Source organism: Coregonus clupeaformis, chromosome 20 (assembly GCF_020615455.1).
Source record: "Coregonus clupeaformis isolate EN_2021a chromosome 20, ASM2061545v1, whole genome shotgun sequence".
Taxonomy (NCBI): Eukaryota; Metazoa; Chordata; class Actinopteri; order Salmoniformes; family Salmonidae; genus Coregonus; species Coregonus clupeaformis.
This window is the reverse complement of record NC_059211.1, coordinates 59,147,135-59,272,050: the sequence shown is the minus strand read 5'-3', so window position 1 is coordinate 59,272,050 and position 124,916 is coordinate 59,147,135. Positions and strand designations below refer to the sequence as shown.

The 124,916-nt window shown below is 46.0% G+C and overlaps 3 protein-coding genes and 1 long non-coding RNA gene across 24 annotated transcripts in view; 2 read left to right on the top strand and 2 right to left on the bottom strand.

Annotated features, from left to right (window-relative positions):
* Nucleotides 1–4,840: 4,840 nt before the first annotated feature.
* On the bottom strand, nt 4,841–68,013 carry LOC123481508 (E3 ubiquitin-protein ligase HERC2-like). The gene is made up of 15 exons (XM_045205832.1): nt 67,921–68,013; nt 61,535–61,644; nt 59,146–59,239; nt 56,326–56,457; nt 40,684–40,906; nt 40,356–40,456; nt 33,028–33,169; nt 32,474–32,578; nt 31,669–31,840; nt 29,570–29,743; nt 22,314–22,502; nt 10,868–11,019; nt 10,427–10,584; nt 8,154–8,267; nt 4,841–4,992 (listed from the first exon to the last, which is right to left on the bottom strand). The coding sequence occupies exons 2-15, from the start codon at nt 61,604–61,606 to the stop codon at nt 4,841–4,843; spliced, it is 1,980 nt and encodes a 659-aa protein (XP_045061767.1). The 5' UTR covers nt 61,607–61,644; nt 67,921–68,013.
* A 26,914-nt stretch (nt 68,014–94,927) lies between these two features.
* On the top strand, nt 94,928–114,393 carry LOC121534190 (magnesium transporter NIPA2). 4 transcript variants are annotated; one of them, XM_041840741.2, is made up of 6 exons: nt 94,928–96,861; nt 101,930–101,986; nt 102,120–102,210; nt 112,293–112,453; nt 113,288–113,912; nt 114,000–114,393. In XM_041840741.2, exons 1-6 carry the CDS (start codon nt 96,723–96,725, stop codon nt 114,025–114,027), a joined length of 1,101 nt encoding a protein of 366 aa, XP_041696675.1. In that variant the 5' UTR covers nt 94,928–96,722; the 3' UTR covers nt 114,028–114,393. The 4 variants fall into 4 exon arrangements, with proteins under 4 accessions (XP_041696675.1, XP_041696673.1, XP_041696674.1 ...); XM_041840739.2 differs by having other exon boundaries at nt 95,237–95,646; nt 96,628–96,861; nt 113,288–114,393; XM_041840740.2 differs by having other exon boundaries at nt 95,237–95,903; nt 96,628–96,861; nt 113,288–114,393.
* A 94-nt stretch (nt 114,394–114,487) lies between these two features.
* Nucleotides 114,488–124,916, bottom strand: part of LOC121534189 (cytoplasmic FMR1-interacting protein 1 homolog) — a 159,016-nt gene continuing 148,587 nt past the window's right edge. For 6 of the 7 annotated variants that reach the window (XM_041840729.2, XM_041840730.2, XM_041840732.2 and 3 more), the window contains 3 exons: nt 123,352–123,590; nt 118,889–119,036; nt 114,488–115,879 (listed from right to left, as the gene is read on the bottom strand). In XM_041840729.2, coding sequence (XP_041696663.1) covers nt 115,715–115,879; nt 118,889–119,036; nt 123,352–123,590 — 552 coding nt within the window. In that variant the 3' untranslated portion in view covers nt 114,488–115,714. Of the gene's footprint in view, nt 115,880–118,888; nt 119,037–122,825; nt 123,120–123,351; nt 123,591–124,916 lie in introns of those variants that run through there. The other variant, XM_041840733.1, reaches the window with a different exon arrangement.
* LOC121534191 lies at nt 119,043–122,942 on the top strand. 12 transcript variants are annotated; one of them, XR_006657120.1, is made up of 4 exons: nt 119,043–121,362; nt 121,475–121,758; nt 121,872–122,854; nt 122,914–122,942. It is a non-coding gene; the product is annotated as an uncharacterized LOC121534191 (long non-coding RNA). The 12 variants fall into 12 exon arrangements; XR_006657127.1 differs by lacking the exon at nt 122,914–122,942 and having other exon boundaries at nt 121,872–122,303; nt 122,563–122,630; XR_006657122.1 differs by lacking the exon at nt 122,914–122,942 and having other exon boundaries at nt 121,872–122,303; nt 122,408–122,491.

The window sequence follows — 124,916 nt, the reverse complement described above, 5'->3', positions numbered from 1 at the left end:
TACTAACCCTGTGGATTACTGAGCTACTAACCCTGTGGATTACTGAGCTACTAACCCTGTGGATTACTGAGCTACAACCCTCATGGTTACTGAGCTACTAACCCTGTGGATTACTGAGCTACTAACCCTGTGGATTCTGAGCTACTAACCCTGTGGATTACTGAGCTACTAACCCTATGGATTGGGAGCTACTAACCCTATGGATTACTGAGCTACCTAACCCTATGGATTACTGAGCTACTAACCTTATGGATTACTGAGCTACTAACCCTATGGATTACTGAGCTACTAACCCTGTGGATTACTGAGCTACTAACCCTGTGGATTACTGAGCTTACTAACCCTGTGGATTACTGAGCTACTAACCCTGTGGATTACTGAGCTACTAACCCTATGGATTACTGGAGCTACTAACCTATGGATTACTGAGCTACCAACCTATGGATTACTGAGCTACTAACCCTGTGTGGATTACTGGAGCTACTAACCCTGTGGATTACTGAGCTACTAACCCTGTGGATTACTGAGCTACTAACCCTGTGGATTACTGAGCTACTAACCCTGTGGGATTACTGAGCTACTAACCCTGTGGATTACTGAGCTACTAACCCTGTGGAAGTTACTGAGCTACTAACCTATGGATTACGCTGAGCTACTAACCCTGTGGATTACTGAGCTACTAACCCCTGTGGATTACTGACGCTACTAACCCTATGGTTACTGAGCTACTAACCCTGTGGATTACTGAGCTACTAACCCTGTGGATTACTGAGCTACTAACCCTGTGGATTACTGAGCTACTAACCCTATGGATTACTGAGCTACTAACCCTATGGATTACTGAGCTACTAACCCTATGGATTACTGAGCTACTAACCCTATGGATTACTGGAGCTACTAACCTATGGATTACTGAGCTACTACACCCTATGGATTACTGAGCTACTAACCCTGTGGATTACTGAGCTACTAACCTGTGGATTACTGAGCTACTTCAACCCTGTGGATTACTGAGCTACTAACCCTATGGATTACTGAGCTACTAACCCTATGGATTACTGAGCTACTAACCCTATGGATTACTGAGCTACTAACCCTGTGGGATTACTGAGCTACTAACCCTGTGGATTACTGAGCTACTAACCCTGTGGATTACTGAGCTACTAACCCTGTGGATTACTGAGCTCACTATCCTGTGGATTACTGAGCTACTAACCCTATGGATTACTGAGCTACTAACCCTGTGGATTACTGAGCTACTAACCCTATGGATTACTGAGCTACTAACCCTGTGGATTACTGAGCTACTAACCCTATGGATTACTGAGCTACTAACCCTATGGATTACTGAGCTACTAACCCTGTGGATTACTGAGCTACTAACCCTGTGGATTACTGAGCTACTAACCCTGTGGATTACTGAGCTACTAACCCTATGGATTACTGGAGCTACTAACCCTGTGGATTACTGAGCTACTAACCCTATGGATTACTGAGCTACTAACCCTATGGATTACTGAGCTACTAACCCTATGGATTACTGAGCTACTAACCTTTTGGATTACTGAGCTACTAACCCTGTGGATTACTGAGCTACTAACCCTGTGGATTACTGAGCTACTAACCCTTGGATTACTGAGCTACTAACCCTGTGGATTACTGAGCTACTAACCCTACGGATTACTGAGCTACTAACCCTGTGGATTACTGAGCTACTAACCCTGTGGATTACTGAGCTACTAACCCTATGGATTACTGAGCTACTAACCTGTGGATTACTGAGCTACTAACCCTTGGATTACTGAGCTACTAACCCCTTATGGATTACTGAGCTACTAACCCTGTGGATTACTGAGCTACTAACCCTATGGATTACTGAGCTACTAACCCTGGATTACTGAGCTACTAACCCTATGGATTACTGAGCTACAACCTATGGATTACTGAGCTACTAACCCTGTGGATTACTGAGCTACTAACCCTGTGGATTACTGAGCTACTAACCCTGTGGATTACTGAGCTACTAACCCTGTGGATTACTGAGCTACTAACCCTATGGATTACTGAGCTACTAACCCTGTGGATTACTGAGCTACTAACCCTATGGATTACTGAGCTACTAACCCTATGGATTACTGAGCTAGCTAACCCTATGGATTACTGAGCTACTAACCCTGGATTACTGAGCTACTAACCCTGTGGATTACTGAGCTACTAACCCCTGTGGATTACTGAGCTACTAACCCTATGGATTACTGAGCTACTAACCCTATGGATTACTGAGCTACTAACCCTGTGGATTACTGAGCTACTAACCTGTGGATTACTGAGCTACTAACCCTGTGGATTACTGAGCTACTAACCCTGTGGATTACTGAGCTACTAACCCTGTGGATTACTGAGCTACTAACCTCTGTGGATTACTGAGCTACTAACCCTATGGATTACTGAGCTACTAACCCTATGGATTACTGAGCTACTAACCCTGTGGATTACTGAGCTACTAACCCTTGGATTACTGAGCTACTAACCCTATGGATTACTGAGCTACTAACCCTATGGATTACTGAGCTACTAACCCTGTGGATTACTGAGCTACTAACCCTGTGGATTACTGAGCTACTAACCCTGTGGATTACTGAGCTACTAACCCTGTGGATTACCGAGCTACTAACCCTGTGGATTACTGAGCTACTAACCTGTGGATTACTGAGCTACTAACCCTGTGGATTACTGAGCTACTAACCCTATGGATTACTGAGCTACTAACCCTGTGGATTACTGAGCTACTAACCCTGTGATTACCGAAGCTACTAACCCTGTGGATTACTGAGCTACTAACCCTATGGATTACTGAGCTACTAACCCTGTGGATTACTGAGCTACTAACCCTGTGGATTACTGAGCTACTAACCCTGTGGATTACTGAGCTACTAACCCTGTGGATTACTGAACTACTAACCCTGTGGATTTACTGAGCTACTAACCCTGTGGATTACTGAGCTACTAACCCCTGTGGATTACTGAGCTACTAACCCTGTGGATTACTGAGCTACTAACCCTGTGGATTACTGAGCTACTAACCCCTATGGATTACTGAGCTACTAACCCTGTGGATTACTGAGCTACTAACCCTGTGGATTACTGAGCTACTAACCTATGGATTACTGAGCTACTAACCCTATGGATTACTGAGCTACTAACCCTGCGGATTACTGAGCTACTAACCCTCTATGGATTACTGAGCTACTAACCCTATGGATTACTGAGCTACTAACCCTGTGGATTACTGAGCTACTAACCCTATGGATTACTGAGCTACTAACCCTATGGATTACTGAGCTACTAACCTATGGATTACTGAGCTACTAACCCTATGGATTACTGAGCTACTAACCCGTGGATTACTGAGCTACTAACCCTGTGGATTACTGAGCTACTAACCCTGTGGATTACTGAGCTACTAACCCTGTGGATTACTGAGCTACTAACCCTGTGGATTACTGAGCTACTAACCCTATGGATTACTGAGCTACTAACCCTATGGATTACTGAGCTACTAACCCTGTGGATTACTGAGCTACTAACCTGTGGATTACTGAGCTACTAACCCTGTGGATTACTGAGCTACTAACCCTGTGGATTACTGAGCTACTAACCCTGTGGATTACTGAGCTACTAACCCTGTGGATTACTGAGCTACTAACCCCTGCTGGATTACTGAGCTACTAACCCTATGGATTACTGAGCTACTAACCCTGTGGATTACTGAGCTACTAACCCTGTGGATTACTGAGCTACTAACCCTATGGATTACTGAGCTACTAACCCTGTGGATTACTGGAGCTACTAACCCTATGGATTCACTGAGCTACTAACCCTGTGGATTACTGAGCTACTAACCTGTGGATTACTGAGCTACTAACCTATGGATTACTGAGCTACTAACCCTGTGGATTACTGAGCTACTAACCCTATGGATTACTGAGCTACTAACCCTATGGATTACTGAGCTACTAACCCTATGGATTACTGAGCTACTAACCCTATGGATTACTGAGCTACTAACCCTGTGGATTACTGAGCTACTAACCCTGTGGATTACTGAGCTACTAACCCTGGATTATGAGCTACTAACCTATGGATTACTGAGCTACTAACCCTGTGGATTACTGAGCTACTAACCCTTGGATTACTGAGCTACTAACCCTATGGATTACTGAGCTACTAACCCTATGGATTACTGAGCTACTAACCCTATGGATTACTGAGCTACTAACCCTATGGATTACTGAGCTACTAACCCTATGGATTACTGAGCTACTAACCCTATGGATTACTGAGCTACTAACCCTATGGATTACTGAGCTACTAACCCTATGGATTACTGAGCTACTAACCTATGGATTACTGAGCTACTAACCCTGTGGATTACTGAGCTACTAACCCTATGGATTACTGAGCTACTAACCCTGTGGATTACTGAGCTACTAACCCTGTGGATTACTGAGCTACTAACCCTATGGATTACTGAGCTACTAACCCTGTGGATTACTGAGCTACTAACCCTGTGGATTACTGAGCTACTAACCCTGTGGATTACTGAGCTACTAACCCTATGGATTACTGAGCTACTAACCCTATGGATTACTGAGCTACCTAACCCTATGGATTACTGAGCTACTAACCTATGGATTACTGAGCTACTAACCCTGTGGATTACTGAGCTACTAACCTTGTAGACTGTCCAGCAGTTTTGGGTATCCGGACATGTTCGAAGTCGGTGCCGTGGCCGAGGCGCTGGTTGTCTCCCTTCCCCCAGGTGTACACCTGTCCATCCTTAGTCTGTGCTACAGAGAACTGACTCCCACAGCACACCTTCACTATGTCCAGGTCCTGGAAGCTTCTCCACCAGTTTAGGGGGTCTTACAGCCGTCGCTGCCTCCACGACCCAGCTTCCCATAGTCCCCATCCCCCACGACCACACCTGGCCTAAACGGAGAGACAAGAGATGGAGGGTGTTAAGGAGCTAACATTACAATGGGGTCAAATATGGAAAAAGTGTGACAGCTTCAGAATGTCAGGAAATACTCTGTCTGCTACACGCAAATACTCTGTCCACTACACGCAAATACTCTGTCTAACAACTTTCAATCAAAAGGTCTGTGTCACATGAATTAACATATATGACAGTGAAGGATAAGGCCCAGTAAAGAGTCTATAGTAAAGAGTCTATAGTTAATGATCCTAGTGTCTCAGTCCCCTGTAGTCCATAGTTAATGATCCTAGTGTCTCAGTCCCCTGTAGTCTATAGTTAATGATCCTAGTGTCTCAGTCCCCTGTAGTCTATAGTTAATGATCCTAGTGTCTCAGTCCCCCTGTAGTCTATAGTTAATGATCCTAGTGTCTCAGTCCCCAGTAGTATATAGTTAATGATCCTAGTGTCTCAGTCCCCTGTAGTCTATAGTTAATGATCCTAGTGTCTCAGTCCCCTGTAGTATATAGTTAATGATCCTAGTGTCTCAGTCCCCAGTAGTATATAGTTAATGATCCTAGTGTCTCAGTCCCCTGTAGTCCATAGTAAATGATCCTAGTGTCTCAGTCCCCAGTAGTCTATAGTTAATGATCCTAGTGTCTCAGTCCCCAGTAGTATATAGTTAATGATCCTAGTGTCTCAGTCCCCTGTAGTCCATAGTTAATGATCCTAGTGTCTCAGTCCCCCTGTAGTCCATAGTTAATGATCCTAGTGTCTCAGTCCCCCAGTAGTATATAGTTAATGATCCTAGTGTCTCAGTCCCCTGTAGTCCATAGTAAATGATCCTAGTGTCTCAGTCCCCAGTAGTATATAGTAAATGATCCTAGTGTCTCAGTCCCCTGTAGTCCATAGTTAATGATCCTAGTGTCTCAGTCCCCTGTAGTCTATAGTTAATGATCCTAGTGTCTCAGTCCCCTGTAGTCTATAGTTAATGATCCTAGTGTCTCAGTCCCCTGTAGTCCATAGTTAATGATCCTAGTGTCTCAGTCCCCTGTAGTCCATAGTTAATGATCCTAGTGTCTCAGTCCCCTGTAGTCCATAGTTAATGATCCTAGTGTCTCAGTCCCCTGTAGTCTATAGTTAATGATCCTAGTGTCTCAGTCCCCTGTAGTCCATAGTTAATGATCCTAGTGTCTCAGTCCCCTGTAGTATATAGTTAATGATCCTAGTGTCTCAGTCCCCTGTAGTCTATAGTAAATGATCCTAGTGTCTCAGTCCCCTGTAGTCTATAGTTAATGATCCTAGTGTCTCAGTCCCCCTGTAGTCTATAGTTAATGATCCTAGTGTCTCAGTCCCCTGTAGTCTATAGTTAATGATCCTAGTGTCTCAGTCCCCTGTGTAGTCTATAGTTAATGATCCTAGTGTCTCAGTCCCCAGTAGTCCATAGTTAATGATCCTAGTGTCTCAGTCCCCCAGTAGTCCATAGTTAATGATCCTAGTGTCTCAGTCCCCAGTAGTCCATAGTTAATGATCCTAGTGTCTCAGTCCCCAGTAGTCCATAGTTAATGATCCTAGTGTCTCAGTCCCCAGTAGTCCATAGTTAATGATCCTAGTGTCTCAGTCCCCAGTAGTCCATAGTTAATGATCCTAGTGTCTCAGTCCCCTGTAGTCCATAGTTAATGATCCTAGTGTCTCAGTCCCCTGTAGTCCATAGTTAATGATCCTAGTGTCTCAGTCCCCAGTAGTCCATAGTTAATGATCCTAGTGTCTCAGTCCCCTGTAGTCTATAGTTAATGATCCTAGTGTCTCAGTCCCCTGTAGTCCATAGTTAATGATCCTAGTGTCTCAGTCCCCAGTAGTCCATAGTTAATGATCCTAGTGTCTCAGTCCCCTGTAGTCCATAGTTAATGATCCTAGTGTCTCAGTCCCCTGTAGTCTATAGTTAATGATCCTAGTGTCTCAGTCCCCTGTAGTCTATAGTTAATGATCCTAGTGTCTCAGTCCCCAGTAGTATATAGTTAATGATCCTAGTGTCTCAGTCCCCTGTAGTCTATAGTTAATGATCCTAGTGTCTCAGTCCCCAGTAGTATATAGTTAATGATCCTAGTGTCTCAGTCCCCTGTAGTCCATAGTTAATGATCCTAGTGTCTCAGTCCCCTGTAGTATATAGTAAATGATCCTAGTGTCTCAGTCCCCTGTAGTCCATAGTAAATGATCCTAGTGTCTCAGTCCCCTGTAGTCCATAGTTAATGATCCTAGTGTCTCAGTCCCCTGTAGTATATAGTTAATGATCCTAGTGTCTCAGTCCCCTGTAGTATATAGTTAATGATCCTAGTGTCTCAGTCCCCTGTAGTATATAGTTAATGATCCTAGTGTCTCAGTCCCCTGTAGTCCATAGTTAATGATCCTAGTGTCTCAGTCCCCTGTAGTCTATAGTTAATGATCCTAGTGTCTCAGTCCCCTGTAGTCCATAGTTAATGATCCTAGTGTCTCAGTCCCCTGTAGTCTATAGTTAATGATCCTAGTGTCTCAGTCCCCTGTAGTATATAGTTAATGATCCTAGTGTCTCAGTCCCCTGTAGTCCATAGTTAATGATCCTAGTGTCTCAGTCCCCTGTAGTATATAGTAAATGATCCTAGTGTCTCAGTCCCCTGTAGTCCATAGTTAATGATCCTAGTGTCTCAGTCCCCTGTAGTATATAGTTAATGATCCTAGTGTCTCAGTCCCCTGTAGTCCATAGTTAATGATCCTAGTGTCTCAGTCCCCTGTAGTCCATAGTTAATGATCCTAGTGTCTCAGTCCCCTGTAGTCTATAGTTAATGATCCTAGTGTCTCAGTCCCCTGTAGTCCATAGTTAATGATCCTAGTGTCTCAGTCCCTGTAGTCTATAGTTAATGATCCTAGTGTCTCAGTCCCCTGTAGTCCATAGTTAATGATCCTAGTGTCTCAGTCCCCTGTAGTCCATAGTTAATGATCCTAGTGTCTCAGTCCCCTGTAGTATATAGTTAATGATCCTAGTGTCTCAGTCCCCTGTAGTCTATAGTTAATGATCCTAGTGTCTCAGTCCCCTGTAGTCCATAGTTAATGATCCTAGTGTCTCAGTCCCCTGTAGTCCATAGTTAATGATCCTAGTGTCTCAGTCCCCTGTAGTCCATAGTTAATGATCCTAGTGTCTCACCGTTCTCTGTGACAGCCAGGGTCTGGGCGTCTCCACTGCCACACGCCACATCCAGCACCTTCATTCCTTTTAGAGCCGTCACCAGCATGGGAATAGTTTGGTCCTCGCTGGAACCTACAGAGACACGGAGGAGAGCGAGAACATGGTCAGTCACAGGCCCAGACAGAGACACGGGGGAGAGCGAGAACATGGTCAGTCACAGGCCCAGACAGAGACACGGGGGAGAGCGAGAACATGGTCAGTCACAGGCCCAGACAGAGACACGGAGGAGAGCGAGAACATGGTCAGTCACAGGCCCAGACAGAGACACGGGGGAGAGCGAGAACATGGTCAGTCACAGGCCCAGACAGAGACACGGGGGAGAGCGAGAACATGGTCAGTCACAGGCCCAGACAGAGACACGGAGGAGAGCGAGAACATGGTCAGTCACAGGCCCAGACAGAGACACGGGGGAGAGCAAGAACATGGTCAGTCACAGGCCCAGACAGAGACACGGAGGAGAGCGAGAACATGGTCAGTCACAGGCCCAGACAGAGACACGGGGAGAGCTAAGAACATGGTCAGTCACAGGCCCAGACAGAGACACGGGGAGGCTAAGAACATGGTCAGTCACAGGCCCAGACAGAGACACGGAGGAGAGCGAGAACATGGTCAGTCACAGGCCCAGACAGAGACACGGAGGAGAGCGAGAACATGGTCAGTCACAGGCCCAGACAGAGACACGGGGGAGAGCGAGAACATGGTCAGTCACAGGCCCAGACAGAGACACGGGGGAGAGCGAGAACATGGTCAGTCACAGGCCCAGACTCAAGGCCATCATTCTAATACATTAGCTGATGTTTAATATCATGATAGTGAATTGAAAGCTATGCTTGTCCTTATAATAAAGTCACAGAGTTTAAAGTGCAGCTCTGAATGGTTAGGTTTAGTCCAGCAGTGGTTAGGGTTAGGTTTAGTCCAGCAGTGGTTAGGGTTAGTCCAGCAGTGGTTAGGGTTAGGTTTAGTCCAGCAGTGGTTAGGGTTAGGTTTAGTCCAGCAGTGGTTAGGGTTAGTCCAGCAGTGGTTAGGGTTAGGTTTAGTCCAGCAGTGGTTAGGGTTAGGTTTAGTCCAGCAGTGGTTAGGGTTAGGTTTAGTCCAGCAGTGGTTAGGGGTTAGGTTTAGTCCAGCAGTGGTTAGGGTTAGGTTTAGTCCAGCAGTGGTTAGGGTTTAGGTTTAGTCCAGCAGTGGTTAGGGTTAGGTTTAGTCCAGCAGTGGTTAGGGTTTAGGTTTAGTCCAGCAGTGGTTAGGGTTAGGTTTAGTCCAGCAGTGGTTAGGGTTAGGTTTAGTCCAGCAGTGGTTAGGGTTAGGTTTAGTCCAGCAGTGGTTAGGGTTAGGTTTAGTCCAGCAGTGGTTAGGGTTAGGTTTAGTCCAGCAGTGGTTAGGGTTAGGTTTAGTCCAGCAGTGGTTAGGGTTTAGGTTTAGTCCAGCAGTGGTTAGGGTTAGGTTTAGTCCAGCAGTGGTTAGGGTTAGGTTTAGTCCAGCAGTGGTTAGGGTTAGGTTTAGTCCAGCAGTGGTTAGGGTTTAGGTTTAGTCCAGCAGTGGTTAGGGTTTAGGTTTAGTCCAGCAGTGGTTAGGGTTAGGTTTAGTCCAGCAGTGGTTAGGGTTAGGTTTAGTCCACAGTGGTTAGGTTTAGGTTTAGTCCAGCAGTGGTTAGGGTTTAGGTTTAGTCCAGCAGTGGTTAGGGTTAGGTTTAGTCCAGCAGTGGTTAGGGTTAGGTTTAGTCCAGCAGTGGTTAGGGTTAGGTTTAGTCCAGCAGTGGTTAGGGTTAGGTTTAGTCCAGCAGTGGTTAGGGTTAGGTTTAGTCCAGCAGTGGTTAGGGTTTGGGTTTAGTCCAGCAGTGGTTAGGGTTAGGTTTAGTCCAGCAGTGGTTAGGGGTTAGGTTTAGTCCAGCAGTGGTTAGGGTTAGGTTTAGTCCAGCAGTGGTTAGGGTTTAGGTTTAGTCCAGCAGTGGTTAGGGTTAGGTTTAGTCCAGCAGTGGTTAGGGTTAGGTTTAGTCCAGCAGTGGTTAGGGTTAGGTTTAGTCCAGCAGTGGTTAGGGTTAGGTTTAGTCCAGCAGTGGTTAGGAGTAGGTTTAGTCCAGCAGTGGTTAGGGTTAGGTTTAGTCCAGCAGTGGTTAGGGTTAGGTTTAGTCCAGCAGTGGTTAGGAGTAGGTTTAGTCCAGCAGTGGTTAGGGTTAGCCCAGTATTGTGTAGACCAGGAGAAACGGGTTAAGGAGAGGAGAACAGGATGCTCACCGTGTCCCAGACGTCCGTAGTTGCCCCTGCCCCAGGTGTACAGCTCTCCGTCAGCTGTGATAGCCGCGCTGTAGGTGCTCCCGCAGGCTACATGCACCACATGCTTCCCGGTCTGCTTCCCTGTGAACGCTGTGATCACCGCTGGCTCCTCCAGATACCTGGTGGGGGAGAGGAGAGGAACAGGTTATGATACCTAGGACAGGTAGGAGCAGAGGTATAGGCTGAGAACAGGCTGTCTCTGGCAGGATATGCTGCTGGTGAGCTGGTGTGGCTCACTGGTGACCTAAATGTAACTTATGTGGTCTCAGACAGTAACTGGACTATAATATATGAGGTGCAGACTCACTGAACTTAGTAGACATACAGAAGAAATCCGGTCACACATTTCTACTCTGGTTCATAAATCATTTCCATGTTTTTGAGTGTAGTGTAGTAAATTACGTGGTGTCTCCATGCCCCAGGCGGCCCCCGTCTCCACAGCCCCAGGAGAAGACCTCTCCATTGGCCGACAGGGCCAGATAGTGCTGCCCGTCTGGATGAGCTGCCAGCTTCACTATCTTCCTGGAGGTCAGGGCATGGACCAGCATGGGAGCCTAGTAGGACAACAATCATATCCTCATCAGCTTCTACCGTTTTGATTACAGCTGCTATATGAAAAACTGATTTCCCTCTGGAGATAAACATACACTGCTCTTGCTAGTATCACTGCTCTTGATAGTGTCACTGCTCTTAAGCGTTACGTAAATAAAGAGCAGTGATACTAGCAAGAGCAGTGATACTATCAAGAGCAGTGACACTATCAAGAGCAGTGACACTATCTAGAGCAGTGATACTATCAAGAGCAGTGATACTATCAAGAGCAGTGTGTGGGTTTCTTATTTTTTCTCATCTTATTCAACTGTTACCATGGCACCTGCAACAAAGATAGCTCAGATGTGCGAGTGCCTTTAGAATTTTGAGATTAACATACACTACACGACCAAAAGTTGTCCTATATGCCGGTATTGATGCACAGACCGGTTTGGAACTTTACTTGAACTTCTATAACGGTATTTCAATGTTTGGTTTGTTAAATGGGATCTGCATCTCCAGCGCGTGTAATGTCTGTTTTTATACTTTACTCTGTTTGCTACTGGAGTCGTCTTTCCCCCTGTCACACCAAGCCCCGCCCCTGTCACACCAAGCCCTGCCCCCTGCCCCACCAAGCCCCGCCCCCGTCACACCATAGAGTAAACGAGTCACAAAAGCACTTTCTTGCCATTCACTCTGCAGTCTGCAGTCTGATAGATGCAACAAGATGTTGGTGAAAACAATGCTGCTTTCCACAAGCCTTCTATAATTCCACTATTAGCTTGTATCTGTCTGCTAGTTTGTCTTTTTTGTCAGCCTCTAATGCTAATCGCTAGTTAGCTGGCTTGCTAGCTAGCTAAATGTACAGAGTCAGAGCAAACGTAGCTCGCTAATACAGCCTGGTACCAGTGCTAGTGCAGGCCTGGATCAGCATGTTGATTGTGAAACGGTATCTTCTAAATCGGAGAGGAATAGGCGAAGCATGAATATGTTAACTATAGGGCTGACCCCATTTAGTCGACTGGCTGATGGTTTGGTCGATAGGTCGTTGGTTGACAGAGATTTCTTTAGTCGATAAAAAATATAATGGTGTACAAGACAACTGTCTGAGTGGACTGATCCATTGTGGAGGCCTGTCTGAGCGGACTGATCCATTGTGGAGGCCTGTCTGAGCGGACTGATCCATTGTGGAGGCCTGTCTGAGTGGACTGATCCATTGTGGAGGCCTGTCTGAGTGGACTGATCCATTGTGGAGGCCTGTCTGAGTGGACTGATCCATTGTGGAGGCCTGTCTGAGTGGACTGATCCATTGTGGAGGCCTGTCTGAGCGGACTGATCCATTGTGGAGGCCTGTCTGAGTGGACTGATCCATTGTGGTTATATTACGTAGGAACAATGGTGCAACACTAATCATTTTATTTTATACCAGATCCGCTTTCTCCCGGGTTGGATAGTGGTCGCTGCGCTTTCTCCCGGGTTGGATAGTGGTCGCTGCGCTTTCTCCCGGGTTGGATAGTGGTCGCTGCGCTTTCTCCCGGGTTGGATAGTGGTCGCTGCGCTTTCTCCCGGGTTGGATAGTGGTCGCTGCGCTTTCTCCCGGGTTGGATAGTGGTCGCTGCGCTTTCTCCCGGGTTGGATAGTGGTCGCTGCGCTTTCTCCCGGGTTGGATAGTGGTCGCTGCGCTTTCTCCCGGGTTGGATAGCGGTCGCTGCGCTTTCTCCCGGGTTGGATAGTGGTCGCTGTCTGCTCTTCTGAAACACATCGGTGTGCTGTTGAATTGGCGCCTTTTCCTTGACCATGTTGCTATGTGCATAATAGCAAAGTTAACCAGCATATTGGTGTTGAGAACAATGTGGCGGAGGCAGCAGCAGAGTTAGGAGACGAAAAGAACAAAGTGAGGAGAGGAAACCTAATTAGGTCTATAATCAATATCCTAACTTAAATGCGCCTGGCTTTAGAAATCATCCATATACAGTACCAGTTCAAAGTTTGGACACACCTAATCATTCCAGGGTTTTTCTTTATTTTTACTATTTTCTACATTGTAGAATAATTTTATATTTGAGATTCTTCAAAGTAGCCACCCTTTGCCTTGATGGCAGCTTTGCACACTCTTGGCATTCTCTCAACCAACTTCATGAGGTAGTCAACTGGAATGCATTTCAATTAACAGGTGTACCTTGTTAAAAGTTAATTTGTGGAATTTATTTCCTTCTTAATGCGTTTGAGCATAAACAGAAGATAGCCCTATTTGGTAAAAGACCAAGTCCATATTCAAATCAAATCAAATCAAATGTTATTGGTCACATGCGCCGAATACAACAGGTGCAGACATTACAGTGAAATGCTTACTTACAGCCCTTAACCAACAGTGCATTTATTTTAAACAAAAAAGTAAGAATAAAACAACAACAAAAAAGTGTTGAGAAAAAAAGAGCAGAAGTAAAATAAAGTGACAGTAGGGAGGCTATATATACAGTAAAATAAAGTGACAGTAGGGAGGCTATATATACAGGGGGTACCGTTGCATAGTCAATGTGCGGGGGCACCGGCTAGTTGAGGTAGTTGAGGTAATATGTACATGTGGGTAGAGTTAAAGTGACTATGCATAGATACTTAACAGAGTAGCAGCAGCGTAAAAAGGATGGGGTGGGGGGGCAGTGCAAATAGTCCGGGTAGCCATGATTAGCTGTTCAGGAGTCTTATGGCTTGGGGGTAGAAGCTGTTGAGAAGTCTTTTGGACCTAGACTTGGCACTCCGGTACCGCTTGCCGTGGAGTCTTTGACAATTTTGAGGGCCTTCCTCTGACACCGCCTGGTATAGAGGTCCTGGATGGCAGGGAGCTTTGCCCCAGTGATGTACTGGGCCGTACGCACTACCCTCTGTAGTGCCTTGCGGTCAGAGGCCAAGCAGTTGCCATACCAGGCGGTGATGCAACCAGTCAGGATGCTCCGATGGTGCAGCTGTAGAATTTTTTTGAGGATCTGAGGACCCATGCCAAATCTTTTTAGTCTCCCTGAGGGGGAATAGGCTTTGTCGTGCCCTCTTCACGACTGTCTTGGTGTGTTTGGACCATGATAGTTCGTTGGTGATGTGGACACCAAGGAACTTGAAGCTCTCAACCTGTTCCACTACAGCCCCGTCGATGAGAATGGGGCGTGCTCAGTCCTCTTTTTTTTCCTGTAGTCCACAATCATCTCCTTTGTCTTGGTCACGTTGAGGGAGAGGTTGTTGTCCTGGCACCACACGGCCAGATCTCTGACCTCCTCCCTATAGGCTATCTCATCGTTGTCAGTGATCAGGCCTACCACTGTTGTGTCGTCGGCAAACTTAATGATGGTGTTGGAGTCGTGCCTGGCCATGCAGTCATGGGTGAACAGAGAGTACAGGAGGGGACTGAGCACGCACCCTGAGGCCCCCGTGTTGAGGATCAGTGTGGCAGATGTGTTGTTACCTACCCTTACCACCTGGGGGCGGCCCGTCAGGAAGTCCAGGATCCAGTTGCAGAGGGAGGTGTTTAGTCCCAGGATCCTTAGCTTAGTGATGAGCTTAGAGGGCACTATGGTGTTGAATGCTGAGCTGTAGTCAATGAATAGCATTCTCACGTAGGTGTTCCTCTTGTCCAGGTGGGAAAGGGCAGTGTGGAGTGCGATAGAGATTGCATCATCTGTGGATCTGTTGGGGCGGTATGCAAATTGGAGTGGGTCTAGGGTTTCTGGGATTATGCTGTTGATGTGAGCCATGACCAGTCTTTCAAAGCACTTCATGGCTACAGACGTCAGTGCTACGGGTCGGTAGTCATTTAGGCAGGTTATCTTAGAGTTCTTGGGCACGGGGACTATGGTGGTCTGCTTGAAACATGTTGGTATTACAGACTCAGTCAGGGACATGTTGAAAATGTCAGTGAAGACACTTGCCAGTTGGTCAGCACATGCTCGGAGTACACGTCCTGGTAATCCGTCTGGCCCTGCGGCCTTGTGAATGTTGACCTGCTTAAAAGTCTTACTCACACCGGCTACGGAGAGCGTGATCACATAGTCGTCCGGAACAGCTGGTGCTCTCATGCATGCTTCAGTGTTGCTTGCCTCGAAGCGAGCATAGAAGTGGTTTAGCTCGTCTGGTAGGCTTGTGTCACTGGGCAGCTCGCGGCTGTGCTTCCCTTTGTAGTCTGTAATAGTTTTCCAAGCCCTGCCACATCCGACTTGAGCGTCAGAGCCAGTGTAGTATGATTCAATCTTAGACCTGTATTGACTCTTTGCCTGTTTGATGGTTCGTCGGAGGTCATAGCGGGATTTCTTATAAGCGTCGGGTTAGAGTCCCATTCCTTGAAAGCGGCAGCTCTACCCTTTAGCTCAGTGCGGATGTTTCCTGTAATCCATGGCTTCTGGTTGGGGTATGTACGTACGGTCACTGTGGGGACGACATCATCGATGCACTTATTGATGAAGCCAGTGACTGATGTGGTGTACTCCTCAATGCTGTCTGAAGAATCCCGGAACATGTTCCAGTCTGTGCTAGCAAAACAGTCCTGTAGCTTAGCATCTGCGTCATCTGACCACTTTTTTATTAACCGAATCACTGGTGCTTCCTGCTTCAGTTTTTGCTTATAAGCAGGAATCAGGAGGATAGAGTTATGGTCAGATTTGCCAAATGGAGGGCGAGAGAGCTTTGTATGCGTCTCTGTGTGTGGAGTAAAGGTGGTCTAGAGTTTTTTTCCCCTCTGGTTGCACATTTAACATGCTGGTAGAAATTAGGTAGAACGGATTTAAGTTTCCCTGCATTAAAGTCCCCGGCTACTAGGAGCGCTGCATCTGGATGAGCGTTTTCCTGTTGATTAATGGCCTTGTACAACTCATTCAGTGCAATCTTAATGCCAGCATTGGTTTGTGGTGGTAAATAGACAACTATGAAAAATATAGATGAAAAACTCTCTTGGTAAATAGTGTGGTCTACAGCTTATCATAAGATACTCTACCTCAGGCGAGCAAAACCTCGAGACTTCCTTAGTATTTGATTTTGTGCACCAGCTGTTGTTTACAAATATACACAGACCGCCGCCCCTTGTCTTACCAGAGTCAGACGTTCTGTCCTGCCGATGTAGCGTATAGCCTGCTAGCTGAATGTTGTCATTGTTGTCGTTCAGCCACGACTCCGTGAAACATAAGATATTACAGTTTTTAATGTCCCACGTTGGTAGGATAACCGTAATCTTAAATCGTCAATTTTATTCTCAAAAGATTGAACGTTGGCTAATAGGATTGATGGGAGAGGCAGTTTACTCGTTCGCCGTCGGATCCTTACAAGGCACCCGGATCTGCGTCCACGATATCTCCGTCTCTTCCTCACGCGAATGACGGGGATCTGGGCCTTGTTGGGTGTCTGTAGAATATCCTTCGCGAACGCCTCGTTGAAGAAAAAGTCTTCGTCCAACGCGAGGTGAGTAATCGCTGTCCTGATATCCAGAAGCTCTCTTTGGTTATAAGAGACGATGGCAGAAACATTATGTACAAAATAAATTACAAATAACGCGGAAAAACACACATAATAGTACAATTGGTTAGAGGGCTGTAAAACGGCAGCCATCTTCTTCCGGCGCTGTTCTGATACGTATTCTGATACATATTATGGCAAGAACAGCTCAAATAAGCAAAGAGAAACAACAGTCCATCATTACTTTAAGACATGAAGGTCAGTCAATACGGAACATTTCAAGAACTTTGAAAGTTTATTCAAGTGCAGTCGCAAAAACCATCAAGCGCTATGATGAAACTGGCTCTCATGAGGACCGCCACAGGAAAGGAAGACCCAGAGTTACCTCTGCTGCAGAGGGTAAGTTCATTACAGTTACCAGCCTCAGAAATTGCAGCCCAAATAAATGCTTCACAGAGTTCAAGTAACAGACACATCTCAACATCAACTGTTCAGAGGAGACTGCGTGAATCAGGCCTTCATGATCAAATTGCTGCAAAGAAACCACTACTAAAGGACACCAATAAGAAGAAGAGACTTGCTTGGGCCAAGAAACACGAGCAATGGACATTAGACCGGTGGAAATCTGTCCTTTGGTCTGGATTCCAAATTTGAGATTTTTGGTTCCAACCGCCGTGTCTTTGTGAGATGCGGTGTGGGTGAACGGATGATCTCCATATGTGTAGTTCCCACCGTAAAGCATGGAGGAGGAGGTGTTATGGTGTGGGGGTGCTTTGCTGGCGACACAGTCTGTGATTTATTTAGAATTCAAGGCACACTTAACCAGCATGGCTACCACAGCATTCTGCAGCGATACACTATCCCATCAGGTTTGCACTTAGTGGGACTATCATTTGTTTTTCAACAGGACAATGACCCAACACACCTCCAGGCTGTGTAAGGGCTATTTGACCAAGAAGGAGAGTGATGGAGTGCTGCATCAGATGACCTGGCCTCCACAATCACCCGACCTCAACCCAATTGAGATGGTTTGGGATGAGTCGGACCTCAGAGTGAAGGAAAAGCAGCCAACAAGTGCTCAGCATATGTGGGAACTCCTTCAAGACTGTTGAAAAACCATTCCAGGTGAAGCTGGTTGAGAGAATGCCAAGAGTGTGCAAAGCTGTCATCAAGGCAAAGGGTGGCTACTTTGAAGAATATATTTGTATTTGTTTAACACTTTTTTGGTTAGTACGCGATTCCATATGTGTTATTTCATAGTTTTGATGTCTTCACTATTATTCTACAATGTAGAAAATAGTAAAAATAAAGAAAAACCCTTGAATGAGTAGGTGTGTCCAAACTATTGACTGGTACTGTATATCTACAGAAATAAGACAGACCCTGCTTCTGTTGCCTGTTTGAGTGTTTGTTTAATAGCCTACTGATTACGTGAGCACCAAGCATCACGCAACAATTTCCCCAAAAATTGCTATGCTGTAATAACAATTTATTTAGTTAGAACAGCCTCTCTGGTATTATTTATAATTTACTTAGTGTTTTTTACACAGTTCCAAATTATTATTATTATTATTATAATAACCCTCCTTTTTCTTGATCTCATTATTATTATTATGATAATCATTACAATAAGAAATGTCATTATCATTAGTAGTCTTAGTATAGCAGCCTTGTATAATCACCATGGAGCTGTAGGCCTAAGAGCGCTTCCTGTTTAGTCTTAATACCGTAACATACTTAGGCCTGTAGTTCAATACTTATATAGGCTTCTGTATCAATCAATCATTTATTCGTTCATGTCATCACACAGCACACGAGTCTTTCATGATGTGAAATGCAATCAAGCATTTTAGTTTGAAAAATAAAATAAAGCGACCATTGAATAATTAGCGTAAACAATAAATAGGCCTAAACCGTTCCATTTTCGGAAATTGTATTCATGAATGTGACTGTTTGTAGTCTTTGCTGTAACAAACGCTTTACAAAAAAACGTTACAACAGACTCCCTGGTACGCTTATAATTTATTTAGCGTTGTTTACAATGTTCCAAACGGTCAGAAAAATGATAATATAATCTAACAGCACCTGTTTGGCATCGCTCCTTACCTTCTTTAATGATAGCATGAGAGGGTTGCGGGAATAGGGAATGTTTTCCCTAAACAAATTAGGGATTTCATTAACAGAACTTTTCAGTCAGAAATGAATATAATTATGTTGCAGCTTCAGCAACATGGACAGCGCGACACTGTTGATGGTCTGTGGTGGAGGAGAGAGAGACAACACACTGTTGATGTGTGGTGGAGGAGAGAGAGACAACACACTGTTGATGTGTGGTGGAGGAGAGAGAGACAACACACTGATGATGGGTGGTGGAGGAGAGAGAGACAACACACTGTTGATGTGTGGTGGAGGAGAGAGAGACAACACACTGTTGATGTGTGGTGGAGGAGAGAGAGACAACACACTGTTGATGTGTGGTGGAGGAGAGAGAGACAACACACTGATGATGGGTGGTGGAGGAGAGAGAGACAACACACTGTTGATGTGTGGTGGAGGAGAGAGAGACAACACACTGTTGATGTGTGGTGGAGGAGAGAGAGACAACACACTGATGATGTGTGGTGGAGGAGAGAGAGACAACGGATGATAGTCACACAGTCACTGTCTTTCTTTTTAACACAGTCTGAGCTGTAAGGGTTGGTGTGAGGGTTGGTGTGAGGGTTGGTGTGAGGGTTGGTGTGAGGGTTGGTGTAAGGGTTGGTGTAAGGGTTGGTGTGAGGGTTGGTGTGAGGGTTGGTGTAAGGGTTGGTGTGAGGGTTGGTGTGAGGGTTGGTGTGAGGGTTGGTGTGAGGGTTGGTGTGAGGGTTGGTGTGAGGATTGGTGTGAGGGTTGGTGTGAGGGTTGGTGTAAGGGTTGGTGTAAGGGTTGGTGTGAGGGTTGGTGTGAGGGTTGGTGTGAGGGTTGGTGTGGGGTTGGTGTGGGTTGGTGTGAGGTTGGTGTGAGGGTTGGTGTGGGGGGTTGGTGTAAGGGTTGGTGTGAGGGTTGGTGTGAGGTTGGTGAGGGTTGGTGTGAGGGTTGGTGTAAGGGTTGGTGTGAGGGTTGGTGTAAGGGTTGGTGTGAGGGTTGGTGTGAGGGGTTGGTGTGAGGTTGGTGTGAGGTTGGTGTGAGGATGTGTGAGGGTTGGTGTGAGGGTTGGTGTGAGGGTTGGTGTGAGGGTTGGTGTGAGGGTTGGTGTAAGGGTTGGTGTAAGGGTTGGTGTAAGGGTTGGTGTAAGGGTTGGTGTGAGGTGTGACCCAGGTGCGGTGCAGGATATACAGTAGGCAGTAGGCAGAGATGGTGAAACAAGGATCGTTACTGGTGGACCCGAAGCCAGGATACAAAACAACGGACTAAACACGATAAAAGAAAGGCGGAGCAAATAAGTCTCCAAAAACAGGCTGACAGCCAAAATACGAAATAGTAACTACGACTGAAATAATAAAGAAACAGGGAGAACACTTCAAGTACATCCGATCAGACACTGATTAGTACTGCTGATTAGTAAAACTGAACAAGGGAACACAGGGAAATGAGGGTATACATACACAGGTCAACAGATACACAGGTGACACCAATAGGATAATGATAAGTCCAGACTGAGTGAGGAGGTGCCTAAGGTTGTCTGAGGATGACACCTAGTGGGTCGCTCCGGAACTGCGACCCCCCTCCTGTAACAGTGCCAAGCTGACGGAGGCGCCGAGGAAGATGGCGAACGCCTTCCAAAACCTGGAGGTGAACTGAGGGCCCCGATCCGACACCACATCTTGGGGAAGGCCATGGACCCGGAAAACTTGCTGCACCACCAACTTAGCCGTCTCCCAGGCCGACGGGAGTTTAGGAAGGGGAATGAAGTTGGCAGCCTTCCAGAACCGGTCCACAATGATTAGGATGACTGTGTATCCATCAGAGGGGGGTAGGGCGGAAATGAAATCCAGCGAGATGTGGGACCAGGGGCGCTTGGGGATAGGCAGGGGTCGGGACCAGGGGCGCTAGGGGACAGGCAGGGGTCGGGACCAGGGGCACTTGGGGATAGGCAGGGGGTCGGAGCAGCCCTGCCGCCGGCTGACGTGAGTTCTTCGTGTGTGCGTACACCGGGCAAGCAGTCACGAAGGCGCGCGTATCCCCCTCAGCAGATGGCCACCAGAACCTCCTACGCAGGAACTCCAACGTCCTGGCGCCCCACCGCAACGTCTGAAGCATCCACCTCCACAATGAACGGCAGGGACGGATCAGGATGCCCTAGGACCGGGGCCGATGTAATGCGCCGCTTCAGCGCATCAAATGCGTTCTCCACTTCCGTGGGTCCAGGCGAAGGAGCGTATGCTCGTCTGGGTGAGGGCTGTCAGGGGAGCGGCTAGGGAGCTGAAATTGCGAATAAATCGGCTATAAAAATTTGCGAACCCTAAAAACCGTTGTAGTTGCTTGAGGGATGAGGGCTGGGGCCAATCCAGTACCACGCTGACCTTGGCTGGGTCCATCCGTAGGTCCCCCTGGGTGGCGATGAACCCCAGGAAGGAGACTGTCTCCGTGTGGAACACTCACTTCTCCGCCTTGACGTAGAGCTGGTGACGGAGAAGGCGTTGGAGGACCTGCCGAACATGATGCTGGTGTTCACTCATGTCCTATCGAAAATATTAGGATGTCATCCAAATACACGAAGACGCTGTAGTCGAGGAGGTCCCGGAGCACGTCATTGACCAACGCCTGGAACACCGCAGGAGCAGTGGCTTGGTACTCATGCGTTTTTCTGGATTTTGTTGTTGTTATTCTGTCTCTCACTGTTCAAATAAACCTACCATTAACATTATAGACTGATCATTTCTTTGTCAGTGGGCAAACGTACAAAATCAGCAGGGGATCAAATACTTTTTTCCCTCACTGTACATACTTCTCCGATCAGACACTGATTAGTACTGCTGAACATAGAGAAACTAGCAGAGAAAACTGAACAAGGGAACACAGGGAAGTGAGGGCATAAATACACAGGTGAACAGGTAGACACAGGTGACACCAATAGGATACTGATTAGTCCAGTCTGGGAGTGAGGAGGTGCCTAAGGGTTGTCGGAGGATGACACCTAGTGGGTCGCTACGGAACTACGACCCCCTCCTGAAATACTGAGCCAGGCCCGGCACAATCAAATCAATTGCGGTCAGACTCCCTCTAGTTATTTGTGTGTCTTAATTATTTCATTAAACAGTTCGCTTAAAGCGTCAGACAAACTCAGTGCATATAGTTGATTTGATTAAAACACATAGGATGTGTCTATATATATGGAAAAATACAAGTTTTTCAAAAATTTAGACCAATCGACTGGTCGAAAGAACAGACGACTCTTGGTCAACCAATAATTTGTATATTCGGTGACAGCCCTCCTTAGCTAGCTACATGAGGTAAGAGAAAACATGTAATGTAACATCTAATTAGGGTCCCCTGATAAACACTGACCAATACTTTGGTTCCTACCGTGTGAATAATTCCTCCCTGGTTTATTCATTTAGAATAATGGTTCCAACTGTTCACTACTTAACTGGTCCTAGATTCAGCGCTGCATGACACAGTGTGGAAATGATAACAAAAGAGCAGGAACTGAAGAAATGATTTAGTTTGAAGTTGGATTGAACAGTATAAAACAAATCAAAATGGAGAAAGACCCATTGAAATCACTTGTAATTTATATGTTGCCACCCTAGGGTCATGAACTACTCATAAAACATACTTAGAACTTGTATTATTCAAAAACATAAAATACAGTCCAATACGTCATAAATATTGTGATGTTTTGGCCATATCACCCAGCCCTAAAAAGGAGTGAAGGACAGAGCTCCAGTGAGTGAAAGCTTCCTACCAGTGTGGTGCTCTTGTAGTTCTGTGTGTAGACGGCTCCACTGCTGGCCAGGATGAGGAAGCCCTTCTCAGAACACACTATCTGGGAGACCCCCAGGCCTGACAGGGCCTTGCACTGCACCGGCCCGTTCACGTTGGCATACAGCTTCCAGCCTAGCAGCCCCCAGCCAATCACCTCCTGCAGACTGCCCTGGGAGTGGGGAAGAAAGGGTTAATGCAGTGATGCCATTGGTGCTTCAGTGGGAAGACAGGGTTAATGCTGTGATGCCATTGGTGCTTCAGTGGGAAGACAGGGTTAATGCTGTGATGCCATTGGTGCTTCAGTGGTCTACATAGTATGAAGAGTTTAAGTAGCAGAAGCATTGAAGGGGTTAAAGGAAAAAGGGAAATCCTCTGATGGAGAATACAGTTATATATCAATTATATTCTAATGTAACAGTAACATTTGGTACTTCAGTTCTCTACAGAACACAAAGGGTTAATGTAATAGTACATTTACATTTTAGTCATTTAGCAGACGCTCTTATCAACTTACATGAGCAATTAGGGTTAAGTGCCTTGCTTAAGGGCACATCGACAGATTTTTCACCTAGTCGCCTCGGGGATTAGAAACAGCGACATTTCGGTTACTGGCACAACGCTCTTACCCACTAAGCCACCTGCAGCCCAGTACTACTGGTACTTCAGTTCTCTGCAGAACACTAACGGTTAATGTAACAGTAACATTTGGTACTTCACAGATGTGCAGCCTGTCTGTGCTGCCTAAATCTGTTGGGAGAAATCACCTGACCACGTATGAGATCGACACTGCAAAGAAAAAGCCAAGGCATCAACTACCAATAGGATCTATTTATATCTCTGTAAAGCATGCTCTCAAAGACTGGCTGGCTGCATGATGAACAACTAGGGCTTTTCAGGAATACATCCCCATGAAAGAGCCTTCCAGGGCAAACGTAATCAACACATTTTCTGGGTGATTTAAATATTGACTGGCTCTCATCAAGCTGCCCACTCAAGAAAAAACGTCAAACTGTAACTAGTGCCTGCAACCTGATTCAGGTTATCAGTCAACCTACCAGGGTAGTTACAAACAGCACAGGAATGAAATCAACAACATGTATTGATCACATCTTTACTAATGCTGCAGAAATGTGCTTGAAAGCAGTTTCCAGATCCATCGGCTGTAGTGATCACAATATAGTAGCCATATCTAGGAAAACCAAAGTTCCAAAGGCTGGGCCTAATATAGTGTATAAGAGGTCATACAATACGTTTTGTAGTGATTCCTATGTTGTTGATATAAAGAATATATGTTGGTCCGTGGTGTGTAATGAGGAGCAACCAGACGCTGCACTTGACACATTTATGAAATTGCTTATTCCAGTTACTAATAAGCATGCACCCATCAAGAAAATGACTGTAAAACTGTTGAATCCCCGTGGATTGATGAGGAATTGAAATATTATATAGTTGAGAGGGATGAGGCAAAAGGAATGGCAAATAAGTCTGGCTGCACAACCGATTGGCAAACGTACTGCAGATTGAGAAATCATGTGACTAAACTGAATAAAAAGAAGAAGAAACTATCCTATAGTAAAAAGCTTTGGAGCACCTTAAATGAAATGTTGGGCAAAAAGGCAAACTCAGCTCCATCATTCATTGAATCAGATGGCTCATTCATCACAAAACCGACTGATATTGCCAACTACTTTACTGATTTTTTCACTGGCAAGATTAGCAAACTTAGGTATGACATGCCAGCAACAAACGCTGACACTAGACATCCAAGTATAACTGGATCAAATTATGAAAGACAAGAATTGTACTTTTAAATTCCGTAAAGTCAGTTTGGAAGAGGTGAAAACATTATTGTTGTCTATCAACAATGACAAGCCACCGGGGTCTGACAACTTGGATGGAAAATTACTGAGGATAATAGCGGACGATATTGCCCCTCCTATTTGCCACATCTTCAATTTAAGCCTACTAGAAAGTGTGTGCCCTCCGGCCTGGAGGGAAGCTCGTCATTCCGCTACCCAATAATAGTAAAGCCACAAGTCATGCCACCAGAGGTCTCTTCACAGTCCCCAAGTCCAGAACAGACTATGGGAGGAGCACAGTACTACATAGAGCCATGACTACATGGAACTCTATTCCACATCAGGTAACTGATGCCAGCAGTAGAATCAGATTTAAAAAACAGATAAAAATACACCTTATGGAACAACGGGGACTGTGAAGAGACACACACAAGGGTATAGACACATGCATACGCACATATTATGATATTGTTGTATGGTGGTATTAAACATTTTGTATTGTAGATAGGTAGTGGTGTAATAATATCATATGATGTACTGTTTTATCTTTTGTTTTCTATGTAATGTAAGTGCTTTAATATGTTTGGACCCCAGGAAGAGTAATGGGGATCCCTAATGAATACAAATACATCCCCATGAAAGGGACTTCTAGGGCAAACGTAATCAACATATCCCCATGAAAGGAACTTCTAAGGCTAACGTTATCCTACTGTTGCAAGAATAAGCTATATAAAAACATCACATCAAGTCCTTCATGCACAACACATGGCTTCATCCTTTACCTGCATGTTGCCATGGTCCTCCAACAGAACGCACAGACAGAGAGAGAGACGTTAGTAACAGAGAAAAGGCCATAGTAGTATGATAGGTCCAGTGTAATGTGTTGTTTTACAGGGTCAGCCATAGTAGTATGATAGGTCCAGTGTAATGTGTTGTTTTACAGGGTCAGCCATAGTAGTATGATAGGTCCAGTGTAATGTGTTGTTTTACAGGGTCAGCCATAGTAGTATGATAGGTGCAGTGTAATGTGTTGTTTTACAGGGTCAGCCATAGTAGTATGATAGGTCCAGTGTAATGTGGTGTTTTAGAGGGTCAGCCATAGTAGTATGATAGGTCCAGTGTAATGTGGTGTTTTAGAGGGTCAGCCATAGTAGTATGATAGGTGTTGTTTTACAGGGTCAGCCATAGTAGTATGATAGGTCCAGTGTAATGTGTTGTTTTACAGGGTCAGCCATAGTAGTATGATAGGTCCAGTGTAATGTGTTGTTTTACAGGGTCAGCCATAGTAGTATGATAGGTCCAGTGTAATGTGTTGTTTTACAGGGTCAGCCATAGTAGTATGATAGGTGCAGTGTAATGTGTTGTTTTACAGGGTCAGCCATAGTAGTATGATAGGTCCAGTGTAATGTGGTGTTTTACAGGGTCAGCCATAGTAGTATGATAGGTCCAGTGTAATGTGGTGTTTTACATGGTCAGCCATAGTAGTATGATAGGTGCAGTGTAATGTGTTGTTTTACAGGGTCAGCCATAGTAGTATGATAGGTCCAGTGTAATGTGTTGTTTTACAGGGTCAGCCATAGTAGTATGATAGGTCCAGTGTAATGTGTTGTTTTACAGGGTCAGCCATAGTAGTATGATAGGTCCAGTGTAATGTGTTGTTTTACAGGGTCAGCCATAGTAGTATGATAGGTGCAGTGTAATGTGTTGTTTTACAGGGTCAGCCATAGTAGTATAATAGGTCCAGTGTAATGTGTTGTTTTACAGGGTCAGCCATAGTAGTATGATAGGTGCAGTGTAATGTGTTGTTTTACAGGGTCAGCCATAGTAGTATGATAGGTCCAGTGTAATGTGTTGTTTTACAGGGTCAGCCATAGTAGTATGATAGGTCCAGTGTAATGTGTTGTTTTACAGGGTCAGCCATAGTAGTATGATAGGTCCAGTGTAATGTGTTGTTTTACAGGGTCAGCCATAGTAGTATGATAGGTGCAGTGTAATGTGTTGTTTTACAGGGTCAGCCATAGTAGTATGAATAGGTCCAGTGTAATGTGTTGTTTTACAGGGTCAGCCATAGTAGTATGATAGGTCCAGTGTAATGTGGTGTTTTACAGGGTCAGCCATAGTAGTATGATAGGTGCAGTGTAATGTGTTGTTTTACAGGGTCAGCCATAGTAGTATGATAGGTCCAGTGTAATGTGTTGTTTTACAGGGTCAGCCATAGTAGTATGATAGGTGCAGTGTAATGTGGTGTTTTACAGGGTCAGCCATAGTAGTATGATAGGTGCAGTGTAATGTGGTGTTTTACAGGGTCAGCCATAGTAGTATGATAGGTGCAGTGTAATGTGGTGTTTTAAAGGGTCAGCCATAGTAGTATGATAGGTCCAGTGTAATGTGTTGTTTTACAGGGTCAGCCATAGTAGTATGATCGGTCCAGTGTAATGTGTTGTTTTACAGGGTCAGCCATAGTAGTATGATAGGTCCAGTGTAATGTGCTGTTTTACAGGGTCAGCCATAGTAGTATGATAGGTCCAGTGTAATGTGTTGTTTTACAGGGTCAGCCATAGTAGTATGATAGGTCCAGTGTAATGTGGTGTTTTATAGGGTCAGCCATAGTAGTATGATAGGTCCAGTGTAATGTGTTGTTTTACAGGGTCAGCCATAGTAGTATGATAGGTGCAGTGTAATGTGTTGTTTTACAGGGTCAGCCATAGTAGTATGATAGGTCCAGTGTAATGTGTTGTTTTACAGGGTCAGCCATAGTAGTATGATAGGTCCAGTGTAATGTGGTGTTTTACAGGGTCAGCCATAGTAGTATGATAGGTCCAGTGTAATGTGTTGTTCTACAGGGTCAGCCATAGTAGTATGATAGGTCCAGTGTAATGTGTTGTTTTATAGGGTCAGCCATAGTAGTATGATAGGTCCAGTGTAATGTGTTGTTTTAGAGGGTCAGCCATAGTAGTATGATAGGTCCAGTGTAATGTGTTGTTTTACAGGGTCAGCCATAGTAGTATGATAGGTGCAGTGTAATGTGTTGTTTTACAGGGTCAGCCATAGTAGTATGATAGGTCCAGTGTAATGTGTTGTTTTACAGGGTCAGCCATAGTAGTATGATAGGTCCAGTGTAATGTGGTGTTTTACAGGGTCAGCCATAGTAGTATGATAGGTCCAGTGTAATGTGGTGTTTTACAGGGTCAGCCATAGTAGTATGATAGGTCCAGTGTAATGTGTTGTTCTACAGGGTCAGCCATAGTAGTATGATAGGTCCAGTGTAATGTGTTGTTTTATAGGGTCAGCCATAGTAGTATGATAGGTCCAGTGTAATGTGTTGTTTTAGAGGGTCAGCCATAGTAGTATGATAGGTCCAGTGTAATGTGTTGTTTTAGAGGGTCAGCCATAGTAGTATGATAGGTGCAGTGTAATGTGTTGTTTTAGAGGGTCAGCCATAATAGTATGATAGGTCCAGTGTAATGTGTTCTTTTACAGGGTCAGCCATAGTAGTATGATAGGTCCAGTGTAATGTGTTGTTCTACAGGGTCAGCCATAGTAGTATGATAGGTGCAGTGTAATGTGTTGTTTTACAGGGTCAGCCATAGTAGTATGATAGGTGCAGTGTAATGTGTTGTTTTAGAGGGTCAGCCATAGTAGTATGATAGGTCCAGTGTAATGTGTTGTTTTACAGGGTCAGCCATAGTAGTATGATAGGTCCAGTGTAATGTGTTGTTCTACAGGGTCAGCCATAGTAGTATGATAGGTGCAGTGTAATGTGTTGTTTTAGAGGGTCAGCCATAGTAGTACAGTGCCTCTGGAGCAAATTAGGGTTAAGTGCCTTGCTCAAGGGCACCGATACAATTTTCACCTTGTCGGCTCGGGTATTCGAACAAGCGACCTTTCGGTTACTGGCCCAACGCTACGCTAGGCTAACTGCCGCCCATTTCTTTGAATATGCTTCACCGATTCCTCTCTAATTCAGAGCATGACGCTGCACAACCAACATGCTGGCAACACCACCGGCAGCAGCCTGTATTAGAGCTAACGTTTGCTAGTCAGATTTGCCCTAGCGCCATATTCTTTGCTAGCTCAATGTATTTAGCTAGCCAGTTAGCGATTAGACACCTGGAGCTTGCTAAAGACTAACTAACTAGCAGTTTGCAGAGATAAAGACACAAGCTAATAGTAGAAGACATAAAACGTGGTTGATATGAAGAAGCAAAGCTGAAAGCAGCATCGTTCTTGTTTCTTGACTGCATGGGCTAACAGCTAACAGCTAACAGCTAGCAGCTAGCAGAAGCATGCAGACTGAAGCAGCTATTTGTTCCTGCTTGTGTGATAGGGGGTGGGGCTTGGTGTGTCACATGTGTCAGAAGCAAGCAGCTGCATGAGAGAGAGAGAGAGAGAGAGGGAGAGAGGGAGAGGGAGATAGAGAGACAGAGAGAGAGAGAGAGACAGAGGGAGAGAGAGAGACAGAGGGGGGAGAGAGAGACAGAGGGGGAGAGAGAGAGAGACAGAGAGAGAGAGAGAGAGAGAGAGAGAGAGAGAGAGAGAGAGAGACAGAGAGACAGCGAGAGAGAGAGAGAGAGAGAGGGAGACTGGAGAGAGAGAGTAAACTATAAAAACGTGTAACACGTAGCATTTCAAAAAAAATCGCAGCCTCTTGCAATATGGATATCGCACATGTCGATATCGCAATTTTGATTACAATTTGATTAATTGTGCAGCCCTAATCCTGACCCCCATATTTTCAAGAAAACGCTCCAAGCCATTAGACAGGGAGGCTGAGTAGAGCTTAAGACAGGGAGGCTGAGTAGAGCTTAAGACAGGGAGGCTGAGTAGAGCTTAAGACAGGGAGGCTGAGTAGAGCTTAAGACAGGGAGGCTGAGTAGAGCTTAAGACAGGGAGGCTGAGTAGGAGCTTAAGACAGGGAGGCTGAGTAGAGCTTAAGACAGGGAGGCTGAGTAGAGCTTAAGACAGGGAGGCTGAGTAGAGCTTAAGACAGGGAGGCTGAGTAGAGCTTAAGACAGGGAGGCTGAGTAGAGCTTAAGACAGGGAGGCTGAGTAGAGCTTAAGACAGGGAGGCTGAGTAGAGCTTAAGACAGGGAGGCTGAGTAGAGCTTAAGACAGGGAGGCTGAGTAGAGCTTAAGACAGGGAGGCTGAGTAGAGCTTAAGACAGGGAGGCTGAGTAGAGCTTAAGACAGGGAGGCTGAGTAGAGCTTAAGACAGGGAGGCTGAGTAGAGCTTAAGACAGGGAGGCTGAGTAGAGCTTAAGACAGGGAGGCTGAGTAGAGCTTAAGACAGGGAGGCTGAGTAGAGCTTAAGACAGGGAGGCTGAGTAGAGCTTAAGACAGGGAGGCTGAGTAGAGCTTAAGACAGGGAGGCTGAGTAGAGCTGTCTTAACAGTGTACAGCACTCAAGAGCAGGGCCAAGTCCAGACTGTAGTGGTACCTTGTGAGAGGTGGGGGAGCTGCACTGCGGGGGGGAGCAGGGGGCGGCCAGACGGTCCAGGTGAGCCATGATGACCACAGCCGTCTGTCTCAGGTCGATAGCCAAGTCATTGTCCTGGGGCAGCGTCAGGTAGCGCAAGAAACTCTCATTGGGACTCAGAGGGGACCCCAGGATCTGGAGTGGAAGAACACAGATAGATATGTGAACTAGAGAGGTACAGTGCCTTTAGAAAGTACAGTGAGGGAAAAAAGCATTTAAATCCTGGCTCCCAGGTGTCTTTTATACAGGTAACGAGCTGAACTAGAGAGGTACAGTGCCTTCAGAAAGTATTCATATCCCTTGACTTATTCCACATTTTACTGTGCCACAGCTTGAATTCACAATGGATTCAATTTATGTTTCTTTCTCAGAAAAGCAGCCAGCAAGTGCTCAGCATATGTGGGAACTCCTTCAAGACTGTTGGAAAAGCATTCCAGGTGAAGCTGGTTGAGAGAATGCCAAGTGTGTGCAAAGCTGTCATCAAGGCAAAGGGTGGCTCTCACAAACACGTACGTTGGTTGTTTTGCTCTAGGACGCCCACATGCCTCACAAGACTCGTCTGAAGGTTCCTCGGTACCAGTTGAAAACATTTATGGAAGTATATATGGAGACTGTTTAGTGCCAAGAATAAGGGGTAAAATAAATTACATGTCAAAAAAATATAACAAATGTGTCCTGATCTTTCTTATCTCTCTCAGATATACAGTGGGGAATAACTTTAACTTAATAAATTTAATTTAATAAAATAACTTTTTTTCCCCACTGTAGGCCAGACACTTCAGAACAAACTTCCTTTAGATTATTTTGTTGGGACTATCTGTTGTTCCATGGATTCCAGTGAATCTGTTATTCAATGTGTTTGTATGGGCTAATAGCAGTAAGGACTATCTGTTGTTCCATGTAGTGAATCTGTTATTCAATGTGTTTGTATGGGCTAATAGCAGTAAGGACTATCTGTTGTTCCATGTAGTGAATCTGTTATTCAATGTGTTTGTATGGGCTAATAGCAGTAAGGACTATCTGTTGTTCCATGTAGTGAATCTGTTATTCAATGCGTTTGTTTGGGCTAATAGTAGTAAGGTCAAATACAAGATTTCATCAAATATATATTTTTTAAATATATATATTTTATACTTCAAGGGGTCTTAAAATTCAAAATCAAATAGTTAAATGATTTACATTTACATTTTAGTCATTTAGCAGACGCTCTTATCCAGAGCGACTTACAAATTGGTTCATTCAATTTATGATAGCCAGTGGGTAGAAGGATTACTTTATCCTATCCCAGGTATTCCTTAAAGAGGTGGGGTTTCAAATGTCTCCGGAAGGTGGTGAGTGACTCCGCTGTCCTGGCATCGTGGGGGAGCTTGTTCCACCATTGGGGTGCCAGAGCAGCGAACAGTTTTGACTGGGCTGAGCGGGAACTATGCTTCCGCAGAGGTAGGGGAGCCAGCAGGCCAGAGGTGGATGAACGCAATGCCCTCGTTTGGGTGTAGGGTCTGATCAGAGCCTGAAGGTAAGGAGGTGCCGTTCCCCTCACGATCCTTGGTATTACCTTCTTTAAACAATTATATAAAGAACTCCTTAAGTTATTTAGGCTTGCCATAACAAAGGGGGTGAATACTTGACTCAAGACATTTGAGCTTTCCGAAAAACATACTTCCACTTTGAAATTATGGGGTATTTTGTTTAGGCCAGTGACAAATTTTTTTTATCTAAATTTCATCCATTTTAAAATTCAGGCTGTAACACAACAAAATGTGGATAAAGTCATTGGGGTGTGAATACTTTCTGAAGGCACTGTATCTGTTTAGCTTAGTACTTACATTTAGTTTAGTTTAGAAGATGGACAAACAAATGTATTTTGAGGCAATGGACCAGGAAGAGGAGAGTAAGGATCCTCTATAATGAGACCAGGGACTGTATGTATCAGGTGTCTCAGAGTACGAGTCCTGCTCTAGGATCATGTCATCTTATTGATTCTGATCTAAAGAGGCAAACCTAACCTAAAAAAATCAGCTTTTACAGAGAAGCTTTATGAAAACAGGCCCTGAGCTCACCTCCATCTCCTCCTCAGGGCCGGGCTCCTCCTTGCTGCTGTGGATGTTGTGAAAGCGCTGCAGGAGAGGGAGGAGGGGTGCGCTGGTCCCCTGGGTGGAGCGCTCATTGTCCATCTCCCTGGTCCCGCTGTCCCACAGCCGCAGGAGGAGGAGGACGGCAGACAGCAGCTGGCTGGAGAAGAGAGTAGTTTGGGTATGATACTATGGACATGGTAAGTGCTGTCCCACAGATAACAATAATAATAATAATAATAATAATAATATGCCATTTAGCAGACGCTTTTATCCAAAGCGACTTAGTCATGCATGCATAAATTTTTTTGTGTATGGGGGTGGTCCCGGGGATCGAACCCACTACCCTGGCGTTCCAAGCGCCGTGCTCTACCAGCTGAGCTACAGACGCAGACAGTAGCTGGCTGGAGACAGGACAGGTTGGAGAGGTCTGGTACTGTATGATATGAGGAGTGTGGTAGGTGCAGTCATAGAGAGTGCATCCCAAAAAGTATTGGATTTTTTCCTCGCCTCTATCTCAAAAGGCATTGGAGTATCTAGACACTTAGCTAGCAAGTTAGCAAACCAAACACATAGCTGGAGCCCTGAGCTGGATATCATTTATTAGACACATCTTAATATTTCTTACAGTTATACTTAACATAGATATAAGCAGTGGCGTAGCACGCACCCCCGCTGCCCCCCGTTGAAAATCATACCGTCTGTATTTCGTAAAATCCCAGTATATATGGTATATCACCCCAATCCTAGAGTTGAGTATCAGTGTCCTGTCAGTGTCCTGTAGGAGTCTTACCTCAGAGTGCCTCTCTGCACTGCCAGCTCTAGCAGGATGGCCAGGGCCAGGTGTTGGTCCTGTAGTGGGATGCTGCCTTTGGTGCTTCCACTTCCATGGACATCACTGAAAACCAACCGCACAGTTTAAATAACACCATCACTGGCAGAACCATGGACATCACTGAAAACCAACCGCACAGTTTAAATAACACATCACTGGCAGAACCATGGACATCACTGAAAACCAACCGCACAGTTTATATAACACATCACTGGCAGAACCATGGACATCACTGAAAACCCAGGCAGCAGGAAGGCCTGAGGAACTGGCAGGAAGTCAGTGCTGGGAGCTAGGCCGGGACAACATAATAATAATAATAATAATAATAATAATATGCCATTTAGCAGACGCTTTTATCCAAAGCGACTTACAGTCATGCGTGCATACATTTTTTTTTTTTTTTTGTGTATGGGGGGTCCCGGGGATCGAACCCACTACCTTGGCGTTACAAGCGCCGTGCTCTACCAGCTGAGCTACAGAGGACCACAACCCAGGCAGCATGTTCTACTGACCTGAGGAACTTGGTGGCTCTCTCCACGACCTCCAGCCAGACAGACGACACGGTGCCCTCGTCAAACAGAGTGGCTTCTGGGAGGGCTCGCAGAGCATCCAGGGACTCCTGGAGCAGCTCACTGCACAGGTCCGCATCGTCACCTGATCAAAGCACCAATATGTTAGACACACTGGACACTAGGGCTGGGAACTGCCAGGGACCTCACGATACGATATTATCACCATACTTAGGTGCCGATATGATATGTATTGTGATTCTCACGATTCTATACGTATTGCGATGCGATACTGCGACTTGATGTTCAGAACATATTGCTCTGTTGCGGAGAGACAAGAGAGAACATGAGAAAAATTAGTTTTAAAATCAGTCATGGAAATAAAAGTGCTGAAAACATGATGGCTCACTATTTAAAAAGAAGATGGAGACAAAACTATAGGATGACATTTACTTTTGGCCCAGATCAAATATTTGTAATGAATAAATTAATTATAAACACTACACAACCAACAGTATGTGGACACCTGCATGTCGAACATCTCATTCCAACATCATGGGCATTAATATGGAGTTGGTCCCCCCTTTGCTGCTATAACAGCCTCCACTCTTCTGGGAAGACTTTCCACATTGCGGCTGAGTTGTTGTTGCTCCTAGACGTTTCCACTTCACAATAACAGCACTTACAGTTGACCGGGGCAACTCTAGCAGGGCAGAAATGTGACGAACTGACTTGTTGGAAAGGTGGCATCCTATGACGGTGCAACATTCAACAATTTCAACGAGTTACAGTTCACATAACGAAATCAATCAATTGAAATAAATTCATTAGGCCCTAATCTAAATGTATTGGGTAAAGTGTTATGAAATATAATGTCATGTAATATTTTAAATTGTATATAACTGCCTTAATGTTGCAGGACCCCAGGAAGAGTAGCTGCTGCCTTGGCAGGAACTAATGGGGATCCATAATAAACCCCAGGGAGAGTAGCTGCGCCTTGATAACCCCAGGAAGAGTAGCTGCTGCCTTGGCAGGAACTAATGGGGAACCATAATAAACCCCAGGAAGAGTAGCTGCTGCCTTGGCAGGAACTAATGGGGATCCATAATAAACCCCAGGAAGAGTAGCTGCTGCCTTGGCAGGAACTAATGGGGAACCATAATAAACCCCAGGAAGAGTAGCTGCTGCCTTGGCAGGAACTAATGGGGATCCATAATAAACCCCAGGAAGAGTGGCTGCTGCCTTGGCAGGAACTAATGGGGAGCCATAATAAACCCCAGGAAGAGTAGCTGCTGCCTTGGCAGGAACTAATGGGGATCCATAATAAACCCCAGGAAGAGTAGCTGCTGCCTTGGCAGGAACTAATGGGGATCCATAATAAACCCCAGGAAGAGTAGCTGCTGCCTTGGCAGGAACTAATGGGGATCCATAATAAACCCCAGGAAGAGTAGCTGCTGCCTTGGCAGGAACTAATGGGGATCCATAATAAACCCCAGGAAGAGTAGCTGCGCCCTGGCAGGAACTAATGGGGATCCATAATAAACCCCAGGAAGAGTAGCTGCTGCCTTGGCAGGAACTAATGGGGATCCATAATAAACCCCAGGAAGAGTAGCTGCTGCCTTGGCAGGAACTAATGGGGATCCATAATAAACCCCAGGAAGAGTAGCTGCTGCCTTGGCAGGAACTAATGGGGATCCATAATAAACCCCAGGAAGAGTAGCTGCTGCCTTGGCAGGAACTAATGGGGATCCATAATAAAAACACAAAATACAAATCTATGGATTTCACATGACTGGGCAGGGGCGCAGCCATAGGCCAACCCACTGGGGAGCCAGGCCCAACCACTGAATGAGTTTTTCTCCACAAAAAGGGCTTTATTACAGACAGAAATACTCCTCAGTTTCATCAGCTGTCTGGGTGGCTGGTCTCAGACGAGTCCCCTGGGGAAGAAGCCGGATGTGGAGGTCCTGGGCTGGCGTGGTTACACGTGGTCTGGGGAGGTCCTGGGCTGGCGTGGTTACACGTGGTCTGGGGAGGTCCTGGGCTGGCGTGGTTACACGTGGTCTGGGGAGGTCCTGGGCTGGCGTGGTTACACGTGGTCTGCGGTTGTGAGGCTGGTTGGGCGTACTGGCAAATTCTCTAAAACGACTTTGGAGGCGGCTTATTGTAGAGAAATTAACATTAAATTCTCTGGCAACAGCTCTGGTGGACTTTCTTGCAGTCAGCATGCCAATTGCCCACTCCCTCAAAACTTGAGACATCAGTGTCATTGTGTTGTGTGACAAAACTGCACATTTTAGAGTGGCCTTTTATTGTCCCCAGCACAAGGTGCACCTGTGTAATAACCATGCTGTTTAATCAGCTTCTTGATATGCCACACCTGTCAAGTGGATGGATTATCTTGGCAAAGGAGAAATGCTCACTAACAGGGATGTAAACAAATTTGAGAGAAATACGTTTTTTGTGCGTATGTAAAGTTTCTGGGATCTTTTATTTCAGCTCATGAAACATGGGACCAACACTTTACATGTTGCGTTTATATTTTTGTTCAGGACAATATCGTTCAGAATAATAGCGCAATATGTAACTGTATATATATATATACTGGGGAGAGTAGAGGGGGACAGGGGAGGGTAGAGGGGACTGGGGAGGGTAGAAGGGGACTGGGGAAGGTAGAGGGGGACTGGGGAGGTAGAGGGGGACTGGGGAGGGTAGAGGGGGACAGGGAGGGTAGAGGGGGACTGGGGAGGGTAGAGGGGGACTGGGGGAGGGTAGAGGGGGACAGGGGAGAGTAGAGGGGGACAGGGGGAGGGTAGAGGGGGACAGGGGAGGGTAGAGGGGGACTGGGGAGGGTAGAGGGGGGACTGGGGAGGGTAGAAGGGACTGGGGAGGGTAGAGGGGACAGGGGAGGGTAGAGGGGGACAGGGGAGGGTAGAGGGGGACAGGGGAGGGTAGAGGGGGACAGGGGAGGGTAGAGGGGGACAGGGGAGGGTAGAGGGGGACAGGGGAGGGTAGAGGGGGACTGGGGAGGGTAGAGGGGACAGGGGAGGGTAGAGGGGGACTGGGGAGGGTAGAGGGGGACTGGGGAGGGTAGAGGGGGACTGGGGGAGGGTAGAGGGGGACTGGGGAGGGTAGAGGGGGACTGGGGAGGGTAGAGGGGACAGGGGGAGGGTAGAGGGGACTGGGGAGGGTAGAAGGGGACTGGGGAGGGTAGAGGGGGACAGGGGAGGGTAGAGGGGGACTGGGGAGGGTAGAGGGGGACTGGGGGAGGGTAGAGGGGACTGGGGAGGGTAGAAGGGGACTGGGGAGGGTAGAGGGGGACTGGGGAGGGTAGAAGGGGACTGGGGAGGGTAGAGGGGGACAGGGGAGGGTAGAGGGGACAGGGAGAGTAGAGGGGGACAGGGGAGGGTAGAGGGGGACAGGGGAGGGTAGAGGGGGACTGGGGAGGGTAGAGGGGGACTGGGGAGGGTAGAAGGGGACTGGGGAGGGTAGAGGGGGACAGGGGAGGGTAGAGGGGGACAGGGGAGGGTAGAGGGGGACAGGGGAGGGTGGAGGGGGACAGGGGAGGGTAGAGGGGGACAGGGAGGGTAGAGGGGGACAGGGAGGGTAGAGGGGGACTGGGGAGGGTAGAGGGGGACAGGGGGAGGGTAGAGGGGGACTGGGGAGGGTAGGGGGGACAGGGGAGGGTAGGGGGGACTGGGGAGGGTAGGGGGACTGGGGAGGGTAGGGGGGACTGGGGAGGGTAGAGGGGGACTGGGGAGGGTAGAGGGGGGACAGGGGAGGGTAGGGGGGACTGGGGAGGGTAGGGGGGACTGGGGGAGGGTAGAGGGGACTGGGGAGGGTAGAGGGGACAGGGGAGAGTAGAGGGGGACTGGGGAGGGTAGAGGGGGACTGGGGAGGGTAGAGGGGACAGGGGAGGGTAGAGGGGGGACTGGGGGAGGGTAGAGGGGGGACTGGGGAGGGTAGAGGGGGACTGGGGAGGGTAGAGGGGGACTGGGGAGGGTAGAGGGGGACTGGGGAGGGTAGAGGGGGACTGGGGAGGGTAGAGGGGGACAGCGGAGGGTAGGGGGACAGCGGAGGGTAGGGGGACAGGGGAGGGTAGAGGGGGACTGGGGAGGGTAGAGGGGGACTGGGGAGGGTAGAGGGGGACTGGGGAGGGTAGGGGGACTGGGGAGGGTAGAGGGGGACTGGGGGAGGGTAGGGGGGACTGGGGGAGGTAGGGGGGGACTGGGGGAGGGGACAGGGGAGGATAGAGGGGGACTGGGGAGGGTAGGGGGGACTGGGGAGGGTAGAGGGGGACTGGGGAGGGTAGAGGGGGACTGGGGAGGGTAGGGGGGGACTGGGGGAGGGTAGAGGGGGACAGCGGAGGTAGAGGGGGACAGCGGAGGGTAGAGGGGGGACAGGGGAGGGTAGAGGGGACTGGGGAGGGTAGAGAGGGGACTGGGGAGGGTAGGGGGGACTGGGGAGGGTAGAGGGGACTGGGGAGGGTAGAGGGGGACTGGGGAGGTAGAGGGGGACTGGGGAGGTAGAGGGGGACTGGGGGAGGGTAGAGGGGACTGGGGAGGTAGAGGGGACTGGGGAGGGTAGAGGGGGACAGCGGAGGGTAGAGGGGACAGCCGGAGGGTAGAGGGGGACAGGGGAGGTAGAGGGGGACTGGGGAGGGTAGAGGGGACTGGGGAGGGTAGAGGGGGACTGGGGAGGGTAGAGGGGGACTGGGGAGGGTAGGGGGGACTGGGGAGGGTAGAGGGGGACTGGGGAGGGGGACAGGGGGAGGGTAGAGGGGGACTGGGGAGGGTAGGGGGACTGGGGGAGGGTAGAGGGGGACTGGGGAGGGTAGAGGGGACTGGGGAGGGGACAGGGGAGGGTAGAGGGGGACTGGGGAGAGTAGAGGGGGACTGGGGAGGGTAGAGGGGGACTGGGGAGGGTAGAGGGGGACTGGGGAGGGTAGAGGGGGACTGGGGAGGGTAGGGGGGACTGGGGAGGGACAGGGGGGGTAGAGGGGGACTGGGGGAGAGTAGAGGGGGACTGGGGGAGGGTAGAGGGGGACTGGGGAGGTAGAGGGGGACTGGGGAGGGTAGAGGGGGACTGGGGAGGGTAGAGGGGACTGGGGAGGGTAGAGGGGGACTGGGGAGGGTAGAGGGGGACTGGGGAGGGTAGAGGGGGGACAGCGGAGGGTAGAGGGGGACAGCGGAGGGTAGAGGGGGACAGGGAGGGTAGAGGGGGACAGGGGAGGGTAGAGGGGGACTGGGGAGGGTAGAGGGGACTGGGGAGGGTAGAGGGGACTGGGGAGGGTAGAGGGGACTGGGGAGGGGACAGGGGAGGGTAGAGGGGACTGGGGAGAGTAGAGGGGGACTGGGGAGGGTAGAGGGGGACTGGGGAGGGTAGAGGGGGACTGGGGAGGGTAGAGGGGGACTGGGGAGGGTAGGGGGACTGGGGAGGGGACAGGGGAGGGTAGAGGGGGACTGGGGAGGGTAGAGGGGGACTGGGGAGGGTAGAGGGGGACTGGGGAGGGTAGAGGGGGACTGGGGAGGGTAGAGGGGGACTGGGGAGGGTGGAGGGGGACTGGGGAGGGTAGAGGGGGACTGGGGGAGGGTAGAGGGGGACTGGGGAGGGTAGAGGGGGACTGGGGAGGGTAGAGGGGGACAGCGGAGGGTAGAGGGGGACAGCGGAGGGTAGAGGGGGACAGGGAGGGTAGAGGGGGACAGGGGAGGGTAGAGGGGACTGGGGAGGGTAGAGGGGGACTGGGGAGGGTAGAGGGGACTGGGGAGGGTAGAGGGGGACTGGGGAGGGTAGAGGGGACTGGGGAGGGTAGGGGGGACTGGGGAGGGGACAGGGGGACAGGGGAGGGTAGAGGGGGACTGGGGAGGGTAGAGGGGGACTGGGGAGGGTAGGGGGAACTGGGGAGGGGACAGGGGAGGGTAGAGGGGGACTGGGGAGAGTAGAGGGGGACTGGGGAGGGTAGGGGGACTGGGGAGGGTAGAGGGGGACTGGGGAGGGTAGAGGGGACTGGGGAGGGTAGAGGGGACTGGGGAGGGTAGAGGGGGGACTGGGGAGGGTAGAGGGGGACTGGGGAGGGTAGAGGGGGACTGGGGAGGGGACAGGGGAGGATAGAGGGGGACTGGGGAGGGTAGGGGGGACTGGGGGAGGGTAGAGGGGGACTGGGGAGGTAGAGGGGACTGGGGAGGGTAGAGGGGGACTGGGGAGGGTAGAGGGGGACTGGGGAGGGTAGAGGGGGACTGGGGAGGGTAGGGGGGACTGGGGAGGGTAGAGGGGGACTGGGGAGGGTAGGGGGACTGGGGAGGGACAGGGGAGGATAGAGGGGGACTGGGGAGGGTAGGGGGGACTGGGGGAGGGTAGAGGGGGGACTGGGGAGGGTAGAGGGGGACTGGGGAGGGTAGAGGGGGACTGGGGAGGGTAGAGGGGGACTGGGGAGGGGACAGGGGAGGGTAGAGGGGGACTGGGGAGAGTAGAGGGGGACTGGGGGAGGGTAGAGGGGGACTGGGGAGGGTAGGGGGGACTGGGGAGGTAGAGGGGACTGGGGAGGGTGAGAGGGGACAGCGGAGGGTAGAGGGGGGACAGCGGAGGGTAGAGGGGACAGGGGAGGGTAGAGGGGGACTGGGGAGGGTAGAGGGGACTGGGGAGGGTAGAGGGGGACTGGGGAGGGTAGAGGGGGACAGGGGAGGGTAGAGGGGGACTGGGGGAGGGTAGAGGGGACTGGGGAGGGTAGAGGGGACTGGGGAGGGTAGGGGGGACAGCGGAGGGTAGAGGGGACAGCGGAGGGTAGAGGGGGACTGGGGGAGGTAGAGGGGACTGGGGAGGGTAGAGGGGGGACAGCGGAGGGTAGAGGGGGACAGCGGAGGGTAGAGGGGGACTGGGGAGGGTAGAGGGGGACAGCGGAGGGTCTGATACTCTGGACCATGTTCATAAAGACTAAGTGAAGGGTTATGTCTAGACGATGGAACAGCGGGGACTGGGAAGCAACACAAACATAGACACATAACATACCCACTATACACACAAGTACACATGGATGTTGTGTTGTAGATATGTGTTAGGAGAGTAGAGAGGGAACAAACTTAATATGTTGTGAAATCTGTTATGCATCTGTTAGGCAGAGAAGCTGCTGCCTTGGGGGGATCCATAATAAATATACATACAAATGCTTCATAAAGACTAAGTGAAGGGTTATGTCTAGAGAGGATGCTTCATAAAGACTAAGTGAAGGGCTATGTCTAGAGAGGATGCTTCATAAAGACTAAGTGAAGGGTTATGTCTAGAGAGGATGCTTCATAAAGACTAAGTGAAGGGCTATGTCTAGAGAGGATGCTTACCAGACCTCCAGGCTCGTCGTAGAAAGGCAAAGGCAAAGGAGAGCGCTGCTCTGGAGCCGACTCTGGCCAGACCCTCCACACCCTTACTGGCTGGCCGGGCGCTAGAGAGAGAGACACACCTTTAACTCCACTCAATCAAGATGACACATGACTCAGATCCAGCTGATCGTCTAAGGGGGAATGTTTCAGATGAATCACTTGCACTAGTGTGTCCCAGTCAGTGTAGCTAACAGTGAGATGAGAGAACCTTGGCTGCCGCTTCCTGTACTATCACTTGCACTAGTGGATCAGCGTTTCAGTTTACAGTGAAATTAGATGCTTCCTGTACCTCTTGTTGTCTACGATGGGTAGAGGGGGGCTGGGGGGGATCTTCCAGCGGACCTTGTACTTCTCTTCCATCATGCTGTGGCTCAGCGATATAAGGTATCTCTCTAGGATGACCAGGCGCTGGCGCAGACGCATGGCAGACAGCGTGCTCTTAGCCATCTGGGCCGATAGCTTCTGTTGGTCCTCTATCAGCACCGTCAGACAGTCCTTCAGCTCTGTCTCATCTGAGAGAGAGTCAGAGACAGACAGAGACAGAGACACAGAGAGAGAGAGAGAGAGAGAGAGAGAGAGGAACTAAGCATCAGATGCTCCAGCATGTGTTTCTGTGGCAGCTCTACAGCCCTATGTGGGGGACCCGACAGGCCAAGATAGCAGATCTGAAATCCATTTAAAAGGGATTCTATCGTACTTTTGTATACTTTTTAGCCAGTAGTTCTGAAAGTAGCGCCAAAAATGTTTTCCCCCAAAAATTGCTTACTACGTCAAATACAGCGCCTTTAGAAAATATTCACACCCCAGGACTTATTCCACATTTTGTTGTGTTACAGCCAGAATTCAAAATGGACAACACCCCATAACGGCAAAGTGAAAACATGTTTTTCGAAATTTTCCAAAATTATTGACAATGAAATACAGAAATCTTAAAGCTACAGCATACAATGACATTCTAGACAATTCCATGTTTCCAACTTTGTGGCAACAGTTTGGGGAAGGCCCTTTCCTCTTTCAGCATGACAATGCCCCCCCGTGCACAAAGCCAGGTCCATACAGAAATGGTTTGTCGAGATCGGGGTGGAAGAACTTGACTGGCCTGCACAGAGCCCTGACCTCAACCCCATCGAACACCTTTGGGTTCAATTGGATGCCGACTGCGAGCCAGGCCTAATCGCCCAACATCAGTGCCCGACCTCACTAATGCTCTTGTGGCTGAATGGAAGCAAGTCCCCGCAGCAATGTTCCAACATCTAGTGGAAAGCCTTCCCAGAAGAGTGGAGGCTGTTATAGCAGCAAAGGGGGGACCAACTCCATATTAATGCCCATGATTTTGGAATGAGATGTTCGATGAGCAGGTGTCCACATACTTTTGGTCATGTAGTGAATATCAGCTAGCTGACATCAATCTATATACAACCCTGATATAACCCTGTATATATCAGCTAGCTGACATCTAGATCCAACCCTGTATATATCAGCTAGCTGACATCTAGATCCAACCCTGTATATATCAGCTAGCTGACATCTAGATCCAACCCTGTATATATCAGCTAGCTAACATCTAGATCCAACCCTGTATATATCAGCTAGCTAACATCTAGATCCAACCCTGTATATATCAGCTAGCTAACATCTAGATCCAACCCTGTATATATCAGCTAGCTGACATCTAGATCCAACCCTGTATATATCAGCTAGCTGACATCTAGATCCAACCCTGTATATATCAGCTAGCTGACATCTAGATCCAACCCTGTATATATCAGCTAGCTGACATCTAGATCTAACCCTGTATATATCAGCTAGCTGACATCTAGATCCAACCCTGTATATATCAGCTAGCTAACATCTAGATCCAACCCTGTATATATCAGCTAGCTGACATCTAGATCCAACCCTGTATATATCAGCTAGCTAACATCTAGATCCAACCCTGTATATATCAGCTAGCTGACATCTAGATCCAACCCTGTATATATCAGCTAGCTAACATCTAGATCCAACCCTGTATATATCAGCTAGCTGACATCTAGATCCAACCCTGTATATATCAGCTAGCTGACATCTAGATCCAACCCTGATCCAACCCTGTATATATCAGCTAGCTGACATCTAGATCCAACCCTGTATATATCAGCTAGCTAACATCTAGATCCAACCCTGTATATATCAGCTAGCTGACATCTAGATCCAACCCTGATCCAACCCTGTATATATCAGCTAGCTGACATCTAGATCCAACCCTGTATATATCAGCTAGCTGACATCTAGATCCAACCCTGTATATATCAGCTAGCTGACATCTAGATCCAACCCTGTATATATCAGCTAGCTGACATCTAGATCCAACCCTGTATATATCAGCCAGCTGACATCTAGATCCAACCCTGTATATATCAGCTAGCTGACATCTAGATCCAACCCTGTATATATCAGCTAGCTGACATCTAGATCCAACCCTGTATATATCAGCTAGCTGACATCTAGATCCAACCCTGTATATATCAGCTAGCTGACATCTAGATCCAACCCTGTATATATCAGCTAGCTAACATCTAGATCCAACCCTGTATATATCAGCTAGCTGACATCTAGATCCAACCCTGTATATATCAGCTAGCTGACATCTAGATCCAACCCTGTATATATCAGCTAGCTGACATCTAGATCCAACCCTGTATATATCAGCTAGCTGACATCTAGATCCAACCCTGTATATATCAGCTAGCTGACATCTAGATCCAACCCTGTATATATCAGCTAGCTGACATCTAGATCCAACCCTGTATATATCAGCTAGCTGACATCTAGATCCAACCCTGTATATATCAGCTAGCTAACATCTAGATCCAACCCTGTATATATCAGCTAGCTGACATCTAGATCCAACCCTGTATATATCAGCTAGCTGACATCTAGATCCAACCCTGTATATATCAGCTAGCTGACATCTAGATCCAACCCTGTATATATCAGCTAGCTGACATCTAGATCCAACCCTGTATATATCAGCTAGCTGACATCTAGATCCAACCCTGTATATATCAGCTAGCTGACATCTAGATCCAACCCTGTATATATCAGCTAGCTGACATCTAGATCCAACCCTGTATATATCAGCTAGCTGACATCTAGATCCAACCCTGATCCAACCCTGTATATATCAGCTAGCTAACATCTAGATCCAACCCTGTATATATCAGCCAGCTGACATCTAGATCCAACCCTGATCCAACCCTGTATATATCAGCTAGCTAACATCTAGATCCAACCCTGTATATATCAGCTAGCTGACATCTAGATCCAACCCTGTATATATCAGCTAGCTGACATCTAGATCCAACCCTGTATATATCAGCTAGCTGACATCTAGATCCAACCCTGTATATATCAGCTAGCTGACATCTAGATCCAACCCTGTATATATCAGCTAGCTAACATCTAGATCCAACCCTGTATATATCAGCTAGCTGACATCTAGATCCAACCCTGTATATATCAGCTAGCTGACATCTAGATCCAACCCTGTATATATCAGCTAGCTAACATCTAGATCCAACCCTGTATATATCAGCTAGCTAACATCTAGATCCAACCCTGTATATATCAGCTAGCTGACATCTAGATCCAACCCTGTATATATCAGCTAGCTAACATCTAGATCCAACCCTGTATATATCAGCTAGCTGACATCTAGATCCAACCCTGTATATATCAGCTAGCTGACATCTAGATCCAACCCTGATCCAACCCTGTATATATCAGCTAGCTGACATCTAGATCCAACCCTGTATATATCAGCTAGCTAACATCTAGATCCAACCCTGTATATATCAGCTAGCTGACATCTAGATCCAACCCTGATCCAACCCTGTATATATCAGCTAGCTGACATCTAGATCCAACCCTGTATATATCAGCTAGCTGACATCTAGATCCAACCCTGTATATATCAGCTAGCTGACATCTAGATCAAACCCTGTATATATCAGCTAGCTGACATCTAGATCCAACCCTGTATATATCAGCTAGCTGACATCTAGATCCAACCCTGTATATATCAGCTAGCTGACATCTAGATCCAACCCTGTATATATCAGCTAGCTGACATCTAGATCCAACCCTGTATATATCAGCTAGCTGACATCTAGATCCAACCCTGTATATATCAGCTAGCTGACATCTAGATCCAACCCTGTATATATCAGCTAGCTGACATCTAGATCCAACCCTGTATATATCAGCTAGCTGACATCTAGATCCAACCCCTGTATATATCAGCTAGCTGACATCTAGATCCAACCCTGTATATATCAGCTAGCTGACATCTAGATCCAACCCTGTATATATCAGCTAGCTGACATCTAGATCCAACCCTGTATATATCAGCTAGCTGACATCTAGATCCAACCCTGTATATATCAGCTAGCTGACATCTAGATCCAACCCTGTATATATCAGCTAGCTGACATCTAGATCCAACCCTGTATATATCAGCTAGCTGACATCTAGATCCAACCCTGTATATATCAGCTAGCTGACATCTAGATCCAACCCTGTATATATCAGCTAGCTGACATCTAGATCCAACCCTGTATATATCAGCTAGCTGACATCTAGATCCAACCCTGTATATATCAGCTAGCTGACATCTAGATCCAACCCTGTATATATCAGCTAGCTGACATCTAGATCCAACCCTGTATATATCAGCTAGCTGACATCTAGATCCAACCCTGATCCAACCCTGTATATATCAGCTAGCTAACATCTAGATCCAACCCTGTATATATCAGCTAGCTGACATCTAGATCCAACCCTGATCCAACCCTGTATATATCAGCTAGCTAACATCTAGATCCAACCCTGTATATATCAGCTAGCTGACATCTAGATCCAACCCTGTATATATCAGCTAGCTGACATCTAGATCCAACCCTGTATATATCAGCTAGCTGACATCTAGATCCAACCCTGTATATATCAGCTAGCTGACATCTAGATCCAACCCTGTATATATCAGCTAGCTGACATCTAGATCCAACCCTGTATATATCAGCTAGCTGACATCTAGATCCAACCCTGTATATATCAGCTAGCTGACATCTAGATCCAACCCTGTATATATCAGCTAGCTGACATCTAGATCCAACCCTGTATATATCAGCTAGCTGACATCTAGATCCAACCCTGTATATATCAGCTAGCTGACATCTAGATCCAACCCTGTATATATCAGCTAGCTGACATCTAGATCCAACCCTGTATATATCAGCTAGCTGACATCTAGATCCAACCCTGTATATATCAGCTAGCTGACATCTAGATCCAACCCTGTATATATCAGCTAGCTGACATCTAGATCCAACCCTGTATATATCAGCTAGCTGACATCTAGATCCAACCCTGTATATATCAGCTAGCTGACATCTAGATCCAACCCTGTATATATCAGCTAGCTAACATCTAGATCCAACCCTGTATATATCAGCTAGCTGACATCTAGATCCAACCCTGTATATATCAGCTAGCTAACATCTAGATCCAACCCTGTATATATCAGCTAGCTAACATCTAGATCCAACCCTGTATATATCAGCTAGCTAACATCTAGATCCAACCCTGTATATATCAGCTAGCTGACATCTAGATCCAACCCTGTATATATCAGCTAGCTGACATCTAGATCCAACCCTGTATATATCAGCTAGCTGACATCTAGATCCAACCCTGTATATATCAGCTAGCTGACATCTAGATCCAACCCTGTATATATCAGCTAGCTGACATCTAGATCCAACCCTGTATATATCAGCTAGCTGACATCTAGATCCAACCCTGTATATATCAGCTAGCTGACATCTAGATCCAACCCTGTATATATCAGCTAGCTGACATCTAGATCCAACCCTGTATATATCAGCTAGCTGACATCTAGATCCAACCCTGTATATATCAGCTAGCTGACATCTAGATCCAACCCTGTATATATCAGCTAGCTGACATCTAGATCCAACCCTGTATATATCAGCTAGCTGACATCTAGATCCAACCCTGTATATATCAGCTAGCTGACATCTAGATCCAACCCTGTATATACAGCTAGCTGACATCTAGATCCAACCCTGTATATATCAGCTAGCTAACATCTAGATCCAACCCTGTATATATCAGCTAGCTGACATCTAGATCCAACCTCCTGTATATATCAGCTAGCTGACATCTAGATCCAACCCTGTATATATCAGCTAGCTGACATCTAGATCCAACCCTGATCCAACCCTGTATATATCAGCTAGCTGACATCTAGATCCAACCCTGTATATATCAGCTAGCTGACATCTAGATCCAACCCTGTATATATCAGCTAGCTGACATCTAGATCCAACCCTGTATATATCAGCTAGCTGACATCTAGATCCAACCCTGTATATATCAGCTAGCTGACATCTAGATCCAACCCTGATCCACCCTGTATATATCAGCTAGCTGACATCTAGATCCAACCCTGTATATATCAGCTAGCTGACATCTAGATCCAACCCTGTATATATCAGCTAGCTGACATCTAGATCCAACCCTGTATATATCAGCTAGCTGACATCTAGATCCAACCCTGTATATATCAGCTAGCTGACATCTAGATCCAACCCTGTATATATCAGCTAGCTGACATCTAGATCCAACCCTGTATATATCAGCTAGCTGACATCTAGATCCAACCCTGTATATATCAGCTAGCTGACATCTAGATCCAACCCTGTATATATCAGCTAGCTGACATCTAGATCCAACCCTGTATATATCAGCTAGCTGACATCTAGATCCAACCCTGTATATATCAGCTAGCTGACATCTAGATCCAACCCTGTATATATCAGCTAGCTGACATCTAGATCCAACCCTTCCAACCTGTATATATCAGCTAGCTGACATCTAGATCCAACCCTGTATATATCAGCTAGCTGACATCTAGATCCAACCCTGTATATATCAGCTAGCTGACATCTAGATCCAACCCTGTATATCAGCTAGCTGACATCTAGATCCAACCCTGTATATATCAGCTAGCTGACATCTAGATCCAACCCCTGATCCAACCCTGTATATATCAGCTAGCTGACATCTAGATCCAACCCTGTATATATCAGCTAGCTGACATCTAGATCCAACCCTGTATATATCAGCTAGCTGACATCTAGATCCAACCCTGTATATATCAGCTAGCTGACATCTAGATCCAACCCTGTATATATCAGCTAGCTGACATCTAGATCCAACCCTGTATATATCAGCTAGCTGACATCTAGATCCAACCCTGTATATATCAGCTAGCTGACATCTAGATCCAACCCTGTATATATCAGCTAGCTGACATCTAGATCCAACCCTGTATATATCAGCTAGCTGACATCTAGATCCAACCCTGTATATATCAGCTAGCTGACATCTAGATCCAACCCTGTATATATCAGCTAGCTGACATCTAGATCCAACCCTGTATATATCAGCTAGCTGACATCTAGATCCAACCCTGTATATATCAGCTAGCTGACATCTAGATCCAACCCTGTATATATCAGCTAGCTGACATCTAGATCCAACCCTGTATATATCAGCTAGCTGACATCTAGATCCAACCCTGTATATATCAGCTAGCTGACATCTAGATCCAACCCTGTATATATCAGCTAGCTGACATCTAGATCCAACCCTGTATATATCAGCTAGCTAACATCTAGATCCAACCCTGTATATATCAGCTAGCTGACATCTAGATCCAACCCTGATCCAACCCTGTATATATCAGCTAGCTGACATCTAGATCCAACCCTGTATATATCAGCTAGCTGACATCTAGATCCAACCCTGTATATATCAGCTAGCTGACATCTAGATCCAACCCTGTATATATCAGCTAGCTAACATCTAGATCCAACCCTGTATATATCAGCTAGCTGACATCTAGATCCAACCCTGATCCAACCCTGTATATATCAGCTAGCTGACATCTAGATCCAACCCTGTATATATCAGCTAGCTGACATCTAGATCCAACCCCTGTATATATCAGCTAGCTGACATCTAGATCCAACCCTGTATATATCAGCTAGCTGACATCTAGATCCAACCCTGTATATATCAGCTAGCTGACATCTAGATCCAACCCTGTATATATCAGCTAGCTGACATCTAGATCCAACCCTGTATATATCAGCTAGCTGACATCTAGATCCAACCCTGTATATATCAGCTAGCTGACATCTAGATCCAACCCTGTATATATCAGCTAGCTGACATCTAGATCCAACCCTGTATATATCAGCTAGCTGACATCTAGATCCAACCCTGTATATATCAGCTAGCTGACATCTAGATCCAACCCTGTATATATCAGCTAGCTGACATCTAGATCCAACCCTGTATATATCAGCTAGCTGACATCTAGATCCAACCCTGTATATATCAGCTAGCTGACATCTAGATCCAACCCTGTATATATCAGCTAGCTAACATCTAGATCCAACCCTGTATATATCAGCTAGCTGACATCTAGATCCAACCTGATCCAACCCTGTATATATCAGCTAGCTGACATCTAGATCCAACCCTGTATATATCAGCTAGCTGACATCTAGATCCAACCCTGTATATATCAGCTAGCTGACATCTAGATCCAACCCTGTATATATCAGCTAGCTAACATCTAGATCCAACCCTGTATATATCAGCTAGCTGACATCTAGATCCAACCCTGATCCAACCCTGTATATATCAGCTAGCTGACATCTAGATCCAACCCTGTATATATCAGCTAGCTGACATCTAGATCCAACCCTGTATATATCAGCTAGCTGACATCTAGATCCAACCCTGTATATATCAGCTAGCTAACATCTAGATCCAACCCTGTATATATCAGCTAGCTGACATCTAGATCCAACCCTGTATATATCAGCTAGCTGACATCTAGATCCAACCCTGTATATATCAGCTAGCTGACATCTAGATCCAACCCTGTATATATCAGCTAGCTAACATCTAGATCCAACCCTGTATATATCAGCTAGCTGACATCTAGATCCAACCCTGATCCAACCCTGTATATATCAGCTAGCTGACATCTAGATCCAACCCTGTATATATCAGCTAGCTGACATCTAGATCCAACCCTGTATATATCAGCTAGCTGACATCTAGATCCAACCCTGTATATATCAGCTAGCTAACATCTAGATCCAACCCTGTATATATCAGCTAGCTGACATCTAGATCCAACCCTGTATATATCAGCTAGCTGACATCTAGATCCAACCCTGTATATATCAGCTAGCTGACATCTAGATCCAACCCTGTATATATCAGCTAGCTGACATCTAGATCCAACCCTGTATATATCAGCTAGCTGACATCTAGATCCAACCCTGTATATATCAGTGCTTTCAGAAAGTATTCATACTCCTTGACTTATTCCACATTTTGTTGTTTTGCCTGAATTTAAAATGGATGAAATGTAGATGTTTTGTGTCACTGGCCTACACACAATACCCCATAATGTCGAAGTGGAATTATGTTTTTAGCCTAAATAAGTTCAGGAGTAAAAATGTGCTTAACAAATCACATAATAAGTTGTATGGACTCAACACTGTGTACAATAGGGTAGCCTACACATACAATTATCTGTAAGGTCCCTCAGTGGAACAGTGAATTTCAAACACAGATTCAACCACAGAGACCAGGGAGGTTTTCCAATGCTTCGCAAAGAAGGGCACCTATTGATAGAAGGGTAAAAAAAACTGACATTGAATATCCCTTTGAGCATGGTGAAGTTACTAATTACACTTTGGATGGTGTCAGTCACTACAAAGATACAGGCATCTTTCCTAACTCAGCTGCAGGAGAGGAAGGAAACTGCTCAGGGATTTCTCCATGAGGCCAATGGTGACTTCAAAACAGTTAGAGTTTAATGGCTGTGATAGGAGAAAACTGAGGATGGATCAACAACATTGTAGTTACTCCACAATACTAACCTAAATGACAGAGTGAAAAGAAGGAAGCCTGTACAGAATACAAATATTCCAAAACATGCATCCTGTTTGCAATAAGGCAGTAAAGTAAAACAGCCAAAAATGTAGCTAAGAAATTCACTTTATGTCCTGAATACAAAGTGTTATGTTTGGGGCAAATCCAACATCACTGAGTACCACTCTTCATATTTCCAAGCATGGTGGTGGCTGCATCATGTTATGGTTCAGTCTGCTTTCCAACAGACACTGGGAGATGAATTCACCTTTCAGCAGGACAATAACCTAAAACACAAGGCCAAATATACACTGGAGTTGCTTACCAAGAAGACAGTGAATGTTCCTGAGTGGCCGAGTTAGTTTTGACTTAAATCTACTTGAAAATGTATGGCAAGACCTGAAAATGGTTGTCTAGCAACGATCAACAAACAATTTGACAGTGAAGAATTTTGAAAATACAAATGTGCAAATATTCAATCCAGAATATATTATTAAATATTATTAATATTATTTCACAATCCATGTGTGCAAAACTCTTAAAGAGACATACCCAGAAAGACTCACAGCTGTAATCGCTGCCAAAGGCGATTCTAACATGTATTGACTCAGGGGTGTGAATACTTATGTAAATGAGACATTTCTGTATTTCATTTTCAATAAATGTCTAAAAACATGTTTTTGCTTTGTCATTGATGTCATTTTGAATTCAGGCTGTAACACAACAACATGTGGAATACGTCCAGGGTGTGGATACTTTCAGAAGGCCCTGTAGCTCTACCTAATTGATAGTTTTAGTAGTCGGTAATAAGCGGTCCTGAAAGGATGCCTAATGTACTTGTAATAACTAGTCAAATGACTCTGCAGCATACTATCTCAAAGACAGGACAGTATGGGGAGCACAGAGATAACGTTAGAGGGTTGGCTGCCTGCTACTGCCTGAGCAGAGATTAGATGACGACTTCAAGGAATGGAAAACAAAGTCCTCCAAAAAAATAAATATATATATATACACACATATACATACACACACAACTGAAATATGGTATTATTTAATAGTAATTTCCTATTTTTCTACTGATGTCTACCAATGTGGACCTGGTAGAGACAATTGAATGTTCACTATTTTTGGCTTTGGAATTTCCATTAAAAAGCTCAGAAAATCCTTTTAATGTCATTATTTTGTAATAACCGAACCGACCTCAAAAAGCACTAATGGCAAGTCTACAGTACAGGACTATAATCAGGACAGGAGAGAACAGGAGCCACCCGGCTGGGCTGGTCCAGGCAAGGACTCCCACCTCCAAGTGCTTAATGCGTATCTCCTGCAGCCAGACATACACCACCATGCTGCCACACCCAGCCAGACATACACCACCATGCTGCCACACCCAGCCAGACATACACCACCATGCTGCCACACCCAGCCAGACATACACCACCATGCTGCCACACCCAGCCAGACATACACCACCATGCTGCCACACCCAGCCAGACATACACCACCATGCTGCCACACCCAGCCAGACATACACCACCATGCTGCCACACCCAGCCAGACATACACCACCATGCTGCCACACCCAGCCAGACATACACCACCATGCTGCCACACCCAGCCAGACATACACCACCATGCTGCCACACCCAGCCAGACATACACCACCATGCTGCCACACCCAGCCAGACATACACCACCATGCTGCCACACCCAGCCAGACATACACCACCATGCTGCCACACCCAGCCAGACATACACCACCATGCTGCCACACCCAGCCAGACATACACCACCATGCTGCCACACCCAGCCAGACATACACCACCATGCTGCCACACCCAGCCAGACATACACCACCATGCTGCCACACCCATGGAGGGTAAACAGAAACAGAAGCCGAAAGAGAGGCCGACATTTTGTATTTGTATTTATTATGGATCCCCATTAGTTCCTGCCAAGGCAGCAGCTACTCTTCCTGGGTTTATTATGGATCCCCATTAGTTCCTGCCAAGGCAGCAGCTACTCTTCCTGGGGTTTATTATGGATCCCCATTAGTTCCTGCCAAGGCAGCAGCTACTCTTCCTGGGGTTTATTATGGATCCCCATTAGTTCCTGCCAAGGCAGCAGCTACTCTTCCTGGGGTTTATTATGGATCCCCATTAGTTCCTGCCAAGGCAGCAGCTACTCTTCCTGGGGTTTATTATGGATCCCCATTAGTTCCTGCCAAGGCAGCAGCTACTCTTCCTGGGGTTTATTATGGATCAATAATGTCAAAAGCTGCACTGAAGTCTAACAAAACAGATTATGTTCGATAATGTCAAAAGCTGAAGTCTAACAAAACAGCTCCAACAATCTTATTATCATCAACTTCTTTCAGCCAATCATCAGTCATGTCATGTCAATTTCAGCCAATCATCAGTCATGTTGAGTGCCCTTCCCTATAAGCTTGCTGAAAGTCAGTTGATCATTTGTTTACCGTGAAATGGCATTGTATCTGGTCAAACACTAAGGGTTGGTAGCATGCTGATTGGTCGGCTGTTTGAGCCAGTAAAGGGTGCTTTGATATTCTTGGGTAGCAGAATGACTTTGGCGTCCCTCCAGGCTTGAGGGCACACACTTTCCTGGAGGCTTAGATTGAAGATATGGCAAATAGGAGTGGCAATATTGTCTGCTATTATCCTCAGTAATTGTCCATCCAAGTTGTCAGACCCAAGTGGCTTGTCATTGTTGATAGACAACCATTTTTTCACCTCTTCCACACTCACTTTACGGAATTCAAAATTACAATTCTTGTCTTTCATAATTTGGTCAGTTATGCATGGACGTGGAGGCTTAGAAGTTGTTGTTGGCATGTCATGCCTAAGTTTGATAATACTCCAATGAAAAAATAATTAAAGTAGTTGGCAATATCAGCGGGTTTTGTGATGAAAGAGCCATCTGATTCAATGAATGATGATGAGTTTGCCTTTTTGCCCAAAATGTTATTTAAGGTGCTCCAAAGCTTTTTACTATCATACTTTATATAATTTATGTTTGTTTCTTAGTACAGTTTTCTTCTTTTTGTTTAGTTTAGTTACATGGCAAACATTTACAGTATGTTTGCCGATCAGCTGTGCAGCCAGACTTGTTTGCCATTCCTTTTGCCTCGTCCCTTTCTGTTGATGTTATCTGTTACTAGCAAGTTATCAATTTCATGAACCTTGTTTCTTAGGCTGCATATTAGGCTGAAATTAGCCAACTACCTCACCCCCATATTGTTATTTATTTTGCTAATTTGCACCCCAGTATCTCTATTTGCACATCATCTTCTGCACATCTATCATTCCAGTGTTAATACTAAATTGTAACTATTTTGCACTATGGCCTATTTATTGCCTTACCTCCATAACTTACTACATTCGCACACACTGTATATAGATTTTCTATTGTGTTATTGACTGTACGTTTTGTTTATTCCATATGTAACTCTGTGTTGTTGTTTTTAATCGCACTGCTTTGCTTTATCGTGGCCAGGTCGCAGTTGTAAATGAGAACTTGTTCTCAACTGGCTTACCTGGTTAAATAAAGGTGAAATAAAAATAAATAAAATAATGTGGGGTTGGGGGATAGGACCACCCAGCATAGCAACGGGCTGGGGTTGGGGGGGTAGGACTACCCAGCATAGCAACGGGCTGGGGTTGGGGGATAGGACTACCCAGCATAGCAACGGGCTGGGGGGTAGGACTACCCAGCATAGCAACGGGCTGGGGTTGGAGGGGTACCTAGAGTAAACACTGCCCTATGGTCTGTCCAGTCATTTGATGGTCTGTCCAGTCATTTGATGGTCTGTCCGGTTATTTGATGGTCTGTCCAGTCATTTGATGGTCTGTCCAGTCATTTGATGGTCAGTCCAGTCATTTGATGGTCTGTCCAGTCATTTGATGGTCTGTCCAGTCATTTGATGGTCTGTCCAGTCATTTGATGGTCTGTCCGGTCATTTGATGGTCTGTCCAGTCATTTGATGGTCTGTCCAGTCATTTGATGGTCAGTCCAGTCATTTGATGGTCTGTCCGGTCATTTGATGGTCTGTCCAGTCATTTGATGGTCTGTCCAGTCATTTGATGGTCTGTCCGGTCATTTGATGGTCTGTCCAGTCATTTGATGGTCTGTCCAGTCATTTGATGGTCTGTCCAGTCATTTGATGGTCTGTCCGGTCATTTGATGGTCTGTCCAGTCATTTGATGGTCTGTCCAGTCATTTGATGGTCAGTCCAGTCATTTGATGGTCTGTCCGGTTATTTGATGGTCTGTCCGGTTATTTGATGGTCTGTCCAGTCATTTGATGGTCTGTCCGGTTATTTGATAGTTAGTCCAGTCACACCTCGCATGCCAGGAGAGGCACACTCAAACCACACCAGCAGAAGGCCAGTCTGACTTGATATATAGGGGACAGCCAGGTGGGGAAAGGGTCACTATTCCAATATCTCAGTCAATATCTTTGTGACCGACCGCCTTGATTCAGTCTTATGTAGCCACATTTGAAATGGTGTTGTTTTACATTGGATAAAAGCAGAGACACATAGCTATAAAATGGTATATCATACACTGCATTTAAGGGAACAATGGGAAAGTAATTCTGCTTTGAAAGTTGATAAACTTGTACTCTCACTTTTGAGAAAATGGCCTTTGAATGTTTTGGCACCCATTAAGCATTGTCCACACCCTCTTAAGCTTTAGCCCCACCCATCTCGTTTCGCTCTCGGAGCGTACACTTGACACTCTGGCTGATGAGTAGGGTTGAGCCGAGCGTTCTGACCTCACAACGGCAGTCAAGCACCCAAGCTAACTGGCTAACATTGGCTAGCTTGCTAGCTACTTCCAGACACAAAATTGGGATTATGGTTAATTGTTTGCCTCTGGAGAACATGGAAACAGCCTAACCAGCTCTGCTGGGAGGGTGTTCTCTCATTTAATAAGAGAACACCCCACTGACCATTGTACTCGCCCTAGCAGAGCATTTTAGGCTGTTTTTATGTTATCCAGAGCGTTGGTGACTGTAACTGTGCTGCTGGCAACAATTTAATTAAGTTTTTTTGCCGACGTTTACTGACACCGGCCATATTCAACGGGTGTTGTGCGTTCGTAAATTCACCAGTTATTCTGCGCTCTGGCATACTCAGACTGAATTTACGAATGCACCCGAAATGGTTACCTGCATAGTGGAGTATTTTGTTAAGACAAGTAGCTAGCTAGCTAGGTAAACAATGAACCATAATCTCAACTCATGACGTTACTACCCTGCATGAATCGTCAGGTAGCTAACATTAGGCTCTAACTAGCCAAGCAAATGGCTCTGAAATATGAATAATAAGATCATACAAGTAACGTTAGTTAGCGAGCCAGCCAGCTATCGTTAGCTAGCTAGCTAACAGTACACTTTAACTTGAAATGAAACCACTTAGTCAAAATTAGAAACTTGTAATATCTGAAAATGTAGCTAGCTAGACTATCTTACCCGTATACATCATGCATGATGGACACGTCTCCCTCTCTGTCACGGATGCCATGGTTGCCCTTAGTTTGAAGATGTAATCCGGAGACAGCTGTTTTCTCCATCTCTTTAGCTATCATACTCTAATTCCACTCATGTCAAAACTCGACATTTAGAAATGGAGAGTCCAACACAGCACTGCATTTTAACATTACACCTCTGGCCTTGTTTACAAAACTAAAAGCAGCTGCAATGTCTGACATCGGAACTGCTATTAGCAAGAGATCCATTATTTAAAACCATGAATCAGACACAAACAGCAGCCTACAAGCAGTAAGTAGGTTGTAGACTCAAGTGAAGTCAAGTCATAATTTACTTATTGTTGTTTACTCCTAATCAGCTCTGTCCAGGTGTTTACTAAACAGATCCCACCCACCTGGCTGCCGCCCCCAGTCCCACGTCTCGATGATGGAGTGATGGACAGACGTCGACACGTCTTCCTCTTCCTTCTTCTCTTTGTCGTTGGATTCATCCTTCTTCTGAGCACCGAAGCAATCAGTGCAGTCTTCTGAAGGGAGAGGACAGACATTCACAGCATTACAGAACCATCACCTTTATCTCCTCGCATCCTAGCATCCTAGCTCCTAGACAAACAGTACATCCAGGGTTCTCCCCTGGCTTCTTTAACAAGGTGGTGCTGATGAGTGATGTGATGGGGAGGCCCGGAGGGGGGGGCTTTGGAGTCAGAGATTTGTTGTTATTTTTTAAACATATGTAACTGCCATTTCCTGCAATCAAGAGCCTTAAATGATAACAAATAAAGCAGCAAACACAGTGATTTAGTGCAAATGAATTATTTAATTTCATTAATATTTTTCACAGTATTTTTCCTAGAATGATACTAGTAATTTCATTTTTCAACAGAACAGGGACCACAGGTATGACGGCAAGATCACAGTGTGTTCACATATTGTGCGCATGCGGGGGGGGGTCAGGTGTGAGCGTTTTGCCACAGTTTTTTCAGGTTTTCGCTGTCAGAATCTAACTTTTTTCCATTGAAAAACAACCAAATTGAATGTTTTAAAAGTACACAACAATGCTAAAACCACATCAGGAGACCACTTTTGAGGACTGGGAAACATCTAAAGACATGTTTATTTTTTAGTGTAGTTACCCTTTAATTCAAGTGCCCGTGCATCTAGGTAGCTGTGTTTCTGTAGCACACACGTGATGGAGTTTGCAAAACTAATGGCCACTGGATTGATCGAAATAATCATGATATCATTCTGCCAGGTAGGCATAGGCTACTTTGTCGCTAGTTAACATTTTATTGGGAAGGTTTCTGGGAAAGTTAGTCCGGTTATCATTACAGCGCTTTATTGATTCCTGTTCCATATTTTTGGTGTGCGCCGCTGCTAAATGAATGCAGGGGAAACACTGACGAAGCCCTTCTCATGGTTAGTTTAACTAAAGCCAGATACTCTATCAACTAGGAGTTGAGGAATAAATAATACTAGAATGGAAAGCTGGGATCAAATCCTCCCATCAAACCTGTGTTTTTCCTGCAGTTGCATTTAGAATTGTTGCTTAATGACTGGGCTTATCAGAACACGTTTCTCTTCACGCATCAACCAGCTGTTGGATGAGTTGCGCGCTCTCACTGCCGGACAGGTGATATTCTGGTAAACCTAGGCTATTTGTGCATGCGATAAATAAACGACATAGCGAAATACAGACTACATAATTACTGGAGCACATCGGCCACTATGGCAACTCAATAACCTGGACATCCCAGGCCTGGTTGGCGAATATCAGCTGATACCACGGCTCGCTGGGACAAAGATCCATATCCCCTTGTAGCATAAGTTTCTTTATTTTGATCATATGGAACGACATGAAACATTGCACAATTATAATATACAGTACCAGTCAAAAGTTTGGACACACCTATTCATTCCAGGGTTTTTCTTTAATTTTTGTATTTTCCACATTGTAGAATAATAATAAAGACATCAAAACTATGAAATAACACATATGGAATCATGTAGTAACCAAAAAAGTGTTAAACAAATCAAAATATTTTATATTTGAGATTCTTCAAATAGCCACCCTTTGCCTTGATGACAGCTTTGCAGAGTTCAAGTAACAGACACATCTCAACATCAACTGTTCAGAGGAGACTGCGTGAATCAGGCCTTCATGGTCGAATTGCTGCAAAGAAACCACTACTAAAGGACTCCAATAAGAAGAAGAGACCTGCTTGGGCCAAGAAACACGAGCAATGGACATTAGACCGGTGGAAATCTGTCCTTTGGTCTGGAGTCCAAATTTGAGATTTTTGGTTCCAACCGCCGTGTCTTTGTGAGACGCAGAGTAGATGAATGGATGATCTCCGCATGTGTGGTTCCCACCGTGAAGCATGGAGGAGGTGGTGTGATGGTTTGGGGGTGCTTTGCTGGTGACACTGTCTGTGATATATTTAGAATTCAAGGCACACTTAACCAGCATGGCTACCACAGCATTCTGCAGCGATACGCCATCCCATCTGGTTTGGGCTTAGTGGGACTATCATTTGTTTTTCAACAGGACATTGACCCAACACACCTCCAGGCTGTGTAAGGGCTATTTGACCAAGGAGAGTGATAGAATCCTGCATCAGATGACCTGGCCTCCACAATCACCCGACCTCAACCCAATTGAGATGGTTTGGGATGAGTTGGACCGCAGAGTGAAGGAAAAGCAGCCAACAAGTGCTCAGCATATGTGGGAACTCCTTCAAGACTGCTGGAAAAGCATTCCAGGTGAAGCTGGTTGAGAGAATGCCAAGAGTGTGCAAAGCTGTCATCAAGGCAAAGGGTGCCTACTTTGAAGAATCTCAAATATAAAATATATTTAGATTTGTTTAACACTTTTCTGGTTGTGTTATTTCATAGTTTTGATATCTTCACTATTATTCAACAATGTAGAAAATATTAAAAATAAAGAAAATCCTTGAATGAGTAGGTGTGTCCAAACCTTTGACTGGTACAGTATATTAGAAACGCATGGCATTTTCAGGCTTGTAGTTTTTCACAGTGGAAGGTGATTGCTCTGAAAGGTTTACATAGTCAAAAAGATGGTGCAGCCCCCCTCTTACATTCCTGGGGGAGAACCCTGAAAATCTTAACACTCAAAAAAAAAATACTAATATATTTAAAGGTTCAGGGGTATTGTAGTCATGAAAAGGTACAGGGTAGATGGGTATTGTAGTTTCTACCTGGGTGAGCCGATTCTTCTCCATTGAAGGTGATCTCTTCATCCTTCACCATCTCATTCCACATCTCACTCAGCCCCTCTGGAGAGAACACTCGCTGCCATAGGAAAAGACATCAATTTAGGGTTTATACCAAGCCTTACACAACATACACAGTCAGAACAACAACCAGGAAGGGCGTCCTGGTCTAGTCTAGTGCACTATATAGAGAATAAGGTGGCAGTAGTATTCTTGTATTTTACTGAAGCAAGAGGCCAACATGGAGCGGGTTTATTCTTGGACAGATCGATAAAGCCTCTTGTTCTTAAAGAACAAGATTTGGACCATGTCAATATCCCAAATATATTAAAGGCTACAGCAGGTTCACCAACAGTCTGTCAAACATCCGGTTTGAAAATACTAGAAGTTACTGAATTAACAGTGTGCCATAACAATTCTGGAATACTGCGCAATCAAATGATCCTCTGACAGACTTACAGCACAGTTTGATGTGCCTGCTTGAGAGTCTATTTGTCAATGAGTGTAGAAATCTAGGCTTCCCCTACTCACATTGCTTCATAAAAGTAATCCAATAACTATTGACTAAATGGACAAACAGCCAAAACAGGCTTTCAAAGAGTCAGGTTTCACTGTCAATAACATGGCATGCTAACATCCAAGCCATGTGTAGGACAGGGAGGAGCGTGCCAAATGGCACCCTATTCCCTATATAGTGCACTACTTCTGATCAGAGCCCTATAGGCCTACATACGAAGGGTAATATAAGGCTGCCATTTGGGAAGCAACCTCGGACATCATTGAGAGCTGCCTGTCTAATTATGGCAACAAGCATTTAGGAAAATACTTATGCAACACTAGCTCGAATGTCTTGAAGAAAAACAAACACATAAACACACACATCACATTGCATCACTTCACACCGTCAGCTTGAAAGTTTAAAGGGATACCTCTGGATTTTGTCAATGAGGCCATTTAGCCAACTCTGCTAGCAGATACCCATAGCCAACTCTGCTAGCAGATACCCATAGCCAACTCTGCTAGCAGATACCCATAGACTTCCAGTCATTGCTCTAACGTTCATCTGACTCTGGGTCAGTAGATAAAGGGCTCCATCTGACTCTGGGTCAGTAGATAAAGGGCTCCATCTGACTCTGGGTCAGTAGATAAAGGGCTCCATCTGACTCTGGGTCAGTAGATAAAGGGCTCCATCTGACTCTGGGTCAGTAGATAAAGGGCTCCATCTGACTCTGGGTCAGTAGATAAAGGGCTCCATCTGACTCTGGGTCAGTAGATAAAGGGCTCCATCTGACTCTGGGTCAGTAGATAAAGGGCTCCATCTGACTCTGGGTCAGTAGATAAAGGGCTCCATCTGACTCTGGGTCAGTAGATAAAGGGCTCCATCTGACTCTGGGTCAGTAGATAAAGGGCTCCATCTGACTCTGGGTCAGTAGATAAAGGGCTCCATCTGACTCTGGGTCAGTAGATAAAGGGCTCCATCTGACTCTGGGTCAGTAGATAAAGGGCTCCATCTGACTCTGGGTCAGTAGATAAAGGGCTTCATCTGACTCTGGGCCAGTAGATAAAGGGCATCATTGCCAAAACCCCAAAGTATCCATTTAAACTGCAGTGGACCCAATACTGGAGTATCCCTTTAAACTGCAGTGGACCCAATACTGGAGTTCTGCACCTTGCTTCGATCAAAACCAGCATGAACCTAGCTAACATGCTGGCAAACACGGTAAGACCACCACATTACTGATTTGATTTGAATCAATGTCATCATTTATCTTTAACATATTGGAAATAGAACAGAATGGTTGAGAAAGAGCAATTCATCATTACCACAACCGGGTTAACTGAAGCTAATCTTCCATCCGAGATCATAGGCCCAGTCAGTCTCAGTTGATTACTCCAAAATACAGAAGAGAACTGAAACTGTACATAATAAACCTCAGCAAGACTAATCAGCTGTTTGTGTGGGGGCCTACACACCCAGTAGCTTTATAGGAGGAGAGGGGTTGGCGACCCATGCAGGGTGTTCATCTCTAGGCAAGCACACCATTTACATTTACATTTAAGTCATTTAGCAGACGCTCTTATCCAGAGCCACTTACAGGAGCTCAATTAGGGTTAAGTGCCTTGCTCAAGGGCACATCGACGGATTTTTCACCTAGTCGGCTCGGGGATTAGAACCAGCGACCTTTCGGTTACTGGCACAACGCTCTTAACCACTAAGCTACCTGCACATCTACCTCCATGTTCAAGGCTTTAAAATAATGTTGTGTCAACATGGTGTTTGTAAGAACTAAAATTATCATCACTGTTTCATTGTACAATAGGCCTACTTTCCAGCCAAGAGTTTTCATGGCAGTGAAGTGGGCAGTGGTCTTACCTGCAGGTCGATCTTCAGCCATTTGTCATGGAACCTCAGTTGGGCATCTAGGGTAAAATACGGAGTAGGCATATTTCCGTTTTCTCTCCTGGCTGCAAACGCACCGAGCCCTATGAAGAGAACAAATAATTAAAACAAAAATCTGAATAGGGCCTCAGTACATCAGCAGCTAGCTATCTGTGACATTTAAAGCCTGTTTCCTAGGTGACGATGCTCAGCTAGCTAACATGTTAGCAAGCTAGCTATGTTTGTAACAAGGGCAGGACTATTTTTAACAATTAAAATCATTATTTTGTGGGGGCCAATGTTAGTAAACTGTTGCATAATGCCAGCAACATAGAGAAGCGATATCTGGGTTAACGAAATGGCGTAACTAGCTGGCGAGCTAGGTAGCTGATGAAGCTAGCACGCAATGTGGTTAGCCGTTTGTCTAGCCCAAAGGCCAACAGATGCCGATATTGAGTCGTTTCATCTTATTATCGTGGCTGTGTTCGTGTCCCTGAAGCGATTGTAACTTCTTTAGGGAAACAGCCCTAAAATGTTGTAAACAAAACATCATGTTGTCCTATTTTCCAAGCTAAAGCACACAATAGTTTACATACAGCAGGTATTTAAAGGACCAAAGAGTTTGGTCTGCTTCGTGTTAGAATTATTGCGATTCTGGTATCGTCCCGGCCCTAGGAAATAGGGGTACTTTATTTTTTTCTGGGTACTTTCTTTATTAAACACCATCTTCCACCACCACGCTGGCTAATGCCTAGGAATGGAAGTCCCTGATGTTGCGTATCGCGTTAAGTCAAGCAGGTTCCAGCAGTCTGTTGTTTACCCCCTGTCTGAATGCAGGGCGCAACATCAGGAATTAACATTAACCATATGAGTGTATTGCCGGCTGCATACAATGCGTTTGGACAGTAAGATGAAACAACTCAAAACCCGCTTGTTTACAGTCGGGTCGGACAGCATTCCTGTGTATATCCAGGGACGAGAACAAGATGGCGCCAACAGACGTGGTCGCCCTGTTTCTAGCTACTAGCCGACTCTGCAGTATTATTTTTTTTTTCTGTGTTATTTCTTACATTATTTACTCAGAACGTTTCTTGTATTATTACCTACAGCCGGAAATAACTTTTGGATATTAGATCGGTGGTCACTCACTAGAAATTCGACTTCCCTGACCGAGATCCTTTGTTTGAACATCCGGAGGCAGCTCTATTCATCCCAAAACGCTGGCGCTGGATAAGAGATAGGAGTGAGGCCCGAGTCAGACTCAGCAGCCGTCCACCACTTCAGAGTATACTACTCGCTAACGTTCAGTCCCTGGACAATAAAGTAGACGAGCTCAGGGCGAGGATCTCCTTCCAGAGAGACATCAGGGACAGTAACATACTCTGTAGAGATTACCCCATTTGGTTGATTGTTTGGTTGATAGGCTGTTGGTCGACCGATATTTCTTTAGTCGAGCAGTAGCCCCCCCAAAAAAAAAAAATCATGGTGTATAAGACATCTGTCTGATTCGTGCCTGTCTGAGTGGAGGCCATGGGGATGGCACAATCTATCACTAAGACATATTCTACTGAAATTGTATATGGTTATCCTACGTAGGAACAATGGTGCAACTAATAAAAATTATATTATTTTATAACAGATGCGCTTTCTCCCGCGTTTGATAGTGGTTGCTGTCCTTGGTCCTGAAACATCAGTGCGCTGTTGAATTGGCGCCTTTTCCTTGACCATGTTGCTATGTGCATAATAGCAAAGTTAACCAGCTTATTGGTGTTGAGAACAATGTGGTGGAGGTAGCAGCAGAATGAGGAGGTGAGAAAACAGCCATTGCCTTATTGTCTAAGAAAAGTGAGGAGAGAGGAAACCCCAACTTAATTAGGTCTATAATCAATATCCTGTTAGATGTGCCAGGCTTTATAAATCATTAAAAATAAAGAAATAAATCAAATCAATATTGTCATTTAGAGCATTTATTTGCAGAAAATGACAAAGGTCAAAATGACAAAAAATATTCAGTGTTGTCAGACCTCGAATAATGCAAAGAAAATAAGTTCATGTTCATTATTAAACAACACAATACTAATGTTAACTTAGGAAGAGTTCAGAAATCAATATTTGGTGGAATAACCCTGACTTTCAATCACAGCTTTCATGCGTCTTGGCATGCTCTCCACCAGTCTTTCACATTGATGTTGGGTGACTTTATGCCACTCCTGGCGCAAATATTCAAGCAGTTCGGCTTTGTTTGATGGCTTGTGACCATTCATCTTCCTCTTGATCACATTCCATACGTTTTCAATGGGGTTCAGGTCTGGAGATTGGGCTGGCCATGACAGGGTCTTGATCTGGTGGTCCCTCCATCCACACCTTGGTTGACCTGGCTGTGTGGCATGGCGCATTGTCCTGCTGGAAAAACCAATCCTCAGAGTTGGGGAACAATGTCAGAGCAAAAGGAAGCAAGTTTTCTTCCAGGACAACCTTGTACGTGGCTTGATTCATGCGTCCTTCACAAAGACAAATCTGCCCGATTCCAGCCTTGCTGAAGCACCCCCAGATCATCACCGATCCTCCACCAAATTTCACAGTGGGTGCGAGACACTGTGGCTTGTAGGCCTCTCCAGGTCTCCGTCTAACCATTAGACGACCAGGTGTTGGGCAAAGCTGAAAATTGGACTCATCAGAGAAGATTACCTTACTCCAGTCCTCTACGGTCCAATCCTTATGGTCTTTTGCAAACCTCAGCCTGGCTCTTCTTTGCTTCCCATTGATGAAGGGCTTTTTTCTAGCTTTGCACGACTTCAGCCCTGCCCCTTGGAGCCTGTTTCGAACCGTCCTCGCCGTGCACTTCACCCCAGCTGCCGTTTGCCATTCTTTTTGTAGGTCACTTGATGTCATCCTACGGTTGATGAGTGACATTCGAATGAGTCTGTGGTCATCCCGGTCAGTAGAGAGTCATTTACGCCCTCTGCCGGTCTGTAGCTTTGTTGTCCCCAATGTCTGCTGCTTGACCTTGTTCTTATGAACCGCCGTCTTTGAAATTTTAAGGATGGAAGCAACCTGATGCTCACTGTATCCCTCTGCCAGTAAAGCCAGAATTGAACCCTTCTTTTCCTCACTCAAAACTTTCCTTTTCAACTCTTTTGGCATGGTCAATAGTTATTTTTGTATTAATATTACTGTTGAGGTACTATTAGCACTGTTTTTGCCATCCAGCTGGTCCTATTGCAAGAGGATAGTGATGACCACAGCAGTGGTTTTTATACTTTTCCTCGTTAAATAATATTTGGTTCAGGTGATCACCTAATCAGTACCTAATTCAGTAGAATGAGGTGTGCCTGTGTTGGAATTCAACAGACACTGGAATGGAACGGCTGTCATACATGTAGAGATGCTGATTTAAGAAAAATGTGCAGTGGTCTCTTAATTTTTTTCCAGAGCTGTGTATATATATATATATATACAAAAATATAAATAAAACTTCCATGCGCACAAAATGCTTATTTCTCTCAAATGTTGTGCACAAATTTGTTTACTTCCCTGTTAGTGAGCATTTCTCCTTTGCCAAGATAATCCATCCACCTGACAGGTGTGGCATTTCAAAAAGCTGATTAAACAGCATGATCATTACACAGGTGCCGCTTGTGTTGGGGACAATAAAAGGCCACTCTAAAATGTGCAGTTTTGTCACACAACACAATGCCACAGATGTCTCAAGTTGAGGGAGTGTGCAATTGGCATGCTGACTGCAGGAATGTCCAACAGAGCTGTTGGCAGAGAATTGAATGTTAATTTCTCTACCAATGTCGTTTTAGAGAATTTGCCAGTACGTCCAACTGGCCTCACAACCGCAGACCACGTGTAACCACGCCAGCCCAGGACCTCCCCAGACCACGTGTAACCACGCCAGCCCAGGACCTCCCCAGACCACGTGTAACCACGCCAGCCCAGGACCTCCCCAGACCACGTGTAACCACGCCAGCCCAGGACCTCCCCAGACCACGTGTAACCACGCCCAGCCCAGGACCTCCCCAGACCACGTGTAACCACGCCAGCCCAGGACCTCCCCAGACCACGTGTAACCACGCCAGCCCAGGACCTCCCCAGACCACGTGTAACCACGCCAGCCCAGGACCTCCCCAGACCACGTGTAACCACGCCAGCCCAGGACCTCCCCAGACCACGTGTAACCACGCCAGCCCAGGACCTCCCCAGACCACGTGTAACCACGCCAGCCCAGGACCTCCCCAGACCACGTGTAACCACGCCAGCCCAGGACCTCCCCAGACCACGTGTAACCACGCCAGCCCAGGACCTCCCCAGACCACGTGTAACCACGCCAGCCCAGGACCTCCCCAGACCACGTGTAACCACGCCAGCCCAGGACCTCCCCAGACCACGTGTAACCACGCCAGCCCAGGACCTCCCCAGACCACGTGTAACCACACCAGCCCAGGACCTCCCCAGACCACGTGTAACCACGCCCAGCCCAGGACCTCCCCAGACCACGTGTAACCACGCCAGCCCAGGAGCTCCCCAGACCACGTGTAACCACGTCAGCCCAGGACCTCCCCAGACCACGTGTAACCACGCCAGCCCAGGACCTCCCCAGACCACGTGTAACCACGCCAGCCCAGGACCTCCCCAGACCACGTGTAACCACGCCAGCCCAGGACCTCCCCAGACCACGTGTAACCACGCCAGCCCAGGACCTCCCCAGACCACGTGTAACCACGCCAGCCCAGGAGCTCCCCAGACCACGTGTAACCACGCCAGCCCAGGACCTCCCCAGACCACGTGTAACCACGCCAGCCCAGGACCTCCCCAGACCACGTGTAACCACGCCAGCCCAGGACCTCCCCAGACCACGTGTAACCACGCCAGCCCAGGACCTCCCCAGACCACGTGTAACCACGCCAGCCCAGGACCTCCCCAGACCACGTGTAATCACACCAGCCCAGGACCTCCCCAGACCACGTGTAACCACGCCAGCCCAGGACCTCCCCAGACCACGTGTAACCACGCCAGCCCAGGACCTCCCCAGACCACGTGTAACCACGCCAGCCCAGGACCTCCACATCTGGCTTCTTCACCTGCGGGGTCGTCTGAGACCAGCCACCTGGACAGCTGATGAAACTGAGGAGTATTTCTGTCTGTAATAAAGCCCTTTTTGTGGGGAAAAACTCATTCTGATTGGCTGGGCCTGGCTCCCCAGTGGCTGGGCCTATGCCCTCCCAGGCCCACCCATGGCTGCACCCCTGCCCAGTAATGTGAAATCCATAGATTAGGGCCTAATGAATTTATTTCAATTGACTGATTTCTTTAAATGATCTGTAACTCACTAAAATCGTTGCAATTGTTGGGTTTACATTTTTGTTCATATTTATATTCCGGTCTCTGACAATGCTTTTTCCTGATATTTCTTAATTTTTCTGGATTATGTGTTTTTTTTTTTTATTGTATTATTGCTAGGTATTACTGCACTGTTGGACCTAGAAACACAAGCATTTCGCTGCACCTGCAAATCTGTGTATGTGACCAATAAACTATGATTTGAGAAATGCGTTGTACTCCGAATTGTCCCATTATCCCAACTGTTACACCGAAAGATTGAACGACTGCTAGTTTAAGTAAAGTGCAGATATCGTCCTCATGCTAGCTAGCAGTAGCAACAGCAGCCATTATGGGATGTGGGTCGCGTTGAACAACAAAGGAGCTGATTGGCTGACACTGCCATTCCAAAATGGCTGCATTAACTTCTAGCTATTTAGCATGAGGACAAAAAGGACCGTGTTCCGGGAAGAACTAGCTAGCCGTCGTTAAATCTTCTTCTGTAACAGTTGGGATAATTGGACAATTCGGAGAACAAGGCATTTCTCATCCCTGGATTGAGGTACATTTTCCGAGCCATATCTAGCGCCGGCTCCGTGGTGTCTTTATATAATATTCACAGGGATGTTGTCCGACCGTAGGGCAGCTATAAGCAAGCGGTTCGGATCTGCAGGCTAGTGTTTGGCTAGCTAGCTATATTTTATTGACAAATTAAGTCTTCGACAGTAAGACACAGCAATCAACATTGTTCTTAATACCGTTATCGCTACATTTGCAAAGCAAATCTACACTAGTTACCACACACTTGTTTTAGCTACATTTATCTAAACTGTTTGGATACTTGCTGTGTTATCATACTAGCGTTAGTGTTGCAGTTGACCAAATGAGTTTACTTTAGCGCTGCGCTAGGCTAGCTGCATCCAAGCAAGCTACCTAGCTAACGTTAGGTCATAACAAATACACGGACAGAAGCGTTTCACATCCTATACACTCGCCGATGTTGCTCACTTCATCTACATTTATATGACAAATGTATACAATTATGTTGTCCTTACCTGCAAGCTTTTCTTATTATATTCTGGTCCCTCCAGTCCTATCACGGGCTTTGCTGCATTACCAGGTCGTCCATGTTGGACCCATATGATTGACAGCTGAACCATCCAGGGCATCGAAACGGATGACGTAGCTAGACTTTAGCCAGTCACCGGGCCGTGTTCGAATATTTTGCATGCATCCTTCATTCCTCCCTTGCTTCCTTGAAGTAGCCTAATTATTGAACAAACGTTCCCACAACTTTAGAGAACGTTCCCTTAAGAGTCATTAGGTAATTAACTAACGTTTTCATAGTAAAGTTCCCGTGATGTGCAAGGAATGTTTCCAAGAGACAATGACTTATATAATTTTTGATATTCATTGAATGCCACTGACCTCTTATGAATTCCTTCTAACAGTGATTGTGGACCAGATTGGGAACTTCCTGACCTATAACGCAGCCCCTGCTGTAGGGGTCACACCTTTAGGAGCCCTGGGGTGCTGGTTAGGTGAGAGTTATTGTTTGGCATGTTATCATTGAGTGTGTAACTCAAATCACATTTATTTGTCACATGCGCCAAATTCACCTTACAGTGAAATGCTTACTGACAAGCCCTTAACCAACAATGCAGTTTTAAGAAAATAGAGTTAAAATATTTACTAAATAAACTAAAGTAAAAAGTGACACAATAAAATAACAACAATGAGGCTATATACAGGGGGTACCGGTACCGAGTCAATGTGCGGGGGTACAGGTTAGTCGAGGTAATTTGTGCATGTAGGTAGGGGTAAAGTGATTGCATAGATAATAAACTCCTGTTTTGTTTTCCACATGGCAGGAGAATGTAATGCTTTGTGATCCAGGGCTGTACTGGCCTTGATGTCCCGGGGAAGCTGGGCTGGGTGATGTGATGTCCTGGGGAAGCTGGGCTGGGTGATGTGATGTCCCGGGGATGCTGGGCTGGGTGATGTGATGTCCCGGGGAAGCTGGGCTGGGTGATGTGATGTCCCGGGGAAGCTGGGCTGGGTGATGTGATGCTCTGGTTCTGTAGTGCTCATCATTCAGTCCCCTAAATCAGAGGGCGTCACCTCTAGTCTGGATCTGGAGGAGAGGCTGGCTGGCTCAGGTGGGTGGGACCTGGACATGTTTATTAGGTCCCAAATGGTACCCTAGTCCCTATATAGAGCACTACTTTTGACCAGGGCTCTGGTGTAAAGTAGGGAATAAGATGCCATTTATGACGCATACAGTGACTGCTCCTGACTTATATGGTCAGATATGTACATTTCACAATAGTTTTCACATTTTGATTTGTGCAACAGTGTCAAATAGTTCATGTAATTGCCCTCCACAAGAATCCAAGATTGTTGTTGGTGGAGGATGCTGAGAATAATGCTGAGATGAGTCTGTGCTTTCTCTCCATGCAGTGTTTGTAACCTAATGTCTCACTGTGTCTCTCCATGCAGTGTTTGTAACCTAATGTCTCACTGTGTCTCTCCATGCAGTGTTTGTAACCTAATGTCTCACTGTGTCTCTCCATGCAGTGTTTGTAACCTAATGTCTCACTGTGTCTCTCCATGCAGTTTGTAACCTAATGTCTCACTGTGTCTCTCCATGCAGTGTTTGTAACCTATGCCTCGTTGGTGGCCCCAGTTCACGGCTGGTTGTGCTGATGGTGTCGGTGGACCCAGCTCACGGCTGATTGTGCTGACGGTGTCGGTGGCCCCAGTTCACGGCTGGTTGTGCTGACGGTGTCGGTGGACCCAGCTCACGGCTGGTTGTGCTGACGGTGTCGGTGGACCCAGCTCACGGCTGGTTGTGCTGACGGTGTCGGTGGACCCAGCTCACGGCTGATTGTGCTGACGGTGTCGGTGGACCCAGCTCACGGCTGGTTGTGCTGACGGTGTCGGTGGACCCAGCTCACGGCTGATTGTGCTGACGGTGTCGGTGGCCCCAGTTCACGGCACGTCCAACATCAAGGTGTAGAGTACGTATCCATCTGCTTCCTCCTGGGGAGTTTCACAGACCCCAGCAGCAAGGGTCTGGGCCTGGCCACCCAGGATGCCTACAGCGGGGGGCCTTCCAGCAGCCGAGCCCTGGGTCTCTTCCTGGGTCTACTGGGAACCCTGGCCGTCAGCATCCTCATCCAGTTCACCTTCATCAACAAGGCTCAGGAGCACTACAGCTCCAACAAGCCATTTCTTATTGTACTATTTCACTGTAGAGCCCCCAGCCCAGCTCAACCTGCCTTAGACAGCTCCTTTGTCCCACCCCCCATACACGCGGAGACCAACTAAATCGGTGCCTCCAGTGATGCTATCTCTTTCATCGTTACCCAACGCTTAGGTTTACCTCCACTGTACTCATATCCTTCCATATCCTTGTCTGTACATAATGCCCTGAATCTTTTCTACAACGCCCGGAAATCTGCCCCTTTTATTCTCTGTACCCAACGCACTAGAAGACCAGTTCTTAAAGCTTTTAGCCATATCCTTATTCTTGTCCTCCTCTGTTCCTCTGGTGATGTAGAGGCTAACCCAGGCCCTGTAGCCCCCAGTATCACTCCAACTCCCCAGGCGTTATCATTTGTTGACTTCTGTAACTGTAAAAGCCTTGGTTTCTTGCACGTTAAAACATCCGAAGCCTCCTCCCTAAGTTTGAGTTATTCACTGCGTTAGCACACTCCGCCAACCTTGATGTTCTAGCAGTGTCTGAATCCTGGCTTAGGAAGGCCACCAAAAATTCAGAAATGTCCATCCCCAACTACAACATTTTCCATCTAGATAGAACTGCCAAAGGGGGCGGGGTTGCAATCTACTGTAGAGAGAGCCTGCAGAGCGCTATCATACTATCCAGGTCTGTGCCCAAACAGTTTCAGCTTCTACTTCTAAAAATCCACCTTTCCAGAAATAAGTCTCTCACTGTTGCCGCTTGCTACAGACCCCCCTCAGCCCCGAGCTGTGCCCTGAACACCATATGTGAACTGATTGCCCCCCATCTATCCTCAGAGTTCGTACTGCTTGGTGACCTAAACTGGGATATGCTTAACACCCCGGCCAACCTACAATCTTAACTAGATGCCCTCAATCTCACAAAAATTATCAAGGAACCTACCAGGTACAACCCTAAATCTGTAAACCTGGCCCAGGTATCCTGGATGGATATTGACCTCATTCCGTCAGTAGAGGATGCCTGGTTGTTCTTTAAAAGTGCTTTCCTCTCAATCTTAAATAAGCATGCCCCATTCAAAAAATTCAGAACTAAGAACAGATATAGCCCCTGGTTCACCCCAGACTTGACTGCCCTTGACCAGCACAAAAACATCCTGTGGCGTACTGCATTAGCATTGAACAGCCCCCGCGATATGCAACTTTTCAGGGAAGTCAGGAACCAATATACACAATCAGTTAGGAAAGCAAAGGCTAGCTTTTTCAAACAGAAATTTGCATCCTGTAGCACTAACTCCAAAAAGTTTTGGACACTGTAAAGTCCATGGAGAATAAGAACACCTCCTCCCAGCTGCCCACTGCACTGAGGCTAGGAAACACTGACCACCGATAAATCTACAATAATCGAGAATTTCAACAAGCATTTTGCTACGGCTGGCCATGCTTTCCACCTGGCTACCACTACCCCGGCCACCAGCTCTGCACCCTCCGCTGCAACTTGCCCATGCCCCCCCGCTTTTCCTTTACACAAATTCAGACAGCTGATGTTCTGAAAGAGCTGAAAAATCTGGACCCCTACAAATCAGCTGGGCTAGACAATCTGGACCCTTTCTTTCTAAAAATTTGCCGCTGAAATTGTCGCAACCCCTATTACTAGCCTGTTCAACCTCTCTTTCGTAACGTCTGAGATCCCCAGAGATTGGAAAGCTGCCGTGGTCATCCCCCTCTTCAAAGGGGGTGACATTCTAGATCCAAACTGTTACAGACCTATATCCATCCTGCCCTGCCTTTTGGCTGGCCCTCACTACATATTCGTTGCCAAACCCACTGGCTCCAGGTCATCTATAAATCACTGCTAGGCAAATCCCTGTCTTATCTTAGCTCACTGGTCACCATAGCAACACCCACCCGTAGTCTGCGCTCCAGCAGGTATATCTCACTGGTCATCCCCAAAGCCAACACCTCCTTTGGCCGCCATTCCTTCCAGTTCTCTGCTGCCAATGACTGGAACGAACTGCAAAAATCTCTGAAGCTGGAGACTCTTATCTCCCTCATTAACTTTAAGCATCAGTTGTCAGAGCAGCTTACCGATCACTGCACATGTACACAGCCCATCTGAAATTAGCCCACCCAACTACCTCATCCCCATATTGTTATTTATTTTGCTCATTTACACCCCAGTATCTCTATTTGCACATCATCTTCTGCACATCTATCACTCCAGTGTTAATACTAAATTGTAATTATTTTGCACTATGGCCTATTTATTGCCTTACCTCCATAACTTACTACATTTGCACACACTGTATATAGATTTTCTATTGTGTTATTGACTGTACGTTTTGTTTATTCCATATGTAACTCTGTGTTGTTTCTTTTCGCACTGCTTTGCTTTATCTTGGCCAGGTCGCAGTTGTAAATGAGAACTTGTTCTCAACTGGCTTCTTACCTGGTTAAATAAAGATAAAATTAGCCTATCAGAAGCTTCTAAAGCCATAAGTGAAATAATCTGTCTGTAAACAATTGTTGGAAAAATGACTTGTGTCATGCACAAAGTAGATGTCCTAACCGACTTGCCAAAACTATAGTTTGTTAACAAGAAATGTGTGGAGTGGTTGAAAAACAAGTTTTAATGACTCCAACCAAAGTGTATGTAAACTTCCGACTTCAACTGTACTAATTGAGTTTATGTAAACGTCTGACCCACTGGGAATGTGATGAAAGAAATAAAAGCTGAAATAAATCATTCTCTCTACTATTATTCTGACATTTCACAATATCTATCTATCAGTATGTGTATATATATATATATATATATATATATATTATTATTTTTTTGAGCGGATGTCAGGGGGCCGGAACATAATGACAAAACATTTGTAGACTGTAAATTGACCGCAATGTAATATTTGACTAAAACGTAATAATTTCAAACATTGCTTACATTTTGTATATGATCACATAGTGTATATCTCTCTAATCAGTTATCTCTCTAATCAGTTGAGGAACCCTGTATGAAGATATGCAGAAACTGCTTCTCCAATCGAAATCTCTGAGCACACTTGTAGGCGATGCCGACATTAGCTAGCATAGGTCAACATGGTAAAGTTACTTTTTCAATCAAATTCACGCAAGCGGGGACTTTGTCTTCAACCTAGAGTGGGGCCTAGAGAGACGGAAGCAATCTTTATCCATTGAAAGGGTCATCACTAGCCACAAAGTCATAAACCACCTGCCCATTAATAAATTTCTACAGTTTTATTTTAAACCTAACCTTAACCCCACTGCTAACCTTATGCCTAACCCTAATCTTAAATTCAGCCCAAAAAGAAAATTGTTTTAGCCAATTTTGGCTGTGGAATCTAGCTTTGTGGCTAAAGCTAGTGGAAACCCATTGAAAGCAGTGCAGCCAAGCCTGATTTCAAGCAATAACGACACACAGTAAAAAATGTTGAAGTGTTATAGCTCCGGTCCAAATGTTGTGATATACAGTACCAGTAATGCCAAGCATGTGCAAAGCTGTCATCAAGGCAAAGGGTGGCTACTTTGAAGAATCACAAATTTAAAATATATTTTGATTTGTTTAACTATTTTTTTGGTTACTACATGATTCCATATGTGTTATTTCATAGTTTTGATGTCTTCACTATTATTCTACAATGTAGAAAATAGTAAAAAATAAAGAAAAACCCTGGAATGAGTAGGTGTGTCCAAACTTTTGACTGGTACTGTATATTCATGTCATACTCACCAGTCAAGTCCATTACACTCAAATGTTACTTCAACCAGTGAATGCTAGCGATGGCTAGCTATGCTACCGGTCTGTCTTAGTGTTAGCACGTTAATAGCAAACCCTACACACTCTTATTTATTTACATTTTTTAAAAGGGGTTTGCAGTAGGACAGTAGGTTGATAACGATATCACCAAAGTATGTTGAATCAGACATTTCAAACAACATTCATAGCTAATGAGAAAACAGTCATGGTATTTAATTTAAGAGAATGAACTAGATTTAATTTGGTGCGTCAGATTGAGAGATTTTACATCCGTACCCCGGTACGACCCATGTGACCGCAGTGAACTTAACTTGACTTGCCAAACCAAACCCCGCCTTACAACGGAAACTGTTTAAGAACGGAACGAAACGGGAAGGGACCTACCTGAATTTCTCCAATAGAAACTCTCGTTTTTGTTGCAAAACGTTTTCTGTTTGGAGTAAACGGCTTCCTTTGTAAAACATTTTGCAACAGATTAAACGTTTTGCAACAGAATCGGCGTAATGAATACAAGAGCATCAAAACCATCAAAACCGTGATGTACAGTTGAAGTCGGAAGTTTACGTACACCATAGCCAAATACATTTAAACTCAGTTTTTCACAATTTCTGACATTTAATCCTAGTAAAAATTCCCTGTCTTAGGTCAGTTAGGATCACCACTTAATTTTGAGAATGTGAAATGTCAGAATAATAGTAGAGAGAATGATTTATTTCAGCTTTTATTTCTTTCATCACATTCCCAGTGGGTCAGACGTTTACATACTCAATTAGTATTTGGTAGCATTGCATTTAAATTGTTTAACTTGGGTCAAACGTTTCTGGTAGCCTTCCACAAGCTTCCCACAATAAGTTGGGTGAATTTTGGCCCATTCCTCCTGACAGAGCTGGTGTAACTGAGTCAGGTTTGTAGGCCTCCTTGCTCGCACACGCTTTTTCAGTTCTGCCCACAAATGTTCTATAGGATTGAGGTCAGGGCTTTGTGATGGCCACTCCAATACCTTGACTTTGTTGTCCTTAAGCCATTTTGCCACAACTTTGGAAGTATGATTGGGGTCATTGTCCATTTGGAAGACCCATTTGCGACCAAGCTTTAACTTCCTGACTGATGTCTTGAGATAATAATAATAATAATAATAATAATAATAATAATATGCCATTTAGCAGACGCTTTTATCCAAAGCGACTTAGTCATGTGTGCATACATTTTTACGTATGTGTGGTCCCGGGGATTGAACCCACTACCCTGGCGTTACAAGCGCCATGCTCTACCAATTGAGCTACAGAGGACTATTTTGCCACAACTTTGGAAGTATGCTTGGGGTCATTGTCCATTTGGAAGACCCATTTGCGACCAAGCTTTAACTTCCTGACTGATGTCTTGAGATGTTGCTTCAATATATCCACATAATTTTCCTTCCTCATGATACCATCTATTTTGTGAAGTGCACCAGTCCCTCCTGCAGCAAAGCACCCCCACAGCATGATGCTGCCACCCCCGTGCTTCACGTTTGGGATGGTGTTCTTCGGCTTGCAAGCTACCCCCTTTTTCCTCCAAACATAATGATGGTCATTATGGGCAAACAGTTTTATTTTTGTTTCATCAGACCAGAGGACATTTCTCAAAAAAGTACGATCTTTGTCCCCATGTGCAGTTGCAAACCGTAGTCTGGCTTTTTTATGGCGGTTTTGGAGCAGTGGCTTCTTCCTTGCTGAGCGGCCTTTCAGGTTATGTCAATAACATTGTTAGAATGACGCCGGAGAAGATGGCTGCCGTTTTACAGCCCTCTAACCAATTGTACTATTATGTGTGTTTTTCCGCGTTATTTGTAATTTATTCTGTACATAATGTTTCTGCCATCGTCTCTTATAACCAAAAAGAGCTTCTGAATATCAGGACAGCGATTACTCACCTCGTATTGGACGAAGATTTTTTCTTCAAAAAGTCAGACGCGAAGGATATCCTACAGACACCCAACAAGGCCCAAATCCCCGTCATTCGCATGAGAAAGAGACAGAGATATCGTGGACGTAGGTCGGGGTGCCTTGTAAGGATGGTAAGGGTAGGTAACAACACATCTGCCACACTGATCCTCAACGCGGGGGCCCCTCAGGGGTGCGTGCTCAGTCCCCTCCTGTACTCCCTGTTCACCCATGACTGCATGGCCAGGCACGACTCCAACACCATCATTAAGTTTGCCGACGACACAACAGTGGTAGGCCTGATCACCGACAACGATGAGACAGCCTATAGGGAGGAGGTCAGAGTCCTGGCCGTGTAGTCCAGGATAACAACCTCTCCCTCAACATGACCAAGACAAAGGAGATGATTGTGGACTACAGGAAAAAAAAGAGGACTGAGCACGCCCCCATTCTCATCGACAGGGCTGTAGTGGAACAGGTTGAGAGCTTCAAGTTCCTTGGTGTCCACATCACCAACAAACTATCATGGTCCAAACACACCAAGACAGTCGTGAAGAGGGCACGACAACGCCTATTCCCCGTCAGGAGACTGAAAATATTTGGCATGGGTCCTCAGAACCCAAAAAAAATTATACAGCTGCACCATCGAGAGCATCCTGACTGGTTGCATCACCGCCTGGTATGGCAACTGCTCGGTCTCCGACCGCAAGGCACTACAGAGGGTAGTGCGTACGTCCCAGTACATCACTGGGGCCTAGCTTCCTGCCATCCAGGACCTCTATACCAGGCGGTGTCAGAGGAAGGCCCTCAAAATTGTCAAAGACTCCAGCCACCCTAGTCATAGACTGTTCTCTCTGCTACCGCACAGCAAGCGGTCCCGGAGTGCCAAGTCTAGGTCCAAAAGACTTCTCAACAGCTTCTACCCCCAAGCCATAAGACTCCTGAACAGCTAATCATGGCTACCCGGACTATTTGCACTGCCCCCCCCACCCAATCTTTTTACGCTGCTGCTACTCTGTTAATTATTTATGCATAGTCAATTTAACTCTACCCACATGTACATATTACTTCAACTACCTCAACTAGCCGGTGCCCCCGCACATTGACTCTGCACCGGTACCCCCCTGTATATATAGCCTCCCTACTGTTATTTTATTTTACTTCTGCTCTTTTTTTCTCAACACTTTTTTATTAAAAAATAAATGCACTGTTGGTTAAGGGCTGTAAGTAAGCATTTCACTGTCATGTCTGCACCTGTTGTATTCGGCGCATGTGGCCAATAAAATTTGATGTGATATAGGACTCGTTTTGCTGTGGATATAGATACTTTTGTGCCTGTTTCCTCCAGCATTTTCACAAGGTCCTTTGCTGTTGTTCTGGGAATGATTTGCACTTTTCGCACCAAAGTACGTTCATCTCTAGGTGACAGAACGCGTCTCCTTCCTGAGCGGTATGACGGCTGCGTGGTCCCATGGTGTTTATACTTGCGTACTATTGTTTGTATAGATGAACATGGTACCTTCAGGCGTTTGGAAATTGTGCCCAAGGATGAACCAGACTTGTGGAGGTCTACATTTTTTTTTCTGAGGTCTTGGCTGATTTCTTTTGATTTTCCCATGATGTCAAGCAAAGAGGTACTGAGTTTGAAGATAGGCCTTGAAATACATCCACAGGTACACCTCCAATTGACTCAAAAATGTCAATTAGCCTATCAGAAGCTTCTAAAGCCATGACATCATTTTCTGGAATTTGCCAAGTTGATTAAAGACACAGTCAACTTAGTGTATGTAAACTTCTGACACATTGGAATTGTGATACAGTGAATTATAAGTGAAATAATTCAAATTACTTGTGCCATGCACAAAGTAGATGTCCTAACCGACTTGCCAAAACTATAGTTTGTTAACAAGAAATGTGTGTAGTGGCTGAAAAACAGGTTTTAATGACTCCAACCTAAGTGTATGTAAACTTTCGACTTCAACTGTACAGTGGGGAAAAAAAGTATTTAGTCAGCCACCAATTGTGCATGTTCTCTCACTTAAAAAGATGAGAGAGGCCTGAAAAAAAATCCAGAAAATCACATTGTAGGATTTTTAATGAATTTATTTGCAAATTATGGTGGAAAATAAGTATTTGGTCAATAACAAAAGTTTCTCAATACTTTGTTATATACCCTTTGTTGGCAATGACACAGGTCAAACGTTTTCTGTAAGTCTTCACAAGGTTTTCACACACTGTTGCTGGTATTTTGGCCCATTCCTCCATGCAGATCTCCTCTAGAGCAGTGATGTTTTGGGGCTGTCGCTGGGCAACACGGACTTTCAACTCCCCTCCAAAGATTTTCTATGGGGTTGAGATCTGGAGACTGGCTAGGCCACTCCAGGACCTTGAAATGCTTCTTACGAAGCCACTCCTTCGTTGCCCGGGTGGTGTGTTTGGGATCATTGTCATGCTGAAAGACCCCAGCCACGTTTCATCTTCAATGCCCTTGCTGATGGAAGGAGGTTTTCACTCAAAATCTCACGATACATGGCCCCATTCATTCTTTCCTTTACACGGATCAGTCGTCCTGGTCCCTTTGCAGAAAAACAGCCCCAAAGCATGATGTTTCCACCCCCATGCTTCACAGTAGGTATGTTCTTTGGATGCAACTCAGCATTCTTTGTCCTCCAAACACGACGAGTTGAGTTTACCAAAAAGTTCTATTTTGGTTTCATCTGACATTCTCCCAATCCTCTTCTGGATCATCCAAATGCACTCTAGCAAACTTCAGACGGGCCTGGACATGTACTGGCTTAAGCAGGGGGACACGTCTGGCACTGCAGGATTTGAGTCCCTGGCAGCGTAGTGTGTTACTGATGGTAGGCTTTGTTACTTTGGTCCCAGCTCTCTGCAGGTCATTCACTAGGTCCCCCCGTGTGGTTCTGGGATTTTTGCTCACCGTTCTTGTGATCATTTTGACCCCACGGGGTGAGATCTTGCGTGGAGCCCCAGATCGAGGGAGATTATCAGTGGTCTTGTATGTCTTCCATTTCCTAATAATTGCTCCCACAGTTGATTTCTTCAAACCAAGCTGCTTACCTATTGCAGATTCAGTCTTCCCAGCCTGGTGCAGGTCTACAATTTTGTTTCTGGTGTCCTTTGACAGCTCTTTGGTCTTGGCCATAGTGGAGTTTGGAGTGTGACTGTTTGAGGTTGTGGACAGGTGTCTTTTATACTGATAACAAGTTCAAACAGGTGCCATTAATACAGGTAACGAGTGGAGGACAGAGGAGCCTCTTAAAGAAGAAGTTACAGGTCTGAGAGCCAGAAATCTTGCTTGTTTGTAGGTGATCAAATACTTATTTTCCATCATAATTTGCAAATAAATTCATTAAAAATCCTACAATTTTCTGGATTTTTTTTCTCTCAATTTGTCTGTCATAGTTGACGTGTACCTATGATGAAAATTACAGGCCTCTCATCTTTTTAAGTGGGAGAACTTGCACAATTGGTGGCTGACTAAATACTTTTTTTCCCCACTGTATGTCTTTTATTTACATTTTAGTCATTTAGCAGACGCTCTTATCCAGAGCGACTTACAGTTAGTGAGTGCATACATTTTCTTTTTCATACTTTACATAATTTGAGTCAATTGGAGGTGTACCTGTGGATGTATTTCAAGGCCTACATTCAAAGTCAGTGCCTCTTTGCTTGACATCATGGGAAAATCAAAAGAAATCAGCCAAGACCTCAGAAAAAGAATGGTAGACCTCCACAAGTCTGGTTCATCCTTGGGAGCAATTTCCAAACGCCTGAAGGTACCACGTTCATCTGTACAAACAATAGTACGCAAGTATAAACACCATGGGACCACGCAGACAAATGAAGCACAATCACCATTAATCAATTATTAAGCTATAAGAGTACAGCTGTGATAGTAAAACAAGAAATAGGTGTCATACCAATGTATAACTCTACCTATCAGATGGATGGTCAGTCCTTGTCATACCAATGTATAACTCTACCTATCAGATGGATGGTCAGTCCTTGCACACATCAGTCTATCAGTCTACATATTGAAAGAGGTTATATTACTCAAAACGCATCCCTCATCTTTTTACCGAAACAGGGGGCGAGGAGATCAGTTTCAACAGCTGATTGCCCCTTTAAGACACATTCCAGGACTATTAGTTTGCCAGAATTTTTTAATGAACCATGATGTTCTTGATTTTATCAAAGTTGAACTTGAAAATAGATTGTTGGGAATGTCTCTCAATGATCTCTCTCTATGAACACAAAAAACCAAGCTACACAGTCATGATGGTGGCAAGTAGAAGTGCTTGAGTTTGTCAACATTAGACTAGCACAAAGCCTGTGACACTAGTGGCTATGCACGCCTCAAATCCCTGGCAGACGGATTGACTGGAAACAAGTGGACGACATCAGGGAGCTCCACGCAGCCCTTCCACCTCCACATCTCCTGTGAGGATCTCCCATCCCGTCCAGAAGTGAAGGAGTTGCACAACTTTCTTTGAAGATGCTAAAAGAGAAGAGGATCCACTACTGAGGATATGAAACAAAAACATAGGTACAAGCTGAAAGCAGTCTTGTTTGACACTGGAAGTTGTATGGTGGTGATTGTTGTTTGTTGTGTAAACTAAATTGTTCATTGAAATGATGATAAGGTATCCTGTATTTGTTTTTCCTCTCCTTCTGCCCTAATCACAGGTGTCCCTTGTGTTCCTGATTGGTGGTCGTTGGTGTGTCTCACCTGTCCGTTCGTCTGCTGATTGCTGAGGTGGACCAATCAGTGGACATTCCTCCGTATTGCACCACCTGTTTCTGCTTTTTCATTACCATATCACATCACACATCCCCTGGTTTTAAAAAGCCAGTCGGTTGTGTTTTCTGACCAAGACTCTTTTTTTTTTCTTTCTGAGTATGTACACTGTGGTGTCTTGTTTTTGTGTACTCACTCGTTTGCTGTTTAGCCCATATTGGACCTATGTTGTTTGTTTGTGCCTGGGGAAAGGGGGGTTTAGCAGGTGGCCCTTGGGCATACACTACCCGTAGGACAACCTCGTCTAAACACACTAGTTAGACCTGAGCGGACCACCCACTGTATTTTTGTATGGTAGCAGTAAGCTTAGCGGTTCTTGAGGCAGGCAAGATCAGTTTAGGGGTTTTTGACTTTATTGTTTCACTCCTTGGGTCCAGCTCAGCCCCTTTTCCCTGAACTGTTTACCGTGTGTTTATAATAAACATTATGTTTGACGGTAGCATATGGTTGTCGGTGTATTTTGTTAATGGTATGTAGACATGGGATACGTTTGAATCGTCGAGGGGGTTGAGCCTTACATCGCTAATGTGAAACTTATATTTGATGGATGATTTTGAAAACCGAACGGTAGCTAGCTACCTCCCTATGCAGCTTAATTCACACATTACTGCACCCAATGAGTGGTGCAATGCAGGATCAGGAACTAGCTAACATTACCTAGCTATAGGGATGAACATTATATAGTAGCTATGGTTACACATGATTGTATAAGGTGGTGATAACATCACTTCATACCAACTGTGAAAGCACATTTTCTAGAACTCGCCTGCAATCTTCCTCCATCAGGTCGTCCTGGTCAGCTGTTGTTGCTTGCGATTTGGTTGATGGAACAATCCAGTCAATGATATTGGTTTTGGTGTGGGTTTGGCAGGGGGAACTGATTGGTCAGGGGTTAAAGGTCAGGGGTTAAAGGTCAGGGGTTAAAGGTCCTGCACCCAATTCTCAAAACACTTTTTTTCCTTGCCAAACGCTGTCTATAAATGTATGAATCTCTTGGTGCGTGACAACCGTGACACAACTCAAATCAAAATGTTTGATTCACAGCAGAATATTCATAGTCATAAATGGAATTGTAATAATTCTTAAAATAAATTATCCTTTCAAATCGTATGAAATGTATTCAAGCGTCAAGTCACAAGTTTGCGATAGTTGTTACATGTATTCACACATCATTAAATGTATCACGTTTCAGGAGAAGACCCAGATGCAGACAGTGTCGAAGTTAACACAAGTTTATTACAAAAACAGGGGGCAGGCAGAGGTCAGTAATCTAGATCAGAGTCCAAAAGGTACAGAACGGCAGGCAGGCTCAGGGCAGGCAGAGGTCAATAATCCAGGGTGGTGTGACAAGGTACAGAACGGCAGGCAGGCAGGCTCAGGGTCAGGGCAGGCAGAGGTCATAATCCAGGGTGGTGTGACAAGGTACAGAACGGCAGGCAGTCTCAGGGTCAGTGGTCAATAATCCAGGGTGGTTTGACAAAGTAGAAAACAGCAGGCAGGCTCAGGGCAGGCAGAGGTCAATAATCCAGGGTGGTGTGACAAGGTACAGAACGGCAGGCAGGCAGGCTCAGGGTCAGGGCAGGCAGAGGTCATAATCCAGGGTGGTGTGACAAGGTACAGAACGGCAGGCAGACTCAAGGTCAAGGCAGGAAGAATGGTCAAAACTGGAAAACAGGAACTTGAGAAAGACAGGAGCAAGGGGAAAACCGCAGGTAGGCTTGACGAAACAAAACGAACTGGCAACAGACAAACAGAGAACACAGGTATAAATACACTGGGGATAATGGGGAAGATGGGTGACACCTGGAGGGGGGTGGAGACAATCACAAAGACAGGTGAAACAGATCAGGGTGTGACAAATTACACATTTGCATATCATAACTGAAACCACAAATCTCAAATGTGCAGCCACAAAATTAAAATACAAACTCACGTAGTTCTGTCATCATTATAATCCCATAGTAATGCGGCATCTTACGAGTTCCAACCCATCTTTGTTATATAGTGACCTTTATCATGATTATCTTGACTTTATTTGTACAGAAAGTTCATACTATTATCACGTGACCGCCTCATTATGATCTATCCTGATGCCTAGTCACTTTACCCTGCCTTCATGTACATATCTACCTCAAATATCTTATTATCTATCCTGATGCCTAGTCACTTTACCCTGCCTTCATGTACATATCTACCTCAAATACCTTATTATTATCTATCCTGATGCCTAGTCACTTTACCCTGCCTTCATGTACATATCTACCTCAAATACCTCTTACCTCTGCACATTGATTTGGTACTTCCTGTATATAGCTCCACATTGATCTGGTACTGGTACTCCCTGTATATACAGTGGGGGAAAAAGTATTTAGTCAGCCACCAATTGTGCAAGTTCTCCCACTTAAAAAGATGAGAGAGGCCTGTAATTTTCATCATAGGTACACGTCAACTATGACAGACAAAATGAGAAAAAAAAATCCAGAAAATCACATTGTAGGATTTTTAATGAATTTATTTGCAAATTATGGTGGAAAATAAGTATTTGGTCTCCTACAAACAAGCAAGATTTCTGGCTCTCACAGACCTGTAACTTCTTCTTTAAGAGGCTCCTCTGTCCTCCACTCGTTACCTGTATTAATGGCACCTGTTTGAACTTGTTATCAGTATAAAAGACACCTGTCCACAACCTCAAATAGTCACACTCCAAACTCCACTATGGCCAAGACCAAAGAGCTGTCAAAGGACACCAGAAACAAAATTGTAGACCTGCACCAGGCTGGGAAGACTGAATCTGCAATAGGTAAGCAGCTTGGTTTGAAGAAATCAACTGTGGGAGCAATTATTAGGAAATGGAAAACATACAAGACCACTGATAATCTCCCTCGATCTGGGGCTCCACGCAAGATCTCACCCCGTGGGGTCAAAATGATCACAAGAACGGTGAGCTTCCTGTATATAGCTCCACATTGATCTGGTACTGGTACTTCCTGTATATAGCTCCACATTGATCTGGTACTGGTACTCCCTGTATATAGCTCCACATTGATCTGGTACTGGTACTTCCTGTATATAGCTCCACATTGATCTGGTATTGGTACTCCCTGTATATAGCTCCACATTGATCTGGTACTGGTACTTCCTGTATATAGCTCCACATTGATCTGGTAATGGTACTCCCTGTATATAGCTCCACATTGATCTGGTAATGGTACTCCCTGTATATAGCTCCACATTGATCTGGTACTGGTACTCCCTGTATATAGCTCCACATTGATCTGGTACTCCCTGTATATAGCTCCACATTGATCCAGTACTGATACTCCCTGTATCGAGCTCCATTCTTGTGTATTTTATTTTATTCCTCGTGTTACTATTTTATTTTTATCGTTGGGATGGGCTCGTAAGCAAGCATTTCACGATAAAGTATACACCAGTTGTATTCGGCACGTGACAAATATAATTAGGTTTTATTTAAAACACTGGGGTAAATCCTGTATGGAAATCCACCACAAGAGTAGGATTACTGATCTAGGGTCAGGTCCCACCAGTCAATATCATTTGATTAATTATGATCTAAAAGTAAAAACTGATCCCATCACTCCTACTCTAAGATGCTTTGTGAATACGGGTCCAGATAAGACAAGTTAACCCTAGCCCCCCGGGAAATAAGCTGTTTAGCTATTGCTTAGAGGAGGGTTGGGAGACACTGGGGCGTCCAATGGCACCCCTGGACAGGTCCAGCCAGGAAGGAGCTTACCCAACCACTCGGAGGCTAGCAGAGGCAGAGAGAGGTAGAGTTAGCAGAGAGAGGTAGAGTTAGCAGAGAGAGGTAGAGTTAGCAGAGAGAGGTAGAGTTAGCAGAGAGAGGTAGAGTTAGCAGAGAGGTAGAGTTAGCAGAGAGGTAGAGTTAGCAGAGAGAGGTAGAGTTAGCAGAGGCAGAGAGAGGTAGAGTTAACAGATCTGAAAAAGAGGCACAACAATATTTGAACGAGAATTCAGTCCACTTGACAATTCAACAAAATTCTGATCATCATTCTGATGATTTTTACAACTTGAGACAGAAAACAATATAATAATAATAATAATAATAATAATAATATGCCATTTAGCAGACGCTTTTATCCAATCCAGTCATGTGTGCATACATTTTTACATAAAATAAAAAATATATATGTATTGTGGGAAATTATTATCTTATATTTTAGATGTGCTGTTAGCTTAATAAGAAAGCATTAATGATTAAACATAAAAGGTTTGTACTGTACTGATATAGTTTGGTCAACATAACAAGCTGTGATTAATGTGAGGAGCTGTTAGGGAGTAGGGTGAGATAAGGCTTGTGTCTCACACAGACACAAACACTGCCTCTTTGTTAAACCGCGCTCAAGGACATGTGTTCTGCTACAAAGATGTCTGAGGTTGCTGACTCTCTGGACAAGTTGCAAAACAACTAGACACCTGGCAACAGTGAAGCGCCAAGGGGCTGGGACCAGCCTGTGCGCCAACGATAGGCTGAGTAAGTCTAAACCACGCTCAGTCTCTACTCTGATAGGCCAGCAGGGAGCGGGAACTATCTCTGTCAGAGTATTTAAAGAAGAACTCATAACAATGGACCAGTTCTCTGTCTGCCCTGCGTGGTATTTCAGTGGACCCGTATATACGAACATCATATTTACCATTGAAGTGTTTTGCATTAATTAAAATACTAGTTTATTTTAGAAGACGTGTATTGACCTCTTTTTGTTCCAATACCAGATTTGAATTGACGCAACTTATCAGTATATATGTGTATACTGTATTATTGTATATATGAAAACATATGTAATGTAACACAGATACAGTGAATGTGGTGGTTTCAAATAATAAATGTTACTACAAATAGCTAGCTCTAGCCATGCTTTACCTGAAAATGTCTATCTGATATTATAGCTAGCTAGTTGATGTTGCTCCAGTGAACAAGAATATAAACGCAACATGTAAAGTGTTGATCCCATTATTCATGAGCTGAAATAAAAGATCACAGAAATTAACCATATGCATAAAAAACGTATTTCTCTCAAATGTTGTGCACAAATTAGTTTACATCCCTGTTAGTGACCATTTCTCTTTGCCAAGATAATCCATCCACCTGACAGGTGTGGCATTTCAAAAAGCTGATTAAACAGCATGAACATTACACGGGTGCACCTTGTGCTGGGGACAATAAAAGGCCACTCTAAAATGTGCAGTTTTATCACACAACACAATGCCACAGATGTCTCAATTTATAGAGGGCGTGTGCAATTGGCATGCTGACTGCAGGAATGTCCAACAGAGCTGTTTCCAGAGAATTGAATGTTAATTTCTCTACCATAAGCCTTCTCCAACGTCGTTTTAGAGAATTTTGCAGTACATCCAACAGTTGTGTGGGCGAGTGGTTTGCTGATGTCAACGTTGTGAACAGAGTGCCCCATGGTGGCGGTGGGGTTATGGTATGGGCAGGCATTAGCTACGGACAACGAACACAATTGCATTTTATCGACGGCAATTTGAATGCACAGAGATACCGTGATGAGATCCTGAGGCCCATTGTCGTGCCTGTAATATTCATATGTGTCAGCATACTGAATTGTAATTGGATGCATTCTACCGTCGTATCATACTGCGCTATGATTGGTTAAGACCACCCAGGTGGTGAGGTCATTCTAAAGATGATCATGGCCGGAGACACATGGACATGCCAGTTATAGCTAGTTAATAAAGAGCTACGTTTAGAAAGATCCTGTTGTCCTGCATTTTATTATTTTGGACAAAGCATACAAAACAAGACATGGTGTCAGAGTAAAAGGACTAAAAAAATGATTTTGCTGGAGTTCCTTCACCTCGAATGGATTGGGGGTCTACAAATCTACCCGATGCATGGCGTAAGTTCAAACAGCATGTGGAGCTGATGTTCACGGGTCCTCTGAAGGAAAGAGGAGAAGAGGAAAAGTGCAGCTACCTGCTCCTCTGGATCTGTGAAAATGGGAGAGACATTTACAACTCATGGACACTTACCGAGGCTGAATCAAAAGTACCGAAGCTTGACATCTGAGTGCGAGCTACAGCCCACCACGCGCAGACTGACTGGTGGCGAACAGCTCCCAGTAAAAGGCACATGCACTTTCAAATGCAAATACAAGGAAAGTGACATGATGTTGGACTTTTACATTGTTGACACTCGAGCACCTGCAGTGCTAGGTCTTTAAGCATGTATAGACATGGACCTCATCAAGCTAGTCAGTGACAGCACCAGTAGAGATAGAGAATGTCATGGAGGAGTTTGCTGATGTTTCTACAGGAATAGGACTATTCCCAGGAGAATGTACCATTCACCTTGACCCAGACGCAACCCCTGTGGTCTACCCACCAAGAAGGATTCTCCTTGCTCTCCGCGCCCGTCTGAAGAAAGAGTTGGAGAGCATGGAGCAATATGACATCGTCACCAAGGTTACAGAACCGACGGATTGGGTCAACGCGTTAGTGGTGGTGGTGAAACCACGCAGAGGCAAGCTCAGAGTATGTCTCGACCCAAGAGACTTGAACAAGGCTATCAAACGCCCCCATTACCCCTTACCGACGCTAGATGGCATCACACACAAGCTAGCGGGCGCACGCTACTTCAGCGTCATGGACGCCAGATCAGGCTACTGGGCTATCAAGCTCACAGAAGAGTCATCTAAGCTCACAACGTTCAACACACCGTTTGGACGCTACAGGTTCCGTCGCCTGCCTTTTGGGATTATCTCAGCCCAAGACGAGTTTCAGCGAAAGATCGACGAGGTGTACGAAGGCCTCGACGGAGTCCTGGCAATTGTGGACGACATCCTTGTCTATGGTGGAACCAAAGAAAAACACGACAGAAACCTCAGCGCGATGCTGCAAAGGTCCCGCGAGAGAGGAGTCCGGCTCAACCCCGAGAAGAGCACAGTCGGCGCTACAGAGGTCAGCTACTTCGGACATCTTCTCACAGCGAATGGAATCAGGCCAGATCCGCAGAAGATCTCAGCCATAAAGGAAATGGAGCCACCAAAGGACCGCACAGAGCTGAAAACAGTGCTTGGCATGGTCAACTACTTAGCCAAGTTCGCACCCAGCCTCTCCAATGCTAATGCACCCCTGCGTCAGCTGCTAAAGCAGTCCAATGAGTTCCTCTGGGACAAGCAACACGACATCGCTTTCCAGAAAGTGAAAGACTTGATCACGAGAGAACCAGGACCAATCCTTGCCTACTACGACCCCAACAAAGAGCTCAGACTCCAGGTGGATGCGTTGAAGTATGGACTAGGTGCAGTGCTACTGCAAGAAGGAAAACCCATCGGCTACGCTTCCAAATCTCTCACAGACTGTGAAAAATACTACGCTCAAATTGAAAAGGAGCTGTACGCCATTCTGTTCGGATGTAAGCGTTTCCATCAGTATGTCTATGGACGACAAGTCATTGTGGAATCCGACCACAAGCCCCTTGAGTCAATCATACAGAAACAACAAGCCCCTTGAGTCAATCATGAGGAAACCGCTAGCCGCAGCCCCGCCAAGGCTACAGAGAATGATCCTTGAACTACAAAAATACGACTTCACAATCACTCTCCGTCCAAACAAAGACATCCCTGTCGCAGACACACTCTCCAGGAAGTTTCTTACCTACAAGGACAGCAGCCTCAGTGAAGGCATGGACATGCAGGTGTACACTGTGTACAGCAACTTACCAGTTAGTGACACAAAACTGAAGGAGATCCGAGCAGAAACAGAAAAAGACACACAACTCACAAAGCTGAGTAAAGTCATACAGTCAGGATGGCCTGAGGAGAGGAGAAAATGCCCTCAGAGCGTCTCAGAGTTCTGGAACCATCGTGACGAACTATCACAGATCAACGGAATCATTTTCAAAGGAGAGAAAAATCATCATTCCTACCAGTCTCAGAGAAGAGATTTTGACAAAGATCCATGCTGGACACATGGGCATGGAAAAGTGCAAACAGAGAGCACGGGACATTTTGTTTTGGCCCGGAATGTGCAAACAAATAGAGGACATGGTTGGTAAATGCCCCACCTGTTTTGAACGACGCCCCTCAAACACCAAAGAGCCAATGTTACCTCACCGTGTCCCAGACCGACCCTGGCAGGTCGTGGCAACCGATCTGTTCACCTGGAACAACGAGGACTACATTATAACAGAGGACTACTACAGCAGATACTTGGAACTCGACAGGCTTCACAGAACCACATCTGCAGCTGTGATACACAAGCTGAAAGCAGCCTTTGCCAGGCATGGCGTTGTAGAGACTTTAATATCTGACAATGGCCCCTGTTACAAATCAAATGAGTTTGAATCCTTCACAAAAGCATGGGAGTTCACACACGTCACCACAAGCCCACATTACCCTCAAAGTAATGGCCTTGCTGAAAAATCTGTGCAGATCGCTAAATCACTCATGGACAAAGCAAAAGCAGACAAGAGAGGCCCCTATCTCAGTCTCCTTGAATACCGCAACACTCCAGTTGAAAACTTCAAATCACCAGTCCAGCTGTTGATGAGCCGCAGACTTCGCTCCATCCTTCCAAGCACCAACCAGCAGCTGCAACCTGAGGTCGTCAGCTACAAGGAAATGCATGCAAAACGTGCACAGAGACAACAACAGCAAAAGCGATACTATGACAGGTCAGCCAGAACACTGCCACCACTGAACGACGACGGAGAGTCAGTTAGAATCCAGGAGCATGGCTACTGGAAGCCAGCAGTCATTGTTACGGAGTCTAGTTGATAGGTAATCGACTAGTTGGACTGTTCCCCAGACTCCACGCGTAGGGATTTGTACAAGGCTTAACAAGGCTATTGAACTGAACATTGGTGTCTGTCTTTATTCCTTAATCCAACATATCATACAGAAACATGGTATCAGAAGTGGCTCGGAAAACACACGTTTGTTATTTGTGTAGCTAAGTACAGTATAGGCGAGATTCGTTCCATATGCGAACACAAGCCGTTTCCTACTCACAACACTGATCAACTCGTGTTAGCTGGCTAGCTAGCATCACTACCTACCTCCATGACTGAAGACAAAGAAATCTCCTATTCCATTGCTATGGCAGCGAACATTCCGCCACCAAATCACATGGTTCTCACAGGGGACTGGAATACTAATTGGGACAACTTCAGGGATGAATTCGAGGACTATGCGCTGGCGACCGGTCTACATGAGAAACCCAACGAGGTACAAGCGGCAACTCTGAGGAGTTTAATGGGCAGCGAATGCAGGCATATCTACCGGCACAATCTCACCCTCACGGCACGACAACAGTGTGATGCAAAGGCTATATTGGATGCATTGGGGAATTACTTCAAACCCGCCAGAAACGTAATTTACGAGCGGTTCGTTTTCGAAGCTGCAAACAGGAAGAGGGTGAGTCAGTACACAACTTTGTAACCCGTTTGAGAGAGAAATCCGCCACTTGTGAATACGGGGGATTGAAAGATGAACTGATTCGTGACAAAATAGTACTTGGAATTGCAAATGAGAATACGCGCCGGCGTCTACTGAGAGAGAGGGCTTAACATTAGTAACTGCCATCGAAATGTGCCGCACTGCTGAAGTCACTGACATGAGAATGAGAGCAATGGAAACGGAAACCCCACGCTCCGACGTTGATACTGTTCACGCTGTTGCTAGGCAGACATTCAGACAAAACCAATCGAGGCAGAGTAATTCACCACGAACGGTGAACACAGAGAGCCCCGTAGCATGTAAATACTGTGGGAATACACACACACGTGGCAAAGAGCACTGCCCGGCCTATGGAAAACCATGCAGAGCTTGTGGAACTAATAATCACTTTGCAAAAGTGTGTCTCAAAAGCAAAAGAAGGGTGAGTGAGGGCAAGATTCACTGTGTTGATGATGTTACTCAATGTTCAGAGCTGAACAGTGAAAGTGACATTTACATGCATGAATCCATTGGGGCTGTACACTCAAGAGGGAAGAAATGGTTTGTGACACTACGATTACACAACAAGCAACAACAATGTCAACTGGATTCGGGCGCTACATGCAACGTAATGAGCTACAAAGACAAAATCAATCTGGCACCTGACACACATCTATTTCCCAGCGATACTAGACTAAAGCTGTACTCAGGAGAACTAATGAGCTCTATGGGCACCTTTGAGACCGAATGTGTTATTCGGGGGACGCAAACACAAGCTGGAGTTCGAGATTGTGAAAACCAGTCAAAATCCTCTCCTCTCAGGCTCTACATGCGAACGCCTGGGACTGATGCAGTTCACTGTACCAAATGACCTGCACATTGTGGATCATGTCCAGCATGGACCCCTGTCCAAAGAACAACTACTCAGCAGATATGACGATGTATTCAACATGCCCGTTGAATCAGTGCCTGGGGAGGTACACTTTGAAGTGGATGAGAGCATTACTCCAGTCCAGTGTGCTCCTCGCAATGTGCCCATTGCAATGAAAGTGGCTGTGAAGGCCCAGCTGGACAAGTACGAGGCCGATGGCCACATGACATCTGTGACTGAACCAACTGACTGGATCAGCAATATGGTCATAGTGAAAAAACCAGAGAAGCTGAGGGTCTGCATCGACCCAAAGCATCTGAACCAAGCACTGAAACGATCCCACTACATCATGCCGACACTAGAGGATGTCCTCTATAAGCTTCCCAAGGCCAGGATTTTCACCTTGGTGGATGCCCGAGATGCATTCCTTCAATGCAAGCTGGACGAAGAAAGCAGCTTCATGACTACCTTCTGGACCCCCTGGGGTCGGAAACGCTGGCTCAAGCTCCCGTTTGGTGTCTCAGTGGCGCCTGAGGTATACCAACGCAAGCAGCACGAGTTACTGGCTGGGCTCAAGGGCATTGAACCCATCGCCGATGATATCCTGATCGTAGGCTGTGGTGAAACAGACGAAGAAGCAGAACGCGACCACGATGTGAAGCTCCTGGCACTGATGGAGCGCTGCCGATCAGTTAAGCTTCGTCTTGGCCTGAAGAAGCTGCAGTTCAAGGTGAAAGACGTCCACTTCCATGGCCACATTCTCTCGGCAAAAGGCCTGAAGCCGGACCCAGACAAGGTCCAAGCGATCCTCGACATGCCAAACCCGTCTGATGCAAAAGGAGTACAGCGTCTCATCGGCTTTGCAAACTATCTTGCAAAGTTCATGCCACACCTATCAGCAGTCTGTGAGCCTCTGCGCCGGTTGCTGGACAAAGACACACCATGGCACTGGCTACCCAAGCACGAGGCCGCAGTGCAGGAGATGAAATCTCTGGCTTCATCCATGCCAGTGTTGCGCTACTACGACGTCACGAAGCCTGTCACAATCCAGAGCGACTCTAGCCAAAGGGGACTTGGATGCTGCCTTATGCAGGAAGGCCAGCCCGTTGCGTTTGCCTCGAGAGCGCTCACCCCCACCGAACAAAACTATGCACAAATTGAGAAAGAGTGCCTCAGCATCGTCTTCTCCTGCCAGCGATTCCATCACTACTTATATGGTCGAGAGCTGGTCACCGCTGAAACTGACCACAAACCACTCATTGCCATATTCAGTAAACCTCTCCTCAACGCGCCCAAGAGGCTTCAAAGTATGCTCCTGACTCTGCAAAACTACAGCCTGAAGGTCATTTACAAGCCAGGACCTGAGATGTACATCAGCGACACACTGAGCAGGGCAACAGCACAATGTACAGGTAGAGGCACTGCCTATCAGCGGCAGGCCATCTGCTCGCTACAGCAGGAACAACAAGATGTTCAACAGATCAATCAGGCAGACTACTTAAACGTGACAGATCACCGCCTAGCCCAGATCAGGCAACATACTGACAAGGACGAACACCTACAGTCACTGAAGTCCATGGCTCTAGCAGGTTGGCCATATCTGAAAGAGGAGACACCTTTCACAGTGAGAGAATACTGGACCTTTCGAGATGAGATCAGTGTGCAAAATGGCGTCTTGTTCAGAGGTCAGAAGGTCATTATTCCCAAATCACTACGTCCAGAGATGCTTACCCGCATACACTCCAGTCACGTCGGAGGTGACGCATGCTACCGTCAGGCTCGTGAAACATTATACTGGCCAAACATGCAAGCAGAAATTAAAGACTTTGTCAGCAACTGTACCACATGCAACGAGTACGCTCATGAACAGCAAAAGGAAACCATGATGTCACACGAACTGCCCACAAGGGCCTGGCAAATCATCAGCATGGACTTATTCAGCCACAGACAAAAGGACTATCTTCTCCTCGTTGATCATTACTCTGACTTTTGGGAAATTGAACTGCTCCCTGACTTGTCCGCAGAGACGGTCATAAAGCGCTGCAAGGCGCAGTTTGCAAGGCAAGGTCAGCCTGACAAGGTAATCACGGACAATGGCCCACAATTCACTGCACAGTTCAAGCGTTTCGCCTCAGAATGGGAGTTTGACCACGTGACCTCCTCTCCAAGACACCCAAAAGCAAATGGCAAGGCAGAATCAGCTGTCAAGATTGCAAAAACCTGTTAAGCAGGGCCTTGCGCGACAGCAACGACCCATGGAAAGCGATCTTACAGTGGAGGAACACACCCACCGAAAACATGGACAGCAGCCCAGCACAACGCCTTCTGTCCAGACGTTCTGAAGACTACTATCCCCGTAGCTAACAAGCTACTTGAGCCCTGCGTCATGGTTGGCGTCACGGACAAACTGCGTCACAGAAAGCAGCTCGCTAAGTGCTTCTACGACCGGACTGCTCGAGACCTACCAGAGCTGGAGGTGGGTGAAACTATAAGGATGAAACCGCTGCCGGGAGACCACACAGGACTTTGGAGGCTGGGCACATGCCTACAGAGAGTTGCACCACGTTCTTACCTGGTGGATGTTGGTGGCTCCCTCTATCGTCGCAATCGGGTGGATCTGCGCGTAGCAGAGCAGACAAACCAGAACATGCCATACACTCACTTAGATGAGCTGGATCACAGTCCAGGCCTAAGGGTAAGGGGTGCAGAATTGAGACATGAGCCAACTGAAGGTGAAGCTTCTACCCCACCAAACTCTCCAGCTCGTGGCCCTAATCCTACCCCTGTCAGAGCCAATACTTACTCACGGGTGGGTCGGCTGTGCAAGCCACCGGACAGGCTTACTCTGTAAGCAAGAGACTTAACTTGTTGTCTGTTAATCTAAAAAAGGAAGATGACAGCTGAAGTAAAAAGAAAATGTCATGCTTTTCAATTGTTATGACTTGACTGTTAAGAACGCAATGTTATGCCGTTATGTTTGCACTTTCTATTGAAAAGGATGATGTTACGGAGTCTAGTTGATAGGTAATCGACTAGTTGGACTGTTCCCCAGACTCCACGCGTAGGGATTTGTACAAGGCTTAACAAGGCTATTGAACTGAACATTGGTGTCTGTCTTTATTCCTTAATCCAACATATCATACAGAAACAGTCGTCATCCAACCAGCTGACACTGAACGTTCATATCACGTCCGCACCGCAGAAGGAGCGGTGTACCGCCGCAATCGTCATCACCTACTGAACACAAAAGAACAACGCACTGACGAGATGAACTGTTCCCCTGAAAGAGAACGGGATGGACTAAACACAGACACAACACAACATACACCATACTTACCTGCAACACCACAAGAACTGTTGACTGACACAGAAGCATGCTCAGCTTCATATCACACAAGGTCAGGAAGAGAGGTCAAGCCTAGAGCTGTCCTAGACCTGTGAAATGTCAAAGGGCGTAGGCGGATCGCTGCCCTAAGAGAGTTCCGGACTGTAAACTTGTTATTGAAAAGTTAACTTGAAATGCTTTGGTATTGTATTTGTTTGATATGTTGAGATGTCTTTGCTACAGTGAAAAGCCGAGTTGCTGAGAAATATTAGTTCTAAAAGTAACAGTATGCTGAATCATTGTTTCAGTCTGTTATGTTGATGCAGTTGGTGCAGTTTAAATGGTTACTTACCTCGGCTTCAAACTACAGAGCATGTATTCAAAAGAAACGCTTTGCTGTTCTACATATTTTTTCTTTTTTTTAAAGAAGGGGGATGTAATATTCATGTGTCAGCAAACTGAATTGTAATTGGATGCATTCTACTGTCATATCATACTGTGCTATGATTGGTTAAGACCACCCAGGTGGTGAGGTCATTCTAAGATGATCATGGCCAGAGACACATGAACATGCCAGTTATAGCTAGTTAATAAAGAGCTACGTTTATAAAGATCCTGTCGTCCTGCATTTTATTATTTTGTACAAAGCATACAAAACAAGACAGATACACTTATTGTGAAGAAGGTGGATTTTGTAGCATGTATACCCCCATTTATTAATTGTACTGCACAAGTGTCCAAGAAGCTGGACATCATTGTATCTGCAGCCGATAAGTTTTTGGGCCTCCGAGACTTCACAGCAGAAGCACTGCAAGGACTACTGTCGCCAGGAAATGTCCCGCCAACACAGGATCCTTTTGAGCCTGCGTATGGACCTGATTAAAACAGAAAAGCAGGCTGATATAGTTTAATTAACATCTCGTTACTGATAGTTTGTATGGAATTGTATTTTTTATTTTTGACCCAGCATTTTTCATTTTTTGATCCTTATTATACACCTGTAAAGTAGGTGGCGGAATGCACATATAATTGTTGCGAACGCCATTATACCAAAGAAGAAGAAGAAGCGGCAACAGCAGCTTCGGACGTCATTGAAGACGTGATAATGTAACTTTGAAACGAACGACATTGTGTCGGATCAGAAATGCCACAGAGCATTCTGGAACTTTCTGGTAGCTTACTGGAACTTTCTCTGGTAGCTTACAGGAACTTTCTCTGGTAGCTGGTGCTTTGGAAACAGCATCGGTGCTCCGGTATCAATCTCCCATCACTAGTAACGACCCGTGTGGTTGCGTCAACCTTGCCGTCAAGTTGGGTCGTAACCAAAATGTCAAGAGAGCTAGCTAACTATGTGATAAATATCTAGTTCACTTGCTAATTACCACCATCTTATTGGGCAAACCAGGGATCTTTTGCCAGGTATTTCGCATGGAAACATACCGAGGATATTCATGTTTACGATAGGATGCCAGCTATCGTTTCCAAATAACGTCAGCTAGCTGGTACAGCTATCAACCGATTTAGCCAACATTTGCCCTTTACGCTAACAATCAAGCTAGCTAGGGTCGTTCTGAAGTAGACAACAAGAAGGTTGAACCTTTAGCTCAATAAAATGATAACTAGCTAGATATGCTAACGTTAGTTAGTAAACTGAAAATGATGCTAGGAAATTGAAGGTAATAATACTGTCTTTTGTAATAACTTAGCATTTCGCTACACCCGCAATAACATCTGCTAAATATGTGTATGTGACCAATAAAATTCGGTCTTCTTTATTTTTATTCGATTTTAATTAACGTTAGTTAGCTAGTTAACGTTAGCAATAGCCATGCCAGTAAAAGTTAGCTTAACGTTAGTTAGCTATCATATGAAAACAAGTCTCCTCATGCAGCGCCTCACAAATCAGATCATGTTGTTTTCATCGTGCAGGGTTGAATGACAACTGGTATTCATGATGCCAACATTTGCATTACGTTTTATTATGGATTCTGATACTTTTCCAGTGAGAAACTTTGAGCTCATCTTTCTACGAGTTTCCAAGTAAGAAATGTCCGACTTGTGTTGAATGCGGAAAATCTGCAATCTTAAGTGACTTCCATAATTCTTGACTCATTGAATTTACATGAGTACAGGTTCGCTGAAGTGACAGATAGGGTTGGTCCACGTAATCTTTGCATACGGATTGTCAATGTGCCATTTCTATAATGGAACCAACTATTTTGAATCAGGGTTGTTCACTCTGTGATGTAACTTGTCAAAATGGTAAGGTCGCCTAACTGGGAGGACGATGATTTTACAATTGAATTAATAACATTAACAGTTGTAAACTTGAGGTATATTGAGTTCCTAGGTACATGTTAGGTACATTGATGTATGAGAGTCTTGTTTTTCTTTCTGAAGGTACTTGGGTTGGTGACAACTGCTCAGCTGGGTAGGAACTCCTGTGTGTGGTGGTCAATGTAACAGACAGTACGAACAACTCATCCAGCATCGCCATGGGCCAGGACAGAGGGAAGTATGATTTCTACATCGGCCTGGGACTAGCCATCAGCTCCAGCATCTTCATAGGAGGAAGCTTCATCCTCAAGAAGAAAGGACTACTCCGCCTGGCCAGGAAGGGACAGTGCAGAGCAGGTTGGAATGTTAACCATTAATCGGTTACCTGGTGAAAATACATTAATTTGCATAATTTAGTGGAATTAAATTGCTGCGTGTGTAGTCATCATGTATCTTACTTATCATGCGCACAGCATACATAACCTAGTTTGATGAGCGGAATGGCCTATCACCTGTCAGACAACGCGAAAGCTGCTCCTCAAAAAGCTGGTACTGGAGTTAAATGTGCTTTGGAAGCCCAGTCATTGCGCAACAAATAATTCTTAATGCAATCAAGTGTTAACAGTTTTGATGGCCATGATTAAAAATAGCTATTTTTATTTCTCAACTCGTAATTAAAGCGTGCCTCCCATTCGAGTGCCTAGGCTATAGTCAACGGTAGGTAGGCTATCAGCACGTTACCCATCGTCATTTCCAAACATTTGCCAAAATGCAATTCGTGGGAAAACCCTGTTCTAAACAGCGCACCTGATGCGAGCGGTTCCGTATACGAGAGATGAACATATTTTTGTAGTTTGTCTACCCAATTGGCAGTTACAGTCTTGTCCCATCGCTGCAACTCCCGTACGGGCATGGGAGAGGCGAAGGTCAAGAGCCGTGCGTCCTCCGAAACACAACCCAACCGAGCCGCACTGCTTCTTGACACAATGCCCTCTTAACTCGGAAGTCAGCCTCACCAATGTGTCGGAGGGAACACCGTACACCTGGCGATCGTTTCAGCGTGCACAGGAGTCGCTAGTGCGCGATGGGACAAGAACATCCCTACCGGCCAAACCCTCTCCTAACCTGGACGACGCTGGGCCAATTGTGCACCGCCCCATGGGTCTCCCGGTCGCGGCCTTAGACCACTGCGCCACTCGGGAGGGCCGAGAGATGAAAATATCTGTAAATACCTTAGAAAGAGGGGGGAACTAATCACAACACCTAGGATGGGTTGCTAAGTGAACAAAAATATAAAACGCAGCATGCAACAATTTCAAAGACTTTACTGAGTTACAGTTCATAAAAGGAAATCTGTCAATTGAAATAAATTCATTAGGCCTTAATCTATGGATTTCACGACTGGGAATACAGATATGAATCTGTTGGTCACAGATACCTTTTTAAAAAAAAGGTATCTGGACACATCTCCTTCGCATATAGTTGATCAGGCTGTTGATTGTGGCCTGTGGAATGTTGTCCCACTCCTCTTCAATGGCTGTGTGAAGTTGCTGGATATTGGCGGGAACTGGAACACGCGGTCGTACACGTCGATCCAGAGCATCCCAAACATGCTCAATGGGTGACGTCTAGTGAGTAGGCAGGCCATGGAAGAACTGGGACATTTTCAGCTTCCAGGAATTGTGTACAGATCCTTGCGACATGGGGCCGTGCATTATCATGCTGAAACATGAGGTGATGGCGGCGGATGAATGGCACGACAATGAGCCTCAGGATCTCATCACGGTATCTATGTGCATTCAAATTGCCATCGATAAAATGCAATTGTGTTCATTGTCCGTAGCTTATGCCTGCCCATACCATAACCCCACTGCGACCATGGGGCACTCTGTTCACAACGTTAAGCAAACTGCTCACCCACACAACGCCATACACGCTGTCTGCCATCTGCCTGGTACAGTTGAAACCGGGATTCATCCGTGAAGAGCACACTTCTGCAGCGTACCAGTGGCCATCGAAGGTGAGCATTTGCCCACTGAAGTCTGTTACGACACCGAACTGCAGTCAGGTCAAGACCCTGGTGAGGACGACGAGCACTTAGATGAGCTTCCCTGAGACGGTTTCTGACAAGTTTGTGCAGAAATTCTTTGGTTGCAAACCCACAGTTTCATCAGCTGTCCGGGTGGCTGGTCTCAGACGATCCCGCAGGTGAAGAAGCCGGATGTGGAGGTCCTGGGCTGGCGTGGTTACACGTGGTCTGCGGTTGTGAGGCCAGTTGGACGTAATACTGACAAATTCTCATTGGTGGAGGCTTATGGTAGAGAAATTAACATTACATTCTCTGGCAACAGATCTGGTGGACATTCCTGCAGCCAGCATGCCAATTGCACACTCCCTCAAAACTTGAGACATCTGTGGAATTGTGTTGTGTGACAAAACTGCACATTTTAGAGTGGCCTTTTATTGTCCCCAGCACAAGGTGCACCTGTGTAATGATCATGCTGTTTAATCAGCTTCTTGATATGCCACACCTGTCAGGTGGATGGATTATCTTGGCAAAGGAGAAATGCTCACTAACAGGGATGTAAATTGTGCACAACATTAGAGAGAAATAAGCTTTTTGTGCTTATGGAACATTTCTGGGATCTTTTATGAAACATGGGACCAACACTTAACATGTTGCGTTTACATTTTTGTTCAGTATAATATGAGTAGGATTGTGCCTTTGGCTTCTGGACAGTGAAAGAAAGTTGATATGACAACCAATAGTACAGTAGAGAAATTCTGGTTAATGGCATGAGGAAATCTTTATAAAATAACTGCCTGCACATTTCTATGGCTAAGCTACTTTGAAGCAAGGTCAGACATGCCGCATTATTTGAAGTAAAGCAAAACTTTCAGGTTTCCAACAGTTATACTGCCTCAAGCTCACATTACATTATACTGCCTCAAGCTCACATTACATTATGCTGCCTCAAGCTCACATTACATTATGCTGCCTCAAGCTCACATTACATTATGCTGCCTCAAGCTCACATTACATTATGCTGCCTCAAGCTCACAATACATTATGCTGCCTCAAGCTCACATTACATTATGCTGCCTCAAGCTTACATTACATTATGCTGCCTCAAGCTCACATTACATTATGCTGCCTCAAGCTCACATTACATTATACTGCCTCAAGCTCACATTACATTATGCTGCCTCAAGCTCACATTACATTATGCTGCCTCAAGCTCACATTACATTATGCTGCCTCAAGCTCACATTACATTATACTGCCTCAAGCTCACATTACATTATGCTGCCTCAAGCTCACATTACATTATGCTGCCTCAAGCTCACATTACATTATGCTGCCTCAAGCTCACATTACATTATGCTGCCTCAAGCTCACATTACATTATACTGCCTCAAGCTCACATTACATTATGCTGCCTCAAGCTCACATTACATTATGCTGCCTCAAGCTCACATTACATTATGCTGCCTCAAGCTCACATTACATTATGCTGCCTCAAGCTCACATTATACTGCCTCAAGCTCACATTACATTATGCTGCCTCAAGCTCACATTACATTATGCTGCCTCAAGCTCACATTACATTATGCTGCCTCAAGCTCACATTACATTATACTGCCTCAAGCTCACATTACATTATGCTGCCTCAAGCGCACATTACATTATGCTGCCTCAAGCTCACATTACATTATACTGCCTCAAGCTCACATTACATTATACTGCCTCAAGCTCACATTACATTATGCTGCCTCAAGCTCACATTACATTATGCTGCCTCAAGCTCACATGACATAATATTGCCTCCAGCTCACATTGTAAAGTGATGGGTAACGTGCTGATAGCCTGCCTGCCGTTGACTATAGCCTATGCACTCGAATGGTGAATGGGAGGCGCGCTTTAGTTAAATGCTGGTTTCAATGGCATATGAGGAAATCTTTATAAACATAATTGCATAAATAATGTTTCTATGGTCGAATTTAGCTTAGCTCTACAGTCACATGTACTGTATGGCATATAGTTAGGTTGAATTTGTACATTCGAGGAAGGGCTCAAGAGAGCAGGTACTTTACATATTTATGTTCAGTCACATGTACAGTAAGTACGCAGTACGCACCAGGGTTTTTTCTGGATAAAAAGGGTCTTAGGTCGTGGGCATGGCAGGGGGCGTGGTCGACCGGTCGGCGCACCAGAGTTTTAGACAACATTTTCAAAAATGTCTCCATGGAGCTGAGAGAACATGTTGCTGTCTTAAAGCACATTTCCTGCAATTCTACACATTTTGCCATGCAGCTGAGAGAACATGTTGCGGTTTTAAAGCTAATTTCCTGCAATTCTATGCATTTTGCCATGGCTAATGCTATGTTCTTTTGCTCAAACATAACAATCTATACTGCTAAATTCATTGTTTTTGGAATTTTCAATTGCCCCTGATTGTCTAGGTTTTATTTTGATGATTGTCACATTTACATTTACGTCATTTAGCAGACGCTCTTATCCAGAGCGACTTACAAATTGGTGCATTCACCCTATAGCCAGTGGGATAACCACTTTACAATATTATTTTTTTATTTTTTGGGGGGGGTAGAAGGATTACTTTATCCTATCCCAGGTATTCCTTAAAGAGGTGGTAATACCTGGGATAGCATAAAGCAATCCTTCTACCCCCCCCCTTACCCCACTCTAAAAAATAATAATATTGACCAGCAGTTGATCACAGTTTGTCACCTGTTGCTTTTATTAGACACAGCAATCATTATCTACCGTACAGTAGGCTCTCTGCTGCACCGTGCCTTCTTTATAAACACCCAAATAATATGCCATTTAGCAGACGCTTTTATCCAACGTATGTACCCTACAAATGGTACCCTATTCCCTATGTAGTGCACTACTTTAGACCAGAGAATGGTACCCTATTCCCTATGTAGTGCACTACTTTAGACCAGAGAATGCTACCCTATTCCCTATGTAGTGCACTACTTTAGACCAGAGAATGGTACCCTATTCCCTATATAGTGCACTACTTTAGACCAGAGAATGGTACCCTATTCCCTATGTAGTGCACTACTTTAGACCAGAGAATGGTACCCTATTCCCTATGTAGTGCACTACTTTAGACCAGAGAATGGTACCCTATTCCCTATATAGTGCACTACTTTCGACCAGGGCTCATAGGGAGTAGTGCCGTTTGGGACACAGACTAGACAAAGATCAGGAAGGACACATGCAGCTGTTGCCAAACCTTCAGAAGGTGTACCACTGGTTGTTACCATAACGTCCTAGAGTTTATCAGTCCAACTGATATGGTGGGACTCCACTGCATGACATGACATGGAACACACATTAGAACTGGAATATGTTTGAATAGGCTAAATACTATAGTCCTGTTGTTTTTCTGTCTAGGCCAGGGTGGACATGCATATCTTAAAGAATGGCTCTGGTGGGCTGGTTTATTATCAAGTAAGTGAACATTTCTACCCTAAGATGACGTGTTTCAGTTCACAGTTTCAATGAGGCTATCCTGTTTTCTGTGATTTTTGTTTTACAAGATGTATTTCAGTTCACCTTAGTTGGTGTCTGTTTGTTTTCTCAGTGGCGGCTGGAGAAGGGGCGAACTTCGCAGCGTATGCCTTTGCTCCTGCTACGCTCGTCACCCCTCTGGGGGCCCTCAGTGTGCTGGTCAGGTAGGTCACCCCTCTGGGGGCCCTCAGTGTGCTGGTCAGGTAGGTCACCCCTCTGAGGGCCCTCAGTGTGCTGGTCAGGTAGGTCACCCCTCTAGGGGCCCCTCAGTGTGCTGGTCAGGTAGGTCACTCCTCTAGGGGCCCCTCAGCTACACACCTCTGTCTGAGTCTTTACCAGCAGCTACAGTAGGTTACACACCTCTGTCTGAGTCTTTACCAGCAGCTACAGTAGGTTACACACCTCTGTCTGAGTCTTTACCAGCAGCTACAGTAGGTTACACACCTCTGTCTGAGTCTTTACCAGCAGCTACAGTAGGTTACACACCTCTGTCTGAGTCTTTACCAGCAGCTACAGTAGGTTACACACCTCTGTCTGAGTCTTTACCAGCAGCTACAGTAGACCACACACCTCTGTCTGAGTCTTTACCAGCAGCTACAGTAGGCTACACACCTCTGTCTGAGTCTTTACCAGCAGCTACAGTAGGCTACACACCTCTGTCTGAGTCTTTACCAGCAGCTACAGTAGGTTACACACCTCTGTCTGAGTCTTTACCAGCAGCTACAGTAGGTTACACACCTCTGTCTGAGTCTTTACCAGCAGCTACAGTAGGCTACACACCTCTGTCTGAGTCTTTACCAGCAGCTACAGTAGGTTACACACCTCTGTCTGAGTCTTTACCAGCAGCTACAGTAGGCTACACACCTCTGTCTGAGTCTTTACCAGCAGCTACAGTAGGTTACACACCTCTGTCAGAGTCTTTACCAGCAGCTACAGTAGGTTACACACCTCTGTCAGAGTCTTTACCAGCAGCTACAGTAGACTACACACCTCTGTCTGAGTCTTTACCAGCAGCTACAGTAGACTACACACCTCTGTCTGAGTCTTTACCAGCAGCTACAGTAGGTTACACACCTCTGAGTCTTTACCAGCAGCTACAGTAGGTTACACACCTCTGTCTGAGTCTTTACCAGCAGCTACAGTAGGTTACACACCTCTGTCTGAGTCTTTACCAGCAGCTACACACCTCTGTCTGAGTCTTTACCAGCAGCTACAGTAGGTTACACACCTCTGTCTGAGTCTTTACCAGCAGCTACAGTATGTTACACACCTCTGTCTGAGTCTTTACCAGCAGCTACAGTAGGTTACACACCTCTGTCTGAGTCTTTACCAGCAGCTACAGTAGGTTACACACCTCTGTCAGAGTCTTTACCAGCAGCTACAGTAGGCTACACACCTCTGTCTGAGTCTTTACCAGCAGCTACAGTAGGCTACACACCTCTGTCTGAGTCTTTACCAGCAGCTACAGTAGACTACACACCTCTGTCTGAGTCTTTACCAGCAGCTACAGTAGGTTACACACCTCTGTCTGAGTCTTTACCAGCAGCTACAGTAGGTTACACACCTCTGTCTGAGTCTTTACCAGCAGCTACAGTAGACTACACACCTCTGTCTGAGTCTTTACCAGCAGCTACAGTAGGTTACACACCTCTGAGTCTTTACCAGCAGCTACAGTAGGTTACACACCTCTGTCTGAGTCTTTACCAGCAGCTACAGTAGGTTACACACCTCTGTCTGAGTCTTTACCAGCAGCTACACACCTCTGTCTGAGTCTTTACCAGCAGCTACAGTAGGTTACACACCTCTGTCTGAGTCTTTACCAGCAGCTACAGTAGACTACACACCTCTGTCTGAGTCTTTACCAGCAGCTACAGTAGACTACACACCTCTGTCTGAGTCTTTACCAGCAGCTACAGTAGGTTACACACCTCTGTCTGAGTCTTTACCAGCAGCTACAGTAGGCTACACACCTCTGTCTGAGTCTTTACCAGCAGCTACAGTAGGTTACACACCTCTGTCTGAGTCTTTACCAGCAGCTACAGTAGACTACACACCTCTGTCTGAGTCTTTACCAGCAGCTACAGTAGGTTACACACCTCTGTCTGAGTCTTTACCAGCAGCTACAGTAGGTTACACACCTCTGTCAGAGTCTTTACCAGCAGCTACAGTAGGTTACACACCTCTGTCTGAGTCTTTACCAGCAGCTACAGTAGGTTACACACCTCTGTCAGAGTCTTTACCAGCAGCTACAGTAGGTTACACACCTCTGTCAGTCTTTACCAGCAGCTACAGTAGACTACACACCTCTGTCTGAGTCTTTACCAGCAGCTACAGTAGGTTACAAACCTCTGTCTGAGTCTTTACCAGCAGCTACAGTAGGTTACACACCTCTGTCTGAGTCTTTACCAGCAGCTACAGTAGGTTACACACCTCTGTCTGAGTCTTTACCAGCAGCTACAGTAGACTACACACCTCTGTCTGAGTCTTTACCAGCAGCTACAGTAGACTACACACCTCTGTCTGAGTCTTTACCAGCAGCTACAGTAGGTTACACACCTCTGTCTGAGTCTTTACCAGCAGCTACAGTAGACTACACACCTCTGTCAGAGTCTTTACCAGCAGCTACAGTAGGTTACACACCTCTGTATGAGTCTTTACCAGCAGCTACAGTAGACTACACACCTCTGTCTGAGTCTTTACCAGCAGCTACAGTAGGTTACAAACCTCTGTCTGAGTCTTTACCAGCAGCTACAGTAGACTACACACCTCTGTCTGAGTCTTTACCAGCAGCTACAGTAGACTACACACCTCTGTCTGAGTCTTTACCAGCAGCTACAGTAGACTACACACCTCTGTCTGAGTCTTTACCAGCAGCTACAGTAGACTACACACCTCTGTCTGAGTCTTTACCAGCAGCTACAGTAGGTACACACCTCTGTATGAGTCTTTACCAGCAGCTACAGTAGACTACACACCTCTGTCTGAGTCTTTACCAGCAGCTACAGTAGGTTACACACCTCTGTCAGAGTCTTTACCAGCAGCTACAGTAGACTACACACCTCTGTCTGAGTCTTTACCAGCAGCTACAGTAGGTTACACACCTCTGTCTGAGTCTTTACCAGCAGCTACAGTAGGTTACACACCTCTGTCTGAGTCTTTACCAGCAGCTACAGTAGGTTACACACCTCTGTCTGAGTCTTTACCAGCAGCTACAGTAGACTACACACCTCTGTCTGAGTCTTTACCAGCAGCTACAGTAGGTTACACACCTCTGTCTGAGTCTTTACCAGCAGCTACAGTAGGTTACACACCTCTGTCTGAGTCTTTACCAGCAGCTACAGTAGGCTACACACCTCTGTCTGAGTCTTTACCAGCAGCTACAGTAGGTTACACACCTCTGTCTGAGTCTTTACCAGCAGCTACAGTAGGTTACACACCTCTGTCTGAGTCTTTACCAGCAGCTACAGTAGACCACACACCTCTGTCTGAGTCTTTACCAGCAGCTACAGTAGGTTACACACCTCTGTCTGAGTCTTTACCAGCAGCTACAGTAGGCTACACACCTCTGTCTGAGTCTTTACCAGCAGCTACAGTAGGTTACACACCTCTGTCTGAGTCTTTACCAGCAGCTACAGTAGGTTACACACCTCTGTCTGAGTCTTTACCAGCAGCTACAGTAGACCACACACCTCTGTCTGAGTCTTTACCAGCAGCTACAGTAGGTTACACACCTCTGTCTGAGTCTTTACCAGCAGCTACAGTAGGTTACACACCTCTGTCTGAGTCTTTACCAGCAGCTACAGTAGGTTACACACCTCTGTCTGAGTCTTTACCAGCAGCTACAGTAGGTTACACACCTCTGTCTGAGTCTTTACCAGCAGCTACAGTAGGTTACACACCTCTGTCTGAGTCTTTACCAGCAGCTACAGTAGGTTACACACCTCTGTCTGAGTCTTTACCAGCAGCTACAGTAGGCTACACACCTCTGTCTGAGTCTTTACCAGCAGCTACAGTAGACTACACACCTCTGTCTGAGTCTTTACCAGCAGCTACAGTAGACTACACACCTCTGTCTGAGTCTTTACCAGCAGCTACAGTAGACTACACACCTCTGTCTGAGTCTTTACCAGCAGCTACAGTAGGTTACACACCTCTGTCTGAGTCTTTACCAGCAGCTACAGTAGGTTACACACCTCTGTATGAGTCTTTACCAGCAGCTACAGTAGGTTACACACCTCTGTCTGAGTCTTTACCAGCAGCTACAGTAGGTTACACACCTCTGTCAGAGTCTTTACCAGCAGCTACAGTAGGTTACACACCTCTGTATGAGTCTTTACCAGCAGCTACAGTAGACTACACACCTCTGTCTGAGTCTTTACCAGCAGCTACAGTAGGTTACACACCTCTGTCTGAGTCTTTACCAGCAGCTACAGTAGGCTACACACCTCTGTCTGAGTCTTTACCAGCAGCTACAGTAGGTTACACACCTCTGTCTGAGTCTTTACCAGCAGCTACAGTAGGTTACAGAGGTGTGTAGCTGCTGGTAAAGACTATTGACCTAGTCATGTAATGTGTTATTAAACTAAACCAGACTCCCCCATAGTAGAATAGTTGACCTATTGACCTAGTCATGTAATGTGTTATTAAACTAAACTGGACACCCCCATAGTAGAATAGTTGACCTATTGACCTAGTCATGTAATGTGTTATTAAACTAAACCAGACACCCCCATAGTAGAAGGAGATGATTGTGGACTACAGGGAAAAAAAAGAGGACTGAGCACGCCCCCATTCTCATCGACGGGGCTGTAGTGGAACAGGTTGAGAGCTTCAAGTTCCTTGGTGTCCACATCACCAACAAACTATCATGGTCCAAACACACCAAGACAGTCGTGAAGAGGGCACGACAAAGCCTATTCCCCCTCAGGAGACTGAAAAGATTTGGCATGGGTCCTCAGATCCTCAAAAAATTCTACAGCTGCACCTTCAAGAGCATCCTGACTGGTTGCATCACCGCCTGGTATGGCAACTGCTTGGCCTCCGACCGCAAGGCACTACAGAGGGTAGTGCGTACGGCCCAGTACATCACTGGGGCCAAGCTTCCTGCCATCCAGGACCTCTATACCAGCCGGTGTCAGAGGAAGACCCTCAAAATTGTCAAAGACTCCAGCCACCCTAGTCATAGACTATTCTCTCTGCTACCGCACGGCAAGCGGTACTGGAGTGCCAAGTCTAGGTCCAAAAGACTTCTCAACAGCTTCTACCCCCAAGCCATAAGACTCCTGAACAGCTAATCATGGCTACCCGGACTATTTGCACTGCCCCCCCACCCCATCTTTTTACGCTGCTGCTACTCTGTTAATTATTTATGCATAGTCACTTTAACTCTACCACATGTACATATTACTTCAACTACCTCAACTAGCCGGTGCCCCCGCACATTGACTCTGCACCGGTACCCCCCTGTATATATAGCCTCCCTACTGTTATTTTATTTTACTTCTGCTCTTTTTTTCTCAACACTTTTTTGTTTTATTCTATTTTTTTATTAAAAATAAATGCACTGTTGGTTAAGGGCTGTAAGTAAGCATTTCACTGTAATGTCTGCACCTGTTGTATTCGGTGCGTGTGGCCAATAAAATTTGATTTGATTTGAGAATAGTAGACCTAGTCATGTAATGTGTTATTAAACTAAACCAGACACCCCCATAGCAGCCACAACTGTCAGTAACAGTGTCCATGATTGAGTCTTTGAATGAAGAGATGGAGATAAAACTGTCCAGTTTGAGTGTTTTTTGCAGCTCGTTCCAGTCGCTAGCTGCAGCGAACTGAAAAGAGGAGCGACCCTAACAATGGGAGCCGTTGTCCCAAAGGCAGGAAGGCAGGCGACAAGCTTGGATCCAAAATATGCCCATAGAAACGCATTGGGCTTATTTTGGACATATTTTGGCGAGAGTGAAACCTCTTGCTTTGCCTCATCCTCTCCGTTTACACACACATCAAGCCCCTCCCCCTGCCACTCTGAACAACAAAGATGAGAGAAGGCTTCTTCCTCTGACAAGCGGTTTAAACACGCTATTTACATTTGAGCTTTGCACATTCTTGGCATTCTCTCAACCAGCTTCATGAGGTGGTCACCTGGAATGCATTTCAATTAACAGGTGTGCCTTGTTAAAAGTTAATTTGTGGAATTTATTTCTGTCTTAATGCATTTGAGCCAATCAGTTGTGTTGTGACAAGGTAGGGAGAGTATACAGAATATGTCCATATACCTCAAGAGTGGCGCAGTGGTCTAAGGCACTGCATCGCAGTGCTAACTGTGCCACTAGAGATCCTGGTTCGAATCCAGGCTCTGTCGTAGTGACCGGTAGCGACCGGGAGACCCATGGGGCGGCGCACAATTGGCCCAGCGTCGTCCAGGGTAGGGGAGGGAATGGCCGGCAGGGATGTAGCTCAGTTGGTAGAGCATGGCGTTTGCAACGCCAGGGTTGTGGGTTCGATTCCCATGGGGGGCCAGTATGAAAAAAAAATGTTAATATTATGGCAAGAACAGCTCAAATAAGCAAAGATGACAGTCCATCATTACTTTTAAGACATGAAGGTCAGTCGATTAGGAACATTTCAAGAACTTTGAAAGTTTCTTCAAGTGCTATGATGAAACTGGCTCTCATGAGGACCACCACAGGAATGGAAGACCCTGAGTTACCTCTGCTGCAGAGGATAAGTTCATTAGAGTTACCAGGTCAGAAATTGCAGCCCAAATAAATTCGACATTAGACCGGTGGAAATCTGTCCTTTAGTCTGATGAGTCCAAATTTGAGATTTTTGGCGTGTCTTGTGAGACGCGGTGTGGGTGAATGAATGATCTCCGCATGTGTAGTCCCCACCGTAAAGCATGGAGGAGGAGGTGTTATGGTGTGGGGGTGCTTTGCTGGTGACACTGATTTATTTAGAATTCAAGGCACACTTAACCAGCATGGCTACCACAGCATTCTGGAGCGATACGCCATCCCATCTGGTTTGGGCTTAGTGGGACTATCATTTGTTTTTCAACAGGACAATGACCCAACACACCTCCAGGCTGTGTAAGGGCTATTTGACCAAGAAGGAGAGTGATGGAGTGCTGCATCAGATGACCTGGCCTCCACAATCCTCCAACCTCAAACCAATTGAGATGGTTTGGGATGAGTCGGACTGCAGAGTGAAGGTAAAGCAGCCAACAAGTGCTCAGTATATGTGGGAACTCCTTCAAGACTGTTGGAAAAGCATTCCAGGTGAAGCTGGTTGAGAGAATGCCAAGAGTGTGCAAAGCTGTCATCAAGGCAAAGGGTGGCTATTTGAAGAATCTCAAATATATTTGTATATATTTAACACTTTTTTGGTTACTACATGATTCCATATGTGTTATTTCATAGTTTTGATGTCTTCACTATTATTCTACAATGTAAAAAATAGTAAAATAAAGAAAAACCTTGAATGAGTAGGTGTGTCCAAACTTTTGACTGGTAGTGTATATGACTGTATCATCTGCATACATTTGCATTTAAGACCCAGTACAGACAGAAGGCAGATCATTAATGGACAGGCTGAACAGGAGGGGCCCCAGTATTGACCCTTGGGTAACGCCCACATCATAGCTAAGAGTGGGCGACAGCTCATTGCTCACTCTGACACACTGGGTTCTGCCTTCAAGGTATGATTTAATCCATCTAAAGGCATCGGGGGAAAAGTTGAACTTGGACAGTTTTGTGATGAGTATCAAAAGCTTTCCTTAGATTATTGCTAACTGTTTCAAATGTAGTGTATTTTACCTTTAATTGTACAACAAAGCTTATTTAGAGACAACAATTTTTTTTTTTTAACATTACTATTAGGCTTGGGTGATATATCATATACCGGGGTATTTTGAAATACCGGCGGTATGCTTTTCAATACCGCAAAAATGTATGGATTTTTAGGCCCTAACACCAACTTCCTGTTAAATATTAGCCTCTGTCAGTATGGGCCGTCAGTAGGGGATGAAGACGGTGCTGACAGACAGCTCTGCTCCTAAGCAACTTAGCAGTATTTAGTATTGTTTGTGTTATTTCAGAACGTACATCCAGCTGGATATCAGGGTGGCGGTAACTCGCCAGAAATACCACTTCCCAGCATTACCACCAGAAATACCACTTCCCAGCATTACCACCAGAAATACCACTTCCCAGCATTACCACCAGAAATACCACTTCCCAGCATTACCACCAGAAATACCACTTCCCAGCATTACCACCAGGAATACCACTTCCCAGCATTACCACCAGAAATACCACTTCCCAGCATTACCACCAGAAATACCACTTCCCAGCATTACCACCAGGAATACCACTTCCCAGCATTACCACCAGAAATACCACTTCCCAGCATTACCACCAGAAATACCACTTTCCAGCATTACCACCAGAAATACCACTTCCCAGCATTACCACCAGAAATACCACTTCCCAGCATTACCACCAGAAATACCACTTCCCAGCATTACCACCAGAAATACCACTTCCCAGCATTACCACCAGAAATACCACTTCCAAGCATTACCACCAGGAATACCACTTCCCAGCATTACCACCAGAAATACCACTTCCCAGCATTACCACCAGAAATACCACTTCCCAGCATTACCACCAGGAATACCACTTCCCAGCATTACCACCAGAAATACCACTTCCCAGCATTACCACCAGGAATACCACTTCCCAGCATTACCACCAGAAATACCACTTCCCAGCATTACCGCCAGAAATACCACTTCCCAGCATTACCGCCAGAAATACCACTTCCCAGCATTACCGCCAGGAATACCACTTCCCAGCATTACCACCAGAAATACCACTTCCCAGCATTACCACCAGAAATACCACTTCCCAGCATTACCACCAGGAATACCACTTCCCAGCATTACCACCAGAAATACCACTTCCCAGCATTACCACCAGAAATACCACTTCCCAGCATTACCACCAGGAATACCACTTCCCAGCATTACCACCAGGAATACCACTTCCCAGCATTACCACCAGAAATACCACTTCCCAGCATTACCACCAGGAATACCACTTCCCAGCATTACCACCAGAAATACCACTTCCCAGCATTACCACCAGAAATACCACTTCCCAGCATTACCACCAGGAATACCACTTCCCAGCATTACCACCAGAAATACCACTTCCCAGCATTACCACCAGGAATACCACTTCCCAGCATTACCACCAGAAATACCACTTCCCAGCATTACCACCAGAAATACCACTTCCCAGCATTACCACCAGAAATACCACTTCCCAGCATTACCACCAGAAATACCACTTCCCAGCATTACCACCAGAAATAGCACTTCCCAGCATTACCACCAGAAATACCACTTTCCAGCATTACCACCAGAAATACCACTTTCCAGAATTGGATCCTTTGTTCGGACTGGAGTTGGGCTGTTGGGTTACTGGAGGACTGGAGTTGGGCTGTTGGGATACTGGAGGACTGGAGTTGGGCTGTTGGGGGGTACTGGAGGACTGGAGTTGGGCTGTTGGGGGTACTGGAGTTGGGCTGTTGGGGGTACTGGAGTTGGGCTGTTGGGGGTACTGGAGTTGGGCTGTTGGGGGTACTGGAGTTGGGCTGTTGGGGATACTGGAGTTGGGCTGTTGGGGGGACTGGAGGACTGGAGTTGGGAAAACACTGGTCTAGACCATGCGTAGGCTATATGGTCCAACAGGCCTATGTTAACAATTTGTACCGATATGTTATTGAGCTCATTTCTGGAGGTGGAAATTATACTTTAGATGGTGTCAGCATAATTTAATATTTTTCTTCATTTTGGAGTAGAATGTCCTTTTAAAAAGTCCCCAGAACTGAGCTTCAGTCCTTCTACAAAAACGGAATGTTCCTCTTTCACTAAAAGCATGACGGTCATGACTTACAAGAAAGTGGAGGTTAACTTGGCCCCACAGACAATCTGAGATCGACTTACATTTCAGTCATGGGATTTTGTTTTGCTCTAAGCCCTGTAGACTTCAGTTCTTACTATAAACTAAACTACCAAGCCATAATATTTCAGTATCTCTTTATCAAGATATTTATGGTTTACTGTGTTGTACCAGGTGTGTGTTGTTGCAGTGCCGTGGCGTCCATGATGTAACGGTGTGCGTGTTGTATGTTTTGCGGCAGTGCGGTGCTGTAATATAACTGTGTGTTGTATGTTTTGCGGCAGTGCGGTGCTGTCGTCGTACTTCCTGACAGAGAGTCTGAATCTCCATGGGAAGCTGGGCTGTCTGCTCAGTATCCTGGGCTCCACTACCATGGTGATCCACGCCCCTCAGGAGGAAGACATCAGCACCCTGGACCACATGGCCGGGAAACTGGTCCACCCAGGTCAGTACCGGATAGGGTGTTTCTCCTCCTCCTCAAAACCCATTGGAGGAGAGGGTCAGGCAGGAGGGACTTCCAGGAGGAGGAGATCAATTGGGAAAGAGCACCACGATGTCACTTCATTCTTAAGGTTTAGACTTTTGTCAACATGATTGTAATGGGAAAATGAGTAATGATTTTCGTGTATTTGAGTTACTGTTATGGATTGATATATAATAAACATGATTGTATGTGTGGGGATACGCAGACAGATCCATTCCCGTGAGAAAGGGAAATAGGAGTTGACCATGTAGGTTTAAGTCGTTCTATAGCTGTTAGTCTCTAATTATGTTGTAAGTACTGATGTTCTTACCTTTTGACATGTTTAACTGACAGTATCAAATGTTGTGGTTAAAGTTTGGCTCCAGACTAGATTCGAGGTTAAAGTTTGGCTCCAGACTAGATTCGAGGTTAAAGTTTGGCTCCAGACTAGATTCGAGGACAGATTCTGTAGCAGCGGATGTTGTAACTTCCGACAGTCCTCTGGCTGGAACATTTAGTGCCGTCTGATTAACATATAAAAAGGCCTGTTAAGACTTTTTCTATGCTGGATGTTGTCTCCCTGTTGCAACTTGATTTATGATTGACTTTATCCCTGACTGCTCTTTTAATCCCCAAGTGGTCCTTTGTTGCTCAGTTGGTAGAGCATGGAGCTTGTAATGCCAGGGTAGTAGGTTTGATTCCTGGGACCACCCATGTGTAAAATGTACGCACACATGACTAAGTCACTTTGGATAAAAGCATCTTCTAAATGGCATATCATTATATTTCCAACGATCCCTCCTTCCTCTTCCTCAGGTTTCCTGGTGTTTGCCACCTTCGTCATCATCGTAGCGCTCATCTTCATCTTGGTGGTGGGCCCTCGGCACGGCCAGACCAACATCATGGTATATATAACCATCTGCTCTGTGATAGGAGCTCTGTCTGTGTCGTGTGTGAAGGGGTTGGGCATCGCCATCAAAGAGGCCATAGCTGGGAGGCCCGTGGTGGGGAACCCTTTAGCCTGGGTGTTACTGCTAGGGCTGGTGGCCTGCGTCTCCACCCAGATCAACTACCTGAACAAGGCTCTGGATATCTTCAACACCTCCCTGGTCACGCCCATCTACTACGTGTTCTTCACCACCTCGGTCCTCTCCTGCTCTGCGATCCTCTTCAGGGAGTGGGGGCACATGGCTAGTGCTGACGTCATCGGGACTCTGAGTGGCTTCCTGACCATTATAGTTGGTATCTTTCTGCTCCATGCCTTCAAGGACCTCAGTGTGAGCCTGTCCACGCTGGCTGTGTCCATCAGGAAGGACGAGAGGCCCGGGCCGGCAGCTAACGGAGTGGCAACACACGGCACCTACGAACTGCTGCACAATGACTTCACAGAGATGGACCTGGAGGAGAGGGAGGTCGGCCTGCCGTTTGACAGCCTGTCCAGGAGGAATGGAGCGATGACAGCCTGTCCAGGAGGAATGGAGCGATGACAGCCTGTCCAGGAGGAATGGAGCGATGACAGCCTGTCCAGGAGGAATGGAGCGATGACAGCCTCTTAGAGGAACTAGCTAGCTCTCTGGTATAGTTCTACTGACTAGGACCATTACGCTGGTGTGGCCGTTTTGTTGCGTTTGTTTGGAAACCTTAAGACAATCGACTCTAGGGAAAAACCTGTGACTTGGATGGACCAACTGATTGTACTTAGTTTAGATTTGCCTTCTGTTTCTCTGAATAGCTGACTACATGGTAGGACCGAGCTTCATCTCATCCCCGTGGAGCTGTCAATATTCTACTACACATTTACCTCTTTACACTTTCTGTACAGATCTGTTTAAACATGCACTGAGTTTCTTTCTACAAATCAACAGCTTTGTTTTTGTAATATATCCTATTTCAACCCCTGTGGAGATCCCAGGTCTTTGTCGGTCAATAAGATGTGATACTTGAAAGGAAGAGTTATCGGAAAATCACCATGAAACTTTTGTGTCATTTGCATAAAAATGCCCTCAAGAACAAGCAGAGATTTGTTACATATTTATTGAATTAAAAATTATTCAAACAAAAAAGGCACGGTGAATAAATGCTTATAAGTAAGAACTCTGTTACTTTCCAGATTTCCTTTAAGATTCTAGGTTAAGCTGCTAATGTTTAACACTCTCTATAGAAGCTACTACTTCCCTTCCCCATTCATTGAATACAGGCTACTGTTCACCAATGATATCCCACCACCGCAAACCCCTTAAATAATCATTTGATAGTTTTGTTCCCTGATCTATTACAGTGCTCCATAAAACACAGAAGTTTAGAACAAAAAAACTATGAAAATAGCTATTGATAAGATTATAAGGCACAATTGGGTACAAACATCATCATCCTGACATAAAGTTGGACCTCAAGCCTTATTCACACTGGCAGTTTGAAGTGACTCAAATCCAATTTTTGTGCATATATCCAATTCCAGTTCTGTTTGCTGCAGTCTGAACAGGCAAAAAGCACATGGAATCAGATATTTCAAGCCACATTTGTAGGGGATGTTACTTCCCCTCAAGTCATTCAGCATATCTTGCTTTCAATGAAGACCTAGACAACCAGGTGAGGGGAGTTCCTTACTAATTAGTGACCTTAATTAACCAATCAAGTCCAAGGGAGGAGTGAAACCCCGCAGACACCCGGCCCTCCGTGGAATGAGTTTAACACGCTTTGAGGCTTTAAGTGTTCTTACACTGATTTTTGAACACTCAAAGCAACTGGGAAACGTCCATGTCGTGCAGTCACCTTCGCTTGCTACGTAACTTCTGAGTGACAGGAAACACGAGCACCACAACCAATCAGCCTACACCACTGCTCACACACCCGTCATTACTATGACAACTAGCGTAGCCATGTCAGCAAATGACCGCTGTCTGAACACGCACATCTGATTCGGTCACTTGTAACTTGCTGTTTGGACAGTCAATATTCCTAAATGGATTTGAGCATTAACGCCGGCAGTGTGAACAAGGCTTTAGTCTCATGGTCCACTGCTGCTTTAAAACCTAAAGATGGAAGAAGCAGATGAAGGAATATTGTGCGTCTAGTCTGATAAATTCCAAAAGGCACCCTATTCCCTATGTAGTGCAGTTATATAAAGTATTCCCTATATAGGGAATAGGGTGCCATTAGAGACGCATCCTTTGTGTCTAGTCTGACATAAGAGGACGGTACTATAGGAAACGTCCATGTTATTGGACGGCGCACCGGTCAATCTCAATTGCTGGCCAGGGATTGGTGGATAGGAGGCTGGAAGCACCGTACATGCTCAACTGGCATGTTCTCTCCATCGCCTGACTTCAGGTACTTGTTCAGAATGGCAAAGATCTCATCGTTGAGAACCTGGAACTTGCGGATTCTGTCCACCATCTTTTTAAGAGGCTGAGGAGGGAAAGACATTGTTATTCAGGATAATGATGACGAAGACAGAAATCATTCTAATCTAGAAGACAGGTGGATCCCTAATGATGACCAGGATATTTTCCGGGTAGCCTCTGAGAATAACATTGACCAATACGGTGACTGAGTTCATCAGGAAGTGTATAGGAGACAATGTACCCACTGTGACTATTAAAACCTACCCTAACCAGAAACCGTGGATAGATGGCAGCATTCGCGCAAATCTGAAAGCGCGAACCACCACATTCAACCATGGCAAGGTGACTGGGAATACGGCAGAATACAAACAGTGTAGCTACTCACTCCGCAAGGCAATTAAACTGGCAAAACATCAGTATAGAGACAAAGTGGAGTCGCAATTCAACGGCTCAGACACGAGACGTATATGGCAGGGTCTACAAACAATCACGGACTACAAAGGGAAAACCAGCCACGTCGCCGACACCGACGTCTCGCTTCCAGACAAGCTAAACACCTTCTTCACCCGCTTTTGAGGATAACACAGTGCCACCGACGAGGCCCACTACCAAGGACTATGGGCTCTCCTTCTCCATGGCTGACATGAGTAAGACATTTAAGCATGTTAACCCCCGCAGGGCTGTGGTCCTCTGTAGCTCAATTGGTAGAGCATGGCGCTTGTAACGCCAGGGTAGTGGGTTCGATCCCCGGGACCACCCATACGTAAAAATATATGCACACATGACTGTAAGTCGCTTTGGATAAAAGCGTCTGCTAAATGGCATATTATTATTATTATATTATAAGGCTGCCGGCCCAGACGGCATCCCTAGCCGCGTCCTCAGAGCATGCGCAGACCAGCTGGCTGGTGTGTTTACGGACATATTCCATCTCTCTCTATCCCAGTCTGCTGTCCCCACATGCTTCAAGATGGCCACCATTGTTCCTGTACCCAAGAAAGCAAAGGTAACTAAACTAAATGACTATCGCCTGTAGCACTCACTTCTGTGCTTTGAGGGGCTAGTCAAGGATCATATCACCTCTACCTTACCTGTTACCCTAGACCCACTTCAATTTGCTTACCGCCCCAATAGATCCACAGACGATGCAATCGCCATCACACTGCACACTGCCCTATCCCATCTGGATAAGAGGAATACCTATGTAAGAATGCTGTTCATTGACTATAGCTCAGCCTTCAACACCATAGTACCCTCCAAGCTCATCATTAAGCTCGAGGCCCTGGGTCTGAACCCCGCCCTGTGCAACTGGGTCCTGGACTTCCTGACGGGCCGCCCCCAAGTGGTGAAGGTAGGAAACAACATCTCCACTTCGCTGATCCTCAACACTGGGGCCCCACAAGGGTGCGTGCTCAGCCCCCTCCTGTACTCCCTGTTCACCCATGACTGCGTGGCCAAGCACGCCTCCAACTCAATCATCAAGTTTGCAGACGACACAACAGTAGTAGGCTTGATTACCAACAATGACGAGACAGCCTACAGGGAGGAGGTGAGGGCTCTGGGAGTGTGGTGCCAGGAAAATAACCTCTCACTCAACGTCAACAAAACAAAGGAGATGATCGTGGACTTCGGGAAACAGCAGAGGGTGCACCCCCCTATCCACATCAACGGGACCACGGTGGAGAAGGTGGAAAGCCTCAAGTTCCTCTGCGTACACATCACTGACAAACTGAAATGGTCCACCCACACAGACAGTGTGGTGAAGAAGGCGCAACAGAGCCTCTTCAACCTCAGGAGGCTGAAGAAATTTGGCTTGGCCCCTAAACCCCTCACAAACTTTTACAGATGCACAATTGAGAGCATCTTGTCGGGCTGTATCACCGCCTGGTACGGCAACTGCACCGCCCGCAACCGCAGGGCTCTCCAGAGGGTGGTGCGGTCTGCCGAACGCATTACCGTGGGCAAACTACCCGCCCTCCAAGACACATACAGCACCCGATGTCACAGGAAGGCCAAAAAGATAATCAAGGACATCAACCACCCGAGCCACTGCCTGTTCACCCCGCTATCATCCAGAAGGCGAGGTCAGTACAGGTGCATCAAAGCTGGGACCTAGAGAATGAAAAACAGCTTCTATCTCAAGGCCATCAGACTGTTAAACAGCCATCACTAGCCGGCTACCACCCGGTTACTCAACCCTGCACCTTAGAGGCTGCTGCCCTATATACATAGACATGGAATCACTGGCCACTTTAATAATGGAACACTAGTCACTTTAATAATGTTTACATACTGCTTTACTCATCTCATATGTATATACTGTATTCTACTCTATTGTAGTCAATGCCACTCGGACATTGCTCATCCTAATATTTCTTAATTCCATTCTTTTACTTTTAGATTTCAAATCAAATCAAATGTTATTTGTCACATACACGTGTTTAGCAGATGTTATTGCGGGTGTAGCGAAATGCTTGTGCTTCTAGCTCCGAAAGTGCAGTAATATCTAACAAGTAATATCTAACAATTTCACAACATATCCCCAATACACACAAAAAAGTAAGCAATGGGATTTAAGAATATATACATATATGGACAAGCAATGACAGAGCGGCATGGACTAAGATACAGTAGAATATATATATATATATATATATATATATATATGAGATAAGTAGTGCAAGATATATAAACATTATTAAATTGACTAGTGTTAGTGGTGTGTGTATTGTTGTGAATTGTTAGATATTACTGCACTGTCGGAGCTAGAAGCACCAGCATTTCGCTACACCCGCAATAACATCTGCTAAACACGTGTATGTGACAAATAACATTTGATTTGATATAAATCATTGATCTGATCTAGAAGACAGACGTGGACACCAAAAAGGCCCAAACATGAAACCCCCTTGAAAGTTGGAACCAAATGGAAGCCAAGGGAGGGACTGACCTGAACTTATCCAATGAGAAATGTTAGTTCTAGTTGCAAAACGTTTTGCTACGGTTTGCACTAATGAACATGTTTGGGGTCTGAAGGTTGTTGCTGACCCCTGACCCCTGACCCTCTACTCACCACACTCTTGATGACCTCATCCTTTCCGTCGTGTTTCTGCACCTTCAGCAGGTGATAGCTGAAGTCCAGGATGTCAAAGCGTCTCTGTTGACCCAGTAGGGAGATGATCATACACCCAGCCCAGTGGAGACCGTCCCCGAAACACTGCCTGGATAATACAACACAGGTTATATACCCAGCCCTGTGGAGACCGTCCCTGAAACACTGCCTGGATAATACAACACAGGTTATATACCCAGCCCTGTGGAGACCGTCCCTGAAACACTGCCTGGATAATACAACACAGGTTATATACCCAGCCCTGTGGAGACCATCCCTGAAACACTGAGACAACACAGGTTATATACCCAGCCCTGTGGAGACCGTCCCTGAAACACTGCCTGGATAATACAACACAGGTTATATACCCAGCCCTGTGGAGACCGTCCCTGAAACACTGAGACAACACAGGTTATATACCCAGCCCAGTGGAGACCGTCCCCGAAACACTGCCTGGATAATACAACACAGGTTATATACCCAGCCCTGTGGAGACCGTCCCTGAAACACTGCCTGGATAATACAACACAGGTTATATACCCAGCCCTGTGGAGACCGTCCCTGAAACACTGAGACAACACAGGTTATATACCCAGCCCTGTGGAGACCATCCCTGAAACACTGAGACAACACAGGTTATATACCCAGCCCTGTGGAGACCATCCCCGAAACACTGCCTGGATAATACAACACAGGTTATATACCCAGCCCTGTGGAGACCATCCCTGAAACACTGCCTGGATAATACAACACAGGTTATATACCCAGCCCTGTGGAGACCATCCCTGAAACACTGAGACAACACAGGTTATATACCCAGCCCTGTGGAGACCATCCCTGAAACACTGAGACAACACAGGTTATATACCCAGCCCTGTGGAGACCATCCCTGAAACACTGAGACAACACAGGTTATATACCCAGCCCTGTGGAGACCATCCCTGAAACACTGAGACAACACAGGTTATATACTCAGCCCTGTGGAGACCGTCCCTGAAACACTGCCTGGATAATACAACACAGGTTATATACCCAGCCCTGTGGAGACCGTCCCTGAAACACTGAGACAACACAGGTTATATACCCAGCCCTGTGGAGACCATCCCTGAAACACTGAGACAACACAGGTTATATACCCAGCCCTGTGGAGACCATCCCCGAAACACTGCCTGGATAATACAACACAGGTTATATACCCAGCCCTGTGGAGACCATCCCTGAAACACTGCCTGGATAATACAACACAGGTTATATACCCAGCCCTGTGGAGACCATCCCTGAAACACTGCCTGGATAATACAACACAGGTTATATACCCAGCCCAGTGGAGACAGTCCCCGAAACACTGCCTGGATAATACAACACAGGTTATATACCCAGCCCTGTGGAGACCGTCCCTGAAACACTGCCTGGATAATACAACACAGGTTATATACCCAGCCCTGTAGAGACCGTCCCTGAAACACTGAGACAACACAGGTTATATACCCAGCCCTGTGGAGACCGTCCCCGAAACACTGCCTGGATAATACAACACAGGTTATATACCCAGCCCTGTAGAGACCGTCCCTGAAACACTGAGACAACACAGGTTATATACCCAGCCCAGTGGAGACCGTCCCCGAAACACTGCCTGGATAATACAACACAGGTTATATACCCAGCCCTGTAGAGACCGTCCCTGAAACACTGAGACAACACAGGTTATATACCCAGCCCTGTGGAGACCGTCCCCGAAACACTGCCTGGATAATACAACACAGGTTATATACCCAGCCCTGTGGAGACCATCCCTGAAACACTGCCTGGATAATACAACACAGGTTATATACCCAGCCCTGTGGAGACCGTCCCCGAAACACTGCCTGGATAATACAACACAGGTTATATACCCAGCCCTGTGGAGACCGTCCCTGAAACACTGAGACAACACAGGTTATATACCCAGCCCTGTGGAGACCATCCCTGAAACACTGCCTGGATAATACAACACAGGTTATATACCCAGCCCTGTGGAGACCATCCCCGAAACACTGCCTGGATAATACAACACAGGTTATATACCCAGCCCTGTGGAGACCATCCCTGAAACACTGCCTGGATAATACAACACAGGTTATATACCCAGCCCTGTGGAGACCGTCCCTGAAACACTGCCTGGATAATACAACACAGGTTATATACCCAGCCCTGTGGAGACCGTCCCTGAAACACTGAGACAACACAGGTTATATACCCAGCCCTGTGGAGACCATCCCTGAAACACTGAGACAACACAGGTTATATACTCAGCCCTGTGGAGACCGTCCCCGAAACACTGCCTGGATAATACAACACAGGTTATATACCCAGCCCTGTGGAGACCGTCCCTGAAACAACACAGGTTATATACCCAGCCCTGTGGAGACCATCCCTGAAACACTGAGACAACACAGGTTATATACCCAGCCCTGTGGGGACCGTCCCTGAAACACTGCCTGGATAATACAACACAGGTTATATACCCAGCCCTGTGGAGACCGTCCCTGAAACACTGAGACAACACAGGTTATATACCCAGCCCTGTGGAGACCATCCCTGAAACACTGAGACAACACAGGTTATATACTCAGCCCTGTGGAGACCGTCCCCGAAACACTGCCTGGATAATACAACACAGGTTATATACCCAGCCCTGTGGAGACCGTCCCTGAAACACTGAGACAACACAGGTTATATACCCAGCCCTGTGGAGACCGTCCCCGAAACACTGCCTGGATAATACAACACAGGTTATATACCCAGCCCTGTGGAGACCATCCCTGAAACACTGCCTGGATAATACAACACAGGTTATATACCCAGCCCTGTGGAGACCGTCCCTGAAACACTGCCTGGATAATACAACACAGGTTATATACCCAGCCCTGTGGGAGACCGTCCCTGAAACACTGAGACAACACAGGTTATATACCCAGCCCTGTGGAGACCATCCCTGAAACACTGAGACAACACAGGTTATATACTCAGCCCTGTGGAGACCGTCCCCGAAACACTGCCTGGATAATACAACACAGGTTATATACCCAGCCCTGTGGAGACCGTCCCTGAAACAACACAGGTTATATACCCAGCCCTGTGGAGACCATCCCTGAAACACTGAGACAACACAGGTTATATACCCAGCCCTGTGGAGACCGTCCCTGAAACACTGCCTGGATAATACAACACAGGTTATATACCCAGCCCTGTGGAGACCGTCCCTGAAACACTGAGACAACACAGGTTATATACCCAGCCCTGTGGAGACCATCCCTGAAACACTGAGACAACACAGGTTATATACTCAGCCCTGTGGAGACCGTCCCCGAAACACTGCCTGGATAATACAACACAGGTTATATACCCAGCCCTGTGGAGACCGTCCCTGAAACACTGAGACAACACAGGTTATATACCCAGCCCTGTGGAGACCATCCCTGAAACACTGAGACAACACAGGTTATATACCCAGCCCTGTGGAGACCGTCCCTGAAACACTGAGACAACACAGGTTATATACCCAGCCCTGTGGAGACCGTCCCTGAAACACTGAGACAACACAGGTTATATACCAGCCCTGTGGAGACCGTCCCTGAAACACTGAGACAACACAGGTTATATACCCAGCCCTGTGGAGACCGTCCCTGAAACACTGCCTGGATAATACAACACAGGTTATATACCCAGCCCTGTGGAGACCGTCCCTGAAACACTGCCTGGATAATACAACACAGGTTATATACCCAGCCCTGTGGAGACCGTCCCTGAAACACTGCCTGGATAATACAACACAGGTTATATACCCAGCCCTGTGGAGACCGTCCCTGAAACACTGCCTGGATAATACAACACAGGTTATATACCCAGCCCTGTGGAGACCGTCCCTGAAACACTGAGACAACACAGGTTATATACCCAGTCCTGTGTGACCATCCCTGAAACACTGCCTGGATAATACAACACAGGTTATATACCCAGCCCTGTGGAGACCGTCCCTGAAACACTGAGACAACACAGGTTATATACCCAGTCCTGTGGAGACCATCCCTGAAACACTGCCTGGATAATACAACACAGGTTATATACCCAGCCCTGTGGAGACCGTCCCTGAAACACTGAGACAACACAGGTTATATACCCAGCCCAGTGGAGACCGTCCCCGAAACACTGCCTGGATAATACAACACAGAGGTCACCGGCCACATCATCATGATGATGCTTGATGCCCAATATCTTAAACATGACTGCTGACATTCAAAAACATTTGGGACTGTAGTTTTTGAGTGGATTTTCCCTTTAAGATGACATCCAATTGACTGACAAGCCAACATCCCCCTGTATAAGAGCACTGTAAAACCCTCGGATCCTTCTAGACAGATGCAGGCTGCTGCGTCGTTACTCACTCCACGGTGAACTCGTGAGCTCCTACAGGAATGCAGTAAACAAACTGCATGGCGCTCCACAGCCGGTGGAACTCCACACACTCGTCCACGTGCATCACGCCGTTGCTGGGCAACGGGCCGCGCCAGATGGGGTCGTCCAGGAAACCGCGGACACGAGTCAGGATGACCTCGAACATGGACAAGCCACAGCACAGACGCTCTTTGGTCAGCAGGTCACCTTCACGAGCTATGGCTATTTGCTACGGGGGGGGGGGGATATAGAGGGTGAGGCAGAGGGTGGAGATTGGGGGAGGAGATGGAGAGGGAGGAAATGGAGAGGGGGCGACAGCATGAGATCCAGTGTACAGCCACAGAAGTATGGTGCAGGGCTGGTGTTACTAAGGCAGTGTGATGGTACCTGAGGGGTTCCCAGGCGTTCTATCAGGGGGACCAGGTGTTACTAAGGCAGTGTGATGGTACCTGAGGGGTTCCCAGGCGTTCTATCAGGGAACCAGGTGTTACTAAGGCAGTGTGATGGTACCTGAGGGGTTCCCAGGCGTTCTATCAGGGAACCAGGTGTTACTAAGGCAGTGTGATGGTACCTGAGGGGTTCCCAGGCGTTCTATCAGGGGGACCAGGTGTTACTAAGGCAGTGTGATGGTACCTAAGGGGTTCCCAGGCGTTCTATCAGGGGAACCAGGTGCAGTACTGGTGTTACTAAGGCAGTGTGATGGTACCTGAGGGGTTCCCAGGCGTTCTATCAGGGGAACCAGGTGTTACTAAGGCAGTGTGATGGTACCTGAGGGGTTCCCAGGCGTTCTATCAGGGGAACCAGGTGTTACTAAGGCAGTGTGATGGTACCTGAGGGGTTCCCAGGCGTTCTATCAGGGAACCAGGTGTTACTAAGGCAGTGTGATGGTACCTGAGGGGTTCCCAGGCGTTCTATCAGGGGAACCAGGTGTTACTAAGGCAGTGTGATGGTACCTGTGGGGTTCCCAGGCGTTCTATCAGGGGAACCAGGTGTTACTAAGGCAGTGTGATGGTACCTGAGGGGTTCCCAGGCGTTCTATCAGGGAAACCAGGTGTTACTAAGGCAGTGTGATGGTACCTGTGGGGTTCCCAGGCGTTCTATCAGGGGAACCAGGTGTTACTAAGGCAGTGTGATGGTACCTGAGGGGTTCCCAGGCGTTCTATCAGGGGAACCAGGTGCAGTACTGGTGTTACTAAGGCAGTGTGATGGTACCTGTGGGGTTCCCAGGCGTTCTATCAGGGGGACCAGGTGTTACTAAGGCAGTGTGATGGTACCTGAGGGGTTCCCAGGCGTTCTATCAGGGGAACCAGGTGCAGTACTGGTGTTACTAAGGCAGTGTGATGGTACCTGTGGGGTTTCCCAGGCGTTCTATCAGGGGACCAGGTGTTACTAAGGCAGTGTGATGGTACCTGTGGGGTTCCCAGGCGTTCTATCAGGGGAACCAGGTGTTACTAAGGCAGTGTGATGGTACCTGTGGGGTTCCCAGGCGTTCTATCAGGGAACCAGGTGTTACTAAGGCAGTGTGATGGTACCTGAGGGGTTCCCAGGCGTTCTA

What these genes read in the sequence shown, in the direction of transcription:
- LOC121534190 (XM_041840739.2), top strand. Translation starts at nt 96,723, where the DNA reads ATGGGCCAGGACAGAGGGAAGTATGATTTCTACATCGGCCTGGGACTA. An exon ending in GAAGGGACAGTGCAGAGCAG is followed by an intron (nt 96,862 to 101,929) that starts GTTGGAATGTTA and finishes TTTTCTGTCTAG; the next exon opens with GCCAGGGTGGACATGCATAT. An exon ending in GTGGGCTGGTTTATTATCAA is followed by an intron (nt 101,987 to 102,119) that starts GTAAGTGAACAT and finishes TTGTTTTCTCAG; the next exon opens with TGGCGGCTGGAGAAGGGGCG.
- LOC123481508 (XM_045205832.1), bottom strand. Translation starts at nt 61,606, where the DNA reads ATGCCTACTCCGTATTTTACCCTAGATGCCCAACTGAGGTTCCATGAC. An exon ending in AGAAGAATCGGCTCACCCAG is followed by an intron (nt 56,458 to 59,145) that starts GTAGAAACTACA and finishes CTCTCCCTTCAG; the next exon opens with AAGACTGCACTGATTGCTTC. An exon ending in CTGGGGCATGGAGACACCAC is followed by an intron (nt 10,585 to 10,867) that starts GTAATTTACTAC and finishes CTCCCCCACCAG; the next exon opens with GTATCTGGAGGAGCCAGCGG.